This window comes from Loxodonta africana, chromosome 9 (assembly GCF_030014295.1).
Source record: "Loxodonta africana isolate mLoxAfr1 chromosome 9, mLoxAfr1.hap2, whole genome shotgun sequence".
Lineage (NCBI taxonomy): Eukaryota > Metazoa > Chordata > Mammalia > Proboscidea > Elephantidae > Loxodonta > Loxodonta africana.
The window spans coordinates 42434315-42556210 of NC_087350.1; the positions used below are offsets into that span (position 1 = coordinate 42434315).

At 44.5% G+C, this 121896-nt stretch overlaps 3 protein-coding genes across 18 annotated transcripts; 1 reads left to right on the forward strand and 2 right to left on the reverse strand.

Moving 5' to 3' along the window:
- Positions 1 to 17047: 17047 nt before the first annotated feature.
- GFI1B (growth factor independent 1B transcriptional repressor) lies at positions 17048 to 32024 on the reverse strand. Its single transcript, XM_003407465.3, has 7 exons — positions 31271 to 32024; positions 24475 to 24594; positions 24127 to 24264; positions 22842 to 23113; positions 22088 to 22225; positions 20941 to 21106; positions 17048 to 20059 (listed from the first exon to the last, which is right to left on the reverse strand). The coding sequence occupies exons 2-7, from the start codon at positions 24572 to 24574 to the stop codon at positions 19881 to 19883; spliced, it is 993 nt and encodes a 330-aa protein (XP_003407513.1). The 5' UTR covers positions 24575 to 24594; positions 31271 to 32024; the 3' UTR covers positions 17048 to 19880.
- A 20351-nt stretch (positions 32025 to 52375) lies between these two features.
- Positions 52376 to 113891, forward strand: TSC1 (TSC complex subunit 1). 16 transcript variants are annotated; one of them, XM_064291257.1, is made up of 27 exons: positions 52378 to 52627; positions 53369 to 55691; positions 58920 to 58968; positions 63407 to 63469; positions 66607 to 66721; positions 69549 to 69659; positions 72484 to 72670; positions 73834 to 73937; positions 74970 to 75122; positions 77123 to 77267; positions 78692 to 78846; positions 79413 to 79486; positions 91756 to 91931; positions 92606 to 92718; positions 93042 to 93153; positions 93466 to 93572; positions 95373 to 95442; positions 96178 to 96282; positions 96572 to 97130; positions 98281 to 98324; positions 98950 to 99116; positions 100065 to 100247; positions 101195 to 101305; positions 102059 to 102181; positions 107322 to 107509; positions 107598 to 107759; positions 108181 to 113891. In XM_064291257.1, the coding sequence occupies exons 7-27, from the start codon at positions 72565 to 72567 to the stop codon at positions 108701 to 108703; spliced, it is 3480 nt and encodes a 1159-aa protein (XP_064147327.1). In that variant the 5' UTR covers positions 52378 to 52627; positions 53369 to 55691; positions 58920 to 58968; positions 63407 to 63469; positions 66607 to 66721; positions 69549 to 69659; positions 72484 to 72564; the 3' UTR covers positions 108704 to 113891. The 16 variants fall into 16 exon arrangements, with proteins under 16 accessions (XP_064147334.1, XP_064147333.1, XP_064147332.1 ...); XM_064291259.1 differs by lacking the exon at positions 66607 to 66721; XM_064291255.1 differs by lacking the exons at positions 66607 to 66721; positions 69549 to 69659.
- Positions 113892 to 115049: 1158 nt separating this feature from the next.
- Positions 115050 to 121481, reverse strand: SPACA9 (sperm acrosome associated 9). Its single transcript, XM_064291267.1, has 3 exons — positions 120920 to 121481; positions 117498 to 117700; positions 115050 to 116198 (listed from the first exon to the last, which is right to left on the reverse strand). The coding sequence occupies exons 1-3, from the start codon at positions 121061 to 121063 to the stop codon at positions 115865 to 115867; spliced, it is 681 nt and encodes a 226-aa protein (XP_064147337.1). The 5' UTR covers positions 121064 to 121481; the 3' UTR covers positions 115050 to 115864.
- Between the last annotated feature and the right edge of the window lie 415 nt (positions 121482 to 121896).

Below are 121896 nucleotides of genomic sequence, written 5' to 3' on the forward strand. Positions count from 1 at the left end.
GCAAAGACACATTTAGACCCCTCCTGCCTTTTTTGTGGTATTGCTATCATGTATTTTATATATAGTGTGTATACTTTTAAATCAACTTTATTGAAGTATAATTTGCATGCAATAAAATATACCCAGTTTAAGTGCTTAGTTTGATGAGTTTACAAATACATAAATGTAGTCACCACCTCAATAATGATATAGAATATTTCTATCACCTCAAAAAATTCCCTGGTTCCCTTTGCAGTCAGCCACCCCCCCATCAGGCTAGGAAAACAGACAGGGGACTGAGGGCTCTAGAGGTCGAGAGGGCTCTTTGCATTACTTACTGAACACCGAAATTTCTAGAACTGGGCAGGCATTTGATGGGTGGGGCTTAGGTTATGGGACTGCCTGCTAGGGGGAGAAAAAGGAAAAATCTGAGCTCAAGGCTTACTAGGGCAGGCAGGGGCACTGCTGGGAACTGCCCTCCCACCAAGGCCACCCACAAGTGAAATTTTTCCAAAAGGGCGATGGAGGGAATGCTGGACAGTCAACCAACCAACCAAACAACAACAACAACAAAAAAATGAAAAAGTAAATATCCCAAACTGAGCTCCAAAATATCCCTTGCAAATGTCTTCCCCCATATTCCTCCTCTAGGAGTCCCTTGTTCTGAAATGACAGCATCTGAAATTTGGACATCATCCTGGATCTTCACTCTCCCTGGTCCCTGCACCATCCATTGTTCCATCTGTTTACCCCATCTCCTAAATGGGTCAGGAATCCACCTTCTGTCCCCTCCCCTTCCATCACCCTCACTCCAGTCACCATCATCTCTCAACTTTACCACTGTGGACAGCCTCCTAACTGGTCTCCCCATATCCACTTACATGGGAACTACGGGCACATGGTTCAAAATTCAAAAAACACCCATTGAAGTCTCCCACTCCTGTCCCCCCGGGGTATTGTGATCTTCTCTTTGGAGGTAACCAATGTTATCAGTTTCTTGTTTAATTCTCTGAAGATAGTCTATGTATTTAGAAGCAAAATCGCATGTATATTCTCCATCCCCTTTAAAAACAAACCCACAAATGGTAGCCTATGTACTCCCTTATATACCTTCCGTTTTTCACTTGGCAATATATCATGGAAATTACTCCGTATCAATTCATTGGGCACTTCCTCGTTTCTTTAACAGATACACATTATTCCACTGTATGGCTGCACCATGATTTATTTAACCAGCCTCCTTTGATGGATTCTTAGGTTGTTTCCAGTCTTCAGCAAACACAAAGGACATTGCAATGAGTCACAATTGTATGTCATTTCACACATGAACTAGATAGCTGTAAGATATTGTTGGGTCAAAAGGTACGTGCAAATGTGATTTTGTTAGATGTCACTAAATTTTCTCCCATTGATGTTGCAACAATTTATAAGGCTAACTCTGTGTCAGGGTCACAAGGGGCCTCAGAGGCATCTGGCCATCCTCCAGCACTGACCCACCGTGCTCCCTCAGAGGGGTGTGCTGGTTCATTGTGATGATGCTGGGTCTCTCTCTCTAGCACTGCCTTCCCCACCCCCCTGAAGTTTTAGGGCTTCATTCTCCTTCACAGGGACTCGTGATTGTCCTCCCACCACAGAAGCCAGGAAGCCCTTCTCTCCCTAAAACCCAAATCTGATCCCTTCCTATCCTGCCTCAGACCTGCCCTGGCTCCCCATTGCTCTGGGAAAGAAACCCAAGCTCTTAACAGAGACCCTGAGGTTCCGGAACCTCTGGGCGTCTCACACCTCCTCCCAACCACCCCCGGATTCCTAACCCTGAGATTCCAGAACCCCCCACCCCCCCGGACCTCCGTATCTTTGCTCTCCCAGCTCTACTGTCAGCTCGGGGTAACCTCTAAGAAGGTGTTTCTGCCACCAGTTTTGGACAGGCCCCCTCCCCCGTATCCCACCTGCTGCCCCAACACAGCGCACCTCCACTCCCCACCCCCCCATCCCCCGTCAGCTGGTTGTCTGCTCGTTGGTGGCGTGACCAGGGGATGGGTCTCCTTGGTCCTGTTACCCCAGCGCCTGGCACGCACCAGGCACGGAATCAGAGTTAGCTAATGAATGAGTAAATAAATAGTGAACGAAGGACTGAGCAGAGGAGTAACGCGCGCTCCCGCCCTCCGCAGGCCCCACCCCGCGGCCGCGCAGCCACCACGGAGCGCCGTCCTGTCCCTTGCGGGTTCCGCGCTTCCAGCCTAGCCTGAGACCCTAGAGCAGCAGTGGGCACGGCGTCCGGCTGGGTTCGGGCTAGGCGGGGCGCCTGGATCCCCGCGCTGCAAAAAGGACCCTGGGGGAACGGAAGGATGAATGAATTGAATAATCAAATAATTCAGGAATGTTGGCCTCAGGGCCTGCCAGGGCCACGACCCCACCGGCGAGGAAGAGGTGGGGAAAAGAAGGAGGGAAAAAAAAAAGGGAGCCTGGAAGGAGAAGGGGGGGAGGGGTGAGGGGAAGGAGGAGAAGGAGAAGGTGGAGAAGAAAGGAGAGGTGGGCAGGGTAGGGGAGATGAAGGGAAGAGGAGGGAAAGGAGAGAAGTAGGGAGGGAAGGATGAAAAGAAGGGGGGAAGAAGAGGAAGATGAGGAGAGGAGAAAGAGGAAGGGGGAGGGAGGGAACTGGCATTCTTGATTTTGCTGGTAGTGTCCCTAGGCCCCCCATCCCCTTCCCAGTCCTGGGCACCCTGCCCAGCCACATCCTGAGTGTGGACTTGGTGTCCTGGCCTGAGGGTCTGGGGAGGAGAGTGGCCATGGGACCTTGGACTGAATGGCCTGGAGTTAAAAAGCCTTGGGGCAGAGATCCTTTAAGGTTCAGTTAAACCTTGGACACGTCAGGTCTGGGTCTTAGTTTCCATGTCTGTAAAACAGGGATAAGTAGCTCCCATTTCAGTGCACAACAGTGAGGATCTCATTGCAGCAGCTATGTGGATCAGGTGAGATTATACATGGGAGGGGCTCAGTATGGACTATGGTGCCTTTGGGGATGGGCCCTCCAAGCCAATCAGACTGGACTGGCTCATCCTCCCCCTGTCAGGTGAGTCCAGGGCACCAGGGCTCTTCGAGGTGCAGCTCTGGGGTCCTGGCATCCTCTCCCTACTGACTGGGAAAGCAGTTCTCAAACAGGTCCACAGTCCACACTGTCTCAGGTACGGCTGGCAATGGTTCTGAACGCCAAGCTGTGGTCTTGGGCAAAGGTTAGAAATCCCCCCGCACCTCCAGCTCCACTCTGTTAGCTAGTCCTGGGACCTTATTCTGCACTGGCTCTTCTGGAGTGAGGAGGAATCAGGCCCGTTAGTTTGGTCATCACCTCTTCCATCGACCCATCGATCCATCCATCCAATGATCCATCCATCCATCACCCGTTGGAGTTTAACTACTGAATGTTGGGGTAGCATTAGAAACCTTCATAGAATGAATATTCTGGGAAGAGGCATGATCAGACAATGACACACATGGCTATTTAATGACAACTACAATCAGCATCAGAGGGGGTAATGACTGGGGGCCATGAGAGCCTATAACTGGGGAGAGTAGGCTTCCTTATGGGGAGCATGTGAGTTGGAATGGGAATGAAGTAGGAGCGGGCCTGGTGAAGATTTGAGGGAACTGCCTTCCACACAGAGGCAACAGCATTTCCGGAGGCCCAGAGGCAGGTAAAGCCAGTCTGGGAGAAAGGGTGGGAGAAGGTTGCTGTGATTTAGAGTGCTGCTGCCACTTAGGTGCTCAGTCAGCCAGAAGAAGTGGAGATCCCTGACAGGTCGCCCACAGTGAAGGCCCCTTCCCTGCCCCAGTCCAGCGCAGGGCTGCCTGGTGTTGTCAGCTGCCAGTGGAGGGTTCTTTGCCCACCCTGTCTCTCTATCCGGATCGTGGTGGCTCTCAAGCCTGGCTCTGTCTCTCAAGCCCTTATTCAGCCAACACAAGGCCATACCATGCCCAGCGTGGCTTTTTGCGTCTCTTTGGCCCAGTACCTCATCCCAAGTACATGCCCAATGAGCACTTTGTATTTTACAAAATTTTAGACCCTAGGACTGGAGACCTCATCTTGAACAGCTCTCTTCCTTTTGCGGCTTGGGAAACCTAGGTCCAGAGAGAGAAAGGGACTTCCCCAAAGCCACTCCAGGGATTTGCAGGAACACCAATTCTGGCTCCAAGGATTTAAATACATGTGAAGCCCTTAGAACCAGGCCAGAGCCAGTGCACATACTCTCTGTTACCTGCATCATTTCACTCTAGCCATCCCTAAGATTTCCTGGGAAAATGACCTTGGAAAAAGTTTCCCTGGATGAAAAGAGAGAATTTCCAGAATCCTGGGTGGCCCCTGTGCCCCAAGCACTGTGCAGTCACTTTTCCCCAACCTCCACTGGCCCCAACCCACCTCTATCCCAACCAGAATGCTGCCCCTCAAACCAAGGAATCAGAAACAGTTGGGGGATGCCTGCACTTTTCCTCCTCAGGCCAGTCCTATGAGTAGGTTTTATTATCACCCTCATTTTATAGATGAGCCAGTGGGGCCCAGGGTAGAGAAATGGCTTGCTACGGTTACAGAGTCCAACTTCAAATCCATTTCTTCTTTTTCTGCTGGTGGAAGGAGCCTCAGTGGCCTGACTCCCCCAGCCCCCCATGTCCAAAGGGAGGACAGGTGGGTGCCCCAAGGGCAGTCTCCAGTCTAGCTAGATTCCAACAAGGAGCGTGGGGAGTCTCTCTGGAAAGGTCTCTAGGGCTGATACAGTTGACCCAGCCTCTGGCCTGGGAATGGCATCTTGGCTCCTAATTCCTCCTGCCAAGACTCTTTATTTATTTGTTGTAAAAATATAGGTAACATAACATTTGCCAATTCAACATTTTTTACTTGTATATTTCAATGAAACCAGTTACATCAATCATATTGTGTAACCATCATCAACATACATTGCCATATTTTCCATCCCCATAACAGAAGCTCCATGCTAACTAAAAAAAAGACTCTCCTGTTTCCCTTCCTTCACCCTGTGGTAACCACTGCTAAACTCTGATCTCTCTACTTGTGCCTATTCTAGGTGATTGCTCTTGGTGAGATCACACAATATTTTCCTCGTTGTGACTGACTTGTTTCACTCAGCATGTCTTCAGGGTTCATCCGTGTGGTGGCATGTATCAGGGCTTCATTTCTCTTTCCGACACGGTAATACTCCATTTCGTGTAGATAGTCCTTCACGTCCTCCATGCCAAGGGCTGCTGGGCTGGGCTGCTGGGCTGGGCTGCTGGGCTGCCCTGAGTGGGTGCAGCCCAGTGGAGCAGGGGAGAATGGTTTGCAGGCTGAGCTGGAGAGGGATGGCTGGGGGTGGAGGGCACTGTGGGTCACCTTCCCTTCAGACTTTCTGAGAAGGCCCCCGCCCTTCTCTCTCTCTGAGGAGGCTCAAGCTGGGATGGCAACACCAGTGCCAGCCGTAGGCGCTTCCTCTTTGCCCAGCTCTTTGCAGAGCGGTGGAGCCCTGGGCCCGCGGCCTCTGGCCGGCCCACCCAACGGCCCTGTCTCCCCCTGACCGGACTTCCGCATGGCCAGGCCACCCCACCCCACACCTGCAGCAGCCCATGCGGCTACTTTAGAAGGTTTATCTGCCAGAGGGGTTTGAGGGTGGGCAGCGGGCCCCTTATCTCCCTGGCAGAGCACGGTCCTACGGTTGGGGCTTTGTAATCTGACATTGTGATTTTTTCACCCTTGTTTTTCCCCCATGGAGGGAAGATTTGCTGAATCATCCGGGGGCGGTGGTTGCAGGGGGCTAGGGGCGAGGCAGCTGGAGGGCAGTGATAAGTGTGAGGCCAGGCTGGGGGGTGTTGGGGAGCCGTGGAGAGGAAACCCCGAACTGTGACAGTTTCCAGCTAAGATTGTAGGCTTCTGAAGAGCTGCCCTGGGGAGCCTAAGTCTGCAGAGCCTGAATCTTCCTTCCAGATGAAGCCCTGGATACAGGTGGTGGAGTCGGGCAAGCCCAGGTAGACACCCCTGAGCCAGCAGGGGCTGGAAGACCAGGGAACATGGCAGCGAACTGGGGTTAATGTGGCTGCCAGGGCCCCTCTGGGTCACGTTTGTTTTATAGATGGGCCCCTGGGCTCTGAGTGGGGCAATGACAAGTCCCTTGCCCCCCAACAAGTTGGGATGGGTTCCCTCAAGCCTTTGCACACTATTTTCTTGGCTTGGGGCATCCCTCTCCATTTTCGGCCCAACAAATTCATTTTGTCTCTCAGACGTCTGCTTCCTCTGGAAAGACTGCCCTAACCCCCTCGGTTGGGCGTGGTGACCCTCGGGCTCCCAGATCTCATCTCATGGGCCTTGCCTCCCCAAGGCCCAACACAGAGTGGACATCAGTACATACTTGTTGAATGAGGTCTTGTGTTCTCTCCTCAGAACCCTGAGAGGTGTTGTTGTCTATTGAGACTAAAAATCTGTGGCCTGCACGGTGGGAAGAAATCTGCAGACTGGGTGGGCTAGGACCCAGAGGCCCCTTTCTTCTGCAGAGGGGATCCAGTGGCAGGGAGAGCTGGCCCTGGCCAAGCCCTGCCCTGCCTTGCCATGCCTTTCCACAACCCCAGCCCCCTGCCCCTCACTCTCTCTGCAGAGTGGCCCGACCTCCATGCCTGGTCCTCCATCCTCTCCAGAGGTGACCTTTTGTACCAACTCCTGCAGGGAACGAGGCACTGCACACAGTAGACCCACCCCCTGTCTGCCCAGGGCTGGCAGCCCAGTGGAGGCAGATGTTCCTCCAGCAACTGATTGCCAGGCAGTGGGCCACATACAGAGATGGCGCCATGCCGGGCACAGTGTGAGGGCTCTGAGCAGAGAGGCCAGAGGCTTCCCCAGGATGCTCTTTGCCTGACTGGTTTCTGATTCCCCCAGAGTCTGGTGGGCAACCACAGCCTGGGGAAGAGGGGTGATTGACGCTCCTGAGTCAGTGACCACATCCCCTGCTGCTCCCAAAAGGGGGCTTCTGGGGCAGGAAGAGCTGCCCGCCATGGTCGCTTTGCTCCCTTCCTGCTGCCCAACTGAGCTCAGAGATAAGTCCTCACTGGGCTGGGAGAGGCCAGGGGCTCAGGCCTTCCCCAGAAATCATGTCAGAGTTCCTCACGTGGAGGAAGGGGCCTGAAGCCACGATAACCCCTTTATTTTTAAGAGATCCGGGAGGAAGTCCCAAGTCACCCTTTGCAGAAATAGCTCGAGCTCCAGCCTGGCATCTGTGGCCCCAGCTGTCAGCAAGGGCAGCCGATGAGTGCAGTACAGTTCAGCTGGTCATGTGGTCACAGCACCCCACCAGCCATCCAAGTGTCTTCCACCGGCCCTGGACTGGGGGGCCCTGGGGACAAGGCCCGTGTTCTATGAGCTCATGGCTAGAGCTGTTGTGGCAATGATAATAAAGACGAGGACTTTGCTTATTGTGTGCATAACGCGTGCCACCAAGCTACTCAGCGTCACCTCATGGGAAGTGCTGTAATCATGGAAGGAACACGGGCAGAGCAGAGTAAGCTGCCTGGGAAGGCACTGGGAGGAGGTGATATTTGATCTGGGCCGGGGACAATTCTGAGAGCTGAGCAAAGTGGTTGGAAGAGACGAGTCAGTCACTCCAGGTGGAAGGATCAGAAAGAGCAGAGGCTCAGATTAAGAGGTGTCAACAGGTGCAGGCAACAGTGAGCTATCTATGGACTTGCCAAGTTATTTAACCTCTCTGGCCTCAGTTTCCTTATCACGAAAATGGGGGTAATAGTAATACCTCTCTCAAACAGTTAATTTACATAAAGTGCTTACAACCATATCTGGTGCTTTGTAAGCTCTGAATAAATATTGGATACTAGTTTATTACTATTAGTAATGCTAGGTAGTGTCTAAGTTGCAAAAATGGGTCACTTTCTAAGTGTCTTCCCAATTTTCACACTGTGTTCCCATTTTCAGAAACTGCATAAAAACTTGCATGTATACATGCCTGCTGGCACACACACATGCACACCACACACATACACCACACATGTGTACACCACACACACGTACACCACTCTCCGCTCTTTCTCCAACACAGTCATCACCTCTACCCTCCATTGCCTTCTTCAAGAATTGGCATAAGGAGGTCTTGGGACCCTGGAGCATTCAGGCTAAATCTAGGTATTTCTAAAGACAACAGGTGCCATCCTACAGAGGACAGAAACCAGATGATATTGGGCCTCCTGACTCCCTGCCTGGGGCTCTCTCCTTCCACACCTGTCTCTTTTGGAGGGAACATAGTGCTTCTTGGGAATTTCTGGGAGGTGCAAACAGTTAATGTGCTTGGCTGCTAACTGAAAGGTCAAAGGTTAGAGTCCACCCAGAGGTGCCTTTGCAAACCCTATGGAGCACAGTCCTACTCTGACACACATGGAGTTGCCAAGAGTTGGAGCTGACTTGACAACAACTTTTTGTTTTCCTTTCTTAAGAGCTTCTCAGTGAGGCCTTCCCTGGCCACCCAAGCAATGTGGCAACTCCCTATATTACCCCCCTCCCCTTCCCTGCTTTCTGTTTCTTCTGACTTTGTTTATTCTCTGCTTCCCCCGTGAGCTCCAAGAAGGCAGAGATGTTTTCTCTTTTCTCCACTGCCTTATCCTCAGCACCTAGAACAGATCATGGCACATGGCAAATACTCAGTAAATATAAGTTGATGAGTAGATGATTCCCAACCCATTAGGGAGAACTTAGGAGTCCCTGGGTGGCACAAATGGTTTCATACTTGGCTACTAACTGAAAGGTTGGTGTTTGAATCCACCCAAAGGAGCCTCGGAAGAAAGGCCTGGTGTTCTGCTTTCAAAAAATCAGCCTTGGAAACCTGATGGAGCACGGTTCTACTCTGAAAAGCATGGGGTCGCCATGAGTCAGAATCAACACACACACTGGAAAGGGAGAAGTTGGTGTGACTATAAGAGCCATGGGCCCCGGCTGCCCTACATGACCTCTAGGGGTCACAGATGCCCACTCTGCAGACACAGGCAAGACCGACCCTCTGCTTGGGCCCCAGGGCTAGGCAGATGTGAGTGCCCACAGACTGCTCCTGGGCTGGAAGTTCCAGCCGCCTGCTCCTGGCAGGCCCCAAGGACCCTTGGCTGGTGCTCTCTCTCCTTCTCTCCCTCTTAAAACAAACCAATCACCCCCTCTCCCAAAACACTGTCACCGTAGAAGCCATGGAAAACGCAGACCATGTCTAGCAAAGGGAATAAAAACTCCACCCCCAAAGATAACTCTGCGGACATCGGCATCTGCCTCTCCTCCTGACAGATGGTTTGACACCTCTGAGATCAGGCCACGTGTGCAACTGTGCTTTTCGCTGGTAGCATCACATCATGAGTGATTTTTTCTTGTAGATCACAAAGCATTTCTTACAGAACTCTATTCTTCAGGTGGGATGGCAGGGGGCCTCCCAGACCTTGGCTTCCTATCCATCCTCCTCCTCCCCTTCCTTCTCCTGTTTTCCTGGATTCTCTCCTCCTTCCTGCTGATTTGCATGCTCTGAGTTTTGGTTTCCTTGTTTGTAAGGCTAGGATGAGAATGTCCTGTCTCCTGGGGCTGCTCAGGAGGGGCTCATTAAATGTGAGCAAAATCTGACTCTCATCTAAGACCACAGGAGAGAAAAAGGCTGGGGTAGGAGGGTGGAAAGAATGGTGGAGAAGTGGCAAAAGGTGCCCTGCCTCCTGCTTCCACACGCTATCCTCATGTGTTCTGGAGTTTTGGAACCTTCCAGAAAAGTGCTCTTTTCTTTTAGGCCTTGCAAAAGAGCTGGGAAACACCAGTGTCAGCACCATCCTGTAGCCTGGAGGGCTGTGGCCGGGGGAGAAATGGGGTCTTCAGCCTTCACAGCCAGCGCAGGTGGCTGGGATGATGAGAGTCCCCAGGAACCTGGAAGCCTCTTCCTTCCAGTCTCTAGTCATTCGGGTGAAGTGGTTGGAAGTCTCTCTCCCTCTCCCCTGCTTCCCCTCTCCCGCTCTCTGGGCCACCAGGCTCCTGATAACACTTGGAAGGCGCTATCGGCTGGGAGCGTCCTCCTGCCCGGGTCCGCTGGCCTGCTCTGTGCTGACGGTTGGCAGCCGGCACTGTTTGATAAACTTATCAGGCCAAACCTGAGCCCTGGCCCACTGGGCACATGCCCCTGCCGCAGATTTCCCTCCTGCTGCCTTCCTGCAGACCCTTGGCTGGATCCTCAGCACCTCCCACCTGGGGCTCAACCCCAGCTGGACACCCCAGTAGTCAGTGCAGGGCGACCCCCCACCAAGGCCGGGGGTGGGCTTCTGGGAAGAGCTGTGTGTCTAGCGTCCACTCTGCCTGCCCCCAAGCTGGGTCTCTACCTCGGTGGCCCTGCCCCACCTGCTGAGAGGAAGCCACCAGCCCTGAAGGGGTTGCCCATCCATCTCACACTTATTGGGGGCTTCAAGCTAAGCGTTAGGATACAAAGGATCGGGCCCCGTATCTGCAGGGACATGACTTACGGGGTTGGTGGGATGGTAGGGGCAAGTCAACTAGCACTCACAAAGCAGAAAGGAAGTGGCCTCCATGGGCACTACGGGAGCTGGGGCGGGGGGGCGCTGAGGAGGCAGACCTCAAGGCAGGGAAATCATGTTTGAGCTGAGGGAGTCTTTTTCTTTTTAAATGCCAGCGATAATGTTATCATGCATGCCCATTGCAGAAAAATAAAACATAAATGGCTGAAAAGATGAAAAAAATACACACAACCCCCTTTATTCAGTGACAGCCACTGTTGATATTCTCGTAAACATATATATATGAAATCATACGGTGTATACTGATTTTTAAACCACTTTTCACGTAAGATATCATGAACAACTTCCTATGTCAATACATTTACTCTGCAAAATCTATTTTCTCTTCAATTTTTTTTTTAATCAAAAAACAATCCACATCTGTTTTAGAATTAGCCTTGAGGGTGAAATCCAACCCTCTTTCCTAGCCCCCAGAAACAGCCTCGACCGTTGTTCTTTCTCCAGATTTGTTTTTCTGGAACACATGCAAATTCACCGTGTGTTGCTTTTACAGAATTGGCAGTGCCACATGCCGCATGCATCCTTCATTTCGCATCAGGCCATAGGCCCCTTTCTGGGTCAGCCCTTGTAAGGTGACCCGGCTCCTTTTAGTGGCCACTTGGATGTCCCTTGTGTGGGTGTGCCATTGGTCTTGCTTAGCCAATGTCTCGTCATGGAGCATTTAGAATGATTCCGATATTTTTTTGCCGTTACGAACGGGCTGGTACTAAACCCATGCACCCATCCATAAGTATTTCTTTTAGATTCTAGGACGGAAAGCTTCTCAGGTGTGCCTGAGCTGGGGTTCACAGCTGGGAGGAATCAGGGGAGGGAAGACGCATTTCAGAAGAGGCCTTTTCGAGGGAGCAGGACACAGTGAGGCCTTGATGTTTTTCTGTGGGTCCTTTCTCCCCACCTTTGCTTCCCATCCTTGGTCAGCCTCTGACTCCTCAGCCTCAGCTCAGTCAATGTCCATTGCCTGGACTGGTGCTGCTGTTGCTCCTTATACTGACTCAGATCAGCCCCCTCCCTCCCACTCCCACACCAGCTCACCCCAGCCCACCCTTGCGCTCCCCGCAGATCATCTTTCTAAAGCTCAATTCTGATGTCTCTTCAGCTCCTCCTCATCTCCCGTCTGGCTCCGGAAGGAGCCTTTAGAAGAGCCCTTTGGGTCTTCCATCTCCTCTGCTTTCCCCCAAGCCCCTCCCCATGTTCTGCCCCACTTTCCATGGCCTTTCCAGCTTCATGTACTTCTGGCCACCCCAAATTCTTCCTCCTTCTCTGGTCTTGTCTTTCAATTCTCACTCTCTGCCTGTCTGTCCTGCTCCTCTGCCCCTGGAGTAGGAGTCAATGTAGGGTGGTGGTTAGAGTAATGTCTCTGAAGTCAGACAGACCTGGTTAAGCCTGGCACTGCCACTTACTAGCTGTGTGACTTCAGGCAAGTCCCTGAACCTCTTTGGGGCTCAGCTTCGTTTGTGGGGTTGCTGTAAGGATTGCCTGAAACCATCTGAGGAAAGCAGCACGTGGTAAGTGCTGCCAAGTTGTGGATGTCCTCTTTTGAAATCCTACCTGTCCTTCAAAGCCCACTCAAATGCCACCTCCTTCATGAAGCCTTCCTTGGTTATTCTAGCCAGAAATTCATCTCCTTTTGGACACTGAGCTTCTTGGGCTTCTCCTCACAGCTCTTGGCTCATTGAACTGTGAATGAAAACTATCCGTGGATGTGACTCATTCCCCTCTACTAGAAGCTATTCTCTCTCAGCTCGAGCTCCGTGTCTGACCCAAAGCAATGACCAGTTTTGAATGAATCCCTTCCCTGTTGAAGGCACTGGAGCCGGTTCAGGAGTGTGGCTTCCCTGCACCTGATAACAGCAGTCCTTGTTATCAAGCAGGACTGAGGGTTTCCATATATCATCCCTAACCTGTACAACCCTTTGCGAAGGAGGTGCCATTATCCCATTTTACAGATAGGGCAACTGAGGCTCAAAGAGATCAGCTGACTTACCCAAGGTCACAAGAGCAAATGCAGAACTGGGACCCGGATCTGATTCCAATTTTAGGTTGTTTTCTTCTTTGATCCTGTTTACCCTTCCTTCCAGTGCAACCAACAACTGTTTCCTCTGGTTCTCTCCTCTGTTGAGTCCTGGGGTTCAGAGGAAGAGCTGGTCTCTAAAGCCTCCATCCCATTAAAAAAAAAATTAGGGAATGGCAAATCCTTCAGCCCCCAGGTTCTGGGTTTGGGTGGGCAGGGCTCTTCCTATTTGCTTTAGCCAGAATTCCCCTGGACAGTCCTATCAGGTGCGTGTGTGTGTGTGTGTGTGTGTGTGTGTGTGTGTGTTAAGGGGGAACTTTGTGATTTGCATAGAAGGGTGGTCTAGCCTCCTCAGCAGGTTCCCTCTTCATGTCCTGTGGGGGCCAGGGGTCAGCTTCTGGAGTTGGGTAACAGGGACCAGCACATCAGATCCAGCAAAGCCAGCACATTGACCACCTACTCGCACCCCTTCTCTTCTCAAGGGGGAAAATGAAGCCTAGAGGGGAAGGGACTTGTCCAAAGCCACACAGCCAGGGGCCAGGCTGGGTGGGTGCTGGGGGATGGGGCACATTGGGTGGGTGCTAGGGGATTGGGGCACATGGGGTGAGTCCTGGGGTGGGGGCATGGGATGGGTGCAAAAAGGTGGGGGGCATGGGGTGAGTGCTGGGGGTGCATGGTGTCTCTTACACACACATACACACACACACACACAGATCAGGGAGCTGTTTTGCATGCTTCTCATTTGCTAAACAAAACTGAACCAATATCAGGATTTCAGCCACTTCTGCAGCAGATTTTTTTTTTCCTTCCGGGTGGGGCAAGGAAGAGATATCGAGTTGTAAGGGCGAACCAGACAATGTGTCTTTCTTCAGTGCCTGAGGCTAGGTGAGGTTGGGGTTTCGAGTGTCCACACCTCAACTCTTGCCCGCAAAGGTGGGGGCGGGGAGGCCACAGCAGCCTCAGAGCAGTCGGGGCTGGAAACATTTGCATATGGCAGAGAAAGGGGGCAGGTGTGCAGGCAGGTACGTGGGGAAGTCCATGAAATCTGCGTCCAGGGAAAGTTTCAGCATTGGCTGGAAGGGCCTGGCTTGGAGGACCCTAATCCCTGAGAAGGCAATGGTTGGGGGTTTGGGGGCTGCAATGCCACTGCCCCTTCCCCACCCCTAGCCTAGGCCCCACCCCCATGGCTGACACAGAATGGGTTTCAAATGGGAGCTGGAAACCCACAAAGAGAAGGCAGCCCCTGAAGATGTCTTGCAGATTGGTGCCAGCCCACAGGCCAGTGGCAGTTGTCATGGCAATAGAAGCAGAGCTCCCTGTCAAGGCTCTGTCTGCTTCAGGGTGCCAGGGCTGCCTTTATTGCACTGAGATTGGGGCAACTTAGTAGATGCAGTGGGATGCCACCCTCCTGCTGTGATTTGAGGGGAGTTCAGTTCCCCCACTCTCCCCTTTCCATCAGCTCCTCCCTTGCATCCTTCCTGACCTGAAATTCCCACCATCCATCGTGGTGTGTGAACTGGAAGGCACTGTCCAGCCCTGTGACAGTTTTGGTTTCCTGCATAAGGGGGAAGGGGTGGTAGCCCAAGGCCACCCTGCCAGTCGGTGGCAGAGGCAGACAGAATCCTGGTTTTCCAACCTTCAGTCTAGTGGTCTTCTCACCAGGGCTACCAAATTGCAGGGGCTCTATTTACATAAAATGCAGGCAAATGGTGGTCCTGAAGTTACGGGGCGGGGGGGAGGGGGAGGGCTGCCATACTTCTTGGAATGCAGCAGTGACCCTTCTGAGGGTTGGGTGGGGTGCATAGTAAGTTGAATAGCATCCCTTCAAAATATATGACCAATTCCTAATCTCTGGTACCTGTCATTGTGCCACTATTTGGAAATAGGGTCTTTGCAGATGTCATTAAGGTAAGGGTCATTCTAGATTATCTGGGTGGCCCTAAATCCAGTGACTGGGACACAGAGACAGAGAGAGAAGAAGGCCATGTGAAAATGGAGGCAGAAATTGGAGTGATGCAGCTACTAACCGAGGAATGGCTGGGGCCGCCAGAAGCTGGATGAGGCAAGGAAGGGTTCTCCCCTAAAACTTTTGGAGGGAGAACAACCCTGCAACAATTTGATTTCAGCCCAGTAAAGCTCATATTGAATTTCTAGCCTCCAGAACTATGAAAGAATTCATTTCTGTTGTTTTAAGCCACCAAGTCTGTGGTATTTGTTTGGCAGCCCCAGGAAACTCAGGTGGGGTGTGGATGGGGGGCACACGAAACCTCAGGATGGCATCAGTGATTCCACCCAAAGTATCACTGCACTCAAGAATAAGTAACAAAACCAATATTTTAGTATTAAAGCAAACTGGCAACATTAGGGAGCAGAATGTGTCATCTGAATTAATTTTGAGATAGAATTCCCTGCTTGTGTGGCAGCTTCCGGCTATTGCACACCCTTTGAAGCAGCCTGGCCCCAGAGCAGGCCACACCCAACCAGGCAGCCAGACTGAGGGCCCTGAGGGATAAGCCTGGGAGGTACCCAATGGAGCCTCCCATGGAAATCACTGATAAGGATGGAAATATGTCCCAGAGCCCATTGTCTGCCCAGGGATTTGTGTGTATGATTGACTACTTCTGGCCCCAGCCTGGTCCATGCACTGGCTTGGAAGAAAGGGTGGACAGATGGAGGCAGGAGGCAGGGACTGGGTGATGGGGCTGTTGGGGAAGTGGAAGGAGTATACAGTTCTGGTTTATCTAGAAGAAGAGGACCTATTCTGAAAGGTCCCTATAGACCAAGGACACCCCATCCCACATCACCTAAAGAACCAAGTCCAGGCCCTTTACCATGACTTAACCTTCATGTTGTGACCTTGACCCCTTTACCAGCCTACCTCCTACTCTCCTCTCTCCACCAAAGCACTCACAAACTGGCCACTCATTGGACTTTGAACCTGTCCCACACATGCCACTCTCCAGGCCCTTGACTGCCCTTTCCTCTGCTTCTAGAAAGTCCCAGTGCTTCAAGGAGGTCTAACACAAAATTCACTACCTTCTCCATTCCCTGCAAGCCTTCCTCTCCATTGCCCCTGTGGCAGATAGAATAATGCTCCCCCCCTCCCCACGTCATTGTCCTAATCCCCAGAACCTGTGAATGTTAGTTACCTCACCCTGGCAAAAGAGATTTTGCTAATTTAATTGCATTAGTTTCCTCTTGCTACTATAACAAATTACCACAGTTTAGTGGCTTAAAACAACACAAATTTATTCTCTTACTGTTTTGGAGGCCAGAAGTCTAAAATGAGGCTTATGAGTGTAGGCAGGACTGGTTCCTTCTGGAGGCTCCTCAGGAGAATCTGGACTTTGCCTCTCCAGGCTTCTGGTAGCTGCTGGTGTCACTTGGTTTGTGGCCGCGTCCCTCCAATCCCTGCTTCTATTGTCACATTACCTTCTCCTTTTCTGTAGTCAAATCTTCCTCAGTCTTCCTTTTTTAAGGACACTTGTGATTATATTTAGGACCCACCTGGATAATCTAGGAGCCCTGGTGGCACAGTGGTTAAGAGCTCAGCTGGAAACCAAAAGGTCTTCAGTTTGAACCCACTAGCTGCTCCTTGGAAACCTTATGGGGCAGTTTTACTCTGTCCTAGAGGGTCACTGTGAGTCGTAATCGACTGGATGCCAATGGGTTTGATTTTTGGGTTTGAATAATCCAGGATCATCTCCCCATCTCAAAATCCTTTATTTAATCACATCTACAAAAGAACCTTTTGCCATGTACAGTACCATTCCCAGGTTCTAGGGATTAGGATATAGACCTCTTTGGAGGCCATTATTCAACCTACCATGGTGATTAAATTAAGGATCTTGGGATGGGAAGATTAGCCTAGATTATCAAGGTGGGCCCAGTGTAATTGCAGGGGTCCTTAAGAAAGAAGCACAAAGATCAAAAGCAAAAAAGGAGATAAGATGGAGATGGAGGAAGGGGCCATGAGCCAAGACACAGGTAGCCTCTAGAAGCTGCAAGTGACAAGGAACTGGTTTCTTCCCTGCAGCCTCCAGAAAGAACATAGCCCTGCCAACACCCTGTAAGACTCATTTGGATTTCTGACCTCCAGCATTGTAAGAGAATTCAATTCATGTTATTTTAGTTAGGACTTCAAATGGATCCTTCAGGTTCCAACCCCTGCCAAGAATTTACATTTCTAACAAGTTCCCAGGCAACACCCTTAGGGACCAGTTAGGGACTAGTACAGCAGTGGTGCTCAAATTTTATTATACATAAGAATCACCTGGGGATCTTGTTAAACTGTAGATCCTGATTCAGTATATCTGGGGTGGAAATGCAAATTCTCAGCAGGGGTTTGAACCAGAACAAACATTTCGGTTAGCAGCTGAGTGCAAACTCTTTGCACCACCTACATACCTATTTCCTATTTCTAATTTCTATTTCTCAGAGCATTAACTTATTAGATGAGGATTAGGGATAGGGGAAGGAATGAAGTAGAGACCATACTTTAGTGTGATGCTATCTGGAGTCAGTCAAATTAGAATATATTCAGTGAACATTTTATCTTAAAAGGTCCTGATTTTATTTTACTTTTTTTTTAAATTGTACTTTAGATGAAGCTTTACAGGGCAAATTAGTTTCTCATTAAACAATACATATATTGTTTTGTGACATTGTTTTCCAATCCCATGACATGTCAATACTCTTCCCTTGTCGATCCTGGGTTTCCTATTACCAGCTTTCCTGCCCCCTTCTGCCTTCTTGTCCTTACTTCTGGGCTGATGTGCCCATTTAGTCTCGTTTTGTTTTATGGACCTGTCTAATCTTTGGCTGAAGGGTGAACCTCAGAGGTGACTTCAGTACTGAGCTAAAAGGGTGTCCAAGGGCCATATCTCAGCATTTCTCCAGTCTCTGTCAGGACAGTAAATCTGGTCTTTTTTTGTGAGTTAGAATTTTGTTCTATATTTTTCTCCAGCTCTGTTCGAGACCCTCTATTGTGATCCCTGTCAGAACAGCCAGGCACCATCTAGTTGTGATGGACTCAGTCTGGTGGAGACTGTGGTAGTTGTGGTTCATTAGTCCCTTGTGTCTTTGGTTTTCTTCTCCCTTGCTCCAGGCAGGGTGGGACCAGTGGAGTATCTTAGATGGCTGCTCACAAGCTTTTAAGACCCTAGTTGCTACTCACCAGAGTCAGATGTAGAACATTTTCCTTATAAACTATGTTATACCAATTGAGCTAGATGTCCCCAAGACCATGGTCCCCAGCCCTCAGCCCAGTAATGTGGTCCCTCAGGGAGTTTGGATGTATATATGAAGCTTCTATGAAAAGGTTCTGACTTTAGATGGTATTAATAATTCAACCATAGTAATTTTTTTGTAGTCCCTGGGTAGCACAATTAAGTGCTCAGTTGCTGGCCAAAGGGTTGGTGGTTTGAAGACACTGAGAAGCACCTTAGAGGACAGGCCTGGTGATCTGCTTCTAAAGGGTCACAACCTTGAAAACTCTATGTAACAGTTCTACTTTGCACACATGGAGTTGCTGCTGAGTTGACTTGACTCAATGGCAACTAACAGCAACAACAACAATTTCCTAGTATTTCTTTGCTTTGGCTTGCATGTTATTTTGGTCTCTGGCTTTCAAGCTCTAAATTCGTGAGCATACCTAGATTAGCAAAATTAATATGCTTGTAAGCCATCAGCATTGATATGCCCTAAAGATCTCTGCCCAAGTGATTTACTTCTGAAGAATTCTTCTTTTTTTTTTTTTAATGAATGCCAAACTATAAAGCTGGAAAAAACTCGCAGCTTTAGGTTACTGTTAAACACAATGCTGCTATCTGCCTAAGATCTTAACTGATCTCCAAAAAAATAAAATCAAATCCATTAAAAAGTATATTTTTTATTATACATAAGAATCACCTGGGAATTTGTTAAAATATAGATTCTGATTCAGTATATCTGGGTTTGAAATGCAAATTCTCAGCAGGAGGTTGAAGTGGAATGAACCGGTTCAAAGACCTGGTTTTTAAGCCATTAAATTTTGGCAGTTTGTTACAGAAGCCAGAGGAAGCTGATATAACCCCCGATTGCATTAACCTTGCCCTTCTGTGTCATCTTGTCACACAGGGTCTCTTAGGCTTCTATTACAGCACTTATCAGTTTGCTCTGCTTGTAGTCTCCCCAATTTGTTTGTGGGTTCCTCTGTAGCTTTCTCTGCTTTTATGAACCTCCCCAAACTTCCAAAGCCTCATTCAGTGCCTTACACCTAACCAAAAAAAAAAAAAAAAATACAAACCCATTGCCGACTTTTTGGTTAGCAGCCGAACTCTTAAACACTACTCCACCACGGTTTCTGCCTTACAGCTAGAAGGAGATTAATGAGTGCTTATCAAATGTAAGGAGCCCTCCTTAAGAGCTTGGTTGCTGGCCTTTGAATCCACCAGCTACTCCTTGGAAACCCTATGGGGCAGCTCTACTCTGTCCCATAGGGTCGCTGTGAGTCAGAATTGACTCGATGACAATGGGTTTGGTTTTGTCAAATGTAAATGAATTTCAATAGCGATGGTTGTGCAATATGATGAATGTAATTAATGTCTCTAAACCATACATGTGACAATTATAAAGATGGCAAATGTTTTGTTACCTATATACTGTACTTACCACCATAAAAAAATGTAAATGAATCTGTCTTTATTTTTATTTACAGCAGTTGAAAGGAACACGCTTCTGATGGCAAGAACTGCTGGTTTCTCTGGCCCCACTGCCTGAGAACGGGACTGGAACCTCTGTGGCCAGCTGAGTGCTGGTCAGAGCTGGGGCAGCCAGCATGTGTGGCTGAAGCAGAGGGGTGCTAGGCCTCCCACTGGGGCAAGAGGCAGCTCTGACCATCCATGGTTTCCAGAAAGAGCCCCTCTAAACACCAGGGTGACCAGGTCCCAGCCAGGGGGGCAGCAGGCAGGGAGAGGATTCTCTGTTGGTTCAGCTTTAGTCCATCCTTGACACCCCTGTCCCTGTGGGGTACTCTGGAAGGCTCTACCCTGGAGAAGGCACTGGAGCTCTTTATCTGTGAAAACTTCAGCTCAGAAAAGACCCAGCCCACTCCTATACTTTACAGCAGGAGACAGGTCCAGAGAGGAAAAGTGACTTGCCCAAGGTCACACAGCAAATTCGTGGGTCTCAGAACGAGCTCAAAGACTTCCAGTCCAGTGCTGCTTCTAGGAGACTGAGGATCCAGGTGTGTGCAGCTGGCCTCCCTCCTGGCCTGCCTCCGAGTTACAGGACATCAAGGCGGGCTGGCCAGGAGTAGGCAGTGGGCACGCCCTCACTTGAGGTTGTGCTGGCTCTCGCGGTGCCGCCGCAGGTCCACCTTGCGCTGGAAACCCTTGGTACACAGCTCACAGGTGAAGGGCTTGAAGCCTGTATGCTTCCGGCTATGGGTGATGAGGTTGGAGCTCTGGCTGAAGGCCTTCCCACACACCTGGCACTTGTGTGGCTTCTCACCTGGTGGGTAGCAAGGACGGGGTCAGGGCATCTACGCCAGGCAAGCTGCCCTTCTGCTCTGCCTTTGCTTTCTGAATCTTTATCATGTTTTATTTCATAACCAACCCACTTTAGGCAATAATTAGAAAAGGCAGATAAGCAGAACAAAACCCAGATCCTCTTCCACCCATACTGGACGACAAAGCTTGCTTAGGACTAGGGCTGGATCTATCTTGCTTATCAATATGTCCCAGCACCTGGCACAGGGCTGGGCGCAAAAGAGGCACTTGGTAAATATCTGAGGAATAAATGATGAATGGATGGAATATTCACTGCTACTCCACTTCTACCTAGAGATAATGAGTGTTGACGTTTTGGTGGGCTTCCTTCCAGTGTTTTTTCTAGGCATTATTGTTGCTGTTAGTTGGCCTCGAGTTGATTCCTACTCACAGAGACCCCATGTGTGCAGAATAGAACTGCTCCATAGGATTTTCAAGGCTGTGACCTTCTGGAAGCAGATCGAAAGACCTATCTTCAAAGGCGTCTTTGGGTGGGATTGAACAGCCAACCCTTCAGCTGGTAGTTGAGCACTTAATCGTTTGCACCACCCAGGGACTCTTTCTATGCATTAAGCGTATTTAGGTAGCCCCGTGCAGCCAGGCCTCCACCAGGGAGTGGCCATTCTCTTTGTAACCTGACCCTAATCCCATCCTCAAGCCAGGGGCCTTTGAATGTGTCTTTCATGAAAGATAGAGGTGCCCCCAGAGGCCAGCGTGGTGACCTGGGCAGTTCCCAGGCCTGCTGGCTCTCTGTGGGTCCTGGGTGGGCTTGGCCTGGAGAGACACTGGCCAGGGAAGGGGAGGGCGGGGCAGAGTGCCTGACAGGCAAGGGAGCGGGCTCACCAGTGTGGATGTAGGTGTGCTTCTTCATGTCCGACTTCTGGTGGAAGCGCTTGCCGCAGAACTGGCAGGGATACGGCCGCGTGTCTGAGTGGATCAGCAGGTGAGTGGACAGGGTGGATGAGCGCTTGAAGGCTTTGCCACACATCTGGCACTCGAAGCTGCGCTCCTGCCGGAGGAAACGAGGCCCCGGGGGGTCAGGCGCAGGCGGGGCCTCGCCACCCACGAGTGCCAAGCTGAGCGCAGGACTGGACCCGGCCGGCATCCCCTGAGGAACAGGAGACTGCGTTGCGGTGGCCTACAGGGGCCTGAAGAAGCAAGGCCCAGGGGTCACCCAGCCTGCCTCCCAGGAGGTGCCGGGACTTGGGGCCTAACTGGTCTCCTGAGGGATTTTTCTCTGTGAATTTCACAGAATTTCATTCAAAATAAGCCTCAAAAAATGTTCGTTGAGTGATTGATGGACTGACTGATCTGGGAGTTTTTCCAAGGGCTTTGCATCTTATGAAAACCCAAAGTGAGTTTGTTGAGTGCAGTGATTTAGTTAAAAGTCTTAATTATTGGGGCCCAATCTTAATCCCACGTAACCTCCCTAAGACTCACTGGGCATCACAAAAGTGATAGCAATGACCTGAAAGGCCTGTTGGGAGGATTGAAGGTAGACAACTGAGCTGGTGCCTGCCAGCTGGTACGTGCTCTTGAGTGGAAGTTCTCGAGATAGTCTGCTTTCCCCACCTGCTCCAGGTGTTAGGGACCCATGTCAGTTTCAGGTACTCTACCTGGATGGAACACTTAGAAGAGGTTCCTGTTTCAGGCAGGGCTAAGTGGGATGAGATGAACGTTTAAGCCTAACTCCAAGATTCTAAGTGTTGAGGGCCTCAAAGCTGAGGGAACCTGCTCGGACCATCCAATGGGCGGGATCATTTCTGAGCATCCCAGACATCTCGTTGGCCCTGAAATCCCATTCAGGGCAAAATCCTCTTCCAATTGGACATGAAGCTGACTCTATCAATCAGGGACCAAAATGTGTTAAAGGTGCGTGTTTGGAGACCCAGACCAGGGGAGGTGGGCAGTTGGCAAGAGACCCACCCCCTAGGCTTCCTGAGGGAAGCACAGAGCTGGCAATGGGCCCTGTGCTTGGCCAGCTGCCCACCTGGGAGTGGATGTGTGTGTGCTGCTCCAGGCTCACAGCGTGGCCGAAGGTTTTGCCACAGACGTCACAGGCGAAGGGCCGGGTCCCGCTGTGGGAGCGGCGGACATGCACCTCGAGCCCGTGGGGGGTGGAGAACACCTGGGGGCAGGGGTAGAGCAAGAAACCACTGGGGGCTGCAGAGATAGAGACAAAGCCTGGGGTCCCATGACCACTCCCACTCTCTCCACCTCCATGCCTGGTTGCAGCACAGGACTGCCAATTCTCCTGCTGCTATGTGTCTTGGGCAGGTCCCTTTCCCTCTCTGTGGCTTGGTTTCCTGTCTGTAAAATGAGGGTTGGGAGAGGGGATCTGGAAGGTCCCTTCTAGCCCCAGCCAGAGGCTAAACAGCCTAGGGATTATGAGCCAGGAGTTGGCCAGAGCTAGGTTTGAATGATGGTTCTCATATTTCCTTGCTCTGTGATCTTAGGCAAGTGACTGAACCTCTCTGAGACCTAGCCCTTCATCCATACACTGGAGGTAACAAAGCCTACTTACCAGGGTTCACGAGGTCCTGCACATCAAGTGCTTAGCGTAGGGCCAAGCACATGGTTAGGGCTCAATAAATGGAGATAAGGATGAACATTCTAAACCCTTAATCCCCCAGGACTCCGAAGGCCCATAATACAGGTAACACCCAGGCTTCATAGCAGCTGGCTCACTGGAGAGGGGATGCTGAGTAGGCCCTGTGTGCCCAGCTGTTCCCTGGGCTGCTCACCTTGTTGCACTTGAGGCAATGGTATGCATCCATGCCTGGGGAGTAGCGGAGGCTGAAGTCCAAGGGGGGCTCGGTGCTGGGCACCAGTGGGCTGCCGTACAGACTGACAGAGCGCTCCAGGAAGGCAGACTGCATGGTGGAGGGGGCCTGCCGGTAGCTATGGCCATAGGATGAGGTCAGGGCATCCCAGGAGAAGCTGGGCTTATAGAACGGGGGTGAGTCGGAGGGTGGCGAGTCACTGTCCTGAGGTCGGGACATCACAACAGGGTCCTCTGTGGACAGAGGGGCACATTCCAGGTGAGCCTAGATCTGCTGAGCATGGCTGCGCCTGGGAGAGGCTACAGGGTCACCAAGACCCAGGTCTATCCTTGGCTCCTCCACTTGCCAGCTGGGTGAACTTGGGCATGTGACTTCCTCTTTCTGAGACTCAGTTGCCTTTTCTATAAACTGGGGGAAAATAACACTACCTGGGTCGCAGGTGAGGATTCAATGAGATCATATTTGTGAATGTTCAGCACAGTGCATAGAACTCAAGACACATCACCATCTGTTGGCTGTGATGATGAAAGTGGTATGGGAGGTGAGCATGGTGAGGGTGGTGAGGGTGATGAGAGTGGTGGGGGAGGTGAGGATACTGCGGTGAGGGAGGTGAGGCAGGTGAGGATGATGAGGGTGGTGAGGGAGGTGAGGGGGGTGAAGGTAATGATGATGTGAGGGAGACGAGGATTGTATAGAGAAGAGAAAGGTGATGATGATGGTGGCTGGGCTGTGAAAAGGAAGCCCTGTAGCAAACGCTGTCAGTGCCCCCCTTGTATCTCCTCTGCGCTACCATTTCCTTGCACACCAGATTATTTTCTTTGTCTGCTCTGCCTGTGCACGGGGCAGCAGGAAGTGCCAGGAAACCAAAAACCCAAACTAAGACCCCCACTCCCCACCTGCCTTCACTTAGCTACCTCACACGTAGGGTTTTGGTGTATAACCCAAAATATTAGGGGGTCTGCTGTGTCCTCATTGTGGCTCCTCAGCCAGAAAAACGGCCCCTCAAGAGCACCCACCTCAGCCACTGCATCAACCTGCCCAGCTGCTGTCTCCTGACCCACCTACGCAGAGACACTCATTAGGAATGAGCTCCTCGGCCAGGAGGAGTTCAAGTAGAAGCTGGAGAGTCAGATTGCATCCAAATAACCTTGTCGCTCTTTCCTCAGACTCCATGATTCCAAGGGCCCCTGCTTTCGGAGTCCATCCCCACCCCACGCTCCTTGGCATACCCCCCTTGGCTGGGTACCTGGGGCTGAGGCCATCCTGGTCAAGCTCCGGTCCAGCTCCGGCTCAGGCTCCCGTTTGAGGCTGGTCCAATCCAGGCACTGGTTTGTGAACAAGGTGCTGAGGATAGGGCCATTGCTCAGGGCCTGGTCCCTGGCCACTGTGGAAAGACAAGACCATCGGAGTCAGAAAAGGTGGGTGCATTCATTCATTCACTTGCTCTTTTCATTCATTCTTTTAACCAACATTTATCAAGCTCCTCCTGCATTCCAGACTTGGAAAAGGGAGCTACTTTGGGTGCATCCCTTATCATGTAGGGCAGGGCACCCAGGGTGGGTGCAGTGGGAGGCCAGCTTGGCCTCTGACTCACCAGGGGTCAGGACAGGAGGCCAGGCCAGCTCATCCTCCTGGACACGGGGCTGGTGGTAGGTGTGAGCCTTCTTGCTCTTCACCAGGAAGGAGCGTGGCATTCTCAGCGTGTACCCCACACCTGCCAGGGCAGAGGGGTGAGAAAGGTTAGGAGGGACAAGAGGGCTTCCTTCTCCATATTTTAGAACCACCTCCTGAAATCAAAACCCACAGTCTAGAAAATGCCGGTATCGGCCTGCTCAAGTTGGCACTGCCAGCAAAGAAGCACAGGGATGTCCCCAGATTTGACGCACTGTGGACCCCGAATCTAGAAAGCGGCATTTGAGATCTGGTGGAGTCAGCACTCAGGTGCCATAGAAAGAGGCAACCTGAGCTTAGGTTTGGGAGTCAGATGCTTGGGTTTGAAAACCCTCTCACCTGTGCAATTTGGAGCAGACACTTAACCTCTCTGGGCCTATTCTTTTTTTTTGTAAGGTGGGACTAAGAATGACGCCACCATTGCCAGGCTTACGGGTATTCAGTGCCTATCACAGGGCGGCCTGGCAGGCAGCAGCCTGCAGCAAGCAGGCCACCCTCAATCACAAATCCACGTTATTGGGTAAGTTGGGTGTTGCTGCAGTTAGAGCAGGGCTGTGCCTTGTCCACATCCCAGCCCAGTGTCTGGTGCCCAGAGAGGGGTCTTCTTTCTCTCTGAGGAGTTTGGTGGGTTGAAGTTGTGTGCAGGACTCAAGGCCCAAGAGGACCGGCCCTCAACTGCATCTACCTGGAGACCTAAAGCTTTCTTGTGGACATGGAGAAAGAGGGCCCCCGGCTCTGAGAGCTGAGCAGTGGGCAGCCCAGCCCAGCCTTGTCATTGAACCCACCCATCAGGGAGGTAGGGAAGGAAACCACGGACCAAACTGGTGAAGGGACCTGCCCTTGCTGCCTCGGGGTGGGGGTGGGAGGGAGTGGCAGGGCTCAACCACCCTGGACACCCCCAACCTCCTGGCCTTCGGGGTAGAACCCTCTGTGCCCTAATGATCCTAAGGGCACCTGGGAGGCAAAGAACATCTTTGGGTTGTTCCACATGGTCTCCACCTCCATGCTGAGCACAGCCTCATTCCCCAGGCCTCCAAGCACATCTTCCCCCACCCCGCCCCATGCCAGCCGTCACGAAGGGCTGCAGGGGTGATAGGACCAAGCGCGGGAAGGGGATTTGGCTGCTCCTGAACAAGAGTGAGGGCCTGGGCGATAAGGCCTCGGCTGAGGAGCAGGGTGGGAGGCGGGAGATTACAGAGGACAGCTTGGAGCTCTGCTTCCAGGGCAGGTTGGTTGGTCCCTTTCCTGAGGCGATGACCCACAGTATGGCAGAAGAGGGCCCCCCCAGAGGGTCTGCCTGTGCCCTTTGCCAGAGCCCTCTGGGGGCATCCAGAGTTTGGGCTGTGGCAGCTCTGCCTGAGGTGTCACTCCCTGGTCCACCCCTCCTGGCTGCAGGGCTTGTCAATGAAGGGCTCAGAGCCTCAGTGTCTGAATCTGCTAAGTGAGGATCACAACCCAACCTCATGGGATTGCTGAGAGCAAGAAATGAGTTCCATTTGTTACAAATAGATGTGTAAAGTGCTCAGGCAGCTGCCCTGACTGGGAACACAACAGAGAACCCCTGAGGGAGCAGGATTGCTGCGGGATGCAGACTTCAAATTCTCACAAAAAGACCAGACTTAATGGTCTGACTCAGACTGAAAGGACCCAAGGTCATGGTCCCCAGACCTTCTTTTAGCCCAAGACAGGAACCATCCCCAAAGCCAACTCTTAAAACAGGGCTTGGACTGGACTATGGGATAGAAAATGATACTGGTGAACAGTAAGTTTCTTGGATCAAGTGGACACATGAGACTATGTGGGCAGCTCCTGTCTGGAGAAGAGAGAGAAGAGGGGGTCAGAAGCTGGCTAAATGGACACAAAAATAGAGAGTAGGGGGAAGGAGTGTGCTGTCTCATTAGGGGGAGAGCAACTAGGAGTATATAGCAAGGTGTATATAAATTTTTGTGTGAGAGACTGACTCGATTTATAAAGTTTCACTTAAAGCACAATAAAAATTAAAAAAAAAAAGTTTAACTGAGAGTAAAGAAAAAAAAAAAAAGTGCTCAGCCAGGTGCCTGGGCTGCACTGAGTGTCCAGCCAAGGGTGGTATCTTCGCCTGCTGGACAGGAGCTTCTGGGGGCAGGCCCTGTGCAGTGTTCTTGCCTTATCCCCAGCTCCTGGCCCATAGTCCAAAAAACCAGTTGCCGTCAGCTCAGCTCCGACTCATGGCGACCGCACGTGTGTCAGAGTAGAACTGTGCTCCACAGGGTTTTCAATTGCTGACTTTTCAGAAGGCGATTGCCACCCCTTTCTTCTGAGAGGCCTCTGCATGGACTGGAACCACCAATCTTTTGGTTAGCAGCCGAGCACATTAACCATTTGTACCAAAAGGACAGTGGATGAATCAGCCCTGGACGAAGGAAGATGCTTTAGGGTGGGGATGAGCCCTAGACCAATGTCAGAAGACCCAGTCCCAAGCCACAGCAGTCACCATAGACTTCCCTCTCTGGGCCCTAAAATAAAGGGGTGGAGTGCAAAGACCTCTGAGGTCCCTTCCAGCTGTCAGATTCTCAGCTCTCAGAACAAAAGTGGCTTGGGACTGCTGCCCGCCCTCCCCCTCCCCAGGCTTGCTAGGCAGCCTTATCTCCCAGGGACACGTCTTCCTCCTCCTGCTCCTCCCCCTCCCCCACAAGGGCTCCCAACAACCCCCCTTCCTTCCCCCTTCTAACTCTTCACTTCAGGAAACCCCCTGGGGAGGCCAGATCCTGGTGGAGCAAGAGGGGACCCCCATGAGCTAGGGGCTAGGTTCCCCTCACCCTTTGTTTCTGCAGGGGTCTTGGAGGGCTGTGGTCTCTCTCTCAATCAAAAGATGACCTTTTTTTTTTTTTTAATGCATAACATTTTATTAGTAAAACAACCAGAACCAAAGCTAAGCGTTAAAGCTGATGCAACAGAACACCAGGAAATACTTTTTACAGCCAGGATCTACTTAGCCTCAACTCCTTAACTCTGTGAGGTGAGTCCCGCTGCTACCCCATTTTACAGAGGAGGCACTGAGGCTGAGAGACCTTGAATGATCCTGGGCAGAGCTAGGTGAGCCAGGACCCCAAGCTCATAACCATCAGGCCGAAGGGTGGGCATTTATTCAGTGCAGACTGTGTGCCAGGTGCTGGGCAGTGCCTGTCTCAGGCATTTTCTCAGTGAGGGAACTGACAGGCTAAGGAGGAAAGCAGGACAGCATTTCAAGTCCCCTGGTATACATTATGTCATTGAACTCAACACCAGGGTGAGGGTTGCAGGGATTGTCCTTCTGGGTCACAGGCAGGGAAACAGGCTTAGAGAGGAAAGTGACTTTTCCAAGGCCCCACCGCAGCAGGGTGTCTTTGACTCCTAGCCCAGCGCTCTACCCATTACCATCTGTGGTCCTTTCAACCTGCAGTGAACACAGCCTGAACCAGGAAGGGTAAGGATAGTTGCTGGAGCAACAGGGTGGGAAAATCAATTCCTTGATCTTCAAGTCTTTTCCAGCACCCAAAGGCCCCACATCTGTTCCTGAAGAGTTGCAGGTGGAGACGCAGCTGAGAGAATGAGTTTCAGGAAGCGTTGGTCTTCCCTTAAACTTAGAACTGGAGGAGACCCTGGAGGTCAAGTGATTTGAAACCAAGACAAGTACAACAGTAACCCTCTCGTGTTCACTGAACACAGGCTAAGCACTTACATGGGGGAGCGAGGGGTCTAACACCTGGGTGCGCCAAGTTGAAGGCAGGTGATTCTTGGGTCCTATTCTAGTGATCTCCCTAAACCCTGAATCCCCTCTTCCTTCCTTCCCCAGGGTTCTCTCTGCTAACCCCACGGCCAAGCCCTAAGCTCTTAAGCTTACAGTGAGGGCCAAATACCGAACGAACTTCCTTTTGGCCCCTGTTAACTTAAAAAAAAAAAAGGAACCAATCACCTATATTGTAGTTAATTAACAACCACTCCATTTTGATTCACATGAGAAAGAGCTAAGAGCAGAGATTGTGAAAGAAGCCTAAGATTTCTTCATAAAACTGAGGCCTTGATGGTATCAAGCCTCCGGAAAGAGGGCCACTGTTAACATCTCTTCATAAACCCCCAATCCTGATAGAGGGTCCCCTGAACCTGAGTCAGAATCTCAGTTGGTGCTTTGAGGGGGGCAGCCCTGTAGCCCAGGCTGGGTCCCCTACATTGACTTCCAGGTTGAGCTAGATAAACAGGCCTGTGATTTTTCTGCTCCCAGGGGGATGAGTCCGTTTTTGTGACCTTGTACTTGACCACTTCAGCCACCAACCTGGGGCTTGGTTTTCCTATCTCTCAAAAGGGACCGTTGGACTAAGAGATTTCTAAACTTCCCCTTTGCTTTAAAATCTCATGTATGATTCGTTGACCTTCAGTGAGAGACTGACCCACCTTGACTAAGAAGCTCATCGTTAGGGGTTCCCTTTTCAGGAGGGTTGGGTAAGACTCAGTCGTTTCTCAGGGTCAGCTGCGGAGGACCCTTCTGACTTCCTTTATGCTTAAAGATGCTACTCAAGGAAAAGAAAACCAAAATAAACCTTTCCATGCAGGACTCAAGTTGGGGGAGGAGGATGCCCCAGTCATTTTAGGGGGCCCAATTTTTTTTTTTAATAGAGAGGTATCATTATTTTTATTTGAAATTTGGAAGTTCTCAAATGTCTCCTCCGAGAAATAGCAACGGCAAAAGTAGGTAGATGAAACACTTCCCAAGCTTCTCGGTATTAGAGGTTAAAGCAGCTCCCATTGGTTCAGGTTCCCGGAAACTAATGAACAAAAAGCCTTTCTCTAGGAAACCCTGGTGGCATAGTGGTTAAGTGCTACAGCTACTAAACGAAACATTGGCAGTTCGAATCCACCAGCTGCTCCTTGGAAACTCTATGGGGCAGTCCTACTCTGTCCTGTAGGTTCGCTATGAGTTGGAATCGACTCGATGGCAACAGGTTAGACTAGAGTGGGAATCCCTAGGTAGCACAATGGCTAATGTGCTCGGCTACTAACCGAAAGGTTGACAGTTCAAGTCTATCCAGCAGCTCCTCAGAAGAAGTCCTGGTGATCTACTTCCGCTGAAAAATCAGCCACTGAAAACCCTCTGGAGCACAGTTCTAGTCTGACACACACGTGGGCACTATGAGTTGGAATCCGTTCCAAAGCAACAGGTTTTTAGACTAAAGTGGGGGTAGGGTTTTCTGTTGTTTCTGCTGAGGGTCAAGACATAGACAGTGAAGCACTGAGGGTGATCTGGCTATTTTCCTGCGGGTGGTCTGGCCCCAGAGCCTCCTGGAGCCTTTGTGCTCTCCCCAGGAGCACCCCACCCCACCCCACTCCAGCCCTCCTGAAAGCCTGGAGAAAATGGTCTGCACTGGATTTGAGGGACTCCATCAATCAAACTTAAACCAGGCATAGCTCTCTGAAGTTCCCCAAGAATGTTCTCAAGGAACTTTCTGCTGGGAAACCAGAATCTGGACTCCAAAATCTAAGAGCTGGAAGAGACCTCCCAAATCTTCTCTGAAGAATTTCTGCAACACTTTTGAGGACAAGAAACTCCCCACTTGGCTAGACTCTGAAATATCCTACCTGTGGCCTGCTACAAAGTATCTAGGTGTGAGCCCAGGTGGCTAATTGCAGCTGGGCCAGAACTAATATCTGCCACACCCGCCCAAAAACTGTAAATTAACCCCCAAGAACCTGATGAAAGCTGTGGGTTTTCTCCCCAGAAAAACGTACACAGGCGTATACCCACACCATCCTGTGGACCCCTTAACCAAACCCGTTGCCATTGAGTTGACTCATAGGGACCCTATAGGACAGAGTAGAACTGCCCCATATGGTTTCCAAAGAGCAGCTGGTGGATTCTAACTGCCAACCTTTTGGTTAGCAGCTGAGCTCTTAAACACTGTGCCACCAGGGCTCCTGGACCCCTTAACAAGCCCTGTTTTAAAGTGAATGCCTCTCCCTGGATGCCCAAAGACTCTCTAACTTGGTTCTTTCTCCCAAAATGGGTGGAAAAGACTTTGACAATCACAAGGAGGGAGAGATGGAGACACTACCTCCCCTCCCGGAGTCCTATTGTTCCTGGACGTGGGGATTGGGGGTATGCAGTGGGAGATGTCAGCCCTTTTCCCGGGGGGAAGTAGGCTCTGAGTGGAAGGGTGCATGACTCTAAAAGTGTTCTGGGAATGTTCCTGAAGGTTGCTAAGATTCTGGGAAACTGGGGCTGGAAGTCCCTGCAGAGTTCTCTCAATTACAGAGGAAGAAAGGTTCAGAGTGAAGGAGGGACAGGGCTAGTTGGCGTTGGTCCTCGTGGGGACACCAACTCAGGCTCCTCAATGCATTGTTCTATGGGTACTCTCATCCCATGCACTGCCCAGGTCCTTGAAAGAGCTGGGATGTTGTGCGTGGATGACATTTGTGCACGTAGGTGAAGTCTGACAGCCTAAAGTCAAGCTTTGAAAAGTGTGTTTATGTGTCTTTTGGGGAAGGTGTAGCTTTTCAAAGAATGCTGATCTTGTTACCCTGTCTCCTTACCACCTCTTCCTCCCCTTGGTACAAGGGATGAAAGCTACATCCTATAAAAGACTTTCCAGTCCATCTTATTCTTCCTATAACTGCAAAAGGAACTAGGTAGCCTGCTTTAAAACAATCGAAGTCAGGCATGCAAATTTTAAAAGGAGCCCACAGAGGTGGCATTTGAAAGCACTCACCTGTTGGGAGCAGTTCCGCCTTCCAGCTCTTGCTTCCTGCGCCCTGAGGGTCCTGTGGTGGGAACTTCACCGCCTCTCTCTGGGGAACCTCTCTCTGGGAACAGTCTCCACTCTGTCAACTTCGTGACGCTCTACACAAATATACTTCTCCTTTTTTTTTTTCTCTGCGTGTGTTTTTCCTCTTCTGTTCCCCTCCCTGATTTTCAATCTGATTATTTGTGTCAAAATCTGGCGGTGAAGAAGCAACCAATGGAGAGAGAGCGAGGGCTCAGCAGTATTTGCTTATCAAAGCTTTCCAGGACTCGAGACTCTGAACTCTCACTTCTGACCTTCCACTCGGGAAGCAGCATACTTTCCCTCCAGAAATTTTGAATAACATCTGCATGAAAAGAAAGTAATTGCTCAATTATTAGATTTAAATAGTTAAAAGTAAACATTTACTTATAAACCTGTTTTTGGATAGAGAACTCACAACTCTTTAGATTTTTATTTCTTTCTCTTTATCCTTCCTTCTGTCCTTCCTTCCTCTTTTGCTCTCTTTCTATCTTTTCCTTCCTCCCTTCCTTTCCTCCCCCCTTCCTTCCTTCTTTTCTTCCTTCCTTCTTCCCTTCTCTCTCCCTCCCTCTTGCCTTCCCCTCACAAGCTCAGCGTCCTTCTCAGGTGAGTGAGGGGGACCCTCCGCTACAGAGCCCTACTGTTTGTGACCACACACTGCTCTTAGAGGCCCCTCTACTACTTGCAGGGTGTCACTTCCATGAAGAAACGTCAAATCCACACTTCCCCAGATTCGGCCCTAGTGCAGGTGGAGGAGCGGCTGAAGTACGGCAGTGAACTCCTATCTGCAGCCCCGCCAAGGGGACCAAGTACTGATTGAGCGTGCCCAGCTCCGGGTCCCAGGGCCCCACGAGTGCCGCCACCTACTGGCAGCAGCGGAGACACGGGGAGTCCTGGGCACTAGAGGGAAAGACCTGTCGTCCCGTTTGGCACCAAGATCTGGCCTCTCCCCACAACCTTGTCCTTCCTGACCTGCAGCCTCACGCCTCCTCATGCTTACGGGATGATTGATTTATTTCAGAAGGTTTTGCATAAAATGAGCACTCCACAAAATAGAGCACTGTTAGGCTGCTTTGCATGCTTGTCCACCCCAACCTTTGAGAGATTATGTTTCCCTCATAAAGAAAACAAGTTTGGCGACAGGAAGCCTGGCTTTGACTGGAAGTCCAAGGTTCTCTGTGAAGGGGAAGAAGGGAGGTCCAGCAGGCCCTTTCTGCTGCCTGGCCTAGCCCTGGGCGGTCCAGACTCCAGCAGAGGCCGTGAGCACACCATCACCCAGGGCCGGCGTGATGCTGGGGTGGGTGCAGTCCCAACGGCTGGCCACAAGACAGGGGACAATGGCTTTTGACTCCCTGGTCTCTCTTCTTGGCAGAGATAGATTGATGGAAACATCTTGAGTTTTCTTTGGATATTACACGCTGCCAACAGTCTACTGCAATTGTTTGTCATTACGCAGAAAACTTAATGATTTAAGGACATTAAAAAAAAATCACTCTTAACTTGACAAGTCTCCATTTCTCCACGTTCTCCCTTTCATTATACACAGTCCATATCGCGCTCTTGTAAATCAACGTGTCTTACTTTTTCTACTGAAGGCTATTTTATCTACCAAAAAAAAAAAACCAAACCCAGTGCCGTCAAGTTGATTCCAACTCAGAGCGACCCTATAGGACAGAGTAGAACTGCCCCATAGAGTTTCCAAGGAGCGCCTGGCAGATTCGAACTGCCGACGCTTTGGTTAGCAGCTGTAGCACTTAACCACTGCGCCACCAGGGTTACCTGTCAAAAAAAAAAAAAATCTAAGTACTCCCTAAATTCCTCTGCAGCCTTCGCTGACATCTTGAATGATTTCACTTTTTTTTTTTTTCATGGTTTACCTCACCAAATCCTGTCTCCCTTTGGGGCATTTAATTGTTTGGGGGTGTTTTCTAATATGAAGGCGTATATCACGAAGGGAGCCCTGGTGGCGCACTGGTTAAGAGCATGGCTGCTAACCAAAATGTTGGCAGTTCAAATCCACCAGCCACTCCTTGGAAATCCCATAGGGCAGTTCTATTCTGTCCTATAGGGTAGCTATGAGTTGGAATCAACTCCATGGCAATGGGCTTGGTTTTTGTATATCACACAGATACATCCTAGCCACTGCTCTAAGATTATAATCTGACTTTAAGGTCCTTAGCCTCCCCCTTTGATTACCCGTCTGTCAGTGTGTTGTATTGTGGTGGCTTGTTTGTTGCTGTGATGCTGCAAGCTGTGCTACTTGTATTTCAAATACCAGCAGTATTACCCACGGCGGACAGATTTCAGTGGAGCTGAAATCCAGACTAAGATTAGGAACAAAGACCTGGCAATCTACTTCCAAAAAATTAGCCAATGAAAGCCCTAGGGATCACCACAGAATATTGTCTGATATAGTGCCAGAAGATGAACCCCCCCAGGCTCATCAAAATCCACAACGACTGCAACAATGGACTCAAACATGCCGATGATCATGAAGATGGTGCAGGCCCAGGCAAAGTTTTATGTTGTACACGGTGTCGCAGTGAGTTGGAGCTGACTCAACAGCAACTAACAACAACAACAAGCCTCGCCTTCAGTAACCAACTCAGGATCTCCCTTTGTAAAGGTGAAGGCAGGGCCTTTCCTGGAGCCACCCTGGGATCCCTTCCATGGGACAGCAGTGTTCAGGCTGCCATCTCCTAGGTGTGGCCCCAGCCTCTGTGCCCATTGTTCCCTCACGGCTCCATTAGGGTGGCCTGCAGGACCGACACCACTCCCCTTAGAGGGCAGCCCTGGGGTCAGTGCCTTCATTTAGCCTCTGCCAAGGGCTGAATCAGTACGCATCCCTGTGCGTACTCATTTATTCATCCAACATTACTGTGGTGCCTTTCGTGGCCCAGGTCCTGTAGCATGTGGAGGGAGTACGTGGCAAACAGAGCATACGAGGCTTTGCTCCCTGAAGTTTACCCACCAGCGAGCCTGACCGTGACTTGTAAACAGACACTTGCAGGTGGTGATCAGTGCTTTAAAGGAAATAAAACAGGAGGGGATGTGATAAAAAGTGACAGAAGTGGGGGGGGGGGTCAAGGAAGGCCCCTCCAACCAAGTGACAATTCAGCTGAGATCAGAATGATAGGGGCTGGCACTGGTGAGGACTGCAGGGGTGGGGTCACATGGGACTGTGTAGGACTCGGGGAAAGAGGGTGGGATTTATTCAAAGAGCAGTGAGCAACAGCGAAGCCTTTGGAGGATCTGAAGCAAGGGCAGGACTTCCTTTGGGGTTTAGAAGATCACTGGTTCTGTGTGGAGAATGGGTGGGAGGGAAGCAGAAAGACCAAGGAAGGGGGCTGCCATAGTCAGCGAGTGACAGTGGTATCTTAGAGGAAGGAAGAGGTGGGGGTAGGGTGAGAAGTGGGGGCGGCAGGAAGTGAACACATTTGGGATATACTTATGGTGCCGGGCCTTCCACTTCTCCATCCTTCTCCTTCCTCCCTCCATCCTCCAGTCCTACTTCCTTCCCTTCCTTGAATATCTGCCAGATACCAGATGCTAGCATTTCAAACCAGAGCCAAACAGGTGCCCTCACGAGCTTGTCCTGGTCTATCAGGTAGGGCAGATGAGAACCTGGAATTCACAATCTGGGATGGTAAGTGCTGTGATGGAGGCAAGCATGATGTAGGCAAGGAGCACTGGGACGTTGAGAAATGGACCCGGACTTGGAGGGCCAGTAAAGGAAGTGACATCTGATACCTAGGCTGAGTTAGCTGGGAGAAGGAGGGTAGGGAAGAGTGTCTAGGAAAAGGAAAAGCAAGTGAAAGAGCTGGAGGCTGAACCATCAGGAAACTGACAACAGCCAAGTTCAACATGGATGGAGCATGGAGACTGGAGGAAGGAGGGGAGGGTTAGGACATTCAAGAGACGAGCCCAGGGAGGAAAGAAGAAGCAAGTTCAGGAAGATTCCTCCGTAGTTTAAAAACCATCAATGATTTCCTTTTACCTGTGGGACAAAACATCTCAGCCTCAGATTGGCATTCCGTGTTTTTTCACAATGCCCAGGACTCTTTCAAATGACAGCACTTTTCCAGATGCAAGTTGCGGAAACCCAATTTAAACTAGTTCAATAGCAACAATAAAACAATTAGTTCATGTCACTGAAAATTTTGGCTTCAGGCATAGCTGGATTTAGGTGTTCACATAATGTTGCCTGGAATCTCATTCCTGCCCCAGGACATGTGCTTTTGTTGTCTTCTCTGCCTGGATGGCCTAACCTTGTCACGCAGGTCTCAGCTGAAATGCCACCTCTGCAGAGATACCCTCCTGTATCATCAACAAAAGTAGGGCCTCCCCACCCCACTCACTTTCTGTTCCATCACCCTGTCCTTTTTTCTACTTGGCATTCATAATTACCTGAAAATATTTTATTCACTTTTTTTTTTTTTAATCTGACTTCCCACAAGGAATATAAGTACTATGAGAGCAGGGATCATGTTTGTTTTGCTCACAGCTGAATCCCCAGTACTGAGAAAAGTGTGTGATACATGGCAGACACTAATGTATTTAAAGAATGAACGAATGAATGAACCTCTCTCCATCTCTCAGTTCTACTTTCTTTGCCTTGGCTGTATCCTCGGGCCGAGATGGCTGCCAGTATCACAAGGCTTAGAAACTTCAGTGGAAAGGGAGCCTCTTTCTTCAGTAAGAGTCTTGGAGTTAACTCTGATTGGCCAGTCACTATGGCCAGAGGGATGGATGTAGGTCTCTCGCTGACCAGGCCTGACTGTTGAACCCCCTTCTGCCAAAACCACATGGACTAAGAATAGAGGAAGAAACAGGTTCAGGAGAAGACAGCTGTCATCCACTATACGGAATAAGGTCAGAAAGGTGTTTGAGGCCATGGCTTCTTCTACCTGCCTTCCAACTGTCCTCACCTGAAATGCTGTGTCCTTTCCTGCTGGAGACAAAATCCCAACCTCTGCCTTTGCCTTTCTTGTTCTCACTGCCTGGAATGTTCTTTCTCTTTAGTCTCTTCCTTCATTTATTCAAATCCTACCTGTTGTTCACAGCCCAATGCAGCTCTCAACTCCTCCAGGAAGCCTTCCCAGACTCCTCATAACCATGGAGGCTACCATGGTCTACAGGATCCAGCTCCCAACATGACAATCCTTGGAGTCTTGTCTTGCTTGGTTACCCATGGGTTCTCAGCTTGCTTCTCATCTGACCAGCAGCTCCTTGAGGACAGGAGTGTTGTGGGGTCCTCGCTCAGTAGGCAAGGACTGACACTCAGCCAATGCTGGCCTGCAGGGCTGGGTAAATGTGACCTGCCTTTGAGAAGGGCCAGGCAATATGCTGAGCCCTCCACAGGAATATCTCAGGCAAATGCAGATGGGGTCAGGAGGTCATGTGGGGATAGGGCGGAGGGTGGGGGCAGGGTGGAGGGTGGGGAACATGCCTTTCTGGGTGGGCGTTGGGAGGTTGTGTATGTGTGCTGTGCTGCATGGATGTCAGTAGCCAGGTTCTGGTCCTAGCACCACCTCGCATTAGTGGTGTGGCCTTGGGGACATTTCTGGCCATGGCTCAGAATGACCACAGAACGGAACAAAAATGAGCTCAGCCAGTGTGCCACCAGCCCAGGGAATGGACATGGTGGTTGTGTTCCTGGCCTTCTGGGGACTCCCAGAGAACCCGCTGGGCACTGCGGTGGTCTCCTCTAGGCACACCTTCAGGCAAAAAAAAAAGAGAAAACAATTCCTGCTGGCTTGCTGCAAGTGTGCAGAATGGTGAATCAAATCCAGTAGCAAGCAGGAAGCTGAAAACCATTGGGAATTGCAGAGCTCTTCCTAAGCTGAGGCTCCAAACCAGAGATTGCTGGCAGCTGAGGTGGAGGGTGCTCCCATACCAATACTGCCTGCCACTGGGCAGCGATGACATTGCTGTCTCTACTCAATCCCGTGACAGAAACCCACTAAACCAAACCCATTGCCGTCGAGTTGATTCCGACTCATAGCGATCCTATAGAACAGAGTAGAACTGCCCCATAGAGTTTCCAAGGAGCGTCTGGCGGATTTGAACTGCTGACCTCTTGGTTAGCAGCCGTAGCACTTAACCACTACGCCACCGGTTTCCCACGTGACGGGGGTGGGGGGGGAATCCTGTGACAGAAAAAAAATATGCTGCCACGAGGTGGCGCTCCTGTTTCCCTTTCGTCTACTAAAACCCATCTGAAAACAGTAAAAAAAAAAAACAAACCATAATTATGTATATATAATTATTGTTTAAATTACTAGAGTAATGTATGATCAGACTAGAAAGAAGAAAATAAAAGAATATGTACTTCCCCTCCTACTCTCAACATTAACTTTTTTGGTGTTCTTTTTCATTCTCTTGCTGTCTCGTGTGTAATGTTTTTCAGTTCAAATAGATCTTTGTTGCCCCTTTGCTATTGCAAACCACACATCTAGGGGATACCTGCCTCCCCCAATCTGGGTACTCCACCACTTACCCTCCTGCCAAGGATCTCAAGATGGGGTGGGCAATACTCTGGTGGAAGACCATGGGGACGTGCTTCTGGGTGTGCTCACTTCATCACATGGCTGCTCCTGGGGAGGGTGACAGGAAAGAAGGGTTTACAGAAGTTGGGTGGGGAAGCAGGCATGCTTCACCCTGGTAGGGGGTCTGGGAGAACAGCATGGAAGAGACTGCATCCCAGTTGGGCGTATCCTGCCCAATACCTCCCCGCAGCCCTGGCAGGGCTGTCAAACCGCAGACACCAGGGACCCATTTCTAGAGTTAGGAAAAAAAGAGATGATCAGCAAGTCCATTCTACTTCTTCTACCCCCACACTGACTTCTCAGCCAAGGATCCTCTTCAGAAAATCTGCACTAGTTTTCTTCAAGTAAAAAGGAAACCCACCATGTGTGGTACAAACGGTTTGTGCTCCACTAATAACTGAGAGGTTGGTGGTTTGAACTCACTCCACAGTACCACGGAAGAAAGGCCTGCCAATCTGTCTCTGAAGATCACAGCCAAGTAAACCCTATGAGGCAGGTCTGCTCTGTGACGCATGGAGTTGCCATGAGTTGGAATGAGTACAAGATTGTGTTTGTTTTTTGCCCTGTAAATGGAGGCTTGTTCTAAACCTTACCTGTTCCCTGGTGGGAAATCAGGGTCTGGACTTTAACAGGTGGAAAGAGGTGCCTGGGCTTCCTTCCCAGGGGCCCTGTGACTGGTTTTCAGGGAACATGGTGGGGTCCTTACCTGCCAGACCCCAGGCGCGATGTCCCGCACCTCGCGGTGCTGAGCTCCACTCAGGAGTCAGCTGCTTCTGACTCCTCACAGCCAGATGAGCTGGACAGGGGAAGAGAAGTGCAGAGCTTCTGGGCGCTCACCCTTGGCCCAAGCAGTGGCCTGCCTGGTATCTGCGTGTCACAGCTTGAGTGGACAGGGCAGGGGCACCAAGGCCTTCCTGCAGCAGGAGACTGGCAAGGCTGCCGGAAGAGGCAGGGTGACTGCCCGTCACCAACTCAGCCACCTGAAGTCACAGAAGGGAGAAATGAGGCTCAGAAAGAGACTCACCAGACTCACAAGAAGCAGAGGCAGGACTGGATTCCTGGCCTCCTAACTCTTACTCAAAACTCTTCACAATGATGATCATTGATTGCCTCCAATCTAGATCCTATTTTACAAAATGTAAATCCTCGTGGCAGCTAGAGGAGCAGGTCACATCTAACTCCCCAGAGTCACTTAGATGAAGTAGAAGCATTACTCTGATATTCAGACCTGGGATTGCTGCCCGGCTTTGCCACACACCAGCTGCATGATCTTGAGCAGGCCCTTTAGCCTCCTGGACTGCCAGAAGGATGAACAAACCTGACTTGGAAGAAGTACAGTCAGAATGCTCCTTAGAAGCAAGGATGGTGAGACTTTGTCTCAGGAACTTTGAACGTGTTATCAGGAGGGACCAGTCCCTGAAGAAGGACATCATGCCTGGTAAGGAGTAGGGTTAGCAAAAAAGAGGAAGACCCTCAATGACATGGGCTAACACAGTGGCTGCAACAATGGGCTCAAACATAGCAAGGATTGTGAGGATGGCACAGGACTGGGCAGTGTTTTGTTCTGTTGCACATAGGGCCACTATACATCAGAACTGACCGGACAGAACCTAACAACAACAAGAAGGTTTCAGCAAAGCTTCCAGACTCAAAGTAGGAAGAAAGGCCTTGTGACCTACTTGCAAATATCGGCCAACAAAAACCCTGTGGATCACAATGGTCTAATAAGCAACCAATCATGGGGATGGCGCAGGACTAGGCAGTATTTCATTCTGATGTGCATGGAGTCACTGTGAGTCAGGGGCCAACTCCACAGCAGCTAACAACAAGCCTCAGACTTTCTGTCTGTAAAATGGGGCTAAGGATCATACGCCTTTCAGGGTCCTTCTACGTAGCAAAGGAGATAACACACATGCAAAAACATTTTGTAAATGCTAAAATGTTTTAAATGTGAGTTGTTATTTCTCAGCAGAGATATTTAACAGCTACAGAATCCTGTCCTTTCTCTTTTTCATAGTCACGAGCAGCATTAGGTGCTGAAAGAAAAACAAAAAAACCCCAGGCGGTGCCAGTCTAATTTCTATCAGGTGGGCTGTGCTAATGCACACGGCAGGTTGATTATTAATGAAACATCTGACATTTGGTCACTGCTCCATAAATCCAGATGACTTCTGCATTGATGTTCTCTCTGGATACTCACAGAAAGCCCACTCTGAGGCTGTAGTGCTTTTGAACATTTACGAAGACCCAGATATGGTAAAGGTGCTTTACATATCTGTCCCTTTTAATTTGCATAGGGATTTTGCCAGTTGAAATTATTGACCATATTACAGAAAACTGAGAACCGATCACCCAGGGGGGTTGTACCATGGTAAGGGCCACACAGCCATTAGTGGGGGCCATCTCTCTGACCCAGTACAGCACGGCCCACCCCAGGGCAGGGACCCTCCTCTCCTCCCCGTTTTCACTCCTGACACATCACGGGAGCTCAGAAAGTGTATGATGAGTGAATACAAGTCTGCCATTCCCAATATTAGGTGCCATCGAGTCCCAGCCAGTCCTTCAGTCTTACAGATGGGGAAGGAGAGGTCCAGGTAGGTGAAGCCAGATGTAGAACCCAGGGATCTCACTAACTTGTGATCAGGATCTCAGATTTTCCTTCACTGCATATTCTATTTTTTTTAATCAAATATTTTTCAACTTTTTGTAATGAAAAGTTTCCAACAGAAAACTGGAATGAACCATGTCCAATGAGCACTCATCTATCCTCCACCTAACGTCAACAGTAGCTAGCATTTGCCATATGTGCTTTATCTTTTTATGCATAGCTTTTTTTTTTTTTTTTTTATGTGTGTGTGGTTAAGTGCCACGGCTGCTAACCTAAAGGTCGGCGGTTCAAATCCTCCAGGCTCTTCTTGGAAACTCTATGCGGCAGTTCTACTCTGTCCTGTAGGGTCGCTATGAGTCAGAATCAACTCGATGGCAACGGGTATGTGTGTATGTTTTATTTTGATTAAATATTTTGAAAGTATATCACAGACATCATGACATTTCATACTTGAGCCTGCCTGTATCTGTAAAAATAAGGATATTTCCTAAATAACCATGTACCTATAATATGATTACCACACCCAAGAAAATTAATAATTCCCTAATATCATCAAATATCCAGTCCATAGTCATATTTTTTTTCAATTTTCTCAAAATGCCTATATAGTTCTTTTAGAATCAAGATCCCGCCAGTTTTCAAGCATTGCATTTGCTTATGGTTTCTTTGGAGTCCCAGGGTGGTGCAACTGGTGAGCACACTCGACTGCTAACCAAAAGTGTGCCTCAGAAGAAAAGCCTGGCAATCTACTTCTGAGAAACCAGCCATTGAAAATCCCATGGTTTTACCCTACAGTTCTACTCTGACATACCTGGGGTCACCATGAATGGGAATCAATGACAGGCAACTGGTTTTTATTATTGTTGTTTCTTTAGTCTCCTTCAAGGTGGAACAGCGCCCCCTACTCCTTTCTTTTGGCATTGATTTTTTTTTTCAAAAGAGCCCAGGACAGTCTGGTGCAAGGCCCTGCATTCTGGATTTGTCTGATCGTTTCCTCCTGGCGCCATTCAACTTCCTCACCCATCCCCATGTTTCTTGTAAACTGGGAGTTAGGTCCAAGGCTTCATTATATCCAGATTAGATGTTTTTGTCAAGGATACTGTCATAGGTTGAACTGTGTCCCCCCAAAATATCTGTCAATTTGGCTAGGCCATGATTCCCAGTGTTGTGGGTTGTCCTCCATTTTGTGATTGATATGACTTTCCTGTGTGTTGTAAATCTTATCACCATAATACTAACGCAGTGGATTAGCGGCAGTTATGTTGACGAGATATACAAGGTTAGATTGGGTCTTAAGCCAATATTTTGAGACTAAAAGAGAGAAACAAGCAGAGAGACGGGGGACTTCATACCACCAAGAAAGCAGCACTGGGAGCAGAGCTCCTCCCTTGGAGCCAGGATTCCTGCACGGAGAAGCTCCTAGTCCAGGGAAAGACTGATGAGAAGGACCTTTCTCCAGAGCTGACGGAGAGAGAAAGCCCCCCCGCCGGAGCTGATGCCCTAAATTTGGACTTGTAGCCTACTAAACTGTGAGAGAATAAATGTCTCTTTGTTAAAGCCATCCACTTGTGGTATTTGTTATCGCAGCGCTAGATGACTAAGACAGACACTTCATAAGTGATGGCGTATGTATTATGCTGCATTGCATCAGGAGGTACCTGAGGTCAGGTTGTCCCACCTTAGTGATGCTAAGTTTAATCACTTGGTTGAAGTAATGACAGGCAGTTCTCTCCACTGCAGAGGTGAGTTAAGAAGTAATCTCTTGGGTCAGACTTTGTCACCATACAAGCATCCGCTGATGATCAGTTATTGCCTGAGATAATTATTTCATTGGTAGTTGCAAAATGGGGATTCTCCTAGTTCTATCATTCCTTCTATTTTTATTACCTGGCATTTTTTTTTTTTTTTTCTGAAAAGAGCTTTCCATCATTAGCTGGAGATGAACCACAATTCATCCAAAAACGAGAGTATAAATGATATATATGTATTTTTTCTTTAATTGCTAGTTTTCATAGTAAGGTGTGGGAATAGTTGTTTTTTTTTTTTTTTTCTTTTTCTCTCTCACTCTCTTCTAATGTGAGCATCCCTTGAACTTATGGATTTTTATTCAGTCAATATTTTACATTAAATTACAGAAATCCTTTTTTATGGTCAGTTTCCTCAAATTTTGCCACTGGGAGCACATCCAAACCGGCTTCTGTGTCCTTTTGACATGTCACCATCAGTCCTTGAGCTCTTCCTTGCTCTCTGACACTTGTACTTTTCCTGCCCTACTTCTGCAAGCAGCCAATTCTCTATGCCTATTTCCTTTAAAAGGAGTCCTGGCTGTCGGTTCAAACCCACCCAGAGGCTCTGCAAGAGAAAGACCTGGAGATCCGCTTCTGTAAAGATTACAGCCTAGGAAAGCCTATAGGGCAGTTCTACTCTGTCGCATGGAGTTGCTATGCGTTGAAAGTCAACTCTATAAGCATCTAACAACAACCACCAAACCTGCTGCCACTGAGTCGATTCTGACTCACAGCGACCCTATGGGACAGAGTGGAACTACCCCATAGGGTTTCTAAGGGTGTAATCTTTATGGAAGAAGACTGCCACATTTTTCTCCCATGGAGTGGGTAGTGGCCTCTAACCACTGACCTTCTGGTTAGCAGCCTAGTGCTTAACCACTGTGTCACCAGGGCTCCTTAACAACAATCACAGTCCCTTTGCAAGTGAGGGATGGTATCTAGAAACCAAGCCTAGGTGCAAGTTGTGTTCATATAACTGGTGTATCTGCTTCTAAGCTATTTCAGGGTTCAGAACTAGGAAATTGAGTCTTTTTCTTTCTTGCTTGCTTTTTTCATTAGGAGTTCCCAGTTTGAGTCTAGCATTATAAGTCTACACCTGCTTCTTTGATTTAATATTGGCATCTCTTCTGTCTTGTTCTGGAAATTCTAACAACATTAGCATTTTTACAGCTGGATGGTATTCCATTGTGCCATAGTTGGCCAGTCCTCTATTGATGGACATTTGGGTTGTCTGCAATATTTAGCTTTTACAAATAGTGCCATAATAAATAATGTTATTATGCACAATAAATAACCTTCTGCATGTGTAGTGCGTGTGTGTGTTTGTGGAAGTGTATCTTATCTTCAGGGTAGATTCCTAGATGTGATATCAGTGTGCCAAAGGGGCAATGTATATGTAATGTTCTCAGTTATTGCCAAATACCTCTCTATAAAGGTTATACTATTTTGCCCTCCCAGTAGCAGTATATGAGAATGTCTGCTCCGCACAGGCTTGCCAGCCTAACATGCTGTAAAATCTCGGGATTTATGCCAATCTGATAGGAGAGGAATGGTTTTTCAGGGTAGTTTTCATTTGCATTTCCCTTATGGCAAGGGAGCCTGAGTCATCTTTTCATAAGTTTAAGGGTGCTTTGCATTTCTTTTTCTGTGAACTTTCTGATCATGTCTTTTGACCTTTTTTTCTATTAAATTTTTGTCTTCTAGATTTTAAAGGGTTCTCTGTATATCAGGGAGGCTTGTCTGTGGTATAAGTTACAAGCACATTTTCTCACTTTATTATTTACCTTCTGACTTTGCTTAATCTGTTTTCCATCATACAAAAGTTTTGTTTCTTTGAGACACTCTAATTTTTCAGTCTAGTCTGTTATTGCTTCTGACTGTTTAGCCACTTTTGGAACAATTTTCTTCACTCTCAGATGACAAACAATTCACTCGTCTTTTCTTCCAGTACTTGTACGGCTTTACTTTTTACACTTAGAACACCAGTCCATTTGGAGTTTATTCTGGGGTAGGGTGTGAACTATGGATCTAATTTTATCTTTTTCCAAATGGTCACTGCGTAGTCTTAAGGACAGGCATAGCTAAAATAAAACCTAGTTGTGAATGTTTCGCTTTGGTGACCATGAGATTCTTTAACACCCAGCAAGCTGTGTGGCACAGCCCTGCACATGTTATTGCAAGGGGTCATCTTGTATCTTTCATCTATACACAGATGTCGTTGGAGATTTGAGTGGGGAGATGGCCTACCTTGGGGAGATAAATAGCCCAGGATTTTAAAATTAAATTGGCAGGCATTAAAGTGAAGATTAACCTGTTGCCAACATTTAGCAGACAACTTTCTCCCCTTCTTTATTCAACTCACAAACTTTCAGTGGCTCCTCATTGCCTACAGATTTAGTTCAGGCTTCACATAGAGTTCAAGGTCCTCCATATGCTGCCTTTCTTACCTATTGTTATGGGTTGAATTGTGTCCTCCAAAAAGATACACTGAAGTCCTATCCCCTGTACTTGTGAACATGACCTTGCTTGGAAATAGGATCTTTGAAGATGTTATCAGTTAGGGTAACATTAATTAATACTGGAGTAGAGTGGGTCCTAATTTTATATGACTAATATCTATTGCTGTAGAGTCCATTCCTACCCTATAGGACAGGGTAGAGCTGCCCCAGAGGGTTTCCAAGGCTGGAGCCCTGGTGGCACAGTGGGTAAGAGCTTGGCTGCTAACCAAAATGTAGGCAGTTCAAATCCATCAGCTGCTCTTTGGAAACCCTATGGAGCAGTTCTATACTATCTTCTAGAGTCGCTATGATTCAGAATCAGCAACGGGTTTTTTTTTTTTTTTTTTAATCTTTACAGAAGCAGACTGCCATACCTTCCTTCTGTGGAGTGGCTGGTGGGTTTAAACCACCAACCTTTCAGTTAGGAGGCAAGTACAACCACTGCATCACCAGGACTCCCTTATATGATTAGCATCCTTACATCCTGGTTGTGGAGGTGGTTTCGTTGGTTTATGAGTCTGTTGTTATTATTGTTAGTTGCCCTCGAGCCAATTCCGACACATGGTAACCCCATGTGGGCAGAGTAGAACTGCTCTATGAGGTTTTCAAGGCTGTGACCTTTTGGAAGCAAATCACTAGGCCTGTCTCCTGAGGCACTTCTTGGTGGGTTTGAACTGCTAAACTTTTAGCTAGTAGTTGAGCACTTAACTGTTTGTGCCACCTGAGGACCTTGAGTGTTTTTGTTGTTAGGTGCCATCAAGCTGGTTCCAACACATAGTGACCCCATGTACAACAGAAGGAAACATTGCCCGGTCCTGTACCATCCTCACAACTGTTGCTATGTCTGAGCCCATTGTTGCAGCCACTGTGTCAATCCATCTCGTTGACGGTCTGCCTCTACTTTGCTGACCCTCTACTTTACCAAGCATGATGTCCTTCTCCAGGGACTGGTCCCTCCTAATAACATGTCCAAAATAAGTAAGATGAAGTCTTACCATCGTTGCTTCTAGGGAGCATTCTGGCTGTACTCCCAAGACAGATTTGTTCATTCTTCTGGCAGTCCATGGTATATTCAATATTCTTCACCAACACCATAATTCAAATGCATCAATTCTTCTTCAGTTTTCCTTATTTGTTGTCTAGTTTTTGCATGCATATGAGGCCATAGAAGATACCATGGCTTGGGTCAGGTGCACCTTAGTCCTCAAAGTGACATCTTTGCTTTCTAACACTTTAAAGAGGTCTTTTGTATTAGATTTGCCCAATGCAATATGTTGTTTGAATTTCTTGACTTGACTAGTATCCTTATAAAAGAGGAGAATATATCCAGAGGCAGGGAGACAGAGGAAGGATGACATATGATGCTGAAGCTAAAGGCCAAGGGACTCCTGGAGCTACCAGAAGCCAGGAGAGAGGTATAGAACTTTCTCTCCCAAAACCTCAAAATGAGTCACCACAGCTGACACTCTGATCTTAGGCTCCCAGGCTCCAGAACTGTGAGACAATAAATGTCTGTTCTTGTTTAAGTCACCTTTTTCGTGGCATTTTGTTATGGCACCCCCAGGAAACAAGTACATTCCTATTTCATATATAGCCTAAATCTGACCATTTATCAACCCAATGAGCCTTTTATGGCCCCTCGTCCATCCCTCTCAAGCTGGGTCTTCTTCCTCTTAAAGCCCATATGCTCCATCACTATTTATCAAATTCCTGATTAAACCAGGAGTAAATTCAAATATCACCAAAGCCCCAGCAAGTTGTCCTCATCACTTCCAAGTGTGACCTCTTCCTCCTGTGATCATCCATGGCACTTTGTCATTTGGTTCTGGCCTGGACCTAACTCTGAATCACCTCCTGGTCAAGGTGTTCCTCTTCCATCTCCTCTGCCGGACTCCATGCTCCTTGAAAGCTGGTAACAACAATGACAGTATTTACTGAGTGCTCACACTGGAGCAGGCACCTGTCCTGCCAACTGTGCAAGTTAGATATTTAAGGTGTTTTATCATCTCCATTTTACAGACGAAGAGACTGAAGCTTGGAGACTCGTGCAAGGCCACACAATTGGGAGGCTACAGAGTGATGACCCCAATTCAACCAGCCGTCTCTGTCCCCACTGGTCGGCCTAATTCATTCACTCCACCCCTTGACCTTGGCAGTCATGGCCAATTCTCTCAGCCTCAATTACCTTCTCAATGGCAGGACCTCCCAAAGCTTTATCTCTGCCTTCTCATCTAAACTCCATATTCACGTCCAGCTGTCCACTGGGCCCATCTCTCTGGCATCTCAACTCAGTCTGCCCCAAATTGACATCAACTCCTACTTTCCAACCCAGCTTCTTCTCCTGTGTCTCAGAAAGTGGCACCACTCATACTCTCAGCCAGAAACCTGGGGTCACCTTTCTTCTCCTTCACCTCCACTTCCAGTCAATTACCAAGTCCTGTTTGTGACATTCTCTGGACACTTTAGTTCAGTCAGCCATCGCTTATCCCCTACAGTACCATGTCACTTTCTTAGATGGTCTCCCATGCCTCCTGTCCTGGCCCCTCCATCCATCCTCCACACCACAGCAGATGTCCACCTGATTGTAATTCTTCAAGGGCTCATCACTGAACTCAGGGTCAAGGTCAAACTCCTTTACGTGGCTCACAGTCCCCTTGAGGACACACTCCTGCTTATGTTTCCACTTCCTTCTGAGACTTAGTCTTGAAAAGTTTACCCTGTATTACATTTGTTTCCAACTCCCTGTCTTTTAACCTTGAACTAGACAAGTTTCAGGGGGCCTCTTGCCCCCTCCGCACCTTCTGGGGGCAGCAGAGCACTTGAGAGTTTGGCAGGAGACAGGCCTATAAACAAGACTTCAACATGCAATAAGGTTGAACGAATAAAAGCATACATTGGTTGGGGAGGCTCAGAGCGGGAGCCCTTAGGCCATCCTGGGGGTTCTAAGAAGGCTTCCTGGTGGAGATGACACTGGAGCTGAGTCTCGAAGAAGAGTAGGTATGATCTAGGTAAAGAAAGAGGGGGGAAAGCATGCCTGGCCATCTCTGGCATCCACTGGTTGTTAGGAACAGAAGCCCACTTACACTAGCTCAACGAACTTTGAAAACTCAATGAAAAGATACAGGGCATCTCCCAGACAGAAGCAGGAAATACAGCCAGGCCTCATGGGAAGTGGACTGATGTCAAGCAGCTCTTTCTCTTGGGGCTCTGTGCCTTTTGTCACCGTATCTGTTCCTTTCTGCTCTCTTCCTGCTTAACTCCTACGGTAGGTGGTGCTGGAAGACCCCTCAGGGACAACACAGTCCTGTCATGCTGCACAACTCAAGAGGGCATATGTATGGGGTGTAGTCTGTGGATTTGTATCCCCTGGAACTAACAGAGTCGCTATGAGTTGGAATCGACTTGACAGCAGTGGGTTTGGTTATTTATTTTTTTGGGGGGTGGGACTCAACAGTTTGAATGGTGCCCCCCCACCCCTGCAAGTTGTGCAAAGTAGCAACCCTCCACTAACACCGCCTGTCTCAGCCTTGGGGTCTCCTGGAATAAATTCATTCTCAAGAAGGAGAATCTGGCTGAGTCTGTGTGAGGCCAGTCTCCACCCCTGATCTAAGTCCAATCGGTTGTGTGTGTATCTATGAACTTGGGAATGGCTTACAGTGGGTAGTTCAGGCCATGGGCAGATTCTCTTAGAAGGTGGTGTCATGGTCAAGATCCTGGCGGGAAACAATAGCATCCTCCCTCAAATGGGCAAGTGAAGAGAGTTCAGTGAAGGGACTATTTACAGAAGTGCTTCAGAGAAACAAAACATGGTGATGGTACCCAGGGTGGTACTAGCAACAATGGGGAACCCTTATCACCCTTAGATGTGACGAGCAAGGGGAGGGAGCCATTACTAACACATGGGTGAGATGCCGTGCAGGAGCTGTCAATTACCATCAAGTAGGAAGGGTCTTTCTCCTTCCCACCTACCTCACTTTGGGAAAATGCAACAGGAAGCCAGAGAGCAAGCTGAGGAGGTGAGGCAAGTAGAAGTCAGCCTCCTGGGGCCCAGAGCAGGACAGAGAAGGGCAAATGGAGAATGACCAGCATAGAGTGGGGAGGCTATCTAGTGTGGAGGGAAAGAGCCTGAACAAAAGTCATGGTGCCATCAAATCATGTAGTGTTCTATGTTACTATAGGACGTAGTGCTACACACGGAGAGGAAGATCACGGGAAGAGGTGGGTAGGTCCAGGCCATAGCAGGCCTCCTGGGTTACTGTCACGAGCTTGGACTTGATCCTGCAGGAGATTTAGGGCCACTGAAGGCTGAGTGACTGGCCAGGAGGCTGCCACACAGACAGCTGAAAGCTGAAGTGGGAGGATAATTTAAATGGATGAACTTCAGGCATTGAGAGGGAAATGGTTTTGACTAGTGCTGTCCTTCCAAAGCCTTCAAATCTTGCATCTGGAAGGCCCCTTGTTTGGGGATGACAGAAACCCAACTGAAACTAACATCAGGCAAAATAGGGAGTTATTGCCTCATGGAACTTGGAACACCAGCGTGAAGCTGGTCTCAGGGACTTCAAGGGATTCAGGAGATACAATCCGCCTTTCTCTTTTTGTCTCTGTGTCTATCTCCCAGTGACTTTTTCATCTTTTGGCTGGACTTCTCACAGAACTTGCTGTAGGAGAAGGGAAAAGGGAGGGACACAGCTTCCCATCCCCCTTTAGTGATCCCAGAGGAAAAAGAAAATCTCTCCTGTAGCATCCATAGATAGACTCAGGAAAGCACCCTGATTGGGTGAGCTAGAGTCACATGTCCAACCATGAGCCAATCACTGTGGCCAGGAGCATGAGAAACTCAGATTGGCTAAACCTGGTTCAGCTGCCTGTGGCCTGGGGGTGGGTACTGCGATTGTCAGGCCCACCAGCACAACAGGAATTGTAGTTGTTATCCTTAGGGGCCATCGAGTCAGTTCCAACTCATAGCGACCCTACGTGCAACAGAACAAAACACTGCCTGGTCCTGCGCCATCCTCACAATCACTGTTTGAGCCCATTGTTGCAGCCACTGTGTCAATCCATCTTGTTGAGGGCCTTCTCTTTTTCACTAACCCTCTACTTTATCAAGCATAATGTCCTTCTCCAGGAACCGGTCCCATCCTCGCTTCTAAGGAATTAAGGCATGAGGAATTAGGGAAGGGCAATTCAGTTCTCCAAAAGGGGTGGGGGTGGGGGAGGGTGGAAAGCTGTGCAGACAAATACAATGCATGTCTACTACACACATCAAGTCGGCAACCAACTGCCTGCCCACATAGGGCTCAGCCTTTTTCCGATCTCAGATAGGCCAGCTGTGATTGTTCGAGAAAGCCCTGCTGAGAAGCTTCTGCCACAGAGAAGTAGTGGTCTGATAACATCTATTTAACAAATGTCAGAAACAATGGCAGAGAAGCGGAAAATGCCCTGGTGGTCCAGAGTGGGAGATGGTCTCTGCCTGTTTCTTTAAGCCTCTTCTTACAATTCCCTGGTGGTCCATACTGAAATAACAATTACCATTCTTCTTCCAGACACTGTATAAACAGTAACAGTGTTGTTATGGCCCCCCTGAGAGCCAGAAGTTGATGAGCTCAGTGTATCACTGCTTCTTCCACTAGGGACACGTTCTAGCAAGAGGAGGTCCCGAGCCACAGAAGGGAGTTGGAAACTGGGGACTGTTGGATCAGAGCTCTGGAGTGGTGCCTGCTTCCCCTCATCCCACTCCTTAACCCTAATTCTCCCAGTCACTAGTGGTCTCAGGAATCTCTGAAAGCTCCTGAGTCTGGGCCCTGGTATGAATGCAAAAGCAGGAGTCCATTCCTGTCAAATGGTTTGTGGATTGATGGATGGAACTGGGATAACCCAGACCTCCCTCCTCTCCAACCATTCCATCTCTGAACCCTAAGCAGACTCTGCCTGGATGGCTACACAGAAGAATTCAGCATTTGGTGGACCAACTCCTGGGAGGGATGGATGCTGATGGTTAAGCACAGTTAACATGGCAACAGAACAAACATTTATTAAGCGAGGCCCTATGGTAATTATATCTTACTATCTCATTGAATTCACCCCGAATCCCCATGAGGTAGGCATTGTTATTACTCCTATGTTGCGGATGAGGACATGAAGGCTTACCAGTTAGCACAACAGCAGAAACCTGCATTCAAACTCATGTCTGTTTGAATCTAGAACTGCTGGCTTCCTCCAGCTATCCCCATGATGATGTTAAGACTGGTTGAATCCCCAGCTGAATTCCCACCTCCTCCATGAAACTGTGTGGCCCAAGTCCTGTGGTTACGAAGGTGGTCCACTGTTCAAGGGTTGCAGGTGAGTGAGTACAGGGCTGAAATACAGCCTGAGCTCTGCTCATGTGGGCTACCAGCCCAGAGAGGGTGCATTTTTCCGGTTCCTCACAGAAGCCCTGTAGGGCTAACCGCTGCCATACCCTGGACCATGTTGGGCCTTCTCAGAATTCTGAGAGCACACACTGTGCTGGCCAGTCACATATCTGCTACTTAATCATAGGCTGCATTGCATTGTGACCCAATTGGTTCCCATGACAAAACTTGCTGTTCCCATAACTCAGCCCAGCATGCTTGCCTCCGGGCTCTTGCTGCTTTGTTTCCCTATGCCTAGAATGCTCTTCTTTTCCCAACCACACCTCCCATTTCTATTCCATGAAACCTACCTTTCCTTTAAAACCCAGCCCAGTGCCAACTCCTTCAAAAAGCCTCTCAGACACCATGTTTAGACTTTATTTCATTCTCTGCCCATCTCCTAGACTGCTTTGTATCAGATACATGATCGTATCCTGCCTCATGATCAGGGCCAACCTCTACTGAGCATTTTCTATGTGTAGAGCCCTGAGCTAAGCACCTTCCACACTTTATCTCCCTGAATCCTAATTTTATGCATGTTATCCTGCCCATTTCTCAGAGGGAGAAACTGAGGCTTGCAGGGTTTAAAGTCTTGCCCAGGTTTACACAGCTAGGAAGCAGTAGAGCAGGAAATGAATTAAGGTTTTCTGACTGTAAAGCTGGCCTCCTCTGATTAGATGGTCTATCACAGGGCTGAAGTGTTAGCAAGTTGAGAGTAGAATCCTGTTCGGTTCTTCAAAGAATCCCAGACGTGGGGCTTTTGCGAATATTTTGCAAAGGAAAGAGGGTTGCCTTTGTCCAGCTTTTTGCAGTTCCCTAGGTGAGCTGCAACTCCTTTAAGGTTCAAAAGCAGCCCCTTCACCACGCGTGGCCCACTGGCTCTTTGGAAAATAAGATCGCGGTTCTGTGACACACCACGGGCAGATCCCGGGGGCACCAGGGTCTGGGAAGGGAAAAACGGCACAGTGTAAAGGTAAAAAGGCTCTCCAACCACACCCAGCGAAGGCGAACTTGTTTATTCCTCTTCCACAGCCCCCTCCCGCCCGACCCAGTCACGTGGTCCCTCCCCGCCCCTCCCCTCCGATTTTTCGTGTGGCTCCTCCCGCCGCGCCGGGCCTTCTTTTTGCCTCCCTCGGAGTCACAAGATCTCTCAGAGGACTCCTTCTGGGATCCTTCCGCCTGTCCCCGCCCCCTTAACTTAAAAATTCTCCTTGACTGTTTTTTTGGCCAGTTATCACTCTCAGTAATGAGTGGAATGGCCTCTTACGTCGAACTGAGATGCCGACCGCAGCCATCTGTTATTTGTTTTGAGGAGGATGCGAGACACCTCTGGGGACTCTTTTCCGTGGCGGAAGCTGCAGTCTATCGTTGACAGATCACAACGGGGGGAGGTGCTGTACGTTCAAGATGGCGGCGCCCTGTAGGCTGGAGGAACTGTGAGGTAAACAGCTGAGGGGGAGGAGACTGTGGGTGAGTATGGGGGTGTCTCCCCCTCCTCTTCATGGGGGCTTTTCGGGGCAGCCCTGGCACCATGACCACAGTCTGGGATGCTCTAGGGGGCTGGGGCAAGGGGCTCCCTTGTTAGGGAGGGGAGCCGGGGAAGGGGGGTTCGGAGAGCTTTCCCCTCCCTCTTATTACGCGTTGTCTCCGGCGGGGCCCGGCAGGGACTGGCGGGCTCCTGAGGAGGAGAGGCGGGCCGGGCAGACACTTCGCCTCTCCTCGGCGGCGGAGGGAACGGCTGCACCCCCGGGGCGCCGTGCTGAGGGCAGGGGTGAGATGAACCCCTTTGCTAGCCCCTCGCTTGGTGGGGTGACAGGTTCACGCGGGTTGCAGAGGGCCGGGGAGAGACTCGGCGGGAAAGGGAAAGGCCGGGGAGGGGGGGCGGTCCTAGGACTTGATGTGATGGGTCGGAGGTGGGGGTGGGGAGAATGAATGGACGCTGCCTGTGGGCATTGGGGACTCGCTTGGACGCGGTGTCACCACTGAAATTTGCTTGACTGGAGTGTCTTGCTCCTGGTGTACTTGTGGGTGTTTAATTGACAATGAAAGACAGTTACCTTAAAGTCAGCAGAGGCGATTCTTAAGAGACAGCTATTCGCAGAGGAACTCCTAGGCGCTCATTCATTCATTTGAGGAACTAGGGGGATGAAGAGCTTGCAGTCAGAGAGACCTTTGAAAATTAAAGCTCTTTCTTTGTGTTTCCTCTTACAGAGTTTTGCTCGTGTGTTTTGGATTTGGGAGGGGGCGCGGTCCTCCTAACTAATAACAGCATCTAACGTTTATGGAGTGCTGTCTGTGTGCCAGACATGGTGGAAGTGCTTTGCAGTGATCATCTCCTTTAGTCTTCAGGACAAAGGGAAGAGCAGCCACTGTTAATACCTCCATTCCTCAGATGAAAAAACTGAGACACCCGGAGAGATTAGGGCAACTTGCCCAATGTGACCCTGCTAGGAGTACCTGAGCCAGGACTGGAATCCATGTCTGATTCCAAAGACTATGCTCCTGTCTTTATTGACACCCCCATAACTCTCATTTATCTGTTATTTGATAGTTGTTCTGTCATTCTAATTGATTAGAATCAATCAGTTGGCCAGGGTTTGTGCATACTTGTGTATGTGTTCAATTTTGAAGGGAGGTGTTAGCTTTTGTTTGGGATGGCAATGTTGTGCATGTAAATTTGCTAGTCTAAATTAGGCTGGAAGGTGTTTGATATTTTTATAAAACTGATAAGCTCACTGCAAAAAGGAGTCCTGCTAAAATGTTTGCTAGGCTTTTTTTATAGAAAACTTAGAAATAGCATTTCACTTTACATACAGTAAGATGTAAAAGTACTAAAATAGAATAATACTCTTCTGAGATACTTTTTGATTTATAGTTTTGGGATCAACTTGGAGTCATGTGAATTCAAACATGCTGGCAAAGTGGAGCTGTAAATTTCAAGAAGCATTATAAAACCTAATCTGCTGGGAACCCTTGATTTACAGAGCAACCACCTGTGATTCTTAAGTTGAACATTCCTGAGTAAGCCTGGAATATGCAAATGTGAAAGCTGATTTAGGGTTTTGCAGGGAAATGTACCTTTAACAGTCATGTATCAGGCGAACGAGGCTCGAGGCTCCTCGGAAACACTGAAACATTCTTTGCTATTGCCTTGGGGAGCTGCAGAATCTCCTTTAACCACCTGGTATAAACTTAAGGAATATTTATAGAAGATGTAAATGGAAAATATCCTCTTACCAAAGTTAATATCTTATTCAGAATACTCTTACTTCGAGTGCCTTGAAGGGCAGATGATGTCAGCTTTCTTTGCTTCCTGCATCTCCTGGTGCCATAAAGCCTTGGTATGTTCCTAAACTCCTAGTAAGAAAGAAGGTGGCGTCCAGCTTCTTACTTGTTTTTATTAAATTGAAATGTCTCAAATCCTGTGACTCAGTTGTACTCTTTTTCGCTGAATTAAGACCAGAGGTGTCAGATGCGGCTGCTGTTGTGGATGTAATGCGATGCACTCTGTGCATGCGTGCTTTCATTTGTGAGATGAAACTGAATAGTCTTACTGGGGCAAAACAAATGTATACTTGTTTATGCAGTATTTATGAATAATGACATTGCCAGAGACAGGGGATATCAAACTGTAGCGTTCATCAGAACCCCTGTGCCCAGATGCTCGACCCCATAGCAGGTAGACCTAAAGATTCGGTCTTTGTATATACTGTATTTTGGAAGGAGCCCTTGGTGATTCTGATGTGCACCAGAGATTGAGGACTACTGGCTTAAAATACCGATTTGGCTTTTTTTTTTCTTTAATTTTAATTTATAGTTTATTGCAGGGGCATTCCTTAAAATAGCTTCTAACCTCTGAGTAATAGTGAATTTTCAGCTCTGAATTAGAGCCGACTTGATCTTACAGCTCTGTCTTCTTTAGAAGTTAGAGTACAGGTATGTTCTTTTCCAGGTTCCAGGGCCATAGTGAATTTTCAGCTCTGAATTAGAGCCGACTTGATCTTACAGCTCTGTCTTCTTTAGAAGTTAGAGTACAGGTGTGTTCTTTTCCAGGTTCCAGGGCCATAGTGGACTAAAATTAGCTTCTCCTAAAATTATTGGATATTCTTGGATGCAGATGAGCCAAGTACAGCAATAGATAGATAGATTGCCGTTGTGAACTCCGACTCATGCCGACGTCAGGTACAACCGAATGAAAAGTCATCATCATGATCGCCGGCATGTTCGAGTCCATCGTTGTTGCTGTTTTGCCAATCCATCTCACTGAGGATCCCTCTCGCCCTTGCTGGCCCTCTACTTCACCAAACATGATGTCCTCTTCCAGCAATTGATCCCTCCTGATGATGTCTCCAAAGCAAGCGAGTCAGTGTTCTGTTGTGATCCATAAGGTTTTCATTGACTAATTTTCAGAAATAGATCACCAGGCCTTTCTTCCTAGTCTGTCTTAGTCTGGATGCTCCTCTGAAACCTCTCTACCGTGGGTGGACATCACGAAGTGGGACGATCTGAGAATTTTTCCCTTACATCATCAGTGGTAATGATTTAATATAATTTAGTTTGTGTAAAATACTCATTTTTAATTTAATTAAAAATTAAATTGTCTGAAAGAGGCCTAGCCGTCAGCAATTTGAGATTATTCTTTCTCTGATTTACGTTTTGAGCCTATAAAAAAAAAATAGTTGGTAGAAATAGTAATTTAATGTCTATTTTCAAGCAGGGGAGAGAATAAATTATATACACGTGTGTGTATATGTGTATATATGGAGCCCTGATGGCACAGTGGCTAAGAGCTCAGGCTGCTAACGAAAAGGTTGGCAGTTTGAATCCACCAGCTGCTGCTTGGAAACCCTATGTGGCAGTTCTTCTCCATCCTGTAGGGTCACTGTGAGTTGAAATTGACTCGATGACAACGGGTTTTTTTTTTTTAATGTGTGTATATATATGTATGTGTGTGCATATATGTGTGTGTGTATTAGATTTTGCTGATTTCTTCTTGCCCCTTCTCTGGGCAATGCTAACTTTTGTTATATGGGAAGTAGCAAAAGGTAACAGTATTTTTTCAGGTTGAATGAATTCAAACTGCCATCTAATTAGTAAAGTGCCTTAAAAATCCAATCCAGCTTTAGTATAAAACAAAGCATGGTAGTTACTGGCCTAGGACTCACAGGTTGCTTTCTGAAGTAGATAGAATGGCAGTAGAGGCCAGGAAGCGTTTGACTAACAGGGAACAGTTTTGACGTTCTATTGGTAATGGACCAATAGATCTTCTATTGGTGATGGACACAGTGGAGACTGATAAGGAGGAACAAATGTGGTAACCTTAATGTCTGCAAACATTAAGACCTGTGCTACTTTGAGTAGTTTGCAGTACACAGGAAGAACATGAACTGTATCCAGTTTGAGTTATAAAATGGTTTTATCAATGTTTCAAAAACCAGTTGTTAAACTGAGAGACTGCTAATACCTAGTAATACGTTTTGTTTAGTTAGTAATATTGTTATAACAATAACAATTTCTGTTTATTGAGTACTTATGAGCCAAACACTCTGATAAGTATTTTACATGTATTTATTCTATTTACTCTCCCCACAGCCTAGGATACAGGATAGGGAGATGAAGAAACTGAGGTTTAGGGACTTAAGTTGTCTGGAGTCATAGTGAGTGGCTGAGCTGGGATTTGAACCCTATTTAGTTGACTCCAGAGCAGAAACATTTACTCTTCCACTGTGATAAACTGCCTGATCTGTTAATCTCTAAAACTAACACACAGGTCAGTGGTTCTTAACTTTTTTTTTTTTGGTGGGGAGGGCTCAGCCCCTCTCTGAAAATCTGTTAGAAGCTATGGGCCAAATATCCCTGCGTCTACCCTTCCTTTCCCATCACCACCAAAAACGTTCACACAGATAACTAAATTTTGGACACAGCTTCAGGGGTTTCATGGACCCAGCTTGAGCCCCAGCTGATCATTCTAGATAGATTACTGCTCTTAAAAAAGGGCTTGGTGTTTATTAAGAATAAATCCTTTTTTTTAAACCAGTAGGTAAGAAAGTCCTGATTCTTTTAAAGATGGACTTATATACTGTTTGTAATATAAATAATTTTGTTAAATTTCTGTATTGGAAGATTCTTTACACTTCACTGGGAATTCCACTTTAGGAGCCACATTAAAAAAAAAAAAAATTAGAAGCAGGGAACTCATGTATGTAATCTGCTAAATCGTTGTCAAGCTTTGTGTTCAGTCTGTGCTGATACCTTTAGTGCCTGGCAGAATTTCATCCGGCGCCCCCCCCTTCTTTTAAGGTTTATGGACTGGCTGGTTTCTTTTCCTTCTGAACCTCAAAGCATATACGTGTGTGTGTGTGTGTGTGTTTGTATGTATATATATATATGTGTGTGTGTGTGTATTTCTTTTTCCTAGTCCAGTGGTCCTTAACCTTTAGTGGGCATCAGAATCACCTGGAAAGTCCCACCCCCAAAGTTTCTGATTCAGAGTTCTGGGGTGAGGCCTGAGAATTTGAATTTCTAGCAAGTTCCCAGGTGATGTGGATGCTACTGGTTTACAAGAACCATATATTGAGAACCACTGTCTTGGATTATCAAGCCCTGCTCCTTTCTTCCCTGGGATGTTTTTATTTTAGCCCTGTGAACTTAAAACCTAAAGAAGCCTCAGTTTCCTCAAATTTCTTTTAGGGGGAACTCTTTATAGTAACGGTTCAAAACACATGGTATCTGTCTGGCTTGTATTTCCCTAACAAATAATTTGTTAATGCTAATAGAAAGACCATATGAAATGTTACTTATAAAAGAGATATACCTTACCTCAGTCAAGCTCCATCTCTATAGGCAAGGATTCTTCATTTTTGGAGTAAGGTATAGCTGCAGCAGACTGTCCATTAAGGCCCCTAATAGCGAAAGTTCTGAATGGAGAAACTGGCAAGTTGGAACTCTCCCTCCCCCCATTCATATGACCTTGGGAAGTATTACAACTGCTGAGACCATTTAAATCACACATGACTACAAATTTTGGCAAGTTTTACCTTCAGCTGTTTTATGTACCAAGTAGCATTTCTTACCTCTTTTCTCCTGTCAGTTCTGTATGTGGTTCCTTACGTGAGTAGGAAGGGAGAATTGAAGCATATATTTCACTCTTTTTAGTTGCATTTGTGCTGAAGGCAACTTTGTTCATTTGATAGAATGTTACCCTAAGAAATTATTTAAGACTTACTGAGGCACTGAAATATTAGCATAATATTCTGCCCTGCCTGTACTGTTCTGAGTAATGAATGAGTCCATCTAAGTCTGAATCCGCAGCTGAATTTTCTTTTAATTTTTATAGGTAAAAACAATATAGAAAACAAGTTTCAGTGAAGAGACATCTATCTTCATTTACACCTATAGTTGCATTTTTATATCGTAGGCAAGTATGTACAAAATCAGGCAATTTTGTACACAGCTACCTATTTTATGTGGTTTACAGTTCTGAGGAATCCTAGGGTAGTTTCTAGGTCACAGACAACACTTGTTTTCCTAAAGTCTTGAGTATTCAACTGATATTTTCAGATAAAATACTTTCTAGTGGCATTTTAGATAACCTGCCACTAGTATTTCATAAAAGTATGCATAGCTTTAGCCCTTGTGCAGTTTGTAATGCACATGATAAAAGTATCTTGTCTAGGGCAGAGATATGAGAAAATAATATATACAGGTCCTGTTAATGACTGTTCTATATGACTGTTAACCTGAGGTTCATGTGTATTCCCAGGTATAGCAGCCATCTTTCTATAAACACCTGAAGAATGAAACTCATTGAGGTAAACTCTGAAAACAACTTGACCTATATATACTCTGTGCATCTGTTTAGTCTCAGAATACTAAAGCATAGAGCCTTCATCTTCTTCCTCAAACATACCCTTTGTTTTTATTAAAAAAGCCTGCTTGTAGAAGTATAATTACAGTGTTGCATGTAGATGAGAACATAACTCTTGGGCCAAAATATCAAAGAGGAAGAGGTCTAGATGTGGAGGACTGTATCTCTGAATTTGGCTTTTGGAAATTAAACATGGATTGACACTGTTGTTGTGCTGTAAGAGGTGTTTTCATCCATATACCCTTAGAGGTACACATTTTTCATGGGTCTTCTCTACCCCTAACTTTTCATCAGGTGGTTATGCCATATCTCACTTTATTAACCAGAATGATTTTACTAAGCAGTACTTCCATAGAGCAAAATTTAAATGTAAGCGAAGAAGTGAAAAACAACTAAAAATATAAATAATAGCAGGTAGCCATTGACATACCAACATAAAATTGATGCTGATTTATTACCATTACCATCTTTATCGGGTAAAGACAAAGAAGTTAAAGTCTGAACACTGGACATTGGACAAAAACACTCTGATTTCCTATAGTAGTGCCTTTATCTAGGATGGTAATCTCGGCTGGACAGGCTACAAGACCTCATCTTGTGTATATCCTAATTTTACCCTTGCCTTAGATATTTCTTTTCAGGTAGAAGATCCATCTGGGATTAATTGCAAGAGGAAGACTGTATGACTCACTAGATTAATAGTCAGTTTTAAGATTCTTGGAGATTAGAGGCGTCTGCGTTTTAATTCCAGCTCTGTGACTTGTTGGAGTAACTGTGACTGGGCAAGCACTCTCTTTCTGAAAAGCCATCCTGCCTCATGGCACTACACACATTGCTTGCGTATGCTCCTGAGAACCATTGGTATTTAATGCCTAGAATGTGTTCCACATGGAACTATCATTGGGATCAAGAGATTTTAACTGTTAAATATAGTTGCTCAATCTGTAGTTTAACTTTGACCAGGATTGTATATCTAAGTGCTTATTTCCAAGCTTTTCAGTGCTCAATGTAGTTAAGTGTATATACTGTATGAGAGTCAGCTTTTATGTTCTGTATTCAACCAGATGAAATGTTAGGTGACTAGAACAAAAAATATGTTTGCCTATGTGTGCCCAGCACTGGTTGAGGCCCTGGGTGTCCATTGGTACACCAGGCAGATGGTCTTTGTCCTCATAAAGTTTACAGTCTAGTGATCAGACTCTACCTAAATACAGTCAAAAGCAAACTGGAATGTTTTCATCTACAGGTAGTCACTGACCTACGACGGGGCTCTGTTCTGGTGATTCCATTTTAAGTCAGTTCTGACATAAGTCAAATACCTCATTTTCTTTTTTTCATTAGTCTTGCCTGTTATTATCCATATCTTTATAAATCCGATCTTTGTCTTTGGGGGTTGGAAGGATTGTATAGATATATTTTAATATATACATGCATATGTAAAAGAACACACAAATCATAAAAATTTACTTTGATGAAGAAGAGTTGGACTGTGTTGGCATTTTTTCAGTTGTGGTAATAACTCTTCTTGTGGAAGGTTCTGGAACATCTGGATTATCCCTGGGAATGGGGATGGGGTTTCTAGTCAGAAAATTAGTGAGAGTTGTCTGTTTGGTCTTTTTCCTTCACATATTTCATTGTAACATCTCACTGCTTCCTGAATCTGCCTGTTGACTTTAGCAAAGAGATCAGCATTTGGATCCATGTTTTCAAAAAACTGAAGCCCCTGACTTAGTTTAGAAAACTAAATACATACAGCAGTGTTTTCAACAGTAAACCCTAAAATAAGCTTTTGTGAGTGAACACTGAGAATAACATCAGCAAATTACATGCTGCAACATTGTATGTAGTACATATTACTAATGATAAGATGTACCAAAAAAAAAAAGGATGATTATAAGTGCAGTACGTTGTAACTCGAATGTGTTGTAAGTTGAGGACTACCTGTCTATTCTTATTTAACATAGATATTTAATACGAGATAGTTGGGGCAGAAGGTAGGGTAGAAGTAAGAAAAAATGAGGTAAATGATGTTGTTTGGCTCCATCAAGTCAGTTCCAACTCGTAGCAGCCTTATGTACAACAGAACTAAACATTACCCTGCACCATTTTCACAATTGTTGCTATGTTGGAGCCACTCTGTCAGTCCATCTTGCTGAGATTTCCTCTTTTTCGCTGACGTTCTACTTCACCAAACATGATATCCTTCTCTAGGGACCAGTCGCTTCTAAGGAGCATTCTGGCTGTACTTCTTCCAAGACAGATTTGTGCATTCCTCTGGCAGTCCACGATATATTCAATATTCTTTGCCAACGCCAGTAATTCAAATGCGTCGATTCTTCTTCAATCTTTCGTATTCATTGTCCAGCTTTTGCGTGCATGTGAGATTAAAAATGCTTTGGCTTGGGTCAAGTGCACCTTTGTCCACAAAGTGACATCTTTGCTTTTTAACACTTTAAAGAGATCTTTTGCAGCAGATTTGTCCAGTGCAATACGTTTGATTTCTTGACTGCTGCTCCCATGGGTGTTGATTGTGGATTAAAGTAAAATGAAATCCTTGACAACTTCAGTCTTTTCTCCATTTGTCATGATGTTGCATATCAGTCCAGTTGTGATAATTTTTGTTTTCTTTATGTTGAGGTGTAATCCATACTGAAGGCTGTAGTCTTATCTTCATCAGTAAGTGCTTCAAGTCCCCTTTACTTTCAGCAGGCAAGATTGTATCATCTGCATATCACAGTTTGTTAATGAGTCTTCCTGCAATCCTGATGCCCCGTTCTTCTTCATATAGTTCAGCTTCTCTGATTATTTGCTAAGCATACAGATTGAATAAGTATGGTGAAAGGATGCAACCCTGACACACACCTTTCCTGATTTTAAACTACACAGTATCCCGTTGTTCTGTTTGAACGACTGCCTCTTGGTCTATGTACAGGCCCTGCATGAGCACAATTAAATGTTCTGGAATTCCCATTCTTTGCAGTGTTATCCATAACTTGTTATGATCCACACAGTTGAATGTCTTTGCGTAGTCAGTAAAACACAGGTAAACATCTTTCTGGTATTCTCTTGCTCTTGAACGTAGAGTAGCTAATGTGAACGGAAGAAAGGAAGTAAAAGCTGAACAGAAGATATCAAAGGGTGGCTCAAGAAGACAAAGTAAAATATTATAATGAGATAGAGAACTGATAGTTGTACTCAGATATTTTATGCTTGTCATGTAGAAGGGTTAGACTTGGGTTGTGCTGTTTTGAAGGCTTTGCATGTTTATTTAAGAGATATTTTGACTCTCAGTCATTTAGTCAACAAGTGCCAGACACTGTGATAGCTGCTGCAGGTACAGTACTGAACAAGCTACTGTCTCTCCCTGGATGTAACTTCTATTTTAGTGGGAGAGACATGTTCAATAATTAATTGTACTTATTTAATTGGATTATGATAAGTGACGCAGAAATATAGGCTGCTAATAGGGTCACTAGGAGTTGGAATTGACTCAACGGCCGGAGGCTTGGTTTTTTTTTTTTTGGTAAGAGTATATAATAGGGGACATGACCTCGTCTAGGAGGGGGGATAGGAGGCCTAGGAAGGCTTCTCTGATGAAGTGAATGTTTAAGCTGAGATTTTTAAGGATGAAGAGTTAGCTTGGGAGGCAGAAGTAGATTCTGTCAGGCATAGGGACAGCATGTTCATCGTCCCAAAGTGGAAAAGAGTGTGGCTTGGCTGAGAAGCTGAAAGGCTGTTGGTGCAGGGTAATGGAAAGGGAGAGAGGGCATGTGGTTTGTGATGGGTGATGTGGGCCCACTAAGTACTTTGTGCCTTGCACTGTTACTGCTGGTTGGGACAAGATAACACTATCCTTGCCTTCCAGAGCTTCTTGAATAATTACTCTGTGCCACACACTGTGCTTTGGGATACATCATCTTGCTTAATCCTCACACAACCTTATAAGGTGGATGCTGTTATTATTCTCGCTTTACAGATGAGGTAAGGAAAAGTTAGGTGCTCAAGGCTTAAATAGTCAAAAGCTACACCGGATTAAGTGGCAGGGCCTGGATTTCAACACGGAACTCTTTAGTTCTAGAGCCTATCCTGTCCATGTGTGTATAACACCAGTATAGCATATCGGCAGACATTACAGGTTCAGCAAACTATAAAGAATTTTCCAGCAACCAGCTGTTCAGAAATGTAGATGGGGGAAGCGTGTGCTTCCAATGATTATAGTGCTCTTTCCAGCGGAAATCAGATGGCCACCTGTCAGAGAGAGACTAGAAAAGAAGTTGTCCCAGATGAACCCTAAACTCCCTTCTGATTGCGTCTGGATTTTACTTCATTGTAAGATTATTTTATATATATATATACATATATATATATTTTTTTCTCTTCAGTGACCATGAAAGACACCAGGTTGACAGCACTGGAAACTGAAATATCAATTGTCCCCAGAGCAGGTAAAGTATAAACTTTGTCCAGTGGTTAGGGAAAGATGGGAGGGAATTATTGAACTTGTCCATGGTTGTATTAGTGCATAGATGCTTTGTTCATATTCAAGGATTTCACGTGTACGGTTTTAGCTACTTGCTAGGAACTGGAACATCTATGGCATGAAATAATTACTCAGATTACTGATGATTTATTAATTGCTTATTCAGTGCCCAACACTGTGTTAAGTGCATTATTTGTATTATTTATTTTATTCTTCACAGTCACACCCTTGGTGTATCCCATTTTACAGATGAGGAATCAGGCTCAGAAATACGTAATTTTCCTAAGGTCCTATAGCTAGCACTTGGTGGGCCCATGAATCTAATCCAAGTCTATTTTAACCGCTAAATTAAACTGACCCCTGTATGCTAAAGCAAGTCATTTAGTTAGTGCAGGAGTTCTCAACTCCTGCTATACCTTAGAAATGCACTTGGATTTAAAAAAACAAACAAAATGTAGTATCTGGACCCTGTCCCTTAAACTGGTCTGAGGTGTAGGATTTTGTAAGCTCTGCAGGTGATTCTGGAGTTCATCCAGGGCTGAGAACCACTGAGCTAGTGAATTAATTTACATCTTAACGTGGCTATATTTAAATTAATTTTGGAGAGAGGGATAAATTATTTGCTATAGTGATTTTTGGGAATCAGTGGGTTCTCAAAGTCCTATCATATATCCTTCATAAATATTGAGGCTTTGGTATTCCTGTGGATATGAATTTAGTCTTAGTGACCTAAATGAACTATAATTTTATCAGCAAGGGTGCCAAATGCAATAGAATTGTGTCTCTATAGGAAGATAGGGAGGTGTTTGGTTTGCTGTCCTTATACGCAGACAGCTGGTGATTCATCTAATAACTCATTGGTTGCCATTCTTTATGTTCTTTTAGTGTCTACCTCATCTTATATCAGAGGAATTATGAAATAAGTAGAGATTTTTGCCTTAAAGACTGATGCCTTTTCATAAACATGGACTTAATATAGATTATAGACTATCTAGCAAGAATGTAGAAGTATTGTTCTCTCCCAAGTATGGAAAGCTTTCTAAAAAGCCCACAAATATGAATTTCCACCAAATGTCAGATGGTCAAGTGTTCAAATCATTGAGACCGAAGCTGAATATCACCATCATGAGATGTAAATTCTGGTCACAGTAATAAATCTCAGATCTTATTAAACATCTTTCATAATTGTAAGTTGTATTATATTTTAGTAGTCAAATTTTGAAAGTTTGAAGTTTTAGTGTAGGGGAATACTTTGTCAGCACCATCAGCTGCTATACTGCTCCTGTGGGAACTCTTACACATACATGAAACCAAGTAGACACCCATCTTCAGTTGGCACAGTTAATCTCATCAGTAACCTTTTTTGGACAGAGCAGAATGTAATTCAGAAAAATTTTTGGTAGGTTGTTTTCTAGAAGGAACCTTGTACCTGGGATTCATAGCTTGGGCAAGCCTCAAAGATCCTTTGTCTTCAGCTGCCAAAAATTGCTGGCAACCTGTAGTGATATTTCAACAAGCTTTTTGTTTAAATTTTTAGCCTCCATAGACTTAAAACTGTAAGGAATTGTCTTCTTAAAGCACTTTTGTAGTCTTTGATTAGTGAGTATAAAATAGGTTTTGGGTATTTCGTGTTTTTCTTAACATTGTTTTGTTTTCTCCATATCTTGTACTCATTATTATTGTCTTGAGGATGATTATCATAGTTGCTGGTGACTGCGGTTTTGAAATTTTTTTGCCTCATAAAATTGACGTGACAAAGTTGGCATTTTTTTAATTCATCCTCACAAGATGTGAAGTATTCCCAGATACGACTTTTTGTTAAAAGACTACAAATTAAATGCAGTTCTTAAAGGTTATTTAATTTGTAATAAATGCTGCGAAACAATTCTGTAAAAGTTAGAATTAGGACATAATCTAATTTCTGTTATTTAGTCACGAGTTATTTAAATTTTTAAAATATTTTGCTCAAATAGCATATACTGTTATTTATAAAGTTAATCTAGCTAGTATACTCTTTTAATATTCATATTATTAGTTAATATATTTAACTATTTGGAAGTTCTTGCTTTTGAACGTAAAAATCACAATTAATTGAAACATTTACTGTTAAAATAATAAGTACACATTTAAACTGATAGGATTTCAATTTACCAAGTTCAGAAAGAGATTTTCGCTGGGATGTTACATCTAGAGTGTTTTTACCTGTATTTGAAAGTGAATATTCAGATGTTCGTAGCAATTCTAAATGCATGTCTTGTTCACATTGCTGATGTCATGTAGATTAGGTATAATGGTAACTACATGAATTATATAGTTTTTGGTCACACACACAAGTTCAAGTGTGCTAGATGTGCTGCTGAAGTAGACAGTTGGCTGTTCAACCTTCTGAAGGCCAGGGCCAAAGCCAGAAAGCAGATTTTGGCCAAGCATAGAACTGAAACCGAACTTTGGTAAATTCCTACTTTCTGTGCTTGTTGAGATCATACAAAGTATTCTCTTTGATCAAATCTGATTACCAGTTATGGAGTTTAAACTTGGTTCAAAGTTCTTCATGAATTAGAAAGTATCTTTTGTATAGTGACTAACACCTCCCTCCGCATAGTAAAATCTGATTCTTAATGTAAAATAATAGGATGATTAGAAAGATTGCTGAAATTAATGTGCCTCTTCTATGTGTAGACTATACCAAATACTCTTAACTAGTATTAAAAGACTTTATCCTGGCATTGGAGCACTTCCTTTTGATAGGGAGACAATAATTGAAAGACAGTATACGGCTAAATGTGCTCAGACACCATTCCGAGTGTTTTGCATGCATTATCTCAGTCTCATTTAATCTTCATAACAGCTTAAGAGTTGGGCCCTTTTCTTATCCCCATTTTAAACTGTAAATTAAGTTGGGTAATTTACCTAAGGTCACACAGCTAATATGTTGTGGAGGCGGGATATGAACTTAGGCAATCTGAGTCTGTTGCCTCTCTTATAAGAGGAGTTCAAAGGATGGAGCCCAAGTTTTGTGGTGCGGTGGAAGCAGGCAAGGATACACTAAGGCTTTGCATGGTTAGGAATAAGATACATTTAAAAACTGGATGTGTTTGGCAGCTCTTCACTTGTCATGAGTGAAAAAGTGACCTTCCTTCCTCATCCTTGGTGCCGTTTGCCTTTGGAAAATGATATGAAAACTCCACCTGTGTTGAATTCCCTCCAAAATCAGTGTGTAAGTATTAAATGAAAAGAACATGGTGTTTGTCCATTGACAGTAGTTCTTTGTATTTTGCTGTTGGAAAATCTGAGAGCATTCTGCACTTTGGTAGTTTCCATGACTTGGTGTCACCAAGTGGACATGCTCTTCACTGCTTGTTACCTAGGTTTGGGTCTTATTTTAAGACCCATGTAGAAGTGACTCCTTGTCATTAGTGTGACTCTCTGACAAATAGGAAGCACTTGAGTGGAGGACATCACTGACTTAAGATGAGCTAAGTGTTCAGAAAAAGGTGTTATTGAATTTCTTGAGTTTTTACCTAACTGTAGCTTTAGTAATTTAGCTATATGAAAGACTTCTAATGGGCTTTGTAATTGCTTCCCTTTGATGCTGATCACATGTTATTTTACATTCACCTTTCTAACAGACATGCGTGAAGTGTTGGGTGTATACTAGGCCCTGTTTTAAGCTTTGGGGATATGGCATTGAAAAGACAGACAAGGAAGGCCTCTTCTGGGGTTCGCATTCTACTCAGGGGAGATAATAAACAAGTTAGACAAACAGGAATTTTAGCTGATTATAAGCACTGTGACATAACTGAACTATTGATCAAATAGAAGCTTACTGGGGGTGCCACTTTAGATTGAGTGGTCAGGGGAAGCCTCCCAGAGATGGTGTCATTTTGAGCAGAGACCTGAAAGAAAGACAGGCAGTCATAGAAGGATCTAGGGGAAGAGAGTTCCAGGTATAGAGGGAACACCAAGTACAAAGGCCTTGAGCAAAAATCAGTTTTGATGCATTTGCAAAGAGCAAGACTAGAGCAAAGAAATGAAGAGGCAGAGTGGTATGAGGTAGGAGGCCAGGGAGTTAATAACTGGCTGGCTCATGTGAGCCTTATAGGCCTTTCTCATGAATATGGCTGTTATTAGTACTGTGGGAAGCTATTGGATGATTTTAAACAGAGGAGTGATAAATTCTGATTTCCATATTTAAAAGTCTCTCGTGGCTGTTTGGTGGTGAATGAATTGTACAGGAGCAGGAATACAAGCGAGGAGAGTAGTGAGGGAGGCTGCTGTGGTAGTCCAAACAAGAGTTGATGAGGCATGGAAAAGGGCAATAGCTAAGTGGATAGTGAAATGAACGAGTTTGCTGGTGGGTCAGATATGGGGGTGGGGTGGAAGAAAATCCTGGATACCCCTAGATGTTTGTCTTAAGAGGCTGATGGAAATGCCTTTTACTGAGATCCAAAAGATTGGTCGAGCAACAACAGGTTTTGGAGTGGGGAGTGGCTGTTGAGAGAATTCAAGTCATGGCTGCCTAATAAGAATAGTGTCATCTGTAGCACTGTACTGTGGCATGCAGCCACTAAAGATAATATTAAACTAACGTTTAATGGAATGTTGCTTTGGCATGACCCAGGCATTGCCTTTGGGCTTTTCCTGTATTCGTTTTTTTTTTTTTTCACTTGGCTCTTAACGTTTATTGATTCTGTTTGTTTGGACTGCAGACGTAAACAGAATTATGTGAGAGTTTTTTTTTTTTTTTTAATTGTGCTTTAGGTGAAAGGTTACAGAGCATATTAATTTCTCATTCCACCGTTAATACACAAATTGTTTTGTGGCATTGGTTGCCAACCCCGCCATGTGTCAACACTTTCCCCTTCTCCACCCCAAGCTCCCCATTTCCATTCATCCAGTTTTCCTGTCCCTTCTTGCCTTCTTGTCTTTGCTTTTGGGCAAGTGTGCCCATTTAGTCTCATATAAATGATTGAACTACAAAGCACATTCCTAATGTGTGTTGTTTGTTGTATGGACCTGTCTAATCTTTGGGTGAAGAGTGAACTTCGAGAGTGACTTCAGTTCTGAGTTAAAAGTTAAAAGGATGTCGGGGCCATACTCTTGGGGTTTCTCCAGTCTCTGTCAGGCCAGCAAGCCTGATCCTTTCTTGAAAACTTGAATTTTGTTCAACGTTTTTCTCCCGCTCCGCCCAGGAGCCTCTGTTGTGATCTCTACCAGAGCTGTCAGTGGTGGTAGCTGGACACCATCTGGTTGTTCTGGGCTCAGGCTAGTTTAGGCTGTGGTACATGTGCCTATGTTCTATTTTCTGTACTTGGTTACTTCCAAAATGGTGGTATCTGATTAGAGGCACTTTCACTGCTCTAAGTGGACGTTTCAGTGTGCTAACCTGTAGGTTACTTTCCCAGCCAGTCTTCCGTAGGCTGTAAAGTGTGTTTAACGTGTGTACATCTCGCCCATTACCACCCCCCACTGAGTCCAGGTCCAGCTGCTCACTTGCCTTCTTTGTGCACCCACTGAACTACGTCCATTTTTCTACTAGAGCACATAAAGTTCTTCATTGCACTAGAAGAATTCCACCCCATTTAGTAAGCCTTCTTCCCCACTTAGTGCTCTGCATTTATTGACTCTGAAGAAATATCTGAATGAGTTTAAAAAGGAAAGATACTTCAATCATGGGACTGATTCCAAAAGCTTATGTACTCTTATGAGGGCTTTTTCGAACATAAAAAATGCTTCAACTTGGGTAACTTATGTGAAGAATCCTACATAAAGCATAAGATTTATGTTTTTTTCTGGGGTTAAAAAATATGGCTAAAAGGTCAAATTTTAGAGCCAAAGAGAAAAGCTTGTTGTCGGAAATGCTCTAGTGTTCAAAATAAAAATGGATTCTTGCCTTCTGTAAGCACTTGGGAAGAATAGGCTCCAGACACCAGACTTTTATGCCTACATTAAATTTACAAACTGAAAAACAAGCTAGGTAGCCCAAGCCGATTAGCCCTATCGCCAAGTTGACTGGCTGGATGCCATCTTTGTTTTGAATTTAGCTCATGTGCTCTGTGCTCTGGGGCTGCCTGCACTTGGAGGACCACATCTGACAATATTGCCTTATTGAATGCACAAAAGACAAACTCAAAGTCTCACTAGACTGAGACTAGGTAAGTAACACTCTTACAGGGGAAAAAAACAGACTTAGGGACAAAACACTTAAATTTGTGTGCTGCATTCTTTATCGCTAATTGGGAATAATTTGTGATTTACCTGAAGTAGTAACGAATGTGGGAGCTAACTGAATAAATGTCCTATTAAAAAGTCATATGGCAAGTGGTGATCCAAAGATTTTTTTTTTTATAATTTTTATTGCACTTTAAGTGAATCCAAAGATTTTTTACTAGTATTTTTCATGAATACATAAGTACTATTTAGTGAGTTTATTTGTTCCAGGTACAAGTGCTTTACACATATTATCTCATTTAATCCTTCAGTGAACAATAAACCCTGATAGGTTGGTATTATCTTTATTTATAGATTTAATTTGATCTAACTTACAACAAAGTGAAATTTGTTTCTGTTTTCATTTTTGAACTCATTTACAGCAGGATCTTATCATTGGTTGTAGTCTCACATCTCTGAACCCTTTGAAATAGACTTCCTTTGTGATGGACCTGTAAGATTTATATTTATAGGTATGAGCCAACAACTTCCTACATCATGGTTTGATAGCAAGACAGTTTACTTGACTTTTCTGGCTAGTTACCAAGAGCCAAATCAGTGAATGTTGTTAGTTGCTGTTGAGTCAATTCCAACTTCTGGCGACTCTACGTGTGCAGGGTAGAGTTTTGAAGGCTGTGGCTTTTCGGAAGCAGATTGCCAGGCCTGTCGAGGTGCCTCTGGGTGGGTTTGAACCACCAACCTTTCAGCTAGTAGTTGAGTGCTTAACCCCATATGTGCCACCTGGGGACTCCTCAGTGTATATTACCAGGCTGCAGCGGGTTTTTTTTTTAATTAAACAAGAACATTATAATAAGTTAATACCCAGCAATTTCTGGGGTCATTGTTGATTTGAATTTGGCAGTCTTGCAGGAGATTAACTCTTTCTTTGGATTTTTTTCTCCAACATTTTATTATAAAATTTTCAAACATACAGCAAAGTTGAGCAGATTTTACAGTGGATACCTGTATATCCACAACCTAGATTTTACCATTAATGTGTCACTGTACTTGCTTTTTCATAGATCTTCTGGTTTAGTCACCCTGCTATCCTTCCATCAATCCACGCTTTTTTTTCTTGTTGTTATGAGTATGTATAAAACAAAACATTTGCCATTTCAACATTTTTTATATGTACAATACAGTGACATTGGTTACATTCATCATGTTGTGCAACCATTACCACTCTCCATTTCCAGATTTTTCCATCACCCTTAACAGAAGCTCGGTGCCCCCTAAGCAATGACTCCCTCTTTCCCCTTCCATCCCACCCCTTGTAACCACGAATAAACTTTGGTCTCCATACATTTTCCTACTCTAGATACTTCATATAAGTGGGATCATCCAATATTTGTCCTTTTGTGACTGACTGATTTTGCTCAGTAGCTGAATTTTTTTAAGCATAGTGTTTCCCAAACAGAGTTTGTGTGTCACCTGTGTAAGAATCATCAGGAGGTGTTTGTTAAAATGCAGATTCCCTAGCTCAAAATTAACTTCTGGGGTCAGCCTAGAAAATTGCATTTATAATAAGCATCTCACATGTGGTTCTGATACACACTACAGTTTGAGAACCACTACTTTAGCTTACTAAAAGAAAAACAAAAAGAAGATGGGAGTATAATGTAATATAGCCGTGAATGACATACACAGTCATTGGCCTGGGAGTTAGACCAAGTTCTGCTCTACCATGTGATCTTGGCACAGTCATTTATCCTTTTTGGGTATCTACGTTCTCATTTATAAGATAATACCTGCTTACCTCACAGAGTTGCCATGAGGGCCAAAAGTTAAGTTAGCTTAATGCTACATTTAAGGACATAGGGGTTTGGAGCCAGGCAGATCTGGGTTCAAATTTCAGTTTTCTCCCCCTGGTTTTGCCTCTTGCTAGCTTTATGATCCTTAGTAAATGGCTTGATGTCTGTTTCCATCCCTGTAAGATGGGGACAAAAAAACCAGTACATCGAGGTAGTATAAGGAGTACATGAGATGATATTTGTAAAAAGCTCAATGCTTGTCTAATAAATGTTAACCATTATTATTTGTTTAAAAAAAAAAAAAAGCTTTAGAGACCAGAGCGGGGAGAAATAATTGTAAATGTGTAGAGCGATACTTGGGGAATGAGCTGCTGTTTTGTTTATAAAAAGATAAGGGAGCTGCTCTACTACCTGGAAGACATGAGGTTTTGAAGGGAGCAGGGTTTGACCTGATGGTCCGTGTCCACCCTACTTTCCTGGTAACCCGTGACATCCAGGTGTGAGACTAGGATGAGGAGTGTACTCTAAAGGTAGAGAAATGGTCCTGGTTCAAACTAGGTATTGGTCTGATGAACATGTGGTCTAAACAGAGGTATACTAACTTAGAGACATTGATGGAATTGCCAAGAAGATAATAGTATACTTTTAGTTCTTTTTCTAAAACCACTCACCTACTCAGGTCAATGATTTAAAGGTCTCATCTTACCCAAGTCCCCATGTAGAATTAGAATTAAGAATAAAACTTAAGTTTGGTCCTGTTATTAAGGTGGTGTGGTGATTAAGTCTGAATAGTATCAGTTTCTTAGGTTTCTCATTGATAGTTGCATTTCTGAGAACTCATCTAATTCATAAATTTGTCAAAGATACAATTATTCTCACACTCCAGCTTCTTTTATCAGCAAAGTTCTGTCCAAACTTTTATTGCTTTTAACACATTTGCTGGTTTGTCTTGTAGGTAATTTTTTGCAAGGTAGAATGGGACCGTTTTATCATATCATTAGCCTTTTCTTTTTTTCAGTCTTGTAGTGGCACCAATGAAGAGTCTTTGGAGTCTTTAACGCATGTACTGGAACTGGCATAGGCCCCTGTATACGAGATAATGACCCAACAAACGAGTATCGGGGAGCTCCTCTCCATGCTGGACTCCTCTAAGCTGGGTGTGCTAGATGACATAACAACGGTCTTTAAAGAGAACCTCAATTCCGGTAAGCAGAATCATAGAATTTTTGGTTTATCTGGACATCAGAAGAGATTGACCAAGAGGTGAATAAAGTCCTAATGATAAATTTTAATTTTCATCTTCTAAAGGGGTTTTTTAAAACTGCCAAAAAAGATTATACATGGATTTGCTATATATGTATGTTTTGAACTGTTAATTATGATTCAAATACATACACATATAGGGGTAAAAAAATCGTATCATGAACCCCGTGAACCCAGCTTCAAAGTTTCTCGCATTCTTGTTCCACCTATCCTTTCTGACTCCTACCCACTTTGAGTATTTTAGAGCGAATCTCAGATAATATCATTCCATCTGTACATAATATATGTGTTTTTTAGTATGAAAAATGCTTAACTCCTTTTTCATCAAAAATACAAATTTAAACACTACCCCTTTTTGCCTATCAGGCTGTCTAAAATCAAATAACGGTAATAGAAATGAGCAGTGTTAGCAGGAGTATAAATTGCTCTTCAGCCTTTTTGGAGTTTCTATCATCAGTTCAAAATACATACTATTTGGCTCACTTAAAAGAATCTGTACTTCGTTATAGCCCTGAATGAAATATAGTGAAAAATTGAAAAAACCCAAGTATCTTTCAATAGGTGAATGATTAATTACATAGAGCCATATAGTAGAGTACTGTGAGGTCAGTGAAAAGAATGAGATAAGCTATACCTACTGACATGGGAAAGTGTCTGCACTATATTGTGAAGTGAAACACACAAACTATGTATATGTGGACACGAGAGACGTGTGTGCAAGCGCGAGCGCCAGAGGGAAAACATAACGAGTAGGAAAAGGTTTGAAAGGATGCTTACGCAAACTTAATTTATCTCTGAAGAGCGAGTTGGGAGGCGAGTTGTGAGGGGGATTTTATATATTATGTAGTCTGCCTTTGAACAGTAGACGTGGATTTTTTTTTTGTATGATTTTATGAATATTTAGGCAAATAAGTTTAGAATTATTCTATTGTTAGAATAGATACAAATAAATTTAAGATGGCAGAAATACAATGCTACGTATAACTTTGGGTAGCGTATGATGACACATTTTCTGAATTTTGTGACAGATTATTTGAGGTGAATTTAGAATGTTAGAAGAAATAGCTATTATAAACTATTATAAACTACCCTTCTCTTTATTTAGACCGAGGTCCTATGCTTGTAAACACCTTGGTGGATTATTACCTGGAAACCAATTCTCAGCCAGCATTGCACATCCTGACTACGTTGCAAGAGCCACATGATAAGGTAACTGTTGAAACGTAAGAGTATAGTATAGTACTGAGCATTTCTGAGAGTGGTGTAACAGTGTCTGTACAGATTCACAGTACACTTTATCCAGAGTGAATTCCTTCAATTTCTTTATTCCACAGATAACATTGTTCTCAGATTATAACTACATATAAAGATAATTTGCAGGACCCATGTTTCCTGAAAAGTTTACAAAATAAAACATACTTCAGAGGCTTCTTTAGATCTTGTTGTTTAAAGAAATTCTGTAATTCTAATACTATAATTGTACAGTGACAATTTGACTCATAAGGTACCCGTCTTTAAACTCTTGTTTTGAATGGGATTTTTGCGCTTTTTTCAATACAGGAAAATCTGTGAGCGTAGGTAACTAGTGAGGCTAGTCAGTCTTGTTTCCCAGCACCAGGCACTTGGAGGGCTCCTTTGTTTTGTTTTGCTTTTGTGGTTTTGTTTGTTTGCGTGGTTTGTAAACAGCTAACAAAACTTGCAGACTTTGGTAAGTTTTGAGTTTATACATGAGGCTTACCTCACTAGGATTTGAAGATCTTGTATTTTTTTTTTTTTACTCTGGGCTGGATTTTAACTTACACTACCACCTGATTTATATTTGGAGCCAAACTATGTAGGCTGGGCTACTGTAGCAATAAGTGGCTGCTTCAGCACTTACTGCTACAGCTGATCCGCTCCCAGCTTCAGCAAGGTACCCTGGCTTGACACCAATGGTTATTGTAAGAAGTGGACTATTTGTACTTCAGAAAGAGGGGTCATAATAAGGCATTTCCACTCCTTTAGCACACCTGTATTATGGGGGATCTTTTTTCAGGAATTGCAAACTGGCCGTCTCTCAGGCCAAATGTGTGTTTTCTTTGCTAATATGGTTTAAAAAATCTTGTATTTGATCTCTTTACCTGCTTGGCCCTTGCCTTATATCAAAGGGAAGATTTGGGAGACGGATTGTATCTTTGCTGCCTTAATTTGTGTTAACTTCATATATTCGTCTGAGGATTTCTTGTTCTTTTCCATGTTCAGCACCTCTTAGACAAGATTAACGAACACGTGGGCAAAGCCACCACTCGTTTATCCACCCTCTCTCTCCTGGGGCATGTGATACGACTACAGCCATCGTGGAAGCACAAGCTCTCTCAAGCACCTCTTTTGCCTTCTTTACTAAAATGTCTCAAGGTAGGATGTTTGCAAAGATCTAAATGAAGTTACTTTATGGATATAGTTTCTGAAATTTTGAGCAACTTAAAGCACTCAAGTTGGATTTTAACTTCAGAGTTTAAAAAAAACTTCTAGGCATTTGGTTTGTCTCAAAGGTAGTGTGATCCAGAGTTGGTACTTGATAAATGAGTTCTCTTATTTCACTCTGACTATTTAATGTGTCTTTTGTCTAAGCAAATACAGTAAAATTTAAGTCAGATTGGTTCAAAAATTACATTATTCCAAACTTCTTCTGTGTCATCTCTTCTAGTCTTTCCTCAGATAAAAACACAGTGCTTTCTCTTTTAGGAACCCACATTTCTTATTTTTCTTTTAGCTAATAGGTATGGTGGATTTGTAGAAGAATGGTTTAAAGGCTCTTTTAACCATTTAGGGACATGTTCTGGCTGCAGCTATAGTTAAGGGTTTGTTAATAGTAGGTCTAATGAATTGCTGTCTACTTTTTTTGCTCTAAATTTAGTGCATTTTTCTACATAGGGAGTCATAACCTAAATAGAACTTTATGGTTTTAGCTTTGACAATGGTTTGCTGAAATATACAGGGCTATTTTCTTAATCTGTTTTAGTTCCTGGACTTGCTTCCTATCTATAAAATAAGAAAATGTGGTTAGTATTAACTCCCTGTACCTCACAGAGACACGAAAATATCCAGTAGTATTTGTTGCAGGATGGCCATACCTTTGGATTCATCTGATACAGCTCTGTGCAAAATGATTTTTGTCTCTGCCAACAAGGGGTAACCTTGTTTTATTCTCCCTAGAGGTGGGTCCCAAGGTGTCACATTGTCAGGGTATCATAAAAATGTTCATTTAATGATAAGGAAAAAGGAACAACTTAATTTTTTTTTTTTTTTTGATTTAAATTGAGACTAGTATCCAGTTCTGAGGCATAGTATGTAGTTTAGATTGCAGAGTACTATCTCTTCCAAAAGGGTAAGTCTTAAAAATAAGTCATGGGCTATTAAGTCTTCAGTTAGAATTTTATGATAAACTGAACTGGAGTTAGTTCTGTTTTGCTGGAACTCACTATTTATGTGGTAATATATTCTCCTTTCTCCTGCCAATATATTACCTTCTTTATACCAGATACGCCTGCTGTAACAAAAGGCTTGGTGCTTGGTATAAAATCTAAATGTATTTACTACTTCATTTCCATACTCACAGATTCCTCTTATAATAGGGATAATGGCTGTCTTACCCTGCACTGGTAGCCTTTTGATTAATATCTTGTTTCTTAAATCTGAGTTTCAGTTGCTTGGCAAACATTCATGATTTAATTATGGGTCAGGTGAGCTGCTGTAGCTAGTCTGAGTTGATTCATTATCCATTGGGTATTAAGTGTCTTCAATTAGCCTGAAGTTATTTGATGACCCAGTAGGCATGGTCAGAGATCACCATATCATCTCTCATTTGCTAATCTCTAAATACTGCTCTAAAGGTGAGCCATTAAGTAGACTTGTTAATGCTGTATTAATTTTTTCTTAATTTATTTATTTGTTGTTATAGCCCTTTAAAAAATAGTGAATTATTTGTCAGTGTGTAGTGATTTTTTTAAATTGACTTAACAAGAAATAAATATTTTAGCATTTGGATAAATGAAGGAAAACAGAACAACATTCTTTTGTTAAAAAGCAGAACATCTTGATGTTATAAATAGAGCATCCCAAGACTTTAGGACTTGTGAGTCCCCAAGTCAAGTTTAAACTCATCTCCTGGTTGAGTTTGTATAGGTGTATAAATGGTCCTCATGGACTCCTTAAAGTAGAGCTAGTCTTCAGTAATTTTCCTGTTCGGTCTGTTTCAATGTTGTCCCCTCAAAATCCTTAGGGATAGGGAAATGAGTATGTGAATGAACTTCTAATTTGTGGTTCCCTCATTATTTAGAACCTCTTCATTTACCACATAGTGTTGGTCCTGTGTCTGACAGGTCTTTCTTCTTGCTTGAATTTTTTTTCTACAGACTGACACCGATGTAGTAGTCCTCACAACGGGAGTTTTAGTGTTGATAACCATGCTACCAATGATTCCACAGTCCGGGAAACAGCACCTTCATGACTTCTTTGATATTTTTGGCCGTCTTTCATCCTGGTGCCTGAAGAAACCAGGTAAAGTTCTCCCTATATACCTGTCAGACCCTAACAGGTGAATGTTTTCATTATTGATTCATAGGTAGTACACTGTAAGGGAAGGACATATAGAATTTTATAGCTGAAATGGGTGGTTTTCACTGTTTAGATGAGGAAATGTCTTGGGTGCTTCCATCGTAGGCATGTATAAGAAGCATGAGTATTGAGATACCTTGTTTATTCTGGTTACTTAAAAGGATTAGTTGTCAGAGAGAAATCCAGTGATAGGTTGTAAACTTTTTTGATTTTCAGTAGTTAAACTAAAAAACAACTTTAATCTAGATTGTAACTCTGTAGGCTGAACCTGCTCCACTGGCCTGTTGTGACAGAACGCAAACTTCCGGTACTGAGAGCCTATTCATCTTATATGTAGAAGGAAGAGGGAAAACACAGATGTCCTAATTAGCATTCTAGTTTCAAATGCTGTGGGTTTTTTTTTTTTTCTGTGTCAGCAGGTAACACAGCTCTATCAGTGTGACTCAAAAGCTATAAAAAAAAAAAAAAAAAAATTTTTTTTTTTTTTTTTTAAAGCATGTGAAATTCGTAATCTTTTGGTAATCCCAGCATGAGATATCCATATTGAAAGAGTGAAATGTGTCAGACCTGTGAAACAGAATACTATGGCTTCCTATACAGGATTAAATTACCAAGCACAGGATGCACATGATGCCAGCTTATTTAGTAGGATCTTTTTTGGGAAAAGGGAGTTGTCTGTCTGTTACTGTGGAGGAGCTTTATGTATATTAAAGACATGGGGTTTTCCATAGACCTGGATAAGGCTAGATTAACTAAATTTTTATTTTCTCCCACTCAGTAGTGGTATATAGCTCTTTAAGTTAATTTCTAGATAATAGTCTTCACTCTCGCTTTAAATTTTCATAGCCAAGACTACTTACTGATTTCTGAAGGCTCTTTCTCACACATTCATTCCACAATTGTTTAAATGCCCATTATGCACAAGTGCCAGGCACAGAGGATACAGAGGTGAGTAAGACAGTCCCTCAAGAAACTCATGCTTAATTGGGCATTGGAGATATGGAATTACAAATTTTAGGGAGAGGAACTATATTATAAAGGTAGTTCAATATTGTAAGAATGTTTGGGATCATTTTGGGGGGAGGACTGGAGAGGAAGGCAGAGATTAGATTACTAAGAACATTTACAGGTCACACTAAGTAGATTGGATTTTATCCAAAGGTCATAGGGAGCCATTGATGGATTTTAAATAGCGGTGTCTGGTATGTTCAGATTTGCATTTTAGAAAAACCACTGACTTGCTATCTTTGGAGAGGAGGAGGAGTAGATAAGAGGTCATGCTGGCAGCTGTGTGTTTGTGTCTGTTTTGCACATACCAATCTTGTGTCCAACTAAGAGTCTTCTCTAAACAATTTCCTTTTTTTTAGGCCATGTGACAGAAATCTATCTTGTCCATCTCCATGCCAGTGTTTATGCTCTCTTTCATCGCCTTTATGGAATGTACCCTTGCAACTTTGTCTCCTTTCTACGTTCTCACTACAGTATGAAGGAAAACTTGGAGACTTTTGAAGAAGTGATCAAGGTAAATTAAAACTGCCCATTTATTTGATAGCATACTGTTTAGATAGGCTGCATTTATAACCTTTTGGATTAAGTGGTAGACAGGAAAATTTTGAAAGCTATTCAACCTTTTTTTTATGGTCATATCTTTATTTGAGATGTAATTCACATACCTTAAAGTTCACCCATTTAAACTACAATTCAGTGGTTTTTAGTGTAGTCACAAAATTATACTGAAACCAATTTTATAGAACATTTTCATCACTCCAAAAAGAAATTCTGTACCTATTAGCTGTCACTCCTCATTTCCCCCTCCTTTTTCCTACCCCTCAGCTGTAGGCAACAGCTAATCTATTTTCTGTTTCTGTCAATTTGCCTGTTCTGGATATTTCATACAAACGGTATCACACTGTATGTGGTCTTTTGTGAATGGCACCTTTCGCTTAACATGTGTAATGATTCCAAGATTCATCCATATTGTAGCATGTGTCAGTACTTTGTTGCTTTTTATTACCAAATAATATTCCATTGTATATATATACCACAGAAATTCAGCTGTTCATAATTTGTCAACCCTAACCCTTCTAGCCAATGATGGAGCATGTGCGAATTCATCCGGAATTAGTGACTGGATCCAAGGACCATGAACTGGACCCTCGAAGGTATAGTAACGAGATTAGTTTCCCTTGTGGTTATCTTAATATTTACCTCTAGTTTTCTAAGTTTAAACCAATCTTTTATTTCTTGATACTGCCTTGATTTCTTCTCCATATGAAAGTTCTGTTATATTATTTAGTCCTTCTTCTGTTTTAGTGTTATCATCTTTTACATAATGACGTCTATATTTCCCTATTTTCAGTATTTTAGCCTTGATTTATTTTTGTGACTTCCCTATCTGGGTTGATATCTGCTTGTTCTGTCCTATGTTCTAGCCTTGGATTGTTATCTGATGTTATTGATTTTCTAACCAGAGGACTCCCTTTGGTGTTTCTTTTCATTTTGGTTTGGTTTTTATAAATTCTCTACATTTTGGTTTATCTGGAAATGCCCTAATTTCACCATCATATTTGAGAGACAGTTTTGCTGGATATATAATTCTTGGCTGGCAATTTTTTTTCCTTCAAGGCTTTATATATGTCATCCCGTTGCCTTCTTGCCTCCATGATTTCTGCTGAGTAGTCTGAACTTAGTCTTATCGGCTCTCCTTTGCACATGACTTTTTGTTTATCCCTAAACCCCCCAAAAAAAACCAAACCCACAGCCTTCGAGTCGATTCCGACTCAAAGCCACTCTGTAGGACAGATTAGAACTGCCCCATAGAGTTTCCAAGGAGCGCCTGGTGGATTCAAACTGCCAACCTCTTGGTTAGCAGCCATAGCACTTAACCCCTACACCACCAGGGTTTCCTGTTTATCCCTAGCCGCTCTTAAAATTCTCTCTTTCTCTTTAGTTTTGGCAAGTTTGATTATAACATGTCTTGATGACTTTCTCTTGGGATCTACCCTGTGTGGGGTTTGATGAGCTTCTTGGATAGATATCTTCTTGTCTTTCATGGTATCAGGGAAGTTTGCCAACAAATCTTCAACAATTCTCTCTGTATTTTCTGTTATCCCCCTGTTCTGGTACTCCAATCACTCGTAGGTTATTCCTCTTGATAGAGTCCCACATAAGTCTTAGGGTTTCTTCATTTTTTAAAGTTCTTTTCTCTGATTTTTCCTCAAATAAATTGGTGTCAAGTGCTTTATCTTGAACCTCTCTAATTCTGACTTCCATTGCCTCAATTCTGCTCCTTTGACTTTCTATCGAGTTGTCTCATTCTGAAATTTTATTGTTAATCTTCTGGATTTCTGTTTGCCGTCTCTCTATGGATTCTTTCATCCTGTTAAATTTGTCGTTATACTCTTGTATAACCTTCTTAAGTTCCTCTGTTGGTTCCTTGGCTTGGTCTGTGTTTTGCTTGATATCCTTCCTGATCTCTTGGAGAGATCTGTACATTAATCTTTTGAATTCTACCTGTGGTAACTCCAAGACTTTATCTTCCTCTGAAAGGTTTCTTGGTTCTTTGTTTTGGTTGTTTGCTGAAGCCATCATGGTCTGCCTCTTTATGCAATTTGGTATTGACTGTTGTGTCTGAGCCATCAATAAGTTGTTATATTTATTTATTTTATGTTTGCCTACTGTGTCCTAGCTTCTTGTTTTGTTTTGATTTGCCTAAATAGGCTGGTTCTGTGAGCTACTTTAATAACTGGCGTCTTTGAAGCTCTCACGTCTTGTTACCAGGTGGTTAGAGGTGTAGTAGGTATGTGAGCCCAAGAGTCCGTTTACTTTTCTTGTGTGGATTCAGCTCAGGTGTCCAGGTCATTGGTCACCAAGTGTGTGGTGCAGGCTCTCACCCACAGTCGTAGACAGGCAGGGCTACGCAGGGGTGATTGGAGTAGGTACAGGTATCTGGCTGCAGTAGGGGGTTATGTGCTGAGCAAGGTGTAGGGGGCTGACAGCTGCCCCTGAGGGCCTGGGTGGAAGGCGTGTCCCTATTTCCTAGAGCGCATAAGTGGGTGGGTTTTGCAGCTGGACTTTGGGCATCTAGTGCTCTTGACTGTAAGGATTGGGAGGCACCACATATTCTCTGACCCCTGTTGGAGGTGGCTAGGTGGAGTGGGTAAAGCCACTAGTCCTTAGGGGCCTGACGTGGATAGGTGAGGACCCTGCCAATGGGCAGGGTAGTGTCACATGTCACGAATCTGCCACTCTGCCTTAGCAGTTGCAGTTGAAAATAGGCTTCACGTATATACCCTGTTGTACTGTGCTAATGAGGACCTGTGCAGTTGAAATGGGCCCACACAGTTCTAAGCAGGGGTGAAAGGCATTCAAAGTCTGTGGACCACTTATGCCTGTGCCTGGGCAAAGGGCCTGTGCCTGCCCTGAGTTCCCAGCTTAGGGAGCTGGCAGATGATTTTTTCCTGTTTGTTAATTTGTTCCGTCTCCAAAGGCAGGAGAATGGCTTGGGGTGTATGATGGGTTCCACTTCTGGCACAGAGGGCACGGCAATCACTGAAGCTGGACCTGGACCAGAGCAGAGTGGGGAGGGGATAGGCAAATGGGAGCGGTACCTCCCAGAGCAGAGAAGGGTTTTCTTAATTCTGCATGGTAGGTCAGATGCCTGCACTTAACTTTTGAAGATTCGGCACCACTTCTCCCTGGTTCTGGAGGCTTGAGCAGACTCTCCACTGCTCTGTCTCTCCTGGTGTGGAGAACACCCCGAGCACTACTGCTTGCCTCAGCCCGTGTGTGCCAGCCCACCCAGCCTGCAGGGTGCCGGCCAGGTCAAGTCTGGCAAATCCTTGCTGCTTCCAAAGCATTTCTCCCTCTCCCTGCCACTCAGTCTAACTCTTCAGCATTGTCTTTGATGTTCAGGGCTCCTAGATTGTCATATATTATTGATTCCTTTGTTTTTTTCGGGTCTTTGTTGTGAGAGGGACCATAGGAAGTGTCTGACTACTGTACCATCTTGGCCCCATCTCTAGTGATACAGAATTTTAAAGAATCTCTTGAGAGATAGAAAATGTAATCTAGGAGATGTCCCTATTAAGGTATTATTGGGAAACACAGATTTTCTTCTACCTATAGGATCATTCCATTTTGAAGTACTTACACAACTTCGTATGAGTTTAAAACTTATCCTTAACAGTTGGATGGAAAACTAAAAACTGTTTAACAGAGAAATGGACTTTTCAGTGCAAGTGCTTGCCCCACAGAACCCCAGGAAAGCTTACATCTTGTAGGTACCAGTTACAGGCAGTCCCTGGGGTTACAAACGAGATCCATTCCTCAGTGTGCCTTTAAGTCATATTTTTAGGTAAGTTGGACTGGGTGCATCGGTTCTTATTTAGACTTAGCTTAAGAATAGAGCCCTGATGGCGCAGTAGTCAGGATCTCGGGTGCTAACCAAAAGGTCTGCAGTTTGAATCCACCGGCGCTTCTTGGAAACCCTATGAGGTAGTTCTTTTTGTCCTATAGGATCACTGTGAGTCGGAATTGATGTGATGGCAACTGTGGTTTTTTTTTTTGTTGTTTAGTGCAAGAAAAGAGCCCTGGTGGTGCAGTGGCTAAGAGTTCAGCTGTTAGCCAAAAGGTCAGCAGTTCAAGTCCACCAGCTGCTCCTTGGAAACGCCATGGGGCATGTTCTATTCTGTCCTATAGTGTTGCTATGAGTTGGAGTTGACTTAGCGGCAACAGGTTGGTTATGGTTAGTGCAGGAAAAGGCTCAAAGCCTTTTCATTGGTTTAAAAGCTGCATGTGCAGCAAGTAAAGGTGATTGGGATGAAGAATCTGTTGTGAGTAAGGGTTGGTTCAATCATTTCAAAGTGGGCAAGTTTATGTAAATTTAAAGGGCCAGTATGACTTGTCTCTATGTCAGACGTTTGTAACCTGAGGACTTACTGTATTGTGCAAGGCAGGAGGTGAAGCGTGTGGTTGAAAACAAGTAGATTGTAGGAGGTCTGTATATCGAGTGGTTGGACTCCCTAGGTCCCTTTCTTCATCCTGCATAGTACCATTCTCAGTGAGGCCCCTGTCAAAGTTCCCTGGTATATTCTCTGGAGAAACTGAATCTGGAGAGGCTCCTCATTTGAAGATACCAGGTATGGTGGAGGGTAGAGCTGAGGTTGAGACTGGAAAGGAGGAAATTAAATGAAATTTTACATACTGAGCTATGAGAAGCTCAGCTCCCTCCCCCTACTTTCTTCTGGCCCCTGCCAGGCTTATGCTCCCTAGGCAGAGGATTAAACGTTTTTTTGGAGAAACTGACTCACAGATACTGACATTTGGTGATCCCCCACAAAAAAACTGGCTCACTACCTGATCCGCCTATAGTGAATCTCATCTCTCCACAAACCCTGCATCTTCCATGTAGAGTCAGCTTAGAGTAATTTATTATGAAATATATTATATATAGAAAAGTATGTAAAATGTATATATAAAGTTTAATAATAACATGTCAACACCCATGCAGCCACCACCCAGCTTAAGAAAGAGGACATTACCCATACCTTAGAAGACCTCTGTATAACCCTCCCCAATTGTAGCCATCTTTTCCCTCTTGTCCCCTGTTCCACCTACGAGGCAACTATAATTCTTGTTTTTGTGTTAATCATTCCTTTGCTTTTCTTTAAAGGAGCCCTGGTAGTGGTTAAGTGCTTAGCTGCTAACCAAAAGGTCTGCGGTTCAAACTCGCCAGCCGTTTTGTGGGAGAAAGATGTGGCAGTCTGCTTCCCTAAGGATTACAACCTTGGGAACCCTCTGGGGCAGTTCTACTCTGTCCTGTGGGTCACTATGAGGCAGAATCGACTTGAAGGCAACCAGTTTGGTTTTTTTGTTTGTTTTTTGTTTTGATTTTCTTTATAGTTTTACCACACGTATTGGTTTATTTTGAAAAGCTGATTAGGAAGCCAAGCCTGGCTGAGGAAAGGCCAGTCTTGTCACTACTAGATGAAGGCTCCCAGATGACAAAGGGATGAACATAGTGTCTGAGTCTTGGTCTGACTTCACCTTCTTTGAGTGTTTATAAGAGCCCTTTCTGGGGAATTCAGTGGGCAAGGCCATGACTGAATCCTGGTAAACAAAGCTTACCCCAGTCAGAACATCTGGCAAGGCCTATAGCAAGGGCCAGGTGCTGGCAGTGCTGCCGAAATATGGTCAGAGGAGGCAACAGTTCTATGTTTTCTGCTTCTAAGCTCACTCTGGCCTGCATCCAGCTCTCAGGAATAGGTCAAAGCAGAATACTTCTGTGGAATGAAATGAATGTCCTCAGGTGATCAGGTGAAAGAAGGGAGAGTAGGAACTTTATCAGCATGTGATCAAGACAAGCTAGATACAGACAAGATCTAAGCCAGGATCACCTGGACACTCTGTCCTCTGGCTAAAAAGATAGCAGGAATCTTGATGATGGCCTACAGTATATTTGTCTCTTGACATCTCTGTTCTGACATGGACTGATTGTCTTCTATGTCTACTTACACAGCTGTCATCTTATTCTCCTGGTGCTTCACTTTGCCCTTCTCCTGTGTTGTTATTAGGTGCCCTCAAGCCAGTTCCAACTCATAGTGACCCTGTGTACAACAGAACAAAACACTGCCCTGTCCTGTGCTAGGCTCACAATTGTTTATGATTGAGCCCATTGTTGCAGCCACTGTGTCAGTCCACCTCATTGAGGGTCTTCCTCTTTTTAGCTGACCCTCTACTTTACCAAGCTTGATGTCCTTCTCCGGGGACTGGTCCCTCCTGATAACATGTCCAAAGTATGTAAGATGAAGTCTTGCCATTCTTGCTTCTAAGGAGCATTCTGGCTGTACTTCTTCCAAGACAAATTTGTTCGTTCTTTTGGCTGTCCATGCTATATTCATTATTCTTCGCCAACACGATAACTCAAAGGCGTCAATTCTTCTTTGATGTTGTTAGGTGCTGTTGAGTCAGTTTTGACTCATAGCAACCTTATGTGCAACAGAACAAAACACTGCCGAGTCTTGGCCATCCTCACAGTCGTTGTTGTGCTTGAGCCCGTTGTTGCAGCCACTGTGTCAATCCATCTTGTTGAGGGTCTCCCTCTTTTTCGTTGGCCCAATGCTTAAGCAAGCATGATATCCCTCTCCAGGGACTGATCCCTTCTGATATCATGTCCGAAGTATGTGAGACATAGTCTTACCATCGTTGCTTCCAGGGAGCATTCTGGTTGTACTTCTTCCAGGACAGATTTGTTTGTTCTTTTGGCAGTCCATGGTAGAGTCAGTATTCTTCACCAACACCAGAATTATTCTTTGGTCTTCCTTATTCATTGTCCAGCTTTCGCATGCATATGAAGTGATCGAAAATACCATGGCTTGGATCAGGTACACCTTAATCCTCAAAGTGACATCTTTGCCTTGTAACACTTCAACATGAATTGTGTCCCCCAAAAATGTGTGTCAACTTGGCTAGTCCATGATTCCCAGTATTGTGTGATTGTTCACCATTTTGTTATCTGATGTGATTTTCCTGTGTTGTAAATCCTAGCTCTAGGATGTTAATAAGGTGGGATTAGCAGTAGTTAATGAGACAAGATGCAATTGATGAGCTTAAGTTGTGTCTTAAGTCAATCTCTTTTGAGATATAAAAGAAGTGAGCAGAGAGACATGGGGACCTCATACAACCAAGAAAACAAGAGCCAGGAGAGTAGTGTGTCCATGGATCCTGGATCCCTGCACTGAGAAGCTCCTTGACCGGGGAGGATTGATGACAAGGACATTCCCCCAGAGTGAACAGAGAGAGAAAGCCTTCCCCTGGAGCTGGCACCCTGAATTTGGACTTCCAGACTCCTAGACTGTGAGAGAATAAATTTCTCTTTGTTACAGCCATCCACTTGTGGTATTTCTGTTATACCAGCACTAGATGCCTAAGACACACTTTAAAGAGGTCTTTCGCAGCAGATACACCCGATGCACCACATCGTTTCATTTCTTGACTGCTGCTTCCATTGGCATTGATTGTGGACCCAAGTAAAATGAGATCCTTGACAACTTCAGTGTTTTTCTGTTTATCATGATGTTGCTTATTGGTCCAGTTGTGAGGATTTTTGTTTTCTTTGTCTCTCCTGTGTAGAATCTCCTATTTCCTATATTTCATGTCATCTTCTTGGTTTACTTTTGTTTTGATAGAATATATCCTTTAGTAGCTTTTTGAGAAAGAATGCAATTGTTTGCCTGGGTATAGACTTCTAGTTTGGGAATCATTCTCATTCAATAATTTGGAGGCATTATTCCATTCCAGCCTTGCTTCTAGTGTTGCTGTTGAAATCCAAAAACTTTCTGATTTCTGATCATCTGTACTTGTTGCTGTATTGTATTTTTCTCTATGGGAGCTTAAAGAATCTTTGCTCTCATAATATTCTTAAATTTCCTAGTGCAGTACCTTGGTATAAGTCTATTCTTACTCATTTTTCAATCTGGAAACTCTTACCTTTAAATTATAGGAAATTTTCTTTAATTATTTATGCTTGATTCCCTTCCCTTTATTGTCTTTTTCTTTCCAGAACTCCTGATGTTCAGGGTGGGACCTCCTGGGACTGGTTGTTCACTTTTTTCTCTCTGTCCTTTTGCTCTACTTTGGAAAATTTCTTTATCTTTAGTTTTTTTTAAATCTTTTTATTGTGTTTTTCATATGTACCTTCATGTTTTTAGTATTTGAAAGCTCTTTTTAGTTTTCTGTTCCTTTTTTATAGTAGCCTGTTTTTGTTTCACAGATACAATCATTTAATGATAGTTTTTTCTTTTCTATTTCTTACATAATCTACTTCCCTCTAAGCTGCTTTTTTCTGTTTGTTTTGTTCTTTCTTACATCTTTAGGCCTTCTTCAGATGTCTGGTAATCTGCTTATATTTGCATGAGGAGACTAAAAGGCTTTGTTCACTGGGGTGGGACTTGTTGACTTTGAACTTCATTTTAGGTTGATCTGGGCATTTGTTGAAGAAACTGATGTCAATATTGTTTTCTTTTTAGCTGGATAGATTTCTTAGAAAAAAGCCTTCTGATCTTTAGTAAGGGTATGGCTGCCACTGGTGGGAAAAGAGGGCTGGTGGTGGGGAAGGGATAGCGGTCTTGGCATTCAGAATGTGTATGTTCACTCAATCCCCTTGTTTGGAATGTTACTCGTGCTCGTAACTATTTCTCGAGTACCTCAGTTCAGAAATGCTTTGTTTTACCTCTTCAGAGAATAAACATCCAGGTTTCTGGTGGGAGAAGTGCTGTTGCCTAGGAGCATAGTGTCGAGGAGGGAATCCAGGAGCTCTGTTTCTCAGTTTTACCCTGTCCTTATTTTAGCTGCCCTCACCTATACACCACTCACCTCCAGTTGCACAAGTACTTGATGCTATAAATTCTTTAACTTTTTAAGCCTTCTGTGGTATAAATCAGATTAACTCAGCTTTGAAACCTTGGTAGTTTAGGATTCCACCTTCTTGGATTCACTAAGTCAGTTACCACTTGCCCATCTGCTTTCCGGTTTCAGAAACTTTCGGTGCTATTTTCTCTTCTCCCATTCTTCTCTTTCTTGTGTATATATATATATATATATATATAAACATACACACATGTATATATATTTTAATTTTTAGTGTCTATTTGGTTGGGTTTCAGAAGGATGTACAATTGTGTGCATATGTCCAGTCTACTGTGTTTACTGTATTAACTTGGAAGCGTCCTTGGTTAGCTTGTAGATCCTCACTCACCTTTTGTAGGCGGGGTCTACCTGACCTTTGAAGAGAGCTCTGACACAAAAACAGAGACCTAATGAAATAAAGGGAAGAAAAAGGAGCTAGAAACAATGACAATATTGAGAGCAGAAGGTACATATAGAGCAGAAGGCAATGTAGAGATAAAAGATGTTTGTGCATATGTGCATATTTAAAGATCAGGGCGCTACAGAAAAGGAACATTCAGAGACTAAAGAAAGAACTGTTGAAGATTAAAAATGGTAGCCAAAATAAACAGTTGAATAAAAGAATGGGAAGATCAAATTGGGAATATCTCAGAAAGCAAAACCGAAGGATAGAGATGAGTAATAGAAGATAAGAAATTTGAAAAATCAGTCCGGGAAGTCTAACATCAATCAGTTTTAAAAAGAGAGAACAGAGAAATATTTGATGGAGGAAAAAGTTGTAAAAAGAAATAATGCAAGAAAATTTCCTAGAACTGAAGGATATGAGTTTCCAGATTAAAATAGCTTGCCATACTGATCCTATAGGACAGAGTAGAACTGCCCCACAGAGTTTCCGAGGAACACCTGGCGAATTTGCACTGCCAGCCTTTTGGTTAGCAGCCATAGCACTTAACCACTATACCACTAGGGTTTCCACATAGAGCATAGTATTTAGAAATATGAAGGTAGGGTAACAATTCAGCTAAAGAATTAAGCATTTGCCAGAGTGGTTGCAGGGGGGAGGGGTAGGAGGAACCTTTTAGTATTATTTTGACTTTTTAAAGTGTCATATATCTCACTGAATCTACGATGTCATTGAATGAATGATGCACTTACATTTTATGTACTTCTGAGAAAGAAGAAAATGCCAAGTAAAGTAACATGCAACTGATTAGAAGATACTTCCTAGTTTCACAGGTATTAAAATATGAAAAGTCCATTTAAGAATCAGTGAAATGTTATAAGTGCATATATTACTTTGATTAAAATAAAAAATTTAAATGCCTCCCTACTTTATTATGATTCTCATTTTCTTCTCTAAAGTCAATTTTCTTATGTGTACATATGCTTCCTGGCTCTTGCTCTCACTTAATCACTTTCCAGTCATGATGAGAATGGGTAAAGAGGAACCTATCACCAATAACACAATGATCCCAGGCAGGAAGAACGTGTATAGTGACAAAAGAGGCAAAACTGAAATTAAAAGGCCTTCCCCTTAGGGAAGCTGCCTTGCATCCTTTCCATGCCCTGAACTCCTTTTTTTCTGTATTTAATACCACATTTTTAGCATCTAAGAATTATGAGCATTCTAGAACAATTGTGTAAGATCAGCTTTTTTTTTTTTACCGTAAACCCATGTAGTGCCCTTAGTGCTGCTGTGCTGTTCTCTGTAAACTTTGGGGCTTGAAGATGAGACTCTCTGTAGCTACAAATTACTTAGAAATATGCATAGCAAAATTACAGTGTCGAAGAGAAAGAAAGGTTATACTTGAGCAAGCATTCATATTTTTTTTAAATAATTTTTATTGCGCTTTAAGTGAAAGTTTACAAGTCAAGTCAATCTGTCACCTATCAGCTTGTATACACCTTACCCTATACTCCCACTTACTCTCCCCCTAATGAGTCAGCTTGCTCCCTCCTTCCAGTCTCTCCTTTCGTGATGGTTTTGCCAGTTTCTAACCCTCTCTACCCTCCCATCTCCCTTCCAGAGAGGGATGGTGCCCAGCTACAACCGATGACTGCCCTGACAGGGAGCACAACAGAGAACCCCTGAGGAAGCAGGAGATCAGTGGGATGCAGACCCCAAATTCTCATAAAAAGAAGTGTCCACCTGATACAAGTAGCTCACTCTTCATCAGCATCTCTCTCCAACCCATTGTCCAGTCCCTTCCATGTCTGATGAGTTGTCTTCGGCAATGGTTCCTGTCCTGGGCTAACAGAAGGTTTGGGGACCATGACCACTGGAATTCTTCTAGTTTCAGTCAGACCATTAAGTCTGGTCTTTTTATGAGAATTTGGGGTCTGCATCCCACTGATCTCCTGCTCCCTCAGGGGTTCTCTGTTGTGCTCCCTGTCAGGGCAGTCATCGGTTGTAGCTGGGCACCATCTAGTTCTTCTGGTCTCAGGATGATGTAAGTCTCTAGTTCATGTGGCCCTTTCTGTCTTTTGGGCTCATAGTTATCGTGTGACCTTGGCGCTCTTCATTCTCCTTTGATCCAGGTGGGTTGAGACTGATTGATGCATCTTAGATGGCCGCTTGTTAGCATTTAAGACCCCAGACGCCACACTTCAAGGTGGGATGCAGAATGTTTTCATAATAGAATTATTTTGCCAATTGACTTAGAAGTCCCCTTAAGCCACAGTCCCCAAACCCCCGCCCTTGCTCCGCTGACCTTCGAAGCATTCTGTTTATCCCAGAAGCTTCTTTGCTTTTGGTCCAGTCCAGTTGAGCTGACCTTCTGTGTATTGAGTATTGTCCTTCCCTTCACCTAAAGTAGTTCTTATCTACTAACTAATCAGTAAATAACCCTCTCCCACCCTACCTCCCTCCCCCCCTCGTAACCACAAAAGTATGTGTTCTTCTCAGTTTATGCTATTTCTCAAGATCTTATAATAGTGGTCTTATACAATATTTGTCCTTTAAGCATTCATATTTTAAGTGTTCTACTAATTATTTGGGTCTTTTTAAAAACATTTGGAAAGTACTGAAGAGCTGAAAGAAGAAAATAAATATTACTCATAACTTCAGTTCTTTTAATTTGAATACTTAGTGTGGTCAGTCTACTTGCGGGCATATCTGAGTAGTTTGTATCCTTTTTCATTTAAGATAATAGCTTGAGCACTTTAATATTTTGAAGCATGATTTTAAAAATCAGCTTTAGTAATTAATGTATGGTTTACATACAATAATATTCATCAATACGATACGTTTTGACAGATGTCACAATCATCATAAGAACATTTTCGTCACTCCAAAAATTCCTTCATGTCCTTTGCAGTCCATCTCCTCCCTCACCTCCTGGCAACCATTGATCTGTTGAAAGCATGGGTTTTCATGGTATTGTAATAATATTTCTTCTATAGAATGTGTGTCTTTCGTTGGACTTGGGTTGTTTCCTTTCTTTTTTCTATTATAAGCTATGCTGTGATGAACACTTGTATATCTTGAAATATGTCTTTCCATGGGATAAGTTCTTAGAAGTGGACTTGTGAATCACATAATAGGACTGTTTCGATAATTCTTTAATTATTCTTGTGGGCTTTCTCTAGATTTGAATATTTCTGCACTATTTCTGGTCTAGGAGTGGATTAGAATCCTGAGACTTTGAATCAGCCTTTAGCTGCCTTGCAGATTCCAGGCCTCCCTATCTGATTACCACTGTTCCATTGGAGATTGTTTCTGTGGGGGCTGCTGTGCGTAGTTTATATACTGTTTTGAGGCTATGCCTAGTCTTTTGTTGAAGGAATTTTTGTTACAGATCAGTTACTGATAATTCCATGTAACCCATTTCAAATAAGGAGGTTATAGCTTTGTAAAATGAATGGCTCGTTCTTTATACACTAGTGCTGTTTAATACTTGGACTGGCATGGGTCTGTCTTGTTCGTTGCAAAACTAGCTCAGGGGCTGGTACTGAGTTGGCCCTCTTAATTATTTGATTGAATGGGTTAAAACTTGCATTTCTTGATTTTCATTGCCTTCTACAGGTGGAAGAGATTAGAAACTCACGATGTTGTAATAGAGTGTGCCAAAATCTCTCTGGACCCTACAGAAGCCTCATATGAAGATGGCTATTCTGTGTCTCACCAAATCTCAGCACGCTTTCCTCATCGTTCAGCTGATGTCACCACCAGCCCTTATGTTGACACACAGAATAGCTATGGTAAAAAGTGACTTTGGTACTTACCTGCTTTACAACTTAGTCTCTGGAAAACATTGTTTATTTTGTTGATTTTATTTCTACAGTAAGACTTAGTTCAGGTCTTAGCAATTTTTTCCAAATATTTACAATTTGAATTTGCCTCCATTTTTTCCTAGTTAATTCCTCCTTCAAGTTTTAGAGGTAATTATAATTTTTAAAGCCCCATGTTCTTAATTTCCTACCTGATAGTATGCCAGCAGACTTGAGGATGTGACTTTAACACATTAAGAAAAATAAAATGGGCTCAGGTATTTGATTTCTAGGCCCCACCTCATAAAGGAATCTTTCTACTTTTCAGACAGAGTGAGATCCTCTTATCTATAGCATTGCCACAGTCTTAATGAATCTGGACAATTTAGAATTAGATTCATATAAAAATCTAGACTTTATCTGTAGGTAGCACTTACCGAAGCTGTCATTCAGATTGTACTTAACTAGACTTCAAACCTTACTGGACTTTATTTTAAAGAACCTTTTTAAATAGTTACTTTGTCCCTAAGGATATCAGGAAGGCACTTAGATTAGTTAAATATAGAGAATTCAGTATTATCAAATGGTCTAAAGAACCATAATTTATTTTCAGAATTATCTAAGACCACACATTAACTCCATGTGTTCTTTCCCTTTCATTTCAGGGAGTGCTACTTCGACCCCTTACTCCACTTCCCGGCTGACGTTAAATACGCCAGGGCAGCTACCTCAGACTCTGAGTTCCCTATCAACACGGCTGTTAACTGAGCCGCCACAAGTATGGTGTAAAATCGTGTGCCTACTCTCTTCTCTGCTGTGTGGTGAAGCTGACCATTGGGTCAGGATTTAGTGTGTGGTTGGAAAAATCTCACACTGCTTGTTTTAATGGTCAATTATATTAACAAAGGATCAGTTTTAAGGATCAATTTTATTTCCAATGGGTTCATTTTGGAGTTTACACTTACAAAATGTAACTTATCTGTGATAAGCTTTCATAAGATGCCTTTTTACAGATGAAAAGGCTAAGTTTGAGCTGAACATTAGTTCATAAACCTTGTGGATGACCTAGTACATTGTTAACATATGTTATTAACTCTCTAGGCTACTTTTTGGAGCCCATCTATGGTTTGTGGTATGACCACTCCTCCAACTTCTCCTGGAAACGTCCCACCTGAGTTGTTACACCCTTACAGTAAAGTCTTTGGTACAACTGGTATGTATGTCTTAGCTTGGATTTGTTTGGTTGTTTTTGGCCTGACTTTTATGATAGAAGAAACTGTCTCTTAGATCTAATAGTTTGGGGGCCATTTGCAGTAATAAACTTTTTTTTGAGGGGAGGGGGCACTTAATGCAAACTTCTGGGGCTTTCAGAAAGTGTAAAATGAGCCTTTAAAAAACCAAAACAAAGCAGAAAGACTGGTCTGGGTACCCAGAAGTTAACTCTAGCAGCTTTATTTGTAGTAATGGCTGAAAAAAACAAGAAGTTTTTCTAACAGGTCATACATATTCTGCCCTTATCTCTTAGCAGGCGGAAAAGGAACCCCTCTGGGAACCCCAGCCACCTCTCCTCCTCCAGCCCCACTCTGCCATTCGGATGACTATGTGCAGGCCGCAGCCACACCCTCCAAAAGGGTATGTGTCAGCTTACCTGCTATTCCTCTACCCAAGAACAGTGACCTGCTTCACTTTGTAAAGCCTAGTAATTATGCCAAATATATATTTGAGCTAAAATGTGATGGGTTTGAATCAGAACAATTGAAAATAGGCTAACGAGCGGGTTTTCAATGTGTAGTCTGCAGAAACCTGGGGTTTCAAAAGTCTTCTAGGGAGTCCACTAGATCACAACTCTCTTCATAGGAATACTAAGCTGTTTTGAGCCCTTTTTACTGTGCTGACATTTGCACTGATAGTACAGAAACAGTGGTGGGTGGGATGGCTGGCACTGTGGCATGAGTCAAGACAAGCAACAAACTGTCCTAGTAGATACTGCATTCTTTCCTGCCAGTTAAAAAAAAAAAAAACCAAAAAACAATATTCTATGTAAAGCACTAGAAACTATTAATCTTATTAAATCTCAACCCTTGAGAACATATGTATTTAATATTTTGAGTGCGACAAAATAGGAAGTATGCGTAAAGCACTTTTACTGCATACCCCAGAGTATGACAGTAATCTCAAGCACTCGTATGACTATATGAGTTGACAGCTGAACTAGTGGCTTTTGTTTTTTTTTTTCATGGCACATCAGTTTTATTTGAAAGAACAACTAATAAACTATAGTTATTCAGACCTGGGTTTTTGGCAGGCAGTTTCTCAAACGATAAAGTGAGTTTCTCACTTAAAGATAAACGACTAACAGTATTTGTTGCCAATGATAAAATTCAACTTCTAGGCGAAAATTAGAGTATTAATGTGGGAAGCTTGCTAGCTTCCCAGAACTTTTCTGATGAGATTGAGAAATCTTGGGAAGCTTGGTTGATAGTATGTGTGTGATGTTATATAACAACATGTGTTAACATCTGGAACATCTGCACAACTTGGCGAAACAGGATTTTCCAAGTGACCAATGCGTGATGCTGCAGAATGATGCATGTGTAAAAAGGTGCACTCGAAGTGTGAGGTGGTTGCTGTTAGTTGCCCTTGAGTCGGCTTTGACTCATGTTGACCTTATGTGTAACAGAACAAAATGCAGCCCAGTCCTGTGCCATCACTGGTATGTTTGAGTTCATTTTTGCAGCTATTAAAGTATAAGTAGACTGATGAATTTTAACACAGTATGAAAATCGATATAGTTTTAGATTCTACATTGTAACTAACCTTTAAGAAACTACCACTTACTGTGTTTTGGTATGGCATCAAAAGAGATAATATGCACAATTACCTGAAAAGTCTGTTAACATACTCTTTTTGCAACTACATACCTTTGGGGCACCAGATTTTCTTTGTATCTTAAGCCAAAACAACATATTGCAACAGTTTGAATACAGAAGCAGGTAAGAGAGTTCAGCTTTCTTCTATTAAACCAGATATTATGAGATTTGCAAAATGGCAAACAGTTCTACTCTTCACTAGATTTATTTTTGTTCGGGAAAACAAAGTTATTTTTCATAAAATTTATGTTAACATGTAATAGGTTTGTTATTTTTAAGAGACTTTAACATAAATAAGTATTTTTTAAAAATTTCTCAGTTTTAACATCTAATATAGGAACTATCAATAAATACAACCTACAGAAACAAAAATGCTTGGCATTCTCATTAATTTTTGAGAATATAAAGGCAGTCTGAGACCAAACAGTTGGAGAACTGCTAGGCTAACCTTTAGACTCCTTTATAACATGTTAAAAATTAGGATATTTAGGATGTTTCTCTTACATCAGAGAACATTACAGCATATTTTGCCTTGTGATGTAAATGGTACTTATCTTTTTAGGAAGAGAGAACAGATTCTGCAAGACTGTGTCTACACAGAGAGAACCATCATCCTAATGACAGAGGATTAGGTAAAATCTCTGTGGGTAATGGTGGATCTTGTTTGCCTTTTTTCAATGGCTTATATGTGTATAGAAGCAAAGTTAAGTGCAAACAAGGAAATTCTGGAATCTGTAAAATTCAGAAGCCTAGAGACAATGAAACAACAAGTAATTAATTCTTAAAAGCCAACCTAACAGTAACATAAAAAAACAAAATAACAACAACAAAAAAACAACTTTTAAATTATTGCAATGAGATACCTGTAAGTATTTTGACTCGATCATACTCTGTGGTTTTATTTGTTGTCTGAGACATTAAAAGCCTGAGAATTTTATTTCCCATGTGATTATGTTTTATAGTACCTTTAATTGGATTGAGTACCTGGGTAGTGCAAATGGTTAAGCACTGAACTGCTAACCAAAAGATTGGGGGTTTGAATCCACCCAGAAGTACCTTGAAAGAAAGTTCTGGCAATCTGCTTCTTAAAGGTCACAGCCTGGAAAGTCCTGTCAAGCACAGGTCTGCTCTGCACATGGGGTCACCGTGAGTCAGAATTGACTCGACTGCTGTGGGTTTTTTGGCTTTATTTAATTAGATTACGTATAATACGTTAGCCTCCTGTAATAACAACCCCTGGAAAGAGTCATTTCCAGCCTTCTGTGTTCGGTGGGAAGAATCACACTCTATGACATTGTAAGCAGTTTCACAGTTACAGGGATTACAAGTATGTTTATTTAACTGGCGTTGTCTCTGTTCCTCTTTAGAAGAGACACCTGGCAGCAAAGGTTCTGTCACTCTCAGTGATCTTCCAGGGTTTTTAGGTGATCTGGCCTCTGAAGAAGATAGTATTGAAAAAGATAAAGAAGAAGGTAATGTATGTGGATTCTGTGCTTGTATAAGATTGCTGTAAGATGATAAAACTTAATTCTCATTCTGCTGTAAAACCGTGATTTAGTGTCAGTGCACACGGGCTTGCTTGGTTTTTCTTCCCTTGGAGGGAGAAATGAGTGTGTTATTGTAGGTCCTATGCCAGGTAAAGGGATATTTATCTACCCTTCTGGGTGACAGGGGTACTTAGCAGCACGCAAACCCAAACTACCTGGTTTTTCGCAGATTGAATGTTTACCGTGAATTCTCTTGTTGCCTTTCCTCCTGCAGCTGCAATATCTAAAGAACTTTCTGAGATCACTACAACGGATGCTGAGCCTGTGGTTCCCCGAGGCGGGTTTGACTCTCCTTTCTACCAAGACAGTCTCCCAGGTTCTCAGCGGAAGATCCATTCAGCAGCCTCTGGTGCGCCAAGCGTTAATGTGAACCCTGAGCCTTTAAACTCCTCCCTGGACAAGCTTGGGCCTGACACACCAAAGCAAACCTTTACTCCCATAGACCTGCCCTGTGGAGGTGCCGATGAAAGTCCTGTTGGGACCAGGGAACGCCAGACTTCTTTGGAGACGAGTATCCTCACTCCCAGCCCTTGTAAAATTCCACCTCAGAGGGGAGTGGGGTTTGGAAGTGGGCAGCCTCCCCCATATGATCATCTTTTTGAGGTGGCATTGCCAAAGACTGCCTATCATTTTGTCAGCAAGAAGACCGAGGAACTATTAAAAAAGGCAAAAGGAAACACAGAGGAAGATTATGTGCCCTCTACCTCCCCAATGGAAGTACTGGATAGACTGATACAGCAGGGAGCAGATGCACACACCAAGGAGCTTAACAAGTAAGGGACTTGAGGCTGTTTCCTTTTTATTTAAACATTGAATTTTATTATAAAATACAGAAAGTGTAAGGATAGGAATAAGAATCATTCTTCATGCTGTCACCCAAAGGCAACCATTTGTCTTCCTAGCTTGTCCTATGTCCTTCTAGCTTGTTGCCTTTTCTTGAATTTGTTCTCTATATATGCTCATTAAATTGGAATAATTCCTTGGATACCATTCCATTTAAAAATGAGGCTTTCATATATAGGCCATTTTTGTGCCACAGCATTTTGAGGAACTCAGATGCTTTCGTATTTGCCCTCTGAAAATTTGAGGATGAGGTTCTGATATTTCAGATAATATAGGACTATTTGTCACAGTGTCTTCTCTAGCTACAGTTGTTGCCTGAGCTTATCTTTCCATTTTCGGCAACACAGCTCATTAGGTGGAAAATTCAATCATCAGCATTCCCATGCAGGTTCAGGATAGCCTTACTGCCTACCTCTCCACAATGGCACACAAGGTTTCCCCAAAAGAAAGCTACCCATGGTGCTGTTTTCAACCCTTCTTCTGTTACCTTTTCCATAGGATATCCAGGGAAGGGATATGGGAATAACTGGCCTAGAATTTGAATCCTCTGCCATTTCTAAACAGGTTTTTGAGGATGTTAGTTTTTATTTTTCTTCAATATAACCTAAGATGGAATTTGATGGACTGTAATATTTAAGCTTCTTCTTTTTAAATGGGATTTGGTATAATAGGCTCAGGTAAATTATCTACTGTTTTCCTTAAACTTGGATGAGAGTAGTTTCCCAACTGAGAACATACATTTCAACCGAGAAGGCTGAAAACAAATCTGTTTCATCACGCGTTGCTTTGGGGAGCCGACCAGAAAACATCTGCCACAGTGCCGGAGCAGCGGGAGGTCATTGATAGGGCTTCTCCACTCTCCTTAGTGATCACAAATAACAGGGCGCTCCGCACATGGGCAGAGCGCCCTCTGCTTCCAGCCACTGCAAGGCTTTTTCTTCAACTCTAAGTGGACTTTGAAACTTTCTTATGCCATTGCGAATTTTGACAAGGAAAGATTTAAACTTGCTGCAATTAAAGTCCAGATAAGTTTTTCTAGGTAAGATTGGTAACTTTGTTACTCAAAAACTTTCTTCCTAGGTTGTCTTTACCCAGCAAGTCTGTCGACTGGACCCACTTTGGAGGTAAAGTTGTTACTTTAGCTCCAAATCCAGCCCATACGGTTCCTGCTTGCTTGTTGCCTTTTCCTTCCTTGAAGGAGGTGCCTCATAGGAAACAGACCTCGCTTCTGTACTGCACCAAGGGTTATCTGTGTGGCTAAAAGTATCTCAAGTGTTGCAGAGTCAGCATTTCCTATTTTTAAAAAGTGTCAAGTACCATGAATATCAGAGCAGGCAAAAAGTTCAGATGTTTGTGCCAGGTGTCCCTAGAAAGGACCTAAGTGAAGTAAATGGTACTGAGAAAGTTCTTGGGAGATTACCTACTGCCGAAGGAAAGGCCTTACAAAATAGAAAGGGAGTCTTAACTTTTATATATAAGGGATCCATGTTTGTGGGGAAAAATACATAAAGCTCTAAAAGGCACCCCACATTATACCACTGTACACTTCTTTAACGGGAAAAAGCAAATACTTTTTTTCCCCTCTCCTAATCAGTGACTGTTGCTGTGATCCAAGTGGTCAGTTGCAAAGTGAGTGGTGATTTGTTTTTTGAGGAATTTTGTTTCTTAAGCTAACAAAAATGGAAGGGGGGCTCTGATTGAACTACATGTAAAAAGCATCTCTGCCACCTCCCTCTGCTTTAAAATCAGGCTCTCCTCCCTCAGATGAGATCCACACCCTCCGTAACCAGCTGCTTTTACTGCACAACCAGTTACTCTACGAGCGTTTTAAGAGGCAGCAGCATGCTCTCCGGAACAGGCGGCTCCTCCGTAAGGTGATCCGTGCGGCAGCTCTGGAGGAACACAACGCTGCTATGGTGAGGATTTTTTCCTAGGGAGTGGGAGGGAGGTGGGTTTTGCTTTTTGTTTTATTTTGGGTCAGTCCAATGGCTTGTAAAGAGTAGTGGCTGAGTCAGGATCCAGGTTCTCATCCCAGCTCTAGCTCTGTCTGTTACCACTTGTATGTCTCGGGGCAGGTCCCTTAATCTCTTAGGTTCAGGTGTGAGTGGCTAGATCTCTGGATTCCCTTGCAGGAAACTGGTGACAAATGATTGTTTGTAATTGGCTATGATGATAAAAGGGTCAAAAGATAATTTTGTTTCTCCAAATAGGAAGCCAGCTCTCCTGAAGCTATTTCATGGCATAAAACAAGTGCAGCACATACACTATGGTAGTTGTCAAGCCAGGCGGACCTGGTAATTGAATCTTGGTTCTACCACTTGTTTCCTTAGAAAAGTAATTTAGCCTCTTGAAGACTCTGTTACCCATTCTATAAAATGGGAATAATAACAGTAGCACCTGCTTTGTAAGTTGTGAAGGTTAAAAGAAATAATGTTAGTCAAGCACTGGCTCCGTGCCTGGCACATTGTAAGTGTTCAGTAAATGTTAGCTGTTAGCATAAGCTTCTTGGGGGAAGAGAAGCTCATGGTTAACGTAACCTACTTACTCATTTTAATGAACTTCATCAATACTAGGTCCTAGAGGTCTCATTCCAGTTCTGATCTTCAGGACTTTGGAAAATATTAGGAACAAATTGATCGCTGAGAAAAGTTCTTTAAGTAACTTGAGATCCATTTGCTAATGTGAAATTTGGAAAACCTTAACCTTTAGCCAAGTAAAACAGTAGTGAACTGTCAGATTCTGGGTCTGTAGTCACAAGTTTCAGGTTAGCATATGACACATAAAATGTTTGCAACGCGTATTAAACTTGAGCATCATTGCCCATGTTGGAAGGCAGCTAAAATGACATCTTTGGTCTCTGCTAGAAAGATCAGTTGAAGTTACAAGAGAAGGACATCCAGATATGGAAGGTTAGTCTGCAAAAAGAACAAGCCAGATACAGTCAGCTTCAGGAGCAGCGTGACACTGTGGTAGCCCAGCTCCATAGCCAGATCAGACAACTGCAACATGACCGAGAAGAATTCTACAACCAGAGCCAGGAATTACAGGTATAAACCGAACACAGGCAAAATTAACCAAAAGAGAGGATGAAAGCAAATGAGAAGAGAACGAAACCATTTCCTTAAGTGTTGTCACCATGTCATCTTAACTAAAATGAAATACTTTTTTTCTAAAATCATGGCAAATATACCTATGTCAGATATGTTTTATTTAGGTTAGCAGTTCTTAGACTTCCTCAGTTCACAGGTAACTGAGTGGCTCAGTAATATTTCCTGGTGCTCCTTAGCTAGAAGAAATTCCTAGTAGTTCCTTTTATTAAGTAGATCCAAATAAGTTAATGAGTATTTATGCCCTAACAACTTAGTAGCTATTTGAAAATACAACTTTTTTTTTTTTAAACTTTAAAAATTGAGTTAAAAACATTTTAAATTTCATTTTTTAAATAACCGTAAATGCTTAATAAAGCTATGCAAGTACCTGTTGGGCACTACACAGCTGCTCAGGCCTTGGAATCAAAATGGACACTGACACCCTTATTTCTTGTTTCACATTGATTTTCACATGGTACTTGCTTCTTATTACAACCACCGTCAAAAGCTCACTTTGTGAAGATAGGACGTCATCTACACAATTATAGCACAATCTAAAACTGCAACCTCCCGCTAGTTAGTAGTTCACATGATGTCCGACAGATGTCGCTGTGTTTCTCTCAAAAGTTTAAAATTTCTTATAGCATATCTGTGAGTTTGCTATGTAGCCCCAGGCTCTTTGGTGCACAGTGTGGAAACTGTGGACCTAAAGTCTTTTTTTTTTCCTTTTGTTAAACAATAAGGAACTCATAAATCAACCGTAACTTACTTTCAAAACTAAGAAGTCAAATAATGCCCCCAAAATAGTAAAGCAGTTGAGAAACTAGGCATTACCAATTCTGAATGGGCTGAAGGCCAGGTAGGCTTATGACCTGGCCTGACAATGCCCTTGTCTCTTTGGGTAGACAAAGCTGGAAGACTGCAGGAACATTATTGTGGAGCTGCGGACAGAATTAAAGAAAGCCAACAACAAGGTGTGTCACACCGAGCTGCTGCTCAGTCAGGTTTCTCAAAAGGTAAGAGATGAGGCAGACCTTTCTCTGTTCTCACACCGCTTGCTGACATTCTTCCTTCAGACAGGATGGATATGTGACTTGTGTGTCTCTGTCAGGGTTTCTCAGCTGAGGGCAATTCTGATCCCCAGAGGACATTGGCAGTGTCTAGAAACTTTTGGTTTTTACAACAAGCGACGGAAGAGCAGGGTGGTTACTGGCATCTAGTGGGTGGCGGCAAGGGATGCTGCTGAACATCCTACAATGCCCAGGGCAGCCTGCACAACAAAGAATCATTTGGCCTAAATTAAATCTTGATTTATGTATATCCTGTGGAACTCTTAATACCTTGTTAACATAAATGTAAAAAGTTCGTTCAGGTGTTTGAGCTGTGATTACTAACTCTTTGGGGTTCACTGCACTCTATAAAAGTCATTTACTCAAGAATGAGTGAGTTTTCCCTGGAGCTTTATCCCACTGGATCTAAAGTCTGCTGTTGTGGTTGTAGCCATGCCCATCTTCTCCAAGCTTCCTCTTGGTGGCCAGGGTAGTTCGTTTGTACTTCTTCCCCTTTCCATAACACAATTTTGAAGTGCTTTTCTGTTCATTTTTTTTGCTCTTGAGTGCCTTCCTCCCCCCAGCCATTATGTCTAGGAATTTGAAACCATGGGGATAGTTTTTTCTACCCTAGTACTAAAATAGCGGGTTCCTTATTTAATGTCCTTTTGCTAGTTTTGTGTTGTCAGAATTTTCACTTTGCTTTTATGTTTTGGTTAGCTCTCAAATAGTGAGTCGGTCCAACAACAGATGGAATTCTTGAACAGGCAGCTGTTAGTTCTTGGGGAGGTCAACGAGCTGTACTTGGAACAGCTGCAGAACAAGCATGCAGACACCACAAAGGTATGCTGGGGGTTGGGGGAAGCTAAACCTGTATAATCCAGGGAGAAAGGATTCCAAGAAGTATGTATAAGGCATGTCATACAGAATGGCTGTATGAATCTCATGTTCCCTAAAAGATGGGGGAATGGTCATAGGGTCCATTCCCACCCCTCCCTGGTCTAGGATACAAGCATCATCATCACCCTTCATGTAAACTTGTTTCCCCTTGTTGGGTTGCTTTGAAAATTAAGTGAAAGCATACTCCAATGAAAACATATAAGTGAAAATATCTAATAATAATTCATACAGGGTAGATGTTCTTTGCTTCCTCATGCCCCCTTTAAAAAAGAAAGAGAGCACCCCCCCACCAAAAAAAGAAAAAGGATGGGGAATCAGTTCTGTTTAACTTAACTCTCAGAACTATGGATGTATGCTGGTTTACACGTCATTTTCTTTCTTTCTTTTAATGTTGAATTTAATTTCAGCAGATGGTGGTTCAGTCCTGGTAACAAGGCCAGCATCAGGATGATCTTATATTAATTAGTACCTCACCAGTGGGGTCGAAGCAGAAGTTTTATGTCACTTTATGAATAGCCTTGGGTGATGTTACTGATTGAGTTGGGAGTAGAATTTTAATAGTAAATGCTCAGATGCTTCCTGTCACTAACTTCTCCATCACACATGGGCCTTCTTTTCAGGATTTCTTGGGCTTGTGCTTTGTAAAGCAACTTTTTTGGCCAAATGTACGGAGTAGTCTTAGAACTGAAGAAATGTAATTTTCATAATAGAGTTACTTCTTACTTTTCAGCTGCTTGCTCTCAGATTCAGACTCCTTTTAGAAGGATGTTAAATGTGGAATGTTCTCCAGAAACCAGCTATGACCTAATTTGGAGTTATAATAACAACTTTGGAAAAACAAAGGGAGGAAAACAAACTTAAGGAACAAGAGAACTTCTAAAAAAGCTTAATTACATACATTTTTACATTTTCTGAGAGAAGTGTGTATGGGTTGGATTCTGCTGTACTGTCTCATTGTTTGGAATGCTTATACTCTCTGTGACCTTGAGCAAATCACCTACATTTTTGGATCCTGTTTCACAGTCTATAAACAGGGGTGCTTACACTGACGTTTAACAGCTAGGATGCTTTCAGTAGTAAGCAACAAAACTAAACTGGCTTAACAATAAGGAAGTTTCGTTATCTTGCTTGAGAAGAAGTCCTCGGGCAGGTGAGTTCCAGGTCGGCCAAGTCAGCAATTTAGGGCCATCATCAAAGACCCAGTCTCATTCCACTTTTTTGCACTGCCTTACTTACCCTGTTGGTTTTGTCCTCAAACTAGCTTTATTCATGTGCCCATTTGTGCCCCTTCCAAAGAAAGGCTATTCAGCAGAATGTTGAAATTATCAGACATTATCATTAATATCACATGCAAGTAAAATTTTGCTGAAGATAATTTAAAAACGGTTGCAGCAGTATATCAACAGGGAACTGCCAGAAATTCAAGCTGGATTCAGAAGAGGACAAGGAACCAGGGATATCATTGCTGATGTCAAATAGATCTTGGCTGAAAGCATAGAATACCAGAAAGATGTTTAACTGTGTTTTATCAGCTTTGCAAAGGCATTTGACTGTGTGGACATTAACAAATTATGGATAACATTGCAAAGAATGGGAATTCCAGAACACTTAGTTGTGCTCGTGCAGAACCTGTATATAGAACAAGAGGCAGTTGTTCAGATAGAACAAGGGGGTACTCCATGGTTCCAAATCAGGAAAGGTGTGTGTCAGGATTGTATTTGTATCCTTTCACCATACTTATTCAACTTGTATGCTGAGCAAGTAATCTGAGAAACTGGACTATAATGAAGAAGAACATGGCATCAGTATTGGAGGCAGACTCATTAACAACCTGCAATACGTGGATGATAACAACCTTGCTTGCTGAAAGCAAAGAAAACTTGAAGCACTTACTGATGAAAATCAAAGACCACAGCCTTCAGTACAGATTACACTTCAACGTAAACAAAAATCCTCACAACTGAACCAATAGGCAGCATCATGATAAATGGAGAAAATATTGAAGTTGTCAAGGATTTCATTTAACTCAGATCCACAATCAATGCCCATGGAAACAGCAGCCAGGAAATCACATGACATATTGTATTAGGCAGATCTGCTGCAAAAGATCTCTTTAAAGTGTTAGAAAGCAAAAATGTCACTTTGAGGACTAAGGTGTGCCAGACCCAAGCTATTTTTTTTTTTTTAATTGTACTTTAGATGAAGGTTTACAGAACAAACTAGCTTCTCATTAAACAGATAGTACACATATTGTTTTATGATGTTGGTTAACAACCCCATAACATGTCAACACTTCCCTCTCTCGACCTTGGGTTCCCTATTACCAGCTTTCCTGCCCCCTCCTGCCTTCTAATCCTTGACTCTGGGATGGTGTGCCCCTTTAATCTCGTTTTGTTCAATGGGCCTGTCTAATCTTTGGGTGAGGGGTGAACCTCAGGAGTTAGAGCTAAAACGGTGTCTGGGGCCATACTCTTGGGGTTTCTCTAGTCTCTGTCAGGCCAGTAATTCTGTTTTTTTTTTTTTTTTTTTTTTGTGAGTGAGAGTTTTGTTCTACATTTTTCTCCATCCCTGTCCAGGACCTTCTATTGTGATCCCTGTCAGAGCAGTCAGTGGTAGTAGCCGGGCACCATCTAGTTGTACTGGATTCAGTCTGGTGGAGGCCATGGTGGTTGTGATTATTTAGTCCTTTGGACTAATCTTTCCATCGTGTCTTTAGTTTTTTTCATTCTCACTTGCTCCCGAAGGGGCAAGACCAGTGGAGTATCTTAGATGGCTGCTCACAGGCTTTTAAGACTACAGATGCTACACACCAAATGTGGAACATTTTCTTTGTAAACTGTGTTATGCCAATTGAGCTATATGTTCCCTGAGACCATATGCCATGGTATTTTCTATCATCTTATATGTATACAAAAGCTGGACAATAAAGAAGTCCAAAGAAGAACAGATGCCTTTGAATTATGGTGTTGGCAAAGAATATTGAATATACCATGGACAGCCAGAAGAAAGACAAATCTGTCTTGGAAGAAGTTTCAGCCAGGGTGCTCCTTAGAAGTAAGGATGGTAAGACTTTGTCTCATGTACTTTGGACATGTTATCAGGAGGTGTCAGTCCCTGGAGAAGGTCATCATGCTTGGTAAAGTAGAGGGTCAGCTAAAAAGAGGAAGACCCTCAACGAGATGGATTGACTTAGTGGCTACAACAGTGGGCTCAAACGTAGCAGTGACTATGAAGATGGTGCAGGACCGGGCAGTGTTCCCTTCCATTGTACATAAGGTGGCTATGAGTTGAAACTGACCTGACAGCATCTAACAATAACATTATTTTGCTTGCTAAGTCCTCAGGTGTTTGAGTTCCAGGATGACCAAGTCAGCAATTTAAGGCCATCATCAAGGACTTAGGCTCATTCCACTTTTCTGCACTGCCTTTCTTACCCTATTGGTTTTGTCCTCAAGCTAGCACCGCTCATGGTTGCAAGGTGTCTGCCACAGTTATAGGCATCACAAGTAGATACAACAATGCCCTCCAGAAGAAGAGAGTGTCTTTCCTCTGACTCCCCATCAGCAAGGATACCTTTCCCAGAAATCCTCTCACTGGCCAGAATTGAGTCTTGTGTCTACGCCTAACCCAGTCATTGTCTTGGGATAGTCAGGATTTGCCCCTGGAACTAGGGCTAAGGTTACCCTTGTTTAGTTACGTGTGGAGGAATAGATACCTGAGTGTCAGATAGGAACAGCTAGTAAGGATTGTTTGAACCACCTCATAAGATGGTTGGGAGAATTAGTGAAAGTGCATGAACTTTCCTAGTTCAGCACCTCACTTGATTATCCAGAAATAACTGACACTATTTACAACAAAGGTCAGATTTGGTCATCTAACCTTTGTTTAAGTCTAGAGCTGTTTGGCACAGCTGGGATGGCCACAATATCTGATCCCCAGTTCTGAGCTTAAGTCTACTGCATTCTGCCCCTAGGAAGCATTGAGTTTATTAGTCATCTTCAAGGCAGGAGGTGCCTTTGTGTAAGTTCATCTCCTTGTCCTTATGGTTTATTATCTTTATTGGTATTGCCATTATTATTTATGTATCTTTTTTACCTAAGATTTAAAAAATTTTTTTTTAATTGTGGTTGTCTTTTAAAAAACAAAATAAAACAAAAACAAATGTAACACGTGCTTGTTAGGAAAGTATCCTTTCTGCCTTTTTTCTGTGCATTTGTGTATACTGGGTCTATGTTTTAGGTTGTTCCGGTCTGTCAGCAGCCAGGCCACCTGCATGGCATAGTTGACACACCTCGTCAGGGTACCTCTCTCCAAATACTGCTTTGCTTGAGCAAATCTGCTTCATGTTGCGTTTTCTAGCTTTACCTTAGCTAATGTTAGGAGGGAAACCCTGGTGGCACAGTGGTTTTAAGAGTTGGGCTGCTAACTAAAGGTCAGCAGTTTGAATCCACCAGGTGCTGCTTGGAAACCCTGTGGAGCAGCTCTACTGTGTCCTTTCAGGTTGCTTTGTGTCAATCGACTCGACAGCAGTGGGTTTGGGTTTTTTTTTTTAAATGTTAAGAGAGGGAGGGAAAAAACTACAACAACAAGTCACTCACAATTCTACTACATTGAAATGATAGCTGTGAATATTGGCATCTTCTCATTTGGTGTTTTGTGAATGTGTTCGCATCATGGATCATACGGTTCACATAATTTTGTAGTTTGCTTTTTTATCTTTTTACTGATACACTATTTTTTTTAAATACTTACAAATATAAGATGTGATTTATGTACTTAACTATTTCTCTGACATTAGACCTAACGGTGTTTCCAGTTTTTTTGCTCTTTAAATATGCTGTGATAATTATTTTTGTGCCAAAATGTCTATTCATGTTTCAGATTATTTCCTTAGGGCTAGATATCAAGAAAGGGATACAAGGTTAATACTTACTGCCAGCTTATTTTCCAGAAAACTGCACTAGTTTATATAACCACTAGCAGTATAACAAAGTGCCCTCTCAATGCTTATTACATTGACTTTTCAAAATGATTATGGTGTTGTTCATCTTCTAGAAGCACTAACTCCAAGCCCCTTTTTTAGGAAGTAGAAATGCTGAAAGCTGCTTATCGGAAAGAACTAGAAAAAAACAGAAGTCACCTTCTCCAGCAGACTCAGAGGCTTGATACTTCTCAGAAACGGATTTTGGAACTGGAATCTCATCTGGCCAAGAAAGACCACCTTCTTTTGGAACAGAAGAAATACTTAGAGGATGTCAAACTCCAGGCAAGGTAACTTTCATCGGGACAGGTTTGGGCAGTGAGGTGTGTTCTTCATTAAGTGAACTTCCCAAATTTTGGGGTGGTCTTTATCTTGCAGAGAACAGCTGAAGGCTGCAGAGAGTAGGTATGAGGCTCAGAAAAGGATTACCCAAGCATTTGAATTGGAGATCTTAGATTTATATGGCAGGTTGGAGAAAGATGGCCTCCTCAAAAAACTTGAAGAAGAAAAAACAGAAGCAGCTGAAGCAGCAGAAGAAAGGTAGGAACAAAGAGCTGGTGTTTATGACCTTGTGATTAAGCTACCACTAACAGCACAAGGACTGCATTATGTGAGTGTAAGAAGCAATCATGACTTGATAAGATAGCACTGAGCACACTCCATTTCGGAGAGCCATACCTAACCTTTTCTCAAAATGCCCAGTGAGCTTTCCTTGTTCTTTTTCCTTGGCTCTGAATCACTTGATATGGTCCCAAGAAACATTGATATTTAAGATTGCCATTCACTTTCCCTAGTTGTGACTTATGTTTCTCTGGATGAGATCTCATGCTTGATTTCTCTAAAATATGGAGTGGGCTAGCAGAGTTCAGTGACAGGTGAGCAAGTGTCAGGAAACTGCACGCCCTTCAGACATGGATGCTGTAATCTCCAATGCATTTTTTCCCCTCTGGATTTCTTGCAGGCTTGACTGTTGTAATGATGGCTGTTCAGATTCAGTAGTAGGGCACAATGAAGAGACATATGGCCACAACGGTGAGACCAAGCTCCCCAGACCTGGCAGCACCCGGGGCAGTAATGGAAGTAGAGGAGGTGGAGGAAGCAGCAGCAGCAGCAGTGAGATTTCTACTCCAGAGAAACCCCCAAACCAGAGGGCAGGCCCATTCAGCATTCGGTGGGAAACTGCCATGGGAGAGCCCTCTACCAGCATCCCTATGACTGTTGGCTCACTTCCCAGTTCAAAAAGCTTCCTGGGCATGAAGGCTCGAGAGTTATTTCGTAATAAGAGTGAGAGCCAGTGTGATGAGGACGGCATGACCATCAGTAGCCTTTCTGAGTCTCTAAAGACAGAACTGGGCAAAGACTCAGGCGTGGAATCCAAGACTCCTCTGAACCTAGATGGCCCGCACCCATCTCCCCCAAACCTGGACAGTGTTGGACAGCTTCACATCATGGACTATAATGAGACTCATCATGAAGACAGCTAAGGATGATGGTCAATCAGTGTTAACTTTCATATGTTGGCATAGAACAGGAGGTGTGAATGCACGTTTCAAAGCTTTCCTATTTCCAGGGTCTGAGTGGCTAGCTCATGCGGTGGAAATGGAATGGGGGTCCTTTTGACAGTTGACTGAATGCAGAATGTTTTTTGGATCTGGTGTTGAAATGCCTCCTAACCTTTCCCTTGTCCCACTCCCAGACCTCTCTTTTATACCTAGCAGTGTACTAATCCAAGGGCCAGTTTGTGTTCTCAGTAGCTTTTATTTCTTCCTTTTCCCCCAAATGGATGTGTCCTTTGAACCCGTGCAATACGAGGGCAAATTTAGTCTTTGAGCCTAACACACCATGCTCTGCTTTCCTGAGGCTCAGATAACTTGGCTGGCTCTTGGTTAGACCAGGTAGTTGGTGGCGTTGCAGGTAAGTCTGGTTTTGTTCCTTTCCTGGAGGTAGTTTGCAAAGCTGATGGTCTTCCCCTGAAAGCTTTAACATGAGACCTTTCCACTGCTTTTTGGTTTTGAAGTTCAGCATCTAAAGCAGCAGATGTAGAAAAACAATGATTTACCCTTACGTTCTTTTGGCAGTTTGATAAGCTTTCTAGAAAGCTCTGTGTGAACAGATGTCTGCTGTTTCACAAATCTAGAGCTGGCACTGTGGAGACCATATTTCTTACCCTTTGAGAAAGCTCTGTTCTCCTTGTCCCCACTACCTCTTTATTTATTTGGTGTTTGCTTGAAAGCTGGTACTATTCTGACCACAGGCTGGCAGTGTAAGTGGGTGAAACCTGTTCTCTGCAGGAGGGAAGGAGTGGTAACTGAAAAGTTAACCCTGGAAGCGCTGTGTAAGAGTAACTGCATCTCCAAGAAGGTCTTATACTAGCTGAGCCTTCTGGCTAAACTCCTCTGTTCCCTTCCCTTCTGTTCATACTCGCCTCTTGTTTACGTCCGCTTCTTTGCTAACACTGCAGCAGAAAGGCTTGGAAGTTCCAAAGAGTTTCCTCAACGTTTTACATGACCATTGTTTCTCAGGCTGTTAAGTTGCCTCACTATAGTAGGTTCTCAGCCACCAAAGGAAACCCCGGTGGCATAATGGTTAAGAGCTATGGCTGCTAACCAAAAGGTCAGCAGTTCGATTCCACCAGGCACTTCTTGGAAACCCTAAGGGGCAGTTTTACTCTGTGCTATAGGGTTGCTATGAGTCAGAATCTACTCGACGGCAACGGGTTTAAGCCACCAAAAAGATAACAGCTTTTACACACCAATTCAAACTTTCAGGGGCCTACTATCCAGGGAGTTTATTGCTGTTAAACTCCCATATGTTAGTAATGGCAGAGCATTTTAAAGGGAGGTCTGGGAGAATGCTGACAAAGCCTGACTGCTGCATGCCCACACACGCTCAGGAGAGGGGACACCAGTCAGAACACTGATGGCAGAGAACCCAAATCCAACAAATGCTCCTGAAATAAATGCTAGAAGCCTAAGAATTGTTGCCTGGTATTCCAGCTGAGGCAAGGAGAGACTTGGTAGAAAAGAAACAGTGAACTGCGTTTTCCTTTTTCTATTTTTTCAGTAAAAAGAATAGAAGGGGTCAGCCATGAAGAGGTCAAAGACGAATTGTAATGGTACGAAATCTTACTGCATACAGATGCTTCCAGCATGTGAGGGTAAAAGTCTTTTTTTTTTTAATGTGGCAATAAATATTCTAGGGTCCCTAACCAAAGGGAGCTGGACAACTAGGGACTCCATATCACCATGGCTATACTGGCAGACCTTCTTGGGACCTTTTTGGGTATGACTGAGTGATTCCCACCCTAAGGGAGGGAGTGCACCTGGCTTCTCTTAGCTTAGCACAGGGCCAGGAACTGCCACTAGATGGCCCAACGTGAAGTAGTAATGATGCCACACATTTAATTCAACTTTTTCCAAAGGAAAGCTTAAAATCCAATATGTGTAGCGTTCTAATTCAGTTTTAGAAAAGAACACAAACAAATTCAGAAAGAAAAAATGTTACAGGATAACTCTTGGAGCTGGCTTTAAATGCTTTCTCCCTCCCCAAGCCCGGGAGACATGTGCCACAGAACAAAGATACTAGGCACTAAGTCAAACCTTTCCACTGACTAACTGGCAAAGGAAAGGAGACCAATGTAAGAAAGAAAAAAAAATGTTTTTGAAGTGGGCAGACTGTAAAGATGTGGGGAAGAAAGGAGGCAGCACAGTAAGGTGGAATAGAGGCTCGGCTAGAAGCCTGTCAGCAGGGCTCTGTGCTTGGAGACCTCGGCATGTCTCTCCCACCTAGGTTTCTGTCTGCTCAGCTTTAAGACCTAGGTTATCTCCACCTCAAGTTCCTTTGAGTTCTAGGAGTACATGGGTTTTATTCAACTGAGGTTGGGGGATTTAGACCTGGAGTCATATTGAAGCTAATCAACCTAAAAATTAGGGCTTTATATGGTGAAGGACTCCAGAGTCAATAGTAAGGTTTTGTTTTGATTTGTCTTGAACGTGATAAACCTGCCAAGAATCAGTGGATCACTTGATCATGCTACAGCAAGTATTTTTAAGGATGGAAAGGTGAGGTTAGAGGAACTTGTGAGAGACGGTGCAGGCCTGGGAAGAGGCAGGGCAGAGGTATTAGAACAATTTGTGCGGGTCCTGTCTTGAATCTGATTAAGCAGTGTGGTATTCATACATGTTGGGATTGGATAGCCTGCACCCCAAATTCACCATGAACAGGCTTAACCATCTTAGAGCTGTTTGGCCAATGTACATAACCTACTCTGATTCCCACCTAACACTAACCAGGGTCAGCACAGACCCTGAGAAGATTGGAGTCTGCTGCTTGTCCGGCATGAGATTTATTGAAAAAGGAGCACTACAATATTATTTTGGGATTGGGGGTGGGAGTGGGAAGCGAGGGGGGAATAGGAACATGATCGCATAGTCTTCATGGAGAAAATGAGTTCTGATTCAGTGACCAGTAGATGAGCACATGAATCTCTATCAGATGTAACTTTTGTAGACTATAAAAAAAGCTTCTGACAATGTTCTGCCATAAAGACTAAAAAAAATGTTATAATGGGATTAGAGAGAGAATCTGGTCATGGATAAGAAAACTGACTTAAAACCAAAGGTAGGAGATAGGTATTTTTGGATCAAGAGGTTTTAAAAGATAAATGCTAGAAACTAGCCTCACTAAAGCAGGTGGGTATACTGTGACCTCTATAGGTGTGTTGACAACAGTTTTTTAGGAGAGAAAACTACCTAACCTTTGGGAATAAGCTGCAGAAGATTCTTATGCGGTTCTATGAGTGGGAAAAGAAATAATAAGCTTCTTTGTGAGCCAGAGTATATGTGATATGTTAGGGGAAAATAGTCCAAACTATTCTTAAAATGTTAGCTGTGTTACAATCCAAGAAAAGGTCCTAGAAACCACTGACAATTAGAAAAAATTAGCCCACCATGCCACTGTGGCCAGAGAGGCCACAAAACCCCTGACTCTGGGTCACCCCCATTTGCAACACCACATGCAGTTTTTGTTGAGAAAGACAAAACTCTAGCAATTGTTCATAGAAGGAGGAGTAGAACGATGATGGAGATGAGAGGGATCTCTGTGAGGTATGCCACAGAGGTTCAGACTACTAGTTAAAATTGGGTGTGTGTTTCTGTGTAGAGGATATAACTGAAATGTGCTACAACTAGCCAATGTGAATTTTCACCAAATACTAGAACATACCACTTGAAGCCAGAAAGAAATAACCGAAGAACAAATGAAAGTACTACGTGAAGGTATAAACATTTTCTAACTGAAAGCACTAAGAGGTTGTGCGGGCTGACAGTGAATAGGTTTAAGAACGGTTAGAGTGAAGGCTCAGTCCAGGAACTGCAGTAGAGGTGCGGTGCCTCCCACCTTCTGAGGATACTCCCAGAGAGGCCAGCCCTCTCCTGGGGAGTGGTCCTGGGGAGCACGGGCCTGCCCAGGAGAGAGTGTTTACTTGGGGAAGAAAGCTGCCCTTTGTGGAATGATCCAAGTCAGCACACCTTACTCGGCTGCATTTTTCCACTCTTTGAGGTACATGCTTTAAAACTGACCTGCAGCAAGTATTGAGAAATGTCTGCAGTCTGAAGATGTTTGTGTAGCTGTTTACATCCAGAATTCTGGGACACGTACTGCCCCGCCCCCCCCGCCCCCTGCCACTGTAAAGTAATTGATTGCACTAGATTAAGCTTATCTCTATGGGTGAAAGAGCAGGGTTAGGTGGGGACTGGCCCCTAGGCTGCTGCTGTGACCTGTGACCCAATGTGGCTCATTTCCCTGTCCACCGACTCACTATGTGCCCAAGGGGAGCGGAGTTTCCATCTTTTCCACACTGACCTGCAGTCTGTACATGCTAACCTGGAAAAAGAGTGGCTGTAGCTACAAGGGAAACCTGACTGGGATAGTCGAGCGCCTATGCCCATGACTGCTTTTGGCCTTGAAACGAGTTAATGAAGGCAGAGGAGCTTTCTTCCCCACATCCCAGTGGATCATAGCTGAATGCACTATGCCATAAACTCATCCATTCTCTGGGATAAATAGGTTGGTTTAACCATTGGAACAGATTGTTTAGAGGAGACCCCTGAGAGTTTTGACAACCCACAGACCAACCCCTCCCTCCCTTTCCCCATCTTATACAGTGTTTGGATAGGAGGGTACGGTGCTGCTCTATGTAGCAAATACTTGGGCTTATCAAAGAGGCAGCCAGGCATTTTGCACTAGGAAGAATCAGTGATCACTTTTCAGAAGACTTTTATGGACCACAAATATATTACGGAGGAACAGATTTTGCTAAGACATAATCTAGTTTTATAGCTCAATCATGGATCAACCATATGTAGCTAACTTGCAGTTTAAAGGGATCCCATCAATGAAAATAAAACATTTTTAAAAAGTGACTGCTTTTAGTTAAATTGAAGAAAGTCATCTCTTGTCAAAAGGTTTAAACTTTCCCACCTTGATCTTAAAAGCATGTCAAACAATCGACATCAGATGCCATAAATATGAACTGCAAGGGAAAATGGTACAATCTTAGTGAATGGGAATTGGAATCAAAAGGGTTTGCTGTCCTTCTTAGAATGTTCTAAAATGTCAAGGCAGTTGCTTGTGTTTAACTGTGAACAAATAAAAATTTATTGTTTTGCACTACTCTGCTGTGTTGGCATGAAATGACCTAGGCCTCTGGGGGCTTACAGGCAAAAGTAGGGAGACTAGTCCAAAGGAGTAAAACTCCAAGAATTTGAATTGGTGAACTTGGGTGGTAGATTCTGGCTTTAGTCTCTCCAAGACCTTTTTTGTTCTGGCAAATCATCTGGTGAACGGCCACATTTCCTACCTTTATCTGCCTCAAGTTCATGCCCTTTTGCACATAGTGTAATGGTGGTGTGGGAGGAAGTGACTTGAGTCATCTCTACCACAGAAACCCTCAAAACCAGGCCTGCCTGGGTCTGCATTGCCACCAGGCTTGCTTTCTGTGTATGCTTGAATTTCTAGGGGTTTGTCATGTCAATTTTAATATAGTCCTTTTGGTGAAACTCCACTGACATTTAAGTTGCCAAGATTTTAACAACCTGAGCCTTGCCAGTTGCATTTTGTGAGTAGGCCAAGGAAAAGGGTGCAGCTACTAGATACCGCCTTATGTATGCTGTTCAAGTATTTGTAAAGAAGCAGGAAACCTATACCTTTAAGCAAGTGTTAGATCCACCCCAGCCTTAAGACTTCTTGACTTGGGGAAGTACTGGGAAAGGACCATTGGTAAAGCACTCCATGTGCAGGTTGATTTTCAGTTGATTGCTTCTGCCTGGTTGCTCTTGAAATCAGTATTGCTGTGCCATGTTAACGGCAGAGGCAGTTCCTCCCAGACCAGAGACAAGGACTTGGAGGTGGCAGTTTTAAATTTGTCTGGAAAATTCAGATTTCTTCTCTTACTATACATGGAGTTACCTGCCACCTTAGGAGAAATGCTTAAATGCTTGGAAACAAACTCTTTTTGAAGATGGTATATATCTGTTTGGGGCCCTGGTAGCGTAGTAGTTAAAGAGCTCAGCTGCTAACCAAAAAGGTTGACAGTTTGCATCTACCAGCTGCTCCTTGGAAACCCTATGGGGGAGTTCTACTCTGTCCCATAGGGTTGTTATGAGTGGGAACCAACTCGATAGCAATGGGTTTGGTTTTGTTTTGGTTTATGTATTTGTCTGTAGCAGTGTCTCTCTTTGCTGGTGGTTTTGCTTGTGTGGCTATAACCTGATGTCCTCCGTTAAATGTAGGTTTTAAGGGATAAAATCCCAGGAAATCAAGCTAGGCAGAGAGGTGGTAGAACACTTTATTCTTGACCGTCTCCCCCCGAGGAAGCAAGAATACAGAAGCTAAGTCGTCCCCTGTGAAGGGAAAAATCAACAGTCAGACAGCACTTCTGGTAAGTTCTGTAGCTAGTGACACATTTTACAGTGTTTGGGCCTCGATTATGTTGGGATAACCAGGTAATCATCCTTGTACAAGAGCCACAAACTCAGAATTCTTCTGACTTCTATCATACACCTACCTCTCCTGAAAGGTGTGTTCATTCCCTTTGTGGCTTTGGTCCAGGGACCAAACACACCTAGGAAGTTCAACATGCCGATCCTTACAACAACCCTGTGAGGTGGGAGCACCCTGGTTTGCAGAGAGAGGCTGTATATTGCCAAAGTGGTGGGACATCAGGAGACAGAAGCTGTGCATTCTCCTCCGGCCTCACTGCTCAAGCTGGACAGCTGGAGCCCACAACCTGGGCAGGCCTGGCAGAGGGCCAGGTGGCGATTCAGAGAGGACCTGGGTGGGGCAGCTCCCTGCCCTTCCTCTTCACCAGCCTTCCTCTGACACCGTTTACCAACAACACACTGTCCTGACAACTTTTGTAAGTGGGGATCCTCTTCCATCAGCATAGAGCCTGACACTTAGAGGCAAGGAAAGTTAGAAGCAAGTTAAGGCAAGAGAGAGAGAGAGAGATTCTCAATAGTGTATTTCCCAGCCCCTTTTAGGATTAATTATGTGGCAGGGACTGTAGTAACAGTGAGAACGGATCAACCAGTGGAAACCAAATTAACAAAGCGCCCCAACATAACCAATAGATCACTGGCTTTGATTTACAGTTTCCCACCAGGTGGTCTCCAGGAAGGTTTTAAACATGCTTTGTCTTTCACACTAGATTTGAGGCTGGTTTTTGGAAGTTCCCTACGTTTGTTTGGTTTGAACTGAGTCTGGGTATCTGTGGTTTGGTGAGGAGAGGTGACTCCCACGCTGCATTTGGTGCTTGCCGGGGGGTCACTCACATGCTGCAGCACTTTGCGGGGCAGCTTCTCTGAGTGGGCGATCCATTCTTTCATTAAGTCTAAGACTATGGGGATAAGGCTGACCACGCCTCCATAGTGGTTCCTGGCCTCATCGCAGCTGAGGTGGTTCACCACGTCATGAGGGTATCTGCAGCACAGCAAGAGAGGACCAGGTGAGCCCACCGTGCACACCATGCCGAGGCTCTCTTCCCCAGGATTCTAGTGCAGTAGGCTCAGGGGCCAAGAGCCCAGGTAATTCTGGTGTGAAAGGCAGGAGTTGAGAACCACTGACCTGGGGTTTTTAGAAACCTGGATTAGTGACTGTTGAAAACTGCTGGGATCCTGTGTAAATACGCTGTTTAGTCCCTACGATGAGCCTTACCCTGCCATCTAAAGAGCTTCCTTGAGAATTAGCCCATTGTATTGTGGGTTTCACAGGTGTCGGAACTGGGGAACCCACAGAGGTGGTGCTGATGCCCATAGGACGTAGTCTCCAGAAGTGCCGCGGGCATATTCTGCATGCGGTCATTCGTTTGACACAGTGAGGACAGAGCATCTAACTGATGGTCCTTCTGAGATGCCCCAGGAAGCCCTATCCTGGTCTGTCCATCCCCAGTAATCCCTGGCATCCTACATGATGCCTGGCACATGCGTGCTTGGGAAAAATCAAAATGGCAGTTTCCTGGGGGCTAATGAAAGCCTCAAGCTGATGTAAGGACATTTTTAAAAAATTGAAATTATAAGCACTTTGGGTAGGTGGGGAAGATTTGGGGACTTCATCTCCCAAATATCCTGGGAAGATGGGTCTATAAGAACAAGACTCGTGGGCAGGCTGCTTCCCTGTCCGCTAGACACAGTGATTCTAGACTTAGAGCTCACAAGTTTAAGAGATTAAAAAAAAACGGGTAACTGATTTAGGATTGCCAATTTTTCATTTTGCCAAAAAGGTGCATTACCAAAAGTCTGCATAGTTTGCATGGTAGTTATTTCTTAAAAGAAAAGTCACTTCAACAGACAGAATCTGGTCAACCTTCACAGACACTGTCTTTTTCTTCCTTACTTGTCTGCCCATCAGTGAGGATCTTTGTGGTTTTCTGGGGACAACTGTTCCAGAACCTCCTTTCCCTTTGCCTGGTGCCAGCTCTACTGAGAAGATGTGTGTCCTGTTGTATCTGTGGCCTCAAAATCCTTCATCTCCTTAAAATGTTTTGTTAAGCCAGCATCAACCCAATATATTAACAGGGACTAGGATTTCCCATGTAGGGAAAATTGAAACATTAGCAACCTGCTCCCTGACAATGGAGGAGAGAATCAGTTCAGACTGTGCTGTCATCTGAACCCCTAAAAGTCTGCTTTCTCCTCCAGGACCCCCTTGTCTCCTACCTGCATCCCCCACACCACCACATGCACATGCTGAGGCCTCAAGGCCCGGACCACAGGGACTTACTTGGCTCGGAGGCTGCTTAAGTCACTGCTTTGGCTAACAAGGGTTTTGCATTTCTCTAGGAGGGTGTTGGTGACCGGGGTGCCAGAGTGCAGAGCTTCGAAGCGTTGGCAGAGCTTGCTCAGCTCTGTACAGATGTCCAGGAACATGAGCAGGATCCGCCGGTCCGTGGAGTTGTTACAGTAGTGCTCCATGTAGCTCTGTACCTGTAAAGGCACATGATCTGAGCTGGGGCAGCACCAATAGGGTCCCCATTCACTTATGAGCACACACCCAGGAGCACCCACCCACTTTCCTCCCACTCTCCCTGATTCACAGCATGACCCAAACTGCTCTGGGGAAATGCTGGTCAAATTCAAGCATCGTAATATACAGCTAACATTATCAAGTGTCCCAGGCACTGTGTGAAACGCTTTACAGGACTGCTCTCACTTAATCCTCACCTAAACTCTATGCGCTCGGTACCTTTTTATCCTTGTTTTAAAGATGAATAACCTGAGGCTCAGGTGAGATAACCTGCCTGGTGGAGCCCTGGTGGTAAAGTGGTTAAGAGCTTGGCTGCTAACCAAAAGGTCAGCAGTTCAAATCCACCAGCCGCTCCTTGGAAACCCTGTGGGGCAGTTCTACCCTGTCCTATAGGGTCATTATGAGTCAGAAACGACATGATGGCACACAACAACAGGGCACCACAGTGAGTGGCTATGCTGGATTTCAACCCCTGGCTCAGTGGCTTGGAACCCATACTCCTCATCAGTCCCCGTGCCACCTAAGCCAACAACTAAAGCAAAAGGGAGCTGGTCCCCACTTTTCAACATAGTCCCATTTAGAGGACCCACCTTGAGAACTATTGGGTTGCACCACCCAGACTTAGGAAGAAAGAGAAGGAACTAGAATCCACTGGGGTTCAGTTGTTCTGTGTTTCCAAGGTACAGAAAGGAAGGACAAGTCAGTAATGGGAACAAATGATTATCCATATGGGAAAAATAAAATTTGATCTCTACTTCATACCATATACAAAAATCTACTCTATTAGGATCAAGAGGGCTTAAATATCAAAAATAAAACTTAAAAAAAACTCTCATGTGAATATGTCTGAAATGTTGCAGTTGGGAAGCCCTCCTTAGGTCATAAAAGGAGCTAACTAAGAATTTTGAGAACGTCTGTTCTACTTTCAACTCTTTTCCTTGGAATGGGGTTGGTGATTCTTCCTGGTTGGGCTGTCTCCAGAATTACCTGGGATCCCGCAATGACTCTGGAGCTGAGGCAGACAAGAGGGCAAGGCCTGACTTTGTGCTGGGGAGGAACTGGCTCTGGTCCTGGCAGGACTAACCATTTCACAGTCAAATATTTCTCCTGCTCTCCATGATCTGATGGAAGGGGAGGTATGACCTTTCTCCTCCAGCACCTAAAAAGTCATAAGTGTAAACCAGGGTTTTCCTGCTGCAACCAGTTGCCTTTTTGTCACTAAGAAATGACCTTCCCAAATGGTCTGAAGTGGTTCCTTCCCAAGTATTGCCAGCCATACAGGGGGAAGGGGGCTTTTGACATCCATTGTGCACGCTCATACACACCACTGTCAACTGTGTGGAGACCTGTGGGGGCCGGTGGGAGGAACATGCACCACAGTGTAACCACAACAGAGCAGCAGAGGCTGGTAGCTACCTGGTGTGTATGCAGGTAACCTTTGGTTACCAGAGCCAGTCTACCTCTCAGGGAAGGGAAGGTGAGAGTTGAGAGTCAACACTTCAGAGACAGAGTCAACCAAAGCCTTTGGCTCAATCTAAGGCAAGAAAACCACTTCCTTCTGTAAGGGAGGAGGATGGGGTCACAACACTGATGGAGATTCTGAGGGGGGTAGGGTGGGGACTTTGAGTGCTCCTTTCCCACCACTGTTGGGTGCCCTTGGAAGTCTGAGCTTCTGGGGATCCTAAAAAGGATATAGCAAATTTACTTTCAAATTGTTCAAGGGGGAGATGGGTGTGTGGGGGAGGGAGAGGGAGTGAGAGAATGCACAAATGTGGCTAAATGTTAAAAAGTTGGTGCATCTAGGTAAAGGTTATGTGGGTGTTTGTTGGACTATCAACTTTTCTGTACATTTAGTATTTGAAGGATGCTGCCGGCAGGGTTGTCTTCTTCCCCGCACCCCTGCTTGTTCTCCGCAGACCTGTGTGGGTTTCTCCTAAGTGATTCTGAGCCCTGGTTTCCCATTCCCTCTTACCCTTTTGAACAGTTACCCTGACAAGCAGACTCCTCCACAGGCAGGAGTCTTTTCAGTCTGAGGATCGGCTTATGTGTGTGTTCCTAACTGCATTGTGGCTCAAGACCGTCACCAGTAACTGGAAGGCTTGTTCAGTCTTGAAGCCTCTAAGTCCCCCAGAGCAAGCTTGGACAGCAGCCTATCCCCCAAGGGACATGGGTTAAATAAAATAAGATGCTTGGCATTAGCAGTTTCTCAAATTCAGTGGAATCTGATGGCAGGGACCCTGTCTGTCCTGGTCACCAATATATCCCCAGTATTTAGCCCAAGACCTAGCATATAAAAATGGATACTGGTTGAGTGCTTAGTAAGAGCCAGGCCAGGGCTGAGTGTTTCCTGTGGATGATTTCACTGAGTCTGTGTAACAACTGGTGAGGTGTTGGGCTATTATTCTCATTTTTACAGATGAGGAAACCGAGGCTTTGAGAGGTAAGTTCACTGGCCAAGGTCACAGAGATAGCATGTGGTAGAGCCAGGATTTAAACCCTGGCAGTCTGACTCTTGAGCCCATGTTTTTAACCACTGTGTTATTCACTCAAATATTTGGTGGAAGAATGAATTAATGAATGAATCATTCCATGAATCAACATCTGAGTCCTAATTCTGGCATAAACTTGCTCCCCTCTGTTATGGATTGACTTGTGGCCCCAAAAGTTTATATTGAAGTCCTAACCCCTGACACCTATGAAGGTGACCTTGTTTGGAAATGAGGTCTTTGAAGATGTTATCAGTTATGTTAGCATGAGGTCATATTCGAATGGGTCCTAATCTCATCTGAGTGTACTTATAAAATAGAAGAGACACAGTGAGACAGAGGGATGCGACGAAGTTATTAGGAAGTTATGCTGTGGCTGCAAGCCAAGAAACGCCTGAGGCTACAAGAAGCTGGAAGAGCTAAGAAAGGATCACCCCTCCAGCTTTTGGAGAGAACATGGCCCTGCTGACACCCTGAATTTGGACTACCAGCCTCCAGAACTGTAAGGCAATAAATTTCTGTTGTTTAAAAGTCACCCACTTAGTGGTACTTAGTTACGGCAGCCTCAAGAAACTAGTACACCCTCTCTGGGCCTCTGATTTCTCAGCTTTCAAGTGAGGAGGCTGGGCTTGGAGTCTCGGGGTCTGGCAGGTCCCCTGTGTCCCCTAGACCGAGCCCATCAGGAGGCACCACCTGTCCTATGCTGGAGATGGGCCGGATCTTGTCATGGGCGTTTTCTCTGCAGTGCTCCAGCGCAGCGATGAACGTGAACTGCTGCTGCTGGAAGAGCTTGTAGGTCTGCTCGATGTTTCGAAGGCACTCTTTCACCTCATTCATTGTCTTCCTCGGGGAGTCACTGACAGGAGGGCAGGAATCTCTGGGGAAAGAGAGGGGGAGCAATGAGATTCCAGCGGCCAGAGTGTGATACAGCTCTGGGGTCAGAGAGGAGGGTGACGACAGCCCCTCTCTGTGGACCGCTGTGCTCAGTGTCTCCCCACAACCCTAAGGAGCAGGTATTGTTTTCACCCCCATTTTGCAGAGGAGGAAATGAGGCGTTGGGAAGCCACTCCACTTGCTCAAGATCTCACAGGTAATCCACAACAGAGCTGAGCACTGACCCTTGTCCATTTACCCTCAGAGGACACATTCTTGCCATGAAATGTGACTTCCTTTCCTCAGCAGTGGACAAAAAGTTTCTGGGGTCCTCGGTTTCTCCAGATTGTGGGTATCTACACACACACACACACACACACACACACACACACACACACTCTCTCTCTCTCTCTCTCACAGGCTCACAGACAGCCTCCAATACCTCCTCATGGTGTCAGCAAAATCTAGGAAAACGGAATGTGCCACAGGATGTTAACACCAGCAGAATATCAGTTTGGATTAAATTATTTGAAAACATCTATCACTCTGCAATTGGTGGGGGAAATCTAGGAATTCTCCAGCGGGCCGAACGGGCAGAGGGAAGAGTCAGCACTTGATTGTCTTGCTTAGATTTGAGTTTCCCCCTCTCTGTGCTTGGGGCAGGCCAGGGACATTAATCTCAGGTTTGCTGAGTCCCAGGGCAGGGGTTAGGCACTGGTCGACTCACTCACAGCCTGCCATGTTAATTGCAATTAGTGTCCTGATTAGTAATATTAAGGCTGTGGGGAGTGTGCTCT

Bases quoted from the DNA above. Each gene is read 5' to 3' on its own strand.
- TSC1 (XM_064291257.1), top strand. From the start codon at position 72,565: ATGACCCAACAAACGAGTATCGGGGAGCTCCTCTCCATGCTGGACTCC. The intron at 77,268-78,691 runs GTAAAGTTCTCC...CCTTTTTTTTAG, and splicing joins CTGGTGCCTGAAGAAACCAG to GCCATGTGACAGAAATCTAT. The intron at 107,510-107,597 runs GTAACTTTCATC...TTTATCTTGCAG, and splicing joins GATGTCAAACTCCAGGCAAG to AGAACAGCTGAAGGCTGCAG.
- SPACA9 (XM_064291267.1), bottom strand. From the start codon at position 121,063: ATGAATGAGGTGAAAGAGTGCCTTCGAAACATCGAGCAGACCTACAAG. The intron at 117,701-120,919 runs GTGGTGCCTCCT...GTGCCTTTACAG, and splicing joins CCATCTCCAGCATAGGACAG to GTACAGAGCTACATGGAGCA. The intron at 116,199-117,497 runs GTAAGTCCCTGT...GCTGTGCTGCAG, and splicing joins TTAAGCAGCCTCCGAGCCAA to ATACCCTCATGACGTGGTGA.
- GFI1B (XM_003407465.3), bottom strand. From the start codon at position 24,574: ATGCCACGCTCCTTCCTGGTGAAGAGCAAGAAGGCTCACACCTACCAC. The intron at 24,265-24,474 runs GTGAGTCAGAGG...GTCTTTCCACAG, and splicing joins GCCTCCTGTCCTGACCCCTG to TGGCCAGGGACCAGGCCCTG. The intron at 20,060-20,940 runs GTGAGCCCGCTC...GCTACCCACCAG, and splicing joins GCACACCTACATCCACACTG to GTGAGAAGCCACACAAGTGC.